This window comes from Pseudorca crassidens, chromosome X (assembly GCF_039906515.1).
Source record: "Pseudorca crassidens isolate mPseCra1 chromosome X, mPseCra1.hap1, whole genome shotgun sequence".
Taxonomy (NCBI): Eukaryota; Metazoa; Chordata; class Mammalia; order Artiodactyla; family Delphinidae; genus Pseudorca; species Pseudorca crassidens.
Genome location: NC_090317.1, coordinates 24,444,349 through 24,588,527, shown reverse-complemented (window position 1 = coordinate 24,588,527; position 144,179 = coordinate 24,444,349). Strand labels below are relative to the sequence as shown.

The following is a 144,179-nucleotide window of genomic DNA, read 5'->3' as shown; positions in this document are numbered from 1 at the left end:
CAAAAAATATGTATTGAAGCACTCCATGTAGAGTAACCATACTAAGCACTGTGGAAAAACTAAGATATATCAGGCAAATCCATGATCTCAAGCTGCTTATAATCTGGCAAAGCAGAAAAGACAATGCATACAAAAAGCAAACTAATAATGCCAGGCAGTTTCAGGAAAGGAAACTACTAGTAAGTGGTTATAGGAGCTCAGAGGATGGAAAGACCATATGTAGGTTTCACTGAGCAGATGGAACATGAGGTGAGTTGGTACTTAACGCTGGCAAAGTGGGAGGTATGGGCTGTCTAGGGGAAGTGACCTGCATGAGCAAATAAGAATATCAAGGAAGATATTTCTTCAGATATGCATATAGCTTTCCAGTTTACGAAACACGTTCACACATATTTTATCACTTAATCCTCATAATATTTTTTTGAAGTCAGCAGAGAAGGAGCTAATGTCCAAACTGTATTTTGAACAAACTCAGGCTCAGATAGTAATTTGCTTAAAGCCACTTGACTGGAGTTGGAAACAAAATCTATGTTTTCTGATTCTTAATCTAGGGCCCTGTCTTCAATAGCAGGAGTCAAAGGGCAGAGCTATTACACACCTGGTGTTTAAGTATAATTATGAGGTGTTTCTCTTGGACATGTTTGGATAACTGTCGCTGATTGTGTTTCCATTACCTGTGTTTATTTGTGTTTTTCTAATCTCCCCATTAGATTACGCACCTCCATAAGGGTTGGGTTATGACCTCTATTTCCTTTGTAATTTCCACAGAACATAGTACAATTGAGAGGTGTTGATGGCCCATCTCTGTTGTAAGGCAATATCATTAGAAAGGAAAAAAAAATAAGTTCTAACAAAATACACTATAAATTAAATTATTTTTAGATTAAGCTACAGAGATGTATACACACAGAAACACATAGCCTACATAATTTCATCAAGAAGAGATGATCGCCTACTGCTAATGACTACTCAGATCCTTCAAGACATCTGTTTATATATTACCCTCATCACAGACTGAAGGTCAGAGAAACTAACATTTCAGTTGAAGGTTTCCATAAGCAAAGGGGAATCTACTGTTCTTTTTTGTGGTGGGGAGTGGAATGTCTTGTTTTTATTGTATTAATCAGATGCTAAAATACTTAGCTACTATGCACAAAATATGTTAAAAGAGCAGGAAGAGAACATCTTGTCTTTATATAAAGCTTTGCTTAAGATACTGCTAAACTAAGTAACCTGGCCCTAATTTTCATATTTGACTTGAAAATAAAGAAAAGAGAGACCTTCAAGATGGCAGAGGAGTAAGACGTGGAGATCACCTTCCTGCCCACAAGTACATCAGAAATACATCTACACATGGAACAACTCATACAGAACACCTACTGAACGCTGGCAGAAGACCTCAGACTTCCCAGAAGGCAAGAAACTCCCCACATACCAGGGTTGGGCAAAAGAAAAAAGAAAAAACAGAGACAAAAGAATAGGGACAGGACCTGCACCTCTGGGAGGGAGCTGTGAAGGAGGAAAGGTTTCCACACACTAGGAAGCCCCTCCACTGGCAGAGACAGGGGGTGGCAGGGGGGAAGCTTTGGAGCCATGGAGGAGAGAGAGTGCAGCAATAGGGGTGCAGAGGGCAAAGCAAAGAGATTCCCGCACAGAGGGTCAGTGCCAACCAGCACTCAAGAGCCTGAGAGGCTTGTCTGCTCACCCGCTGGGGCGAGTGAGGGCTGGGAGCTGAGGCTCCAGCTTCAGAGGTCAGATCCCGGGGAGAGGACTGGGGTGCGCTGCGTGAACACAGCCGGAAGGGGGCTAGTGTGCCACAGCTAGCCAGGAGGGAGTCTCGGAAAAAGTCTGGACCTGCCTAAGAGGCAAGAGATCATTGTTTCGGGATATGCAAGCAGAGAGGATTCAGAGCACCACCTAAACGAGCTCCAGAAATGGGCGCGAGCCATGGCTATCAGCACTGACACCAGAGATGGGCATGAAACGCTAAGGCTGCTGCTGCAGCCACCAAGAAGCCTGTGTGCAAGCACAGGTCACTATCCACACCTCCCCTCCCAAGAACCTGTGCAGCCCGTTATCAAGGGACAACTTCCCCAGGAGATCACAAGGCGTGCCTCAGGCTGTTGCAACGTCATGCCAGCCTATGCCGCCGCAGGCTCGCCCTGCACTCTGTAGCCCTCCCTCCCCCTGGCCTGAGTGAGCCAGAGCCCCCTAAATAGCTGCTGCTTTAGTCCCATCCTGTCTGAGCAAAGAACAGATGGCCTCAGGCAACCTACATGCAGAGGCGGGGACAAATCCAAAGCTGAACCCCAGGGGCTGTGTGAACAAAGAAGAGAAAGGGAAATCTCTCCCAGCAGCCTCAGGAGCAGCGGATTAAATCTCCACCATCAACTTGATGTACCCTGCATCTGTGGAATACCTGAAGAGACAACACATCATCCCAAAATTGAGGAGGTGGACTTTGGGAGCAAGTGTAGACTTGGGGTTTGCTTTCTGCATCTAATTTGTTTCTGGTTTTATGTTTATCTTAGTTTAGTATTTAGAGTTTATTATCATTGGTAGATGTGTTTATTGATTTGTTCGCTCTCTTCATTTTTTTATATATACATATATATATTTTATTCCTTCTTCTGTTTTTGTGAGTGTGTATGTCTATGCTTCTTTGTGTGATTTTGTTTGTATAGCTTTGCTTTTACCATTTTGCTTAGGGTCTGTCTATCCAATTTGTTTTTTCTTTTTGTATAGTTTTTAGCACTTGTTATCATTCGTAGATTTGTTTTTTGGTTTGGTTGCTCTCTTCTTTCTTTTTTTCTTTTCTTTTCTTTTTTTTATTATATTTTACTTTTTTTAATTTTTAAAATTTCTTTATATTAATAACTTTATTTTATTTTGTTTTATTGTATTTTATTTATTTCTTTTTTTTCTCCTTTTTCTTCTGAGCTGTGTGGCTGACAGGGTCTTGGTGCTCTAGCTGGGTGTCAGGCCTGTGCCTCTGAGGTGGGAGAGCTGACCTCAGGACACTGGTCCACCAGAGATCTCCCAACTCCACGTAATATCAAATGGTGAAAGCTCTCCCAGAGATCTCCATTTCAATGCTAAGACCCAGCTCCACTCAACAACCAGCAAGCTACAGTGCTGGACACCCTATGCCAACCAACCAGCAAGACACGAACACAACCCACCCATTAGCAGAGAGGCTGCCTAAAATCATAATAAGGTCACAGACACCCCAAAACACACCACCAGATGCAGTCCAGCCCACTAGAAAAAACAAGATCCAGCCTCATCCACCAAAACCCAGACACCAGTTCCCTCCACGAGGAAACGTACACAACCCCCTGAACCAACCATAGCCACTGGGGGCAGACTCCAAAAACAACAGGAATGACGAACCTGCAGCCTGTGAAATGGAGACCCCAAACACAGTAAGTTAAGTAGAATGAGAAGACAGAAAAACACACAGCAGATGAAGGAGCAAGATAAAATCCCACCAGACCTAACAAATTAAGAGGAAATAGGCAGTCTACCTGAAAAAGAATTCAGAATGCTAGTAAAGATGATCCAAAATCTTGGAAATAGAATGGAGAAAATACAAGAAACGTTTAACAAGGTCCCAAAAGAACTAAAGAGCAAACAAACAATGATGAACAACAAAATAAATGAAATTAAAAATTCTCTATAAGGAATCAATAGCACAATACCTGAGGCAAAAGAATGAATAAGTGAACTGGAAGATGAAATAGTGGAAATAACTACCACAGAGCAGAATAAAGAAAAAAGAATGAAAAGAATTGAGGACAGTCTCAGAGACCTCTGGAACAACATTAAATGCACCAATATTTGAATTATAGGGGTCCCAGAAAGAGAAGAGAAAAAGAAAAGGACTGAGAAAATATTTGAAGAGATTATAGTTGAAAACTTCCCTAATATGGGAAAGGAAATAGTTAATCAAGTCTGGGAAGCACAGAGAATCTCATACAGGATAAATCCAAGGAAAAACACACCAAGACACATATTAATCAAACTACCCAAAATTAAATACAAAGAAAAAATATGAAAAGCAGCAAGGGAAAAGCAACAAATAACATACAAGGGAATCCCCATAAGGTTAACAGCCTATCTTTCAGCAGAAACTCTGCAAGCCAGAAAGGAGTGGCAGGACATATTTAAAGTGATGAAAGGGAAAAACCGAAAACCAAGATTACTCTACCCAGCAAGGATCTCATTCAAATTTGAGAGAGAAATTAAAACCTTTACAGACAAGCAAAAGCTAAGAGAATTCAGCACCACCCAACCATCTTTACAACAAGTGCTAAAGGAACTTCTCTAGGCAGGAAACACAAGAGAAGGAAAAGACCTACAATAATAAACCCAAAACAATTAACAAAATGATAATAGGAACATACATATCGATAACTGCCTTAAATGTAAATGAATTAAATGCTCCAACCAAAAGACACAGACTGGCTGAATGGATACAAAAACCCGGCCCATATATATGCTGTCTACAAGAGACCCACTTCAGACCTAGGGACACATTCAGACTGAAAGTGAGGGGATGGAAAAAGGTATTGCTTACAAAGGGAAGTCAAAAGAAAGCTGGAGTAGCAATTCTCATATCAGACAAAATAGACTTTAAAATAAGAATGTTACAAGAGGCAAGGGAGGACACTACATAATGATCAAGGGATCAATGCAAGAATATATATGCACCCAACATCAGAGCACCTCAATACATAAGGCAACTGCTATCAGCTATAAAAGAGGAAATCGACAGTAATACAGTAATAGTGGGGAACTTTAACCTCACGTGCACCAACGGACAGATCATCCAAAATGAAAATAAATAAGGAAACAGAAGCTTTAAATGATGAGATAGATTTAGTTGATATTTATAGGACATTCCAAACAAAAACAGCAGATTACACTTTCTTCTCAAGTGCACATGGAACATTCTCCAGGATAGATCACATCTTGGGTCACAAATCAAGCCTCGATAAATTTAAGAAAATTGAAATCATATCAAGTATCTTTTCTGACCACAAAGCTATGAGACTAGATATCAATTACAGGAAAAAATCTGTAAAAAGTAAAAACACATGGAGGACAAACAATACAGTAGTAAAAAATCACTAAAGAGATCAAAGAGGAAATAAAAAAATACCTAGAAACAAATGACAATGGGAACATGATGACTCAAAGCCTATGGGATGCAGCAAAAGCAGTTCTAAGCAGGAAGTTTATAGCAAAACAATCCTACCTCAAGAAACAAGAAACATCTCAAATAAACAACCTAAAGCAAATAGAGAAAGAAGAAGAAAAAAAAAACCCAAAGTTAGCAGAAGGAACGAAATCATAAATTTCACACCAGAAATCAATGAAAAAGAAATGAAGGAAACAATAGCAAAGATCAATAAAACTAAAATCTGGTTCTTTGAGAAGATAGCAAAATTGATAAACCTTTAGCCACACTTATCAAGAAAAAAATGGAGAAGACTCCAATCAAAATAACTAGAAATGAAAAAGGAGAAGTAACAACTGATATTGCGGAAATACAAAGGATCATGAGAGATTACTACAAGCAACTACATGCCAATAAAATGGACAATCTGGAAGAAATGGACAAATTCTTAGAAATGCACAACCTTCTGAGACTGAACCAGGAAGAAATAAAACATATGAACAGACCAGTCACAAGCACTGAATTTGAAACTGTGATTAAAATTCTTCCAACAAACAAAAGCCCAGGACCAGATGGCTTCACAGGCGAATTCTATCAAACATTTAGAGAAGAGCTAACACCTATCCTTCTCAAACTCTTCCAAAATGTAGCAGAGGGAGGAACACCCCCAAACTCATTCTACGAGGCCACCATCACCCTGTTACCAAAACCAGACAAAGATGTCACAAGGAAAGAAAACTACAGGCCGATATCACTGATGAACACAGATGCAAAAATCCTCAACAAGATACTAGCAAACAGAATCCAACAACACATTAAAAGGATCACACACCATGATCAAGTGGGGTTTATCCCAGGAATGCAGGGATTCTTCAATATACGCAAATCAATGTGATGCACCATATTAAAAAATTGAAGGAGAAAACCCATATGATCATCTCAATAGATGCAGAAAAAGCTATTGACAAAATCCAACACCCATTTATGATTAAAACCCTCCAGAAAGTAGGCATAGAGGGAACTTACCTCGACATAATAAAGGCCATATATGGCAAACCCACAGCCAACATTGTTCTCAGTGGTGAAACAATGAAACCATTTCTGCTGAGATTGGGAACAAGACAGGGTTATCCAGTCTCACCACTATTATTCAACATAGTTTTGGAAGTTTTAGCCACAGCAAACAGAGAAGAAAAAGAAATAAAAGGAATCCATATCGGAAAAGAAGAAGTAGGGCTGTCACTGTTTGCAGATACATGATACTATACATAGAGAATCCTAAAGATGCTACCAGAAAACTACTAGAGCTAATCAATGCATTTTGTAAAGTAACAGGATACAAAATTAACACACAGAAATCTCTTGCATTCCTATACACTAATGATGAAAAATCTGAAAGGGAAATTAAGGAAACAATCCCACTTACCATTGCAACAAAAAGAATACAATACCTAGGAATAAACCTACCTAAGGAGACAAAAGACCTGTATGCAGAAAACTATAAGACACTGATGAAAGAAATTAAGGATAATACAAACAGATGGAGAGATATACTATGTTTTTGGATTGGAAGAGTCAATATTGTGAAAATGAGTCTACTACCCAAAGCAATTTACAGATTCAATGCAATCCCTATCAAATTACCAATGGCATTTTTTAAAGAACTAGAACAAAAAATCTTAAAATTTGTATGGAGATACAAAAGACCCTGAATAGCCAAAGCAATCTTGAGAAAGAAAAATGGAACTGGAGGAATCAGGCTCCCAGACTTCAGACTATGCTACAAACCTACAGTAATCAAGACAGCATGGTACTGGCACAAAAACGGAAATATAGATCAATGGAACAGGATAGAAAGCCCAGAGATAAACCCACGCACATATGGTCACCTTATCTTTGATAAAGGAGGCCAGACTATACAGTTGAGAAAAGACAGCTTCTTCAATAAGTGGTGCTGGGAAAACTGGACAGCTACATGTAAAAGAATGAAATTAGAACACTCCCTAACACCATACACAAAAATAAACTGAAAATGGATTAAAGACCTAAATGTAAGGCCAGACACTATCAAACTCTTAGAGGAAAACTTAGGCAGAACACTGTATGACATAAATCACAGCAAGATCCTTTTTGACCCACCTCCTAGAGAAATGGAAATAAAAACAAAAACAAATGGGACCTAATGAAACTTAAAAGCTTTTGCACAGCAAAGGAAACCATAAACAAGACGAAAAGACAACCCTCAGAATGGGGGAAAATATTTGCAAATGAGGCAACGGACAATGGATTATTCTCCAAAATATACAAGCAGCTCATGCAGCTCCATATCAAAAATCCAAACAACCCAATCCAAAAATGGGCAGATGACCTAAATAGACATTTCTCCAAAGAAAATATGCAGATTGCCAACAAATGCATGAAAGTGTGCTCAACAACACTAATCATTAGGGAAAGGTGCATCAAAACTACAATGCGCTATCACCTCACACCAGTTAGAACGGGCATCATCAGAAAAGCTACAATGAATCCTGGAGAGGGTGTGGGAAAAAGGGAACCCTCTTGTACTGTTGGTGCGAATGTAAATTGATACAGCCACTATGGAGAGCAGTATGGAGGTTCCATAAAAAACTAAAAATAGAATTACCATATGTCCCAGCAATCCCACTACTGGGCATATACCCTGAGAAAACCATAATTCAAAAAGTGTCATGTACCACAATGTTTATTGCAGCTCTATTTACAGTAGCCAGGACATGGAAGCAACCTGAGTCTCCAACTACAGATGAATGGATAAAGAAGGTGTGGTACATATATACAATGGAATATTACTCAGCCATAAAAAGAAACGGAATTCAGTCTTTTGCAGTGAGGTGCGTGGACCTAGAGTCTGTCATACAGAGTGAAGGAAGTTAGAAAGAGAAAAACGAATACCATATGCTAACACTTATATATGAAATCTAAAAAAAAAAAAAGGTTCTGAAGAACCTAGGGGCAGGACAGGAATAAAGATGCAAATGTAGAGAATGGACTTGAGGACATGGGGAAGGGGAAGGGTAAGCTTTGAGAAAGTGAGAGAGTGGCATGGACGTATATACACCACCTAATGTAAAACAGCTAGCTAGTGGGAAGGAGCTGCATAGCACAGGGAGATTACGTCAGTGCTTTGTGACCACCTAGAGGGGTGGGATATGCAGGGTGGGAGGGAGACGCAATAGAGAGGAGATATGGGGATATATATATATATGTATATCTGATTCACTTTGTTTTAAAGCATAAACTAACACACCATTGTAAAGCAATTATACTCCAATAAAGATGTTAAAAACAAAATTCCATGCAAGAAAACCTTAACCTCAGAGATCATTCGCATCTGACTCCAACATTTTTGTACATTAACCATACATACATTTATGATTCTAAACTTTATGAACTGTGAAGGTTTAGTACATTGCATGTAAAACTCAATTGATTTCTTCTATGTTCACTTATTAGAATTAATAAGTTGTCTTCGGTTCTTTTAGATTTTCTACATGCAAGATCATGTTACCTCTGAATAATGACAGTGTTATTTTTTATTTCCAAACCATTATGCCTTTTATTTCTTGCCCTATTGTGCTGGCTAGTTTTTCTAGTACAATGTTGGATGGAATTGGTCAGAGTAGGCCTCCTTGTCTCACTCCCAGTCTCAGGGAAATCTTGTAATATTTCACCATTGTATATGAAGAGTGCTGTAGATGTTTTTTAGATTCTCTTTACTAGATTAAGGAGAAGTTCTTTTATTATCATGAATGGTTACTAGATTTTTTCTAATGCTATATCTGCATCTGTTGAAGTGCACATATGATTTTTCTCATTTGTTCTCTTAATGCAATGACTTAACATTGATTAATTTTTCAATTGATAAACCAACATTATTTTCTTAAGATAAACCCAGGTTAGTTGTGATGTATTTTCCTTTTTATCTATTATTCAACTTGCTAACACTTTTTAGAAGTTTTGCATCATTGTCCAAGAGATAAATTGGTCTGTAATGTTCTTACCAAATTTATGTTGGCATCACAATGGGTTGGGAAATACCCCATTTTTTTCCTATTCTAAAGAATTGATGTAAGTTTGATTTTATTTCTTCTTTAAACAATTGATAGACTTCACCCAAAAGCCACTTGAACCTAGATCTTTGTGTGAGACTGTTTTCAGCTATATATTCAAGTTCTATAATAGGTCTAGTATTATTCAGATTTTAAAATTTCTTCTTGTGTCAGTTTTAGTAACTTGGTAACTGTGTTGTTCAAGGAAACTGTCCATTTTATATAAATTTAAAAATTCCTTTGCCTAAAGCTGCTTTCCCCTCCATGTGGGCACATGGAGTTCAGGGAATCTAGCCAGTCACAAACCTGCAGCCTGAAGCAGAGCACCCCAGAAACTGTAATCTAAAACAGAGTTGCCTTATATGAGCTTCAGACCAATGAACAAAATGAGTGTTTAGTGTGTTTTTTGGTTGTTTATTATGAAATACATAACCAATACATGAAAAAAAAAAGAAATGAAAGGAAAAAAAGTGTTTCTGTTTTAATCCATGTCTAGGATACTTCTCCTCTTTCTCCCTTTCTTTTTCTTCTGGCAGATTAGAAACATAAATTATCCCTATATCTTAGACATTGTAATTAGGGTTAGGGTCATATTACATAATATTTTAAAATCATGAATGAAGTTAAATTGAAATATTATTTAAAAGTAATATTAAAAATATCAGCCACAACATGGCTAGAGCTATACTATTAGTATTTGACTACACATTTGTCAACTTTGGACTCTAAAACTGTTTTCAAAACTTGCATTAGGAAAAAACAAATGCCTATAGCTATTGTTAAGGAACAAGAAATAACTTCCACATATGGTTTTCTTTCTTTCTTTCTTTTTCTGTTCTTTTTCCTGGGACTTTAAGTGCAGAAAATCAAGGTATTCATGGCACACCATCATCATCAACCTATACAAGGCAACTTTCTTATTTATTTCACCTATTCGTTCATGATCTCCATGCCCATTCCCCCATAGGCTACCTCTGTAATATATTTAATATATTCCCTTCAATGTGTTTTCAATGTTCTAAAATATTAGCACTGTTGTGTGTATATATTTAACATGGTAAATTGTAATGTGTTATAGGGCTCATTTAATTTTTATTTACTTTTAAAATTTTTTATTGAAATATAGTTGATTTACAATGCTGTGTTAGTTTCAGGTGTACAGCAAAATGATTCAGATATATATATATATATATATATATTCTTTTTTTTTTACAAGATATTGAGTATAGTCCCTGTGCTATGTAGCGGGTCCCTGTTGTTTATCTATTTTATATATAGTAGTGTGTATATTTTAATCCCAAACTCCTAATTTATCCCTCCCTCCCTCTCCCCTTTGGTAACCATAAGTTTGCTTTCTATGTTTGTGAGTCTGTTTCTGTTTTGTAAATAATTTTACCTAGTGAAATTTTACCTAGTGAAATGGTTACTATCAATACAATCAAGCTAATTAACATATCATCTCCTCACATCTTTACAATTTTTTTTGTTAGTGATGAGAGCACCTGAAATCTACTTTCTTGATGAATTTCCAGTATTCAGTACAAAGTTATTAACTAGAGTAATCATGTAGTACATTAGCTCTCTAGACTTATTCATCCTACATAACTGCAACTTTGTACCCTTTGACCAACATCTCCCCCCATCCCTGGTAACCATGTCCTACTTTCTACTTCAGTGTATTAGATTTTTTTATGTTGCACATGTAATTGAGATTATGCTTTATTCTTTTCTTTTTGTGTCTGACTTATTTCACTTAGCACTATGTCCTCTAGGAACAGAAACATGAAAAGGTGCTAAATATCACAGGTCAAAATCACAATGAAACATCATTTCACATCCATTAGGATGCCAATTATCAAAAGGACATGAAATGACAAGTGCTGACAAGGATTGAAAAAAAGGGAACCTTTGTGCACTGTTTGTGGTGCAGCCACTATGGAGAACGTTATGGAGGTTCCTCAAAAAATTAAAAATTGAGCTACCATATGATTCAGTAATCACTCTTCTGGGTATATTCCCAAAAGAAATGAAATCACTATCTCAAAGAGGCATCTGCACTTCCATGTTCATTGCAGCATTATTCATAATAGCCAAGATATGGAAACAAACCAAGTCTGTTGACACATGAATAGGTAAAGAAATTGTGATATATAAAATGGAATATTATTCAGCTTTTAAAAAGGAGGAGATTGGGCTTCCCTGGTGGCACAGTGATTGACAGTCCGCCTGCTGATGCAGGGGACAGGGGTTCGTGCCCTGGTACGGGAAGATCCCTCATGCTGCGGAGCAGCTGGGCCCATGAGCCATTGCCACTGAGCCTGTGCATCCGGAGCCTATGCTCTGCAACGGGAGAGGCCACAACAGTGAGAGGCCCGCGTACCGCAAAAAAAAAAAAAAAAGAAAAAGAGGAGATCTTGCCATTTCCAGCTATGTGGATGAACCTTTCTAATTTTGTAAGATACATAGTATTCTCTTTCATTTTTCAACATTTGTATTATTTTGAAATTATTTTCAATATCTTATTACTTCATTATATCATAAATAATTAGAAGTGCATTTAGAATTTTCAAACATACAGCAAAGTTGAATGAATGTTTGAGTGAACACTCACATATTCCCTCACCGAGATTCCACCAATAATATTTTACTATATGTGGTTTATCACTATCTGTGCATCTTTTCAAACTTTACCCACCTATTAGTCCATTTACTTTTGGAATATTTCAAAATAACTTATAAACATTAGTATACCCTAAATATTTCAGAATGTATGTCAGTTAGGGTTCAGTATTTATTAACAGTATTTATTAACAGTGTTTTCTATTTAAAATTTACACAAATGAAATGCACAAATCTTATGTGTATATTTGTGTGGCAAATCCGTACACCTTTATAATGAAAACTCCACTCAAAATATAGAACATTACAACTATTAGAAATTTCCCTCATGCCCCTTCCACATAAATCTCTACTCCCAACCTGCAAGATTACCATTATTCTTACTTTTTTGAAACATGAATTAATTTTGCCCATTTTAGAACTTTATATAAATGGAATTACATAGTATGTAGTTTTTCGTGTAAAGCTTACTTCACTCAGAACTTTGTGTCTTTATTTTTCTTCACCCAGTATAAAGAGACCACCATTTGTTTATCCATTCTCCTGTTGAGCATCTGAGTAGTTTCCAGTTTTTGGCTATTATGAGTAAATTTGTTATGAAAAATCCTTGTACAACTATTTTTGTGGGCATATATTTTCATTACTCTTGAGAAATACCTAGGAATGAAATTAATGGGTCATAGTGTAGATGAATGTGTAGAAGAAACTATCAGACCTATTTCCAAAGTGGCTACACCATTTTATATGCCAGCATTGCTGATGTCTTTCATTTTAATTGTAGCCAGACTTGAGAGTCAGTAGTAGTAACTTTAGTTTGCATCTCTCCGGTAGTAGTAACTTTAGTTTGCATCTCTCTTGCATTTATCTCAGTGATAAATTATGTGATCATTGACCATTCATGTAACTTCTTTAGACAAGTGTATGCATGAATGTTTTGTTCATACTTTTTACTGGATTTTAAAAAATTACTACTGAGTTGTAGGATTTTTGCAATATCTTTATCAGGTTTTGGTATAATTGTATCTAGCCTCCTCCATTTTTTGAGTTTATGTAGGATTGACATTATTTCTTCTTTAAGGTTTTGATAGAATTCAACAGGGGAATCATTTTGACCTGGAGTTTTCTTTGAGGAAAGATTTTTGTTAACAAGTTCAATTTCATTAACAGAAATACGGCTATTAAGATATTTAGTTTAATCTCTGTCAACTTTGATACATTGCATATTGCAAGGAATTTGCCCAGTTTTTTTTTTTTTTTTTTTTTGTGGCTGTGCCACACAGCATGTGGGATCTTAGCCAGGGATTGGACCGGCACACCCTGCAGTAGAAGCATGGAGTCTTAACCACTGGACCGCCAGGGAAGTCCCAGGAATTTGTCCATTTTACCGAAGTTGTCAAATTCATTGACAAAGTTGGTAATGATATTATTTTATTATCCTTTTATTATCTGTAGGATCTTTAGTGATGTTTCCTCTGACATTCCTGACATTGGTAACTTGGATTCTCTCTTTATTCTTGAGCAGTCTAGCAACAGGTTTATCAATTTTCTTGCTATTTTCAAAGAAGTAATTCTTGATTTTGTCATTGTTCTCTATTCTTTTAAATTTCTATTTCCTTAATATCTCCTCCTATTTTTATTACTTCCTTTGTTCTATTTAATTTACTTCGTTCTTTTTCTACCTTCTTATGTTGGAATCTTAGGTGCCTGAGTTTTATAACTTTCTTTTCTTTCTAATGTGTGTATTTTAGCTATGGATTTTCTTCTGAGCACTGCTTTAGCTGCAATCCACGGATTTACTTTAATGGTACACCTAGATTCTTTTCTCTTTATCTTTTGTGTATCTACTGTAAGATTTTGCCTTGTGGTTATTCACGAGGCTTACATAAAACATATAACAGTCTGTTTTAAGCTGCTAACAACTTGACTTCAAACACATACTGAAGCTCTACATTTTTACTCTCCCCCCCATTTTTATGTTTCTAATATCACAATTTACATCTTTTTACCTTGTGTATTCGTTAACAAATTCTTGTAGTTACAGTTATTTTTAATACTTTTGTCTTTTAATCTTCATACTAGATTTATCAGTGATTTAACCACCACCATTATAACACTAGAGTATTCTGAATTTAACTATGTATTTACCTTTACCAGTGAGACCTATACTTTAATATATTTTCCTGTTACTAATTAGTGACTTCATTTCAGCTTGAAGCAGTTCCTTTAATGTTTCTTGTAAGGCTGGTCTAGAGGTGATGAATTTCTAGAGCTTTTGCTTGTTTGGAAAACTCTATCTCTCCATTTAGTTATGAAGGAAAATTTTCCAGGTGGAGTATTCTTTGTTGGCACTTTTTTCTTTCAGCACTCTGAATAGATTGTGCCACTTCCTTCGGGTCTATAAAGTTTCTGCTGAAAAATCTGCTGGTGGTCTTATGGGGATTCTCTTGTACATAACAAGTTGTTTTTTTTCTTGCTGCTTTTAAGATTCTCTCCATCTTTAACTTTTGACAATTTAATTGTAAGGTGTCTCAGAGTGGGCCTATTTAGATTCCTCTTATTTGGAACTCTTTGGGCTTTCTGGTTCTAGATGTCTGGGTTTTTTCCCCCAGGTTAAGAAAGTTTTCAACCATTATTTCTTTCAATAAGCTTTCTGTTTCTTTCTCTCTCTCTTCTCCTTCCAAGACTCCTATAATGCAAATATTGGTCCACTTAATAGTGTTCCATAAGTACCTTAAACTATCTTCAATCTTTTTCATTGTTTTTTTCTTTTTGTTTCTCTTATTGGAAGTATTTCACTCCCCTATCTTCAAATTTGCTGATCCTTTCTTCTGCTTGATCTAGTCTGTTGAACCCCTCTATTGAATTTTTCAGTTCAGTTATTTTATTCTACTCTGGCTAATTCAGTTTGTTGCCTTCTTATATTTTCTGTCTCTTTGTTGAAATTCTCACTTTGTTAATATATTTTTCTCCTGACCTCAGTGACTATCTCCATGACCATTATTGTATTACCAGGCAAATCTATCTCTGTTTCATTAAGGTCTGTTTTTGGAGTTTTATCTTATTCTTTTGTTTGGCGCATATTTTTCTGTTTCTTCATTTTCCTTGATGCTCTGTGTTGGTTTCTGCACATTGGATAAAACAGTCACCTCATGCAATCTTGACAGGCTGGTCTTGTGTAGGAGATCAACCTTCTCATTCAGCATGGCCTGAGCTCTTGTTGTCTCTCAAACCTTTTGATTGTCCAGGCCACCTTCTTTGTTCCTTGTGGCTCTTAGTAGTTGAGGGTCTGCCAAGACCTGTCAGTGTCCCAAAGTGGAGGTAAATGTAGGCTGATTGAAAGCTGGACCCTCAGGCAGCAGCATTTAAAGTGTAGTCTTGTGGATCTCAGGGACACAAGCACTTTTGGCTTTCAGAGTTAGGTGTTTTGTGGGCCCATCCCTCAGGGCGAAGTCTTAAAAGTTGGACCCAACATCTAAACCCTTCACTCCTCAGGGAGAAGCTTGAAGTTGTGAGTCCCCTCCTAGTAGTGTATCTCTGTGTCAAGGATGGGTTCATGGTGAGAGTGAGTCTCAGACTTTCTTACCCATTTCAATGTGAGTTTTTTCTCATTCACTCGATGAGTAGGAGTCACTCAGCTAGTTTCTGGATTTCTTTCAGAGGTAATTGCTCCATGTGTAGCTGTAGATTCAGTGTGTCCATGGGAGAAGGTGTATACACAACCTTATTTTAAACTTTCTCTAAGGTGTACACCAAAGAGTGGATCATATGGTATGCATATTCCTAATTTCTGTGTCTTACTCAATTGTTCTCTAGAATAGCTGTCCCTTTTACACTTCTACCAGCAGTGCATTAGGTATAACAATTCCTCACATCTTTGATAATACTTGGTTATATCCGACTGATGCATTTTTGCTGATTATAAATTGGTTTAATTGCTTTACTTCACATTTCTCTAATCAACAATCAGTGTAAGCATCTTTGTATATACTTGTAACCAATCAGTTTTCTCCTTCCATCAATTATCTGTTCTTTGTTCATTTTGTTATTATATTTTCTCTTTTTCTTGTTGATTTGCAGGAATTCTTTAAATATTCTACACATTAATCCCTTATCCATTTTAGATGTTGGATGCATTTTCTTACTATATGATTATTCATATCCATTTTTTTTTCTTTTTTTTTTTGCGGTACGCAGGCCTCTCTCTCACTGTTGTGGCCTCTCCCATTGCGGAGCACAGGCTCCGGACGTGCAGGCTCAGCGGCCATGGCTCACGGGCCCAGCCACTCCGCGGCATGTGGGATCCTCCCGGACCGGGGCACGAACCCGTGTCCCCTGCATCGGCAGGCGGACTCTCAACCACTGCGCCACCAGGGAAGCCCCATATCCATTTTTGAACAAAAATTCCTATTTCCTATAGATGAATCCATCAACTTTTATACCTTGTGATTTATGCTTTTTTGAGACTTGTTAAACATTCTTTTTCAACTCAAGGTCTTAAAAGTTTTCAGCCACATTTTTTTTTTCTTTTAGCTCTGTAATTTTACCAGTTGTTCCAAAACTTGATAAATAATAAAATAAAATAATTAAGGAGCTAAAAACTACCTGGGCCTCATTCTAGACGTACTTAATCAGCATCTTTGGGGCTGTAGCCCTGGAATTTGCATTTTATGTAAACACCTATCATACAGTCAATTTCCTGATGTGTTTGGGAACCTCTCAATTGCATGGCATGTGAAATTATTTCCAAATTTGGAATTCCTAAAGAGTCTATCAACATTTAGTTTTTAAAATAATAAGTATCCCTAATAGATGATACTTTACTGTTCTTCAGGAATATGGGATTTCTTATTGAACTCCCAAAGATTCAAAAGTTTAGGGAAATAAATATTCTCTTTCCTTCTGAAATTATTTTGATTTAATTTATTAAACAAACATTTATGGAATATCTCCTGGGTGCAAGATATCTAGACTAATATCATTGGGTCCCCCCCCGCCATCTCTGTCTACTAGTGTTTGGATAGGGAAAATATGTTTCCTAGAACTAGTAGCATTGGTCACAAGTTATCACCCCTGTACCCCTTGAAGAGAAAAAAAAAAAACTGCCACAGGAAGCATGTTGCAGCAGAACCATACAAGCTACCTAGCAACCAACCATATTTTGTATACTTGACTATAACTTACTTAGGGGTAAATACCAAAAGAGAAAAATACCTGCTATAGCATATTAATGTGCATAGGCAATCAAAGTAGGCTGAATAATGAAATTAGAGAATTAAATAATTTTCTGTTACTCTGGGACTTTATTTTTTAATGTATACATTTGTCTAATTAAGAGAGATATGCATTGTAGAGCTTCTCCTTAGTCTGTTTGAATTTAGCTTCCCATCAATCATGAACTTAGGGAAGAACAATCACCATTCCTTCATCAAAAGTTTAACATCAGGCTTCCCTGGTGGCGCAGTGGTCGAGAGACCGCCTGCCGATGCAGGGGACATGGGTTCGTGCCCCGGTCCGGGAAGATCCCACATGCCGCGGAGTGACTGGGCCCGTGAGCCGTGGCTGCTGAGCCTGCGCGCCCAGAGCCTGTGCTCCGCAACGGGAGAGGCCACAACAGTGAGAGGCCCGTGTACCACACACACACACACACACACACACAAAAAACAAAAACAAAAAAAAAAAGTTCAACATCTTCTAAAAAGTTTTATAAAGAAAACTAGCATCTGGTTTTATCCGAGGGAAAGCAGGTCAAAATGACTCTGAGAAATTTCTTCAAAGTAAAGGACTGACTTACCTTCTCTCACTTTTTTTTTTTTCCTCTCTGCTCATCATCATTGCTTGTTAGGAATTCCCCAGTGGAGTATATATACAGCTGTTGATTTTTCTGATGTAGATGAAGCAATATCAAACAATCAAGGATTTCTTGTCATGAAATTTCACTTGAACATTTTCTTCCTTCAACTGCTTGTTCTCTTAGCTTATTATAAAATATAAGTGTTTGTTCAATCCTCCTGGTGAACCTATAATGGATGGATAAATGTTCAGATCTTGCCATAATCACTACACTTCATAACACTTCTTCAGCTTTGAACTGAAAAGGTCCCACATTATAAAATTTGTCATTGGAAATCTGCTGTGTTTAGAGAAAGTTTATTGACCTTTGAAGTTTTACTAATAAGAATATGATTTTTCTTTTCTCATTTTCTTCTGTGTGATGTAAAATTCAATTAAAACTACATTAAATATTTAGCAACCTTTAATCAAGTAAGCTTCAGTTTTATAGGTTTACTTTTAGGAGATTAACATTGTTTTTCAGCTCATAATAATTTTTGTCTATATGGTATTATTTGTACATATGTACAATCTGTGTAAAATACATGCACACAGAATTTATGCATAAAAATATTCTATAAGGTTCTAAATACAACCTTTTCCTTAGCTCTAGTAAGGAAAAGGGGTAGTTTGAATCTTTCATTACACTCATGTTTCCCAATGAGTGTCAAACACAAAATATATTTCCCCTGCCTCTCCAACTCAAACCACATCTTAGGTAAATGACTTTTTTTCCCCTTGATTTACTGTAGATGAAATGCAGGTTTTCCTATCCTTAGCAGGAATGAGTACACTTTACCTATAATTGCAATGATGATAAAGGGACAAAAGCTGGATGGAAAAGGGGGCTGTCACTTTACCTATAAGTGTATTTCACAGCTCTGAAGGTCCATATATGCACTGTTCTAATGGCTTCAATATGTCCCTCTCTGGACCTACTCCACTATTTGAAAGTTCCTGATCCTCTAACTAGCCTCAAATTCTTAGTTGTTAAGGTAATATACAATATCTAGAAGTTTGGATATAACTTTGGATTTTCAAAAATTTAGGCTCAGGAATCAGGGAAGAATTCCCACTGAAATTGCCTCTTGGAAGCAGTATAATAGTAGGTAAAGAGCGAAGGCTTTATGAGCCTGATAGACTAGGGTTTGGGGGAACTGAGTCTACCACTTAACAGCTGTGAGCTTAGGCAAACAGTCACTTAACCTTTTGGAGCCTCAGTCTCTTTATGAGTAAAATGATAGTTATATTTGCCTCACAGGTACCATTGTAAGAATAAAATGAAATAATATGTGTATAAAATGTATAGTGTAGGGCTTTCCTGGTGGCGCAGTGGTTGAGAGTCCGCCTGCCGATTCAGGGGACATGGGTTCGTGCCCCAGTCCGGGAAGATCCCACATGCCGCGGAGCGGCTGGGCCCGTGAGCCATGGCCACTGAGCCTGCGCGTCTGGAGCCTGTGCTCCGCAACGGAAGAGGCCACAACAGTGAGAGGCCCGCGAACCGCAAAAAAAAAAAAAAAAAAAAAAAAAAAAAAAGTATAGTGTAGTGTCTTGCATATTGTAAGCATTTGATAGATCATTGTTTTACATGTTGGGTGGGGGTAATAGTAATTTTTCATGACGTATGCACTAGAATTCAGCTCAGCTTAGTCCACCAAACATCAAGTATCTATAGAGCATCAGACCCTGTGCTAAACAACACTCTGGTAATATAAAGATAAATAAGATATGATTTTTGTCTTCAAAGATATCACTGTCTGTAATAATACAGACACATAAATGAGCAATTCTAATACAGAAAGATAAATGCAATGGCAGAGATACACTCATTTTATGGAAGTAGAACAGAAAGGGTAGTTTGAGGGAGGCAAAGGAAGACTTCTGAGTGGAAGGAAAGTATCTGAATTGAATTTTAACTCTCTAACCTCTGGAGTGTGCTGCAGCTAACCAGGAACTGTGGATTAACTGCTTCTGAGTGAATGCAGCCTAGTGGATAAGCACAATGTCTCTGAAGCCAGACTATCTGGATTCAGCTCCATCACTTACTAGCTCTATGACCCAGGGCAAGTTACTGAAGCTACCTATTCCTTACTTCCCAATCAATAAACTGGAGATAACAGTAATACCAAAGTCATAGAGTTTTGAGTATTACAAGTGCTTAGAAAACAGCTTGATAAATAGTAAGCATCATGTAAGTGTTATCTTAGCTGTTCCTATTATAATATCTTTAAACCAGATATAACAAAAAAAACTAATCATTCACATTTACATATATCTGGGCTGACAGAAATAAAGGTGGTTTCAAAATTGCCTACTATATTAGCATGTAATTATACCTAATTTACTAATGATAGGTGATGTCAGCAATCAGGGCAAAGTTGCATATGGTACCTGATGCTAAAGAATAGAAAATATTTTTAAAATGAGAAATAGAAATGTTAAAAAAGTGAGCTAAAAAACTCTGTTCTTGTATATGTAGCCAAACTACTGATTATAACTTCACCTCATTGTAAAAACTAAACTTTACAATCAAAACATATAATTCTAGGTAGACATGTACCTTCTTTTTTTAACATCTTTATTGGAGTATAATTGCTTTACAATGGTGTGTTAGTTTCTGCTATATAACAAAGTGAATCAGCTATACATATACATATGTCCCCATATCTCTTCCCTCTTGCGTCTCCCTCCCTCCCACCCTCCCTATCCCACCCCTCTAGGTGGTCACAAAGCACCGAGCTGATCTCCCTGTGCTATGCGGCTGCTTCCCACTAGCTATCGGTTTTACATTTGGTAGTGTATATATGTCCATGCCAATCTCTCACTTTGTCCCAGCTTACCCTTCCCCCTCCCCGTGTCCTCAAGTCCATTCTCTAGTAGGTCTGCATCTTTATTCCAGTCTTGCCCCTAGTTTCTTCATGACAATTTTTTTTTTTTTAGATTCCATATATATGTGTTACCATACGGTATTTGTTTTTCTCTTTCTGACTTACTTCATTCTGTACGACAGACTCTAGGTCCATCCGCCTCACAACAAATAACTCAGTTTAATTTCTTTTGATGGCTGAGTAATATTCCGTTGTATATATGTGCCAGATCTTCTTTATCCATTCATCTGTTGATGGACATTTAGGTTGCTTCCATGTCGTGGCTATTGTAAATAGAGCTGCAATGAACCTTGTGGTACATGACTCTTTTTGAATTACGGTTTTCTCAGGGTATATGCCAGTAGTGGGATTGCTGGGTTATATGGTAGTTCTATTTTTAGTTTTTTAAGGAACGTCCATACTGTTATCCATAGTGGCTGTATCAATTTGCATTCCCACCAACAGTGCAAGAGGGTTCCCTTTCCAGCATTTATTGTTTGTAGATTTCTTGATGATGGCCATTCTACCGGTGAGAGATCATATCTCATTGTAGTTTTGATTTGCATTTCTCTAATGATTAGTGATGTTGAGCATCCTTTCATGTGTTTGTTGGCAATCTGTATATCTTCTTTGGAGAAATGTCTATTTAAGTCTTCTGCCCATTTTTGCATTGGGTTGTTTGTTTTTTTGATATGGAGCTGCATGAGCTGCTTGTAACTTTTGGAGATTAATCCTTTGTCAGTTGCTTCATTTGCAAATATTTTCTCCCATTCTAGTGTTGTCTTTTCGTCTTGGTTATGGTTTCTTTTGCTGTGCAAAAGCTTTTAAGTTTCATTATGTCCCATTTGTTTATTTTTGTTTTTATTTCCATTTCTCTAGGAGGTGGGTCAAAAAGGATCTTGCTGTGATTTATGTCACAGAGTGTTCTGCCTATGTTTTCCTCTAAGAGTTTGATAGTGTCTGGTCTTACCTTTAAGGTCTTTAATCCATTTGGAGTTTATTTTTGTGTATGGTGTTAGGGAGTGTTCTAGTTTCATTCTTTTACTTGTAGCTGTCCAGTTTTCCCAGCACCACATATTGAAGAGGCTGTCTTTTCTCCACTGTATATTCTTGCCTCCTTTATCAAAGATAAGGGGACCATATGTGTGTGGGTTTATCTCTGGGCTTTCTATCCTGTTCCATTGATCTATATTTCTGTTTTTGTGCCAGTACCATACTGTCTTGATTACTGTAGCTTTGTAGTATAGTCTGAAGTCAGGGAGTCTGATTCCTCCAGCTCCTTTTTTCTTTCTCAAGATTGCTTTGGCTATTCGGGGTCTTCTGTGTTTCCATACAAATTGTGAAATTTTTGGTTCTAGTTCTGTGAAAAATGCCAGTGGTAGTTTGATAGGGATTGCACTGAATCTGTAGATTGCTTTGAGTAGTATAGTCATTTTCACAATGTTCATTGTTCTAATCCAAGGACGTGGTATATCTCTCCATCTATTTGTATCATCTTTAATTTCTTTCATCAGTGTCATAATTTTCTGCATACAGGTCTTTTGTCTCCTTAGGTAGGTTTATTCCTAGATATTTTATTCTTTTTGTTGCCGTGGTAAATGGGAGTGTTTTCTTAATTTCGACATGTACCTTTTTAACTGGTGGTTTTCAAACTGTTCTCAAGTTCTTTGGCAATGCTTTACAGTACTGCAACAAGGAAATATTTTCTGCTATCTACCAAAGATTCAAACTGCCCATTCATTGCTTTTACCCAAATGATATATAAGGGTGCTCTTTTAAAAATCTATTTGGGAATTGATTTATAAATTTAAAAAGTATTTTCATGGCCTGACATTTGATAATCCCTTTTTAAAACATTCAGTTATCACTCTTATCACCCTTAAACCTTGCTGTTGATTGCATCATTGTAATAAATATATCAAGTGACTTTTACTGACAGCAAGATTACATTATTTCTAAACTGTTCTTTATCGAAGAAAAACCATGAGATGGACCTTCTCTCAAGACTTCTATGAAATGAAGTAATTACTACTTTATTGAACATAGACAATCTTCTCAAAGGTTACCCAGTAAAAAGAAATTAACTTTTTATTTGAAGATTCAGACTCTTCAAGCAGTCTGCCGTTTTGGGGGGATAATATACAATGTTTCAAATGTCATGTACTTCTCCATTCAGAGCTCTACATGTTATAATGTATCATGAAATACAGTATGTATAAAGGTGATATGCAGAGTGTTTTAGTTATGTATTGCTGTGTAACACATTACCCCAAAACTAGAGAGTTTAATAAAGCAAATATTTATTGTCATAATACTTTCTGAGGGTCAGGAATTTGGGAGCAGCTTAGCTGGGTTGTTCTAGCTCAGAGTCTTTCATGAGATTATAGCCAGACTGTTGTCTGGGGCTATAGTCATCTCAAGGTCAGAGAATCTACCTCTAAGCTTATAACATGGTTGTTGACAAGCCTCTGTTCTTTGAGAGCTGTTGGCCAAAGACGTTAACTGATCAATGTCTCTAGTCGTGGACCTCCCCATCATGAGGGCTACTCACAATGTAGCAGAGATCCAAAAGACCATGGGAGGAAGGGAGCAAGAGTACCAGACAGTGTGGCCGTGTTGGAAGCTGATTACCACACCATGTCTCAGAAATTACATGACACATGGTTCTCAGAAAACATCTCATATGTCCCCTTGCTCTAAGGTAAATGAGTATTTAAAATTTGCAAAACCTAGGATTGTTTATTCTCTCCTTGAATTCTTCAGGATTGTACTATCAAAATCATCCTTACAAACTCATTCTTGCTTTTTATCTCCCTGATGGTCAATAAAATCTTTTAGCAATTTCAATTTCATCTGCATTAACTGAAAAACACTTTCTATTCTGGAAGAGTATATGTTGACTAAGAAAGTGTGCTCAACTGTAATGTCTATTTCAGTTCACAGTTTGTTTACTATTATGAATTTTTATGCAGTTAGAAAACCAAACAACCGACTGAATGGATCAAAATACAAGTATAATTAAGACTTACTTTGAGAGTGCTTGTGATGCCTTCTATTTCAAGTTTAGTGGAATAGTTGGAGAAAAGTTAATTTTTTACTAAAACTCTACTATCTAGAGACTCAGCTCAGAATTTTGGGTATTGATGCTATCATTCAATATTAGAACACAAAGCATAGTTAGCTAGTTTTAAAAAATTGAACATTGTGTTCATTGTTCTCACTGAGTTTAACTTGAAGATGCTTCGTGGTCTTAGAAAGTTCAGTTCATCAATAGAACTAGAACGGTATAACCTTCAAGTGCCACTGGAGCACTTTTTGATTTAAGGCTTATAATTTACAGGCTTTGGAGAAGAGCATTGTAGCAACCAGCTTGACCTGCTGCTAATAGCGTGTGGGCAATTTATGGCAAAGAAATGAAAATCAATGATAAGTTCAAATCACAACCATTAGCTATTAACATTTTCTGTTGCAGATGAATATCACTGGGCTTAGCATGTTCACTTATTTCCAGTACTCCCTGTCCTCTCGTCATGGGGTCTGTTTTATATTGTTCTATTTTCTTAGTCCACAAGTACAGAATGTTCTGAAGTAGAGATTGTGGCAGATAAACATTATTTAAATTATTCACTCCATAAAACAATCAAATGACAAATATATATTATAACAGACATTTTATGCTGAGGAGTTTACTTAAGTTTTGTTTTAAAGCATTACATTTTACCGTATATTCAGCTACACTACAGGTCAATGTATTGCTTGCGTGCACATAATGGCGTGTGAGAACATATTCCTTTATAACAAAGAGCTATCCCTGACACTGGAAATTATCATGGGATTTACTGTCTGAAATTGACCAGGATTATAAGGAAATTGGGATTATGAGTGAACATCTTTAAAGGAGGGTTAAGTAATTATTTTAAATCTTGTTGAAAAACAGTTTAAGTATTAGTTTAATTCTATATGTTTATAGTCAAACAACCATAGTGGAATTGTTGATTTAGAATCTTGCAAGGGCTCAAAGGTCATTACTGTTTTTAACAACAATGATCACTATACAGGACAGTGGAACTAGATATACAGAAGTGGGAAGAGACTAGATGACTTGTAAATTAACCAGGTTATGTATGTGCAGCTTCTTGAATAGATCTATTGGCAAACACATACACACACACACATAAACACACACACACACACACACACACACACACAAACTTTGCTCTTATTTTTAAAAACTACAAAATAATTAAATGTAAAGTTCAAGTCAGTAGGGCATGCATGTATATATAAGTATAACTCATGCATCTTTCATTGGTTTGGATAAAACTTCCCTTGAATAAAAATAAATCAGGTTCAAATGTTAGCATTTAACTGGGGCTTTCAGGGTATCATCTTCATTCTAGCCAGATAATATGAAGCCTGAGAGACAGTATAGTGCAAGTTCTAACTTCTTGCTTTAGGTATAAAAATTTTTTGATTTGTAGAGAAATACAGGAGGATTTGACAAATTAATGGCCCAATTGAGAACACAGGGCCTAATTTTTAGTAGCAGAACTCCCTTCAGAATAAATCATAATAAATCTTTTTTAATGTAAGTCAAGAAGAGGACATGTAATAACTTAGGTAAATACAAAATAGGATAAGTAGATACATTTGAAAGCATAAGAATGTTATATCAGATATCATGGATATCATGGAAAAATAAGATGCTGTGGAGAACCAGTATAAATCAGGTGATACCTTAAGGAGTTAATAGAAACCCCATAAGAGATGAAATATTCTGACTTTCCTCCGTGTCATGAGGCAAAGTTAGCCAATGATTCATGCACCCATGGAAGAAGACGCAATAGCGTTATCTATTCTACCTTCTCCTTTACAGTTACGAACATTCAAGATATAAGCTTCGCTATGCAGAAAACAACTGAATACCAAATGAACATCTTTTTCATTAATCCCCATCTACTTATGAAAGCTTTCATATACTTAAGTATATTCAGAAATTAAGAATTTCCTTTAAAAAACTATTCCTCCTCCATATCTCAAGGAATCATACCAACATGCCCTCCCTTCCCAAACAGTTGCCTCAGTTAGAAACTTGTGAGTCATCTTGGAGTTAATCTATCTTTCTTACTTCTCACTTTCAGTCAGTCATGAAAACCAGTTCATTGCTTCTCTTAATAATAGTTAGCTATTGACCTACCTCTCTGATTACCCCACTGTTTTTTGTTGTTGTTGCTTGTTTTTTTATGAAGACATATATTCATTACCAATCTTGGCATTATTCAGTGTTCTTTTCTAGGTCTGCTTTTCTGACTGTACACTCCTTCTGACTGCATCCACTCTTATGATTTCAATTAATATTTATATGCTAATGACTCCAAAATCTATGAATCCAGCTCAAATCTGTGTCCTAAATTCAATATACGCATATCCAACTGCCTATTGAATATATCCACGTGGATGTCTTACACAGACATCAAACCCATGTCAAGAACTGAGCTGAACTCCTTGCTTTAAGATTTCTTCTTCTGGTTTTCCTCTTTTCAATAAATGGAAAAACTATCTACTCAGTCACCCAAACCAGAAACTGGGGATCATTCTAAATAAAGTTATCTCAAGCATGTTATAAGAAAGAATAACATGCTACAAGATGGTTATAATATTTTTTCCTGAAAAAAGCTGATTTTAGTGATATTTTTCTTCTCAAATTTTTCTTTTTTTACATCTTTATTGGAGTATAATTGCTTTACAATGGTGTCTTAGTTTCTGCTTTAAAACAAAGTGAATCAGTTATACATATACATATATTCCTATATCTCTTCCCTCTTGCGTCTCTCTCCCTCCCAACCTCCCTATGCCACCCCTCCAGGCGGTCACAAAGCACCGAGCTGATCTCCCTGTGCTATGCGGCTGCTTCCCACTAGCTATCTACCTTACATTTGGTAGTGCATATATGTCCATGCCTCTCTCTTGCTTTCTCACAGCTTACCCTTCCCCCTCCCCATATCCTCAAGTCCATTCTCTAGTACGTCTGTGTCTTTATTCCTGTCTTACCCCTAGGTTCTTCATGACATTTTTTTTTCTTAAATTCCATATATATGTGTTAGCATACGGAATTTGTCTTTCTCTTTCTGACTTCACTTTGTATGACAGACTCTAGGTCCATCCACCTCATTACAAATAGCTCAATTTCGTTTCTTTTTATAGCTGAGTAATATTCCATTGTATATATGTGCCACATCTTCTTTATCCATTCATCTGATGATGGACACTTAGGTTGTTTCCATCTCCAGGCTATTGTAAATAGAGCTGCAATGAACATTTTGGTACATGACTCTTTTTGAATTATGGTTTTCTCAGGGTATATGCCCAGTAGTGGGATTGCTGGGTCATATGGTAGTTCTATTTGTAGTTTTTTAAGGAACCTCCATACTGTTCTCCATAGTGGCTGTACCAATTCACATTCCAACCAGCAGTGCAAGACTGTTCCCTTTTCTCCACACCCTCTCCAGAATTTATTGTTTCTAGATTTTTTGATGATGGCCATTCTGACTGGTTTGAGATGATATCTCATTATAGTTTTGATTTGCATCTCTCTAATGATTAATGATGTTGAGCATTCGTTCATGTGTTTGTTGGCAGTCTGTATATCTTCTTTGGGTGCATAAATATTTACAATTGTTATATCTTCTTCTTGGAATGATCCCTTGATCATTATGTAGTGTCCTTCTTTGTCTCTTCTTTTAATCTTTATTTTAAAGTCTATTTTGACTGCTGTGAGAATTGCTACTCCAGCTTTCTTTTGGTTTCCATTTGCATGGAATATCTTTTTCCATCCCCTTACTTTCAGTCTGTATGTGTCTCTAGGTCTGAAGTGGGTCTCTTGTAGACAGCAAATATATGCATCTGGTTTCTGTATCCATTCGGCCAATCTGTCTTTTGGTGGGAGCATTTAGTCCATGTACATTTAAGGTAATTATCAATATGTATGTTCCTATTCCCGTTTTCTTAATTGTTTTGGGTTCGTTATTGTAGGTCTTTTCCTTCTCTTGTGTTTCTTGCCTAGAGAAGTTCCTTTAGCATTTGTTGTAAGGCTGGTTTGGTGGTGCTGAACTGTCTCAGCTTTTGCTTGTCTGTAAAAGTTTTAATTTCTCCATCAAATCTGAATGAGATCCTTGCTGGGTAGAGTCATCTTGGTTGCAGGTTTTTCTCCTTCATCACTTTAAATATGTCCTGCCAGTCCCTTCTGGCTTGCAGAGTTTCTGCTGAAAGATCAGCTGTTAACCTTATAGGGTTTCCCTTGTGTGTTATTTGTTGTTTTTCCCTTGCTGCTTTTAATATGTTTTCTTTGTGTTTAATTTTTGACAGTTTGATTAATATGTGTCTTGGAACAGTATGGTACTGGCACAAAAACAGAAAGATAGATCAATGGAACAGGATAGAAAGCCCAGAGATAAACCCACGCACATACGGTCACCTTATCCTTGATAAAGGAGGCAGGAATGTACAGTGGAGAAAGGACAGCCTCTTCAATAAGTGGTGCTGGGAAAACTGGACAGGTACATGTAAAAGTATGAGATTAGATCACTCCCTAACACCATACACAAAAATAAGCTCAAAATGGATTAAAGACCTAAATGTAAGGGCAGAAACTATCAAACTCTTAGAGGAAAACATAGGCAGGACACTCTATGACAGAAATCACAGCAAGATCCTTTTTGACCCACCTCCTAGAGAAATGGAAATAAAAACAAAAACAAACAAATGGTACGTAATGAAACTTCAAAGCTTTTTCACAGCAAAGGAAACCATAAACAAGACAAAAAGACAACACTAGAATGGGAGAAAATATTTGCAAATGAAGCAACTGACAAAGGATTAATCTCCAAAATTTATAAGCAGCTCATGCAGCTTAATAACAAAAAAACAAACAACCCAATCAAAAAATGGGCAGAAAACCTAAATAGACATTTCTCCAAAGAAGATATACAGACTGACAACAAACACATGAAAGAATGCTCAACATCACTAATCATTACAGAAATGCAAATCAAAACTACAATGAGATATCATCTCACACCAGTCAGAATGGCCATCACCAAAAAATCTAGAAACAATAAATGCTGGAGAGGGTGTGGAGAAATGGGAACACTCTTGCACTGTTGGTGGGAATGTAAATTGATACAGCCACTATGGAGAACAGTATGGAGGTTCCTTAAAAAACTACAAATAGAACTACCATATGTCCCAGCAATCCCACTACTGGGCATATACCCCGAGAAAACCATAATTCAAAAAGAGTCATGTACCAAAATGTTCATTGCAGTTCTATTTACAATAGCCTGGAGATGGAAACAACCTAAGTGTCCATCATCAGATGAATGGATAAAGAAGATGTGGCACATATATACAATGGAATATCACTCAGCTATAAAAAGAAACGAAATTGAGCTATTTTTAATGAGGTGGATGGACATAGAGTCTCTCATACTGAGTGAAGTAAGTCAGAAAGAGAAAGACAAATTCCGTATGCTAACACATATATATGGAATTTAAGAAAAAGAAAATGTCCTGAAGAACCTAGGGGTAAGACAGGAATAAAGACACAGACGTACTAGAGAATGGACTTGAGGATATGGGGAGGGGGAAGGGTAAGCTGTGAGAAAGCAAGAGAGAGGCATGGACATATATGCACTACCAAATGTAAGGTAGATAGCTAGTGGGAAGCAGCCGCATAGCACAGGGAGATCAGCTCAGTGCTTTGTGATCACCTGGAGGGGTGGGATAGGGAGGGTGGGAGGGAGGGAGACACAAGAGGGAAGATATATGGGAACATATCTATATATATAACTGATTCATTTTGTTTTAAAGCAGAAACTAACACACCATTGTAGAGCAATTATACTCCAATAAAGATGTTAGAAAAAAAATAATGTCTTGGCATATTTCTCCTTGGATTTATCCTGTATGGGACTCTCTGTGCTTCCTGGACTTGATTAACTATTTCCTTTCCCATATTAGGGAAGTTTTCAACTATACTGTCTTGAAATATTTTCTCAGTCCCTTTCTTTTTCTCTTCTTCTTCTGGGACCCCTATAATTCGAATGTTGGTGTGTTTAATGTTGTCCCAGAGGTCTCTGAGACTGTCCTTAGTTCTTTTCATTCTTTTTTCTTTCTTCTGCTCTGCAGTAGTTATTTCCACTATTTTATCTTCCAGGTCACTTATCTGTTCTTCTGCCTCAGTTATTCTGCTGTTGATCCCATCTAGAGTATTTGTAATTTCATTTATTGTGTTGTTTATCGTTGCTTGTTTCATCTTTAGTTCTTCTAGGTCCTTGTTAACTGATTCTTGCATTTTGTCCATTCTGTCTCCAAGATTTCGGATCATCCTTAGTATCATTATTCTGAATTCTTTTTCAGGTAGACTGCCTATTTCCTCTTCATTTGTTAGGTCTGGTGCATTTTTATCTTGCTCCTTTATCTGCTGTGTGTTTTTCTGTCTTCTCATTTTGCTTATCTTACTGTGTTTGGGGTCTCCTTTTTGCAGGCTGCAAGTTCGTAGTTCCTGTTGTTTTCGGTGTCTGTCCCCAGTGGCTAAGGTTGGTTCAGTGGGTTGTGCAGGCTTCCTGGTAGAGGGGACTAGTGCCTGTGTTCTGATGGATGAGGCTGGATCTTGTCATTCTGGTGGGCAGGTCCACATCTGGTGTGTTTTGCAGTGTCTGTGGACTTATTATGATTTTAGGCAGCCTCTCTGCTAATGGGTGGGGTTGTGTTCCTGTCTTGCTAGTTGTTTGGCATAGGGTGTCCAGCACTGTAGCTTGTTGGTCGTTGAGTGAAGCTGGGTGCTGGTGTTGAGATGGAGATCTCTGGGAGATTTTTGCTATTTGATATTATGTGGAGCTGTGAGGTCTCTTGTGGACCAGTGTCCTGAAGTTGGCTCTCCCACCTCAGAGGCACAGCACTGACTCCTAGCTGGAGCACCGAGAGTGTTTCATTCACACGGCTCAGAATAAAAGGGAGAAAAAGTAGAAAGAAAGAAAGGAAGAAAGAGAGAAAGAGAGAAAAAGAGAGAGAGAGAGAGAGAAAGAAAGAAAGAAAGAATGAAAGAAAGAAAGCAGGGAGGGAGGAAGGAAGAAAGGAGGGAAGGAAGGAAAGAAAGAAAGAAGATAAAATAAAATAAAGTAAGATAAAATAAAGTTATTAAAATAAAAAATAATTATTAAGAAAAAAAATTTTTTTAAAGAAAAATAAAACTAAAACCGGACGGATAGAACCCTAGGACAAATGGTGGAAGCAAAGCTATACAGAAAAAATCTCACACAGAAGCATACACATACACACTCACAAAAAGAGGAAAAGGGGACAAAATAATATATCTTGCTCTCAAAGTCCACCTCCTCAATTTGGGATGATTCGTTGTCTGTTCATGTATTCCACAGATGCAGGGTACATCCAGTTGATTGTGGAGCTTTAATCCGCTGCTTCTGAGGCTGCTGGGAGAGATTTCCCTTTCTCTTCTTTGTTCGCACAGCTCCTAGGGGCTCAGCTTTGGATTTGGCCCGCCTCTGCGTGTAGGTCGCCGGAGGGCATCTGTTCTTGGCTCAGACAGGACGGGGTTAAAGGAGCAGCTGCTTAGGGGGTTGTGGCTCACTCAGGCTCGGTGGAGGGAGGGGCACAGAGTGAGGGGCATGGAGTGCGGGGCGAGCCTGCGGCAGCAGAGGCCAGCTTGACGTTGCACCAGCCTGAGGAGCGCTGTGCGTTCTCCCGGGGGAGTTGTCCCTGGATCCCGGGAACATGGCAGTGGTGGGCTGCACAGGCTCCCCGGAGGAGGGGTGGGATAGTGACCTGTGCTCGCACACAGGTTTCTTGGTGGCGGCAGCAGCAGCCTTAGCGTCTCATGCCCGTCTCTGGGGTCCGCGCTTTTAGCCGCGGCTCGAGCCCATCTCTGGAGCTCCTTTAAGCAGCTCTCTTAATCCCCTCTCCTCGCGCACCAGAAAACAAAGAGGGATGAAGAAGTCTCTTGCCTCTTCGGCACGTCCAGACTTTTCCCCGGACTCCCTCCCGGCTAGCTGTGGTGCACTAACCCCCTGCAGGCTGTGTTCACGCCGCCAACCCCAGTCCTCTCCCGGCGCTCCAACCGAAGCCCGAGCCTCAACTCCCACACCCGCCCGGCCCTGGCGGGTGAGCAGACAAGCCTCTCGAGCTGGTGAGTGCTGGTCGGCCCTGATCCTCTGTGCGGGAAACTCCCTGCTTTGCCCTCCGCACCCTGTTGCTGTGCTCTCCTCCGCAGCTCCGAAGCTTCCCCCTCCGCCACCCACAGTCTCCGCCCGCGAAGGGGCTTCCTAGTGTGTGGAAACCTTTCCTCCTTCACAGCTCCTTCCCACTGGTGCAGGTCCCGTCCCTATCGTTTTGTCTCTGTTTATTCTTTTTTCTTTTGCCCTACCCAGGTACGTGGGGGTTTCTTGCCTTTTGGGTGATCTGAGGTCTTCTGCCAGCGTTCAGTAGGTGTTCTGTAGGAGTTGTTCCACGTGTAGATGTATTTCTGGTGTATCTGTGGGGAGGAAGGTGATCTCTGAGTCTTACTCTTCCACTATCTTCCCCTCATCTCTAGTTGTTATGTTATTGAGAATTTCTTGTACATGCTAAGTTCCTTTTGTATTCCTGCTTTCAAGACTCTGTCTTTGCTTGACAGTTGATTATGATGTATCTTGGTATGGATCTCCGAGTTTCTACTACTTAGAATTAATTGAGCTTCTTGAATGTGTAAATTAATGTTTTTCATGAAGTTTAGGAAATTTTCCCCTAGTAATTCATCAAATATACTTTCTGCTCCTTTATCTCTTTCCTATACTTCTGTGACTCCAGTTATGCCTATGTTGGTATTCCTGATGATGTTCCACAGAGCTCTGAGGGTCTGTTTATTTTTCTTAATTCTTTCATCTTTTTTTCCTCAGATTTGATAATCTCAGTTGATTCAAGTTCACTGATTCTTTCTTCTGCCTGATCAAATCTGCACTTGAACACTTCTGGTGAAATTTTCATTTCAGTTATTATAATTCTCAATTTTAGAATTTCTATTTGGTTTTATCTTTTTATTGGCATTTTGTTTTTGATAAGACACTCTCATACTTTCCTTCAGTTCTTTAGATATGACTCTACTTAGTTCTTAAGTATAATTTAAATAGCTGTGAAGTTTACATAGTAAATCCAACATCTTGGATTCTTCAGGAACAGTTTCTATTGAATAATTTCTCCCCTTGTGTAATGATCACAATTTCTTATTTATTTGCATGTCTCATAATTTTTTTTGTTGTACAATAGAACACTGGGCATTTTATATAATGTGGCAACTCTGGAAATCAGATTCTCTGTCCTTCAAGTGTTTGTGGTTACTTCTGCTTGTAATTATTATTGTTTGATTTTGTGTGACCTTTCTGAAATAATTCTGCAAAGTCCATATTCTTTGTTATATATGGCCACCAAATATAATTTTCATTTAGCTTAATGGCCAGCTAATAATTTGACAGACATTTCTTTAGACAGTTGGAACCAATAAGTCTCACAGTCTTTGCTGAGGGACTCTGAATTCATTTTAGAGAATTCCTTCCACAGTCTACCAGTTAATTGACAACTGTAACTTAGCTTCCACTTTAAGGTTGCCCAGAGCCTTTAGGTCATCCAGCAGTAAGAGTTTAAAGCCTTTTCAGGACTTTTTTGAGTGGGTGCATAACCCTAGCTGTTTTCATGGCATGGGCAGACATGTCACTTTCTAGATTCCCAGGAATATGTTGGAACTTTTCAAAGCCCTTATGAACATCTCTTTCCTCATCTTTTCCTTTTAAGATGTTGGATTAGTTCATTGCTTGCCCCAACTGTTAACCACTGCCTCAGGAAATCATGGTGTTAAAACACTTTTCTATAATTGTCTTCAACAAACCCTGGTGGAGAGGCTTTTAGTAATGGTTGATTTTTTTTTTTTTTTTTGCGGTACGCGGGCCCCTCACTGTTGTGGCCTCTCCCGTTGTGGGGCACAGGCTACAGATGTGCAGGCTCAGTGGCCATGGCTTACAGGCCTAGCCGCTCCGCGGCATGTGGGATCTTCCCGGACCGGGGCACGAACCCGTGTCCCCTGCATCAGCAGGCGGACTCTCAACCACTGCACCACCAGGGAAGCCTCCAGTAATGGTTGATTTTAAGTCAGGTCTTGTACTCTGTCACCCCCGCCCCAGGCTCCCTATCAATAGTATTCATGGGTAGTCAATATATTGGCCACATCAGAGTCACTTCCAGCACCAACTAAACTATAAAGTCTCAGTTCTTAACTCTGAGATGCTGAAATAAAATCTTTCACATTGATACCTAGGAATCTGTATGTTTAACAAGATGGTTACTGAGGGGATGGGTGGGGGGAGGGATAGATTGGGAGTTTGACATGTACACACTGTTATATTTAAAATAAAATGCCTTACCATGAGAAAAAAAAGAAAAACAAGATGATCAAGTGATTATGATGTGACTATCACATTTGAGGACAGTGTTCCAGGATATTCCATCCCCCCTGAAGTTCCATCCTATTAAATCTCTAGTAAAATGTCTTTCAGACTAATTTGACAAACTAATTTGGCTCAGAGAAAACCATGGTCATTAAGTGCTTATTTTGTTATCTCTTCCACCTAATTTACAGAAACATTTAATGACTAAACCCAATTGAGATATTTCAGACTATTTCTGTTGCTCTTAAATTGGCTTCATGTAACTTTGTCTTCATCTAGGGAAAAGCGTTTGATTAGTTTACAAAGAGGTGAAAAACAAACTCTAAACAGCAGTTTCTGCTTATAGACTACAGCTCATATATTCTTTTTTGTTTTGTTTTGTTTTGTTTTTGTTTGGTTTTTTTTGCATATATTCTTTTTATCTTCTGAAATCTTCATATGTAGGATCATAGACATATTGAATATTAGAGGGCAATGGACCTTAGAAATCATCTAGATGCATTGTTCTTATTTTGTATCATGCTGAAGCTCAGAGAGGTCAAAGGGTTACTTACAGAATGTTAGTTCTTTTTGTAAATCCTAGTACATTTCCAGATTCGACCCATGTCTAACTAGCATAGCATTCAGCAAATAAAATGACTGATTTTGAACAATAGTCTCTACATGTTATTTAAGCAGTACTCCATAAACAGAAAGCAAATGATCTTTAAGATTATAAAATATATTACTATAACCTTGTACGTATTGAGCTTTTTAAATTACCCACTGTATGTATAACTAGGAATTTAAAGCTATGGGGACATCTAGATCCATTTCACTTCTATATTAACTAATTCAGAGCTATTGAAAGCTTAGTTTCAGGGTTATTTCTACCTGAGACATTTTATTTCAGAGATAAGGAATTTTATATTTCAGTAGAAGCCTATGTGTCTCTCCAGCTTGAGATATTCTATGAAATTGCTAGCTGTACAACTAATGTTCATATCATTTGACTCTTTAATATAATATTAATCTTATATAAGTAGTTTAAGATATTTTGGCAAACAATTCGCAAATATTTCTAAGTAAACTCAGAGTATAGGCTTCTCTAGTCCCTTCTCAAATAGTTCCATTGAAGTACATCTTAATGTAAATGTTGCTAAACCCACGCCGGAATATTCTCTAGTTGAAGTGAGCTCCATGAGGTATTAAAAATAGGCAAAATGGTGAACTCTATTGTTAGAAGGGGAAAAAGTAGGAACTTTTTGTATTTAACTATACTTTGTTGGGGCCCAGGGCAGACTGCCCCAAAATGTGTCTCAATGGTATATAGATTATTTTGAATTAAAGTTACTTAAGAAATGGCCAATGCAAGAAGGATACTCTGACCCTCTTCTCTGCCACCCTGAAAGCAGGAAACAGATCTTCTATGTGAAAGGCTAACTCCCTGCCTCTGGAGGTAGAAGGATGCCCTTATCGCCAAAGATAGGGAATTTAGGGCCTAGACACCTATTTAAACAAATCTTGTTTCTTCTTTAATTTACTACCCCTAGCCTAGATTCTGTTTAGATTCTTCACTAATTGGACACTCAAAACCTAAGTTTCTTTGTCCTGTCAATTCCCCTCAAATTTATTGTTTCTTTGCCTAAAAAGTATAAAAGCTTCCTGTGTCGGCCACTTCTTAGGTCCCATTTCTATGAGACCTCCATATGCAGGAATTAAAATTTGTTTCTTTTTCTCCTGTTAATCTGTCTTGTGTCAATTTTATTATTACTCCAGCCAGGAGAACTCAAGAGGGGTTAATTTCCCCTTCCCTGGTAACATCAAGATTAAATTAAGGATGACTATGGTTGTAATTTCGTATATAATATATTGTAGAAGAGTGGTTTGAATAATTTACTATTTATTTCCCATAATATTCCCCAAAATTATTTAAAGAGACACACAAAAATTACATGTGTTACAGGATAAATCTGAAAAGTTGGGGGACTCATTAGAGCTCATCAAAATTCCAGGAATAGGGCAGTGGGTGAGCTTTCTGGAAGAAGTTCAGACAAGGAAGATTTTCAGAGATTCTTGCTTATGTAAATAGTTGGTGTCCCTCATGGGAAAACTATAGAAGATGGTATTTTGTGATGCTGGATAGTGGGTATAACTTCTGTATGATTGAGTAATAGTTGAATTAGGGCCTTCATAAAATATTTGTAACATCCTAAGATATTGCCATTATGACTCTTCATGGACTCCAATATTCCTGGGACAGCAACTTCTTCCTTAAAGAACCAAAAGATTGGAAAAAGCAGGTCTAATTTCTCTTCTGTCACCCTAAGATATGCCCAAAATTGCATGATTGTGGAAACAGGCCTCTCTTTCTTATAGTTGACCAGATTCTTGATTAACTCAGGTTATCTAGTAACAGTATTCATAAATTAATAGAGCTTTCAGCAGAGATGGAGATTATATTCCCTCCTCCCCCAAATTTCTAAGCCAGTTTTTCCTTTGTGCTCACAAGGAGGATATAGGGTCTAGGGGAGCCTGTACACACTGGTAAAGGTATAATTGTTTCATCTGGCAGCTCTTCCGATAGTCCAGTACCCAAGCTCGATTTACTGATGCCTGTGCTGTACTGCTTGTTAAATATTTTGAATATCACCTTTGCTATGACCCTGATGAGAAGTGAGGTTAACCAAACCGGAAATATATTAGAAGCAGGCCAATGTATTGCTATGTTCCATAAATATCTCTTTGACATTTAACACTATATATTTTCTTTTAAAGGTTAGGCCTGAGCTCACATTTGTTCAAGGAATAAATAAATTGGAGGCCATGCATCTCGTAGTAACACAGTCCTCATATAAAGCCTAGATGGTTTGAGATTTTAAGTATGTAGTACTGTTCCATTGCTATATGTACAGAGAGCAAAGTAATTGTCCTGGAGAAGGTTAACTTATGGGTGTCCATAAACCTTGGTGAAGTTTTCGATAAGTAATCTTTAAAAGGCTAGGCTGTTCATTCTGGGAGCCAGAGAAATAGTTTCTGAGGTAGTTTAGAGGAAAAAGTAGAAAATTCTTTCCTATTGATCATGTGGGCTATACCCACGAATCCGGCTTCTATGTTCCCACTTTCTATTTATTATAAAATCAAATCATAATGGGGATAAATTAATATAGTAAAATGAAAGCAAAATGAGATATTATTAAAATAAAATAAATGAGTTAATCTAAAAAAAGAATAAAATGGGAAATTTAAAATATTTAAGTTAAAAAAGTAGTATATTAAAAAGGAACTTTAAGGCCCAGTGAAGATAAAAGTCAAAACATTTGAAATAATAAAATTTCAGATAAAGGATATAGGTCAGATAACAAGATAAAAATTATAAAAGAAAATAAAGAATTAGAATAAAGTGAACAAATTTAAAACATGTGATTGAAAATCAAGAATAAGAAGACAGGACTAAAAGCTACAAGTAAGAATAATTTTAAAAAACAACTTTAAAACAGTAAATTTAAATACTTTTATTAAATTGGGATTAACATGTACACACTGCTATATTTAAAATAAAATGCCTTTCCATGAAAAAAAATAATAAGGCAATAAGAGCAGAGATTAAATAATAGGATCCCGTTAAACTTTCACCTGTCACTTAACAGCTTACAAGTCCTTATAATGAATGGGCTTTTAAAAATTATTATTATTATTAGCAGGTCAGGAACTCTATAATTGCAAGAGCTGGAAAGTTACAAGGTGTAACAAGCAGTAGGCAGCCAAGCCTCTTTTACCCTCCAGGAAAAACAAAAAACTGAAATAACAAGCCAAGAAATTTTACCAGATATGTATAATTATTTTAAATATGCAGATATTAAGGATGAGATTGCTCTTCATATTTCTTCAATACTAACTGTAAAAGTTTAGGAAAGTTTATTAGATGCTTTTCCTTTGTTGAATGGTACAACTTTGCAGAAACCAAAAAAAATGCGTATCATAAAAATAGTTCTTTTGTTAGCAGTATGACAGATAGTTTGAAGCACCTGATAGCAACTTGGCGTCTAACTGTGTTCTTAATTCTTGCAAATTTAAGATAATTAATACCTTTGAGGTACCATATGTGCCTATTGAAAAGAATGGTTTTTATTTTCACATTAGAAATTCTAGAAAATAATTGTAGCATGCTCAAAAGTTTGGATCTTCTTATCTTCTAACCATCCAAAGAAATATTTTATTAAATCATACTTTATTCTTGCTTTGTGTTTTTTATAGTGCAGATACGGAATTTATTAAGCTCTGGAATGCTCGCTAAAGAATTTTATCATGAACACGTGGCGGATTCTAATGTAGGATGGCTCAATTTAAAGGTAAGGGATAAACTTAACTGGTTAATATATTTGCTGGTATATTTGAGATATATCCCTTATTTGCCTCCCCCCAAAAAATAATCTGTGATTTTGTTTGGTTGTGACTCCATAGTTCACTGTTCTTCCTAGTTACAGGTATTCATTTCAGCACAACTGATGAATATCTTGTATATATAAATGCATATGATCATATACATTCATTTATTAAAAAGTCAATATTTCTAGTATGTTGCTAGGAATGAATACTGAAATGAATAAACTGCTTGTGATCAGTCTATAGGTTTGCAGTATCAGAGAGGAAGCCCAGTCTGTCAGTAGCAAGGGAGTATAAAATAATGTTGCCCACCATCCAGTTCTACAAGGATCAAGTCATTAGCCAATGCAGTTGCTGACTGACAGTATACCCTGAAAGGAATCCAGGACAAAAAACAGGCCCCTTAGATAGAGATATCTCAGGAAAAAATTTTAATGAACCCAGATTCATGCATCTTCCTATGCATACAAAAGCACTAGAATCATTAACTGAGATATCTCATCCTTGTGACTAGCAGTCACCTTTTACCAAGATGTATGCTTAACTGCACGAATTCCCTAGCCAAAAATCATATATTGAATATATATACTGGCTTCTTCCCTACCTCTTTGGAGCAATCGCCTCAGAGCTACTGAGAGGCTGTTTCCTGGGCTATAGTCCTCAGTAAGTTCCCTGAATAAAACTTAAAATCCACAATTCTCCCAGTCCACAGGAGAACAGGCAGTTTAGACTTAAACGAAGAAAAGAGGAAACTATTATACTATTTACCTACAACACTCTCCCAGTTATAGAATTCTTTGTATAATGCTTTTGTTTTGTGGAAGTTATTTGAGAAACAGAGTTGTGTTTTATTTTGGTGATTGGGGTGATTGAGGAAAGAGAGGAGGGCAATTTGAAGACTAATTGCCTTTTGCTGGGATGATTTAAAGTTATGTAATTATCTTGGATGTCTCTGTTTTACCTTTAAGGCAAACTACACAAAATAAAGGTAATGACAATAACTATAATTTATTGAACATATATTATGTGGGCTGCCTTGCTAGGTAGTTTGCATACAATAAATTTACAATGCATTCTCTGCATTTAACAAATGAAGAAACTGAGAGGAAATTGCTTAAGTAACTTTCCCAAGGCACATAGGAGACAGAATTCAGTTTAATTCAGTTTGACCTGAAGCTCCTGCTGTTTCATGCTACATCTCTCAAAATCTCATTTTAAGCAGCTATTAATCCATGCTGCTGAATAATGAAGAAAGTATGTCTTAGCAAACTGGCTTTTTAAAAAAGAAACATTTTTATAAGAATGGTATAGGATAATTAAAAGTAAATCCTACTACTCAGTCAATCTTATTTTTCTTAGCTCAAACAAAATTCTTCAGCAATTTGATTCTAATCACATGCAAAGCCAAGTACAAGTGGAGAGCCGCCCCTTGTCATTTAAACTCCCCAAACGGCCTGAGAAAAATGTCCAGTTTCACCTTCCCCTCACTAGGATGTATTTAGAGCCCTGTCGGAAAACTCATCAGATAGTCTCTGAGTTTATTTTTAACTTGCATTCATTTGAGAACAAGATCAGAAAAGTTGTTATTTTCTGTCTGTCACAGACACAGATTAAGTCTGTTAAGTCTATTAAGTCTCTATTTTCACTTGCCACTTTAAAAATCAGAACTAAAGTGGCTATAGATATGCGCCTCTCAAACAATACAGATGGATTGGGCTGATGATTCCATTTTTGGAAACACGAATAAAATATTACCTATTCATACTCACCCAATCTCCTATTTTTTGTTGCATTTCAATCTTGATCTTTTATTTTAAAGATTATGTTAAAATCTATTTCTTACTCTGTCAGTTTTGCAATGGCCTTTGATAAAAAGCAATGAAATTCAGACCTAAGACATAAGAATTAAGTTCTTTAGTATCATGAAAAGAAAAATTCACCAACAATATGTTATTAAGATCTTACTAACTTTATTCAGTGATTCATGAATCAGGCAGCATCCAGTCCAGAAAATAAAAAGGAGCTCCAAAGAGCTATACAAATCAAAGGTGTTTTATAGACGGAGACACACAGGAATGAGGAAGCTCTACTGGGGAAATCTGATTTGATTGGCTAATACAAGGTTATTTCCCTAATTTGGTGTACAGAGGAACCTTGGAGCCTGGTTGTGTAATTTAAGTTGAGCAGACAAGTTCTGATTGGTCAATTTAAGTTACATTTAGAGTCAGCATGCTCAAGAAAAGGAAGCTAAGTTTTGACTTGTCACTCCGTGGAGCGGGGCAGGGGGTGGCTTAGCATGAGTAACTCCATCTTGGGCCTAGCATAATTATTTAAAACTTAACAGTATAAGAGTAGACTTTGCATGGATAATGACCCTATACAGTGCATTTGCTGTGAAGAGTTTTAGCTCTGTTTATCTGGGCTGTAAGAATTTCTTTCAGACAAAAATTTCTCAGGTCTTATTGAATTTTCCAAATGGGCCAAATTTTAGATATCAGAATAAGTTTGATCACCTTCCTGGTAATTATATTTATTTGAATACAATTTGTAGAACTTAGTTATAAAAAAAAATTCCACCGAATGCACTTTTAATTACTTCATGTAGTAGTTCTTTTCATATAGAGAAAATGTGTTAATTTGTTAATCGTTTATTAAAGGTATATTTATTATGTACCTACTATGTGCATAGTACGCAACTAATCAGATAGGGATCCTGTCCCTCATGGATTTTAGAGTATTGCGGGTAAGATAAGATCGGTTTTTGCCTGTATCAACCTTTATAGCTATAATTAACTTATAGCAACACCAAATGTACATGTCATGTAGTGATTTTTAATTCAACTAAAACATATACTTTAACCACATGGTATAAATTTGGTGGAATGGAAAAAGACACTTAGCACGTGATTGAGCCTAGTTAGCTGCTCAGCACCTCAAATTTGTTCTCAACTTGACATCAGGTGGTCTCCTTTTCACAAAGTACTGTCTTTGGGAATAAAATGTCTCTCTAGAGAAAGCTAGAGTAGTAACTCCAGACTTTCTGTATAGGAGTGGTTTAAGGAGAAGCACCCTGTCTCAAAGGGGAGGTAAGGTGCTTGTTTTGGCAGGGCAAGCACACTGCCTCTATTAGATTGTATATTACAGATTTTTTAAATTGATGTTTTAAAATATGTTTTTCTTTATGCTTAACATAATGGTGAGAAACTATCTATCGCCATTATTGTGGAAATAGAGACAAACCAAATGAGAATAAATAAAATACATTTATTCAGAGCTTCTTCAGCAAGAGAGTCAGTCACCATACCTTAGCTTTGCCAGAGACTCAAAGGCAGATAAGAAGTAGGAAAACTATAGTGAAAAAAAGGAGAATGCTTCATTTATGCTGTGATTGGAGACCGTTGGTATCAGGCAGCTGCATATGTGCTTTCCAGAAGTGGAGCATCCTATGTGATTGGTTTGGGGTACACATTTTGCTCTCTCTGGTTGGTCCTGAATTGAAAGAAGGCAAAATTAGGAAAGCTGGCCATCACTGACCAAGTCATGATCTTTCTGAATTAACTGCTACAGAGGTTGTAGCTCAGAGTTTTATTTTTATATTTGGTCTAGCTGTTGTCTGTCTGTATATTCAATCTCTCATTATCAAATATTAGTATCATTCATTAGTTTAATACTTTTTTGAGTACCTACTATGTGCCAGGCAGTGTTTTAGGTGCCAGTGGCAAACAGTAAATAACACAGGACAGAACAAAAAATCCCTGCCCTGAGAGAGATTACATTCAAGATAGGAAAGAGGTAACATTCAAGATTGATTGCAGTTTTAAATAGAGCAGACAAAGGAGATCATACTGAAAAAGTTGACATTGATAAAAGAAGTTGAGGGAAAAAGCATTGCTGGAGAAAAACATTCCAAGCAGAAGGAACAGTAAGAGATCCAGAGGCTGTGACATGTCTGGTGTATTATATGAATAACATGAAGACCATATGGCTTGAATAGAACAAATAGAGGAGGAGAGTGGAAAGAAATACCATCATAGAGGCAAATGGACCAGATCAAATAGGGCAGAGTAACCATCGTAACAAATTTAGCTTCACCTCAGAGAGAGATGGGAAGCCACTGAAAAGTTTTGAGTAGAAGTATGGTAAGAAATGTGTTTTAACAGGATCCCTCTGGCTGTTGTCTAGAATATAGACTTCAGGGGTACCAACAGTCCTAGCTAAGGAGCTCAATTAGAAGGCTATTGCAATAATTGAGGGTGGCAGTGCCATTCTATGTCTTTGGATTGGAGAATTTAATCCATATACCTTTAAAGTAATTATTGCTTTGTAAGGACTTATTATTTCCATTTTAGCAATCAATTCTTTATTTTTTGGCTTAACCAGTCAAGATTTATTGGCCCTCAGAACCAATACAGTCTCAAGGAATGGTAGTTTCATGGTTGATAGATCCACCTTCTCAGTCATATCTCCAAAGACCCAATTTCTTTTCATCTTTCTGTTCAGCAATCCTCAACCTGGGTTCCATCCTAATACCTACTCTCCTAGTTGTAGCAGGATAAGTGCCTGACAAAGTCAGAGATAATCATCCTTGCTCAAGTCCAGTAGGAGAGAGCAATCAATTCTTAATGTTTTCAAATAATTTTATCACCCAGGTGTGCATCTCTAGGTACTAGAGCCTTGTTTTGCATACTCATGGTAAAGTCATCATGTTACTGTGTCCTTTGACTTTCTTGTAAATTGGCAGCTGGATCTGGAGATTGTATCAGACTTAGACGTTTATCACTTTTGCAAGTGAATAGATAGTGCATGGCAAGAGTATAGGAGGCACAAAATGTCTGGTTGTCTTTCTTTTTGTAATGTTAGCAGTCATTGATACTTAATGCCTATATCTGTTCATTCATTGTGGTTTGAAAAATAAAAATAGTCTAATGTTATTTCTTATTCAACTTTTGGATACTTTTTTAAAGAGATAACTCCTGTCATTTGCTATTTGTTTACCCAGCGGTATGGTACCTAAAGGAAATGCTTGATTCTTTCCCTTTATTTACCAGTTTTTAAGCTAATGAGTTGCTTCCCTATCATCTTCTAAAAGTGACTGATTTTTAAAAAATATATCAGTATAACTCATGGATTTAAACATATTTTATGGGGTTCAACCCTTTGTAAGTATTATTATTACCAAAGTTTGTGTTATCCCCTCTTTGGCCAATGGGAGTCTTTTCAAGTGGGTTCCTATGTCCATCTGACCTACGCATATTTGGTAGCTTCCTTACTGTCATTACAAGAATTTCTAGGCTTATTTTGTATATATATTTTTTAACCTAAACATGGAATCAGCCATTTCTCCAAGAAGCCCTGGTTTTGGGTAGTGGTAAATGATATTTCAAGACTACCATCTGGACAATAGGCTTGCTCGTTGTTACTGAGTTGGGATTGTACCTAGATCTTTTAGTCAACTAACCTAGAAGATTCTTTATTTAAAAGTTATTTTCTGGGCTTCCCTGGTGGCGCAGTGGTTGAGAGTCCGCCTGCCGATGCATGGGACACAGGTTCGTGCCCCGGTCCGGGAAGATCCCACATGCCGTGGAGCGGCTGGGCCCGTGAGCCATGGCCGCTGAGCCTGCACGTCCAGAGCCTGTGCTCCGCAATGGGAGAGGCCACAACAGTGAGAGGCCCGCGTACTGAAAAAAAAAATTATTTTCTTCTAGTTTTATTGAGATATAATTGACATACAGCACTGTATAAGTTTAGGGTGTACAGTATAATGATGTGACTTACATAATGAAATGATGACCACAGTAAGTTTAGTGAACATCTGTTATCTCATGTAGATACAATATTAAAGAAATTTTTAAAAATTTCCTTGTGATGAGAACTCTTAGGATTTACTCTCTTAACCACTTGCATATATAACACACAGCAGTGTTTGTTATATTTATCATGTTGTATGTTACATCCCTAGTACTTATTTATCTTATTACTGGAAGTCTGTACCTTTTGACTACCTTCATCAAATTCCCCCTCTCCCCAAGCCCCACCTCTGGTAACCACAAATCTGATCCCTTTTTCTATGAGTTGTTTCTTTTGTTTTTGGAGTATACTTGACTTACAGCACTGTATTATTTCCTGGTACACAACATAGTGATTTGATATTTCTGTGCTTTTCAAAATGCTCACCACGGTTCAGTCTAGTTAGCATCTGTCACCATACAAAAATATTGCATAATCATTGACTATATTCCCCACATGGTACATTTCATACCTGTGACTCATTTATTTTGTAACTGAAAATTCGTGCCTCTTAATCTCCCTCACCTATTCCTCTCCTTTCCCCTCACCCCCTTTCTGTCTGGCAACCACCTGTTTGTTCTCTGTATCTATGACTCTGTTTCTGTTTACTTATGTCTGTTCATTTGTTTTTTAGATTCCACGTATAAGTGCATACAGAATTTGTCTTTCTGTGTATGACTTATTTCACTTATCATAATACGCTCTAGGTCCATCTCAGTCGTTGCAAATGGCAAGATTACATTCCTTTTTATGGTTGAGTAATATCCCATTACATATATATACCACATCTTCTTTATCCACTCGTATATTGATGGACACTTGGGTTGCTTCCATAGCTTGGCTGTTGTAAATGATGCTACTATGAACATTAGGGTGCATATATCTTTTCAGATTAGTGTTTTCATTTTCTTTGGATATATATCCAGGAGTGGAATTGGTAGATCGTGTGGTAGTTCTATTTTTAAGTTTTTGAAGACTCTCCATACTGTTTTCCATAGTGGTGGCACCAATTTACATTCCCACCAACAGTGCACAAGGGTTACATTTTCTTCGCATCCTCACCAACACTTGTTACTTGATGTCTTTTTCATAATAGCCATTCTGACAAGTGTGAGGTGATATCTTATTGGGGTTTTAATTTGCATTTCCCTGATGATTAGTGATGTTGAGCATCTTTTCACATGTATGTTGGCCATCTGTATATCTTCTTTGGAAAAATGTCTATTCAGGTCCTCTGCCCTTATTTTAATTGAGTTGTTGTATTTTTGATGTTGAGCTGTATGAGTTCTTTATGTATTTTGAATGTAAACCCGTAGGTGAATATATCGTAGGCAAGTATCTTCTCCCATTCAGTAGGTGGCCTTTTCATTTTGTTGAAGTTTCCTTCCTTGTGCAAAATCATTTTAGTTTGATGTAATCCCATTTGTTTATTTTTTATCTTGTTTCCCTTGCCTGAGGAGACATATCCAAAAAAATATTGCTAAGACCTATGACAAAGAGGATACTGTCTGTTTTTTTCTAGAAATTTTATGGTTTCAGGTCTTACAGTTAAGTTTTTAATCCACTTTGAATTAATTATTGTATATAGTGTGAGAAAGGAGTCCCGTTTGATTCTTTTGCATGTAGCTGTCCAGTTCTCCCAACACCATTTATTGAAGAGGCTGTCTTTTCCCCATTGTATATTCTTGCCTCCTTTGTTGTAGATTAATTGCGCATATAAGCGTGGGCTCATTTCTGGACTCTCTATCCTGTTTCATTGACCTACATGTCTGTTTTTGTACCCATACCATACAGTTTTGATGACTGTAGCTTTCTAGTATAGTTTGAAGTCAGGGAGCATGATACCTTCAGTTTTGTACTTCTTTCTTGATATTGTTTTGGCTATGTGTGGTCTTCTGTGTTTCCATAAAAACTTTAGAATTATTTATTTTGCTTCTATGAAAAATGTCATTGGTATTTTGATAGGGATTGTATTGAATCTATAGATTGCCTTAGGTTATAGGTCATTTTAACAATATTAATTCTTCCAATCCATGAACATGGTATATCTATCCATTTGTTTGTGTCATCTTCAATTTCTTTTATCAGTGTCTTGTAGTTTCTGAGTATAGCTCTTTTGCCTACTTGGTTAGATTTATTCCCAGGTATTTTATTCTTTTTGATGTGATTGCAGATGGGATTGTTTTCTTTATTTCTCTTTCTAATAGTGTGTTCTTTGTGTAGAGAAACACCATAGTTTTTTTTTTAACATTTTTATTGGTGTATAATTGCTTTACAATTGTTAAATTGTGTTAGGCTCTGCTTCATAACAAAGTGAATCAGCCACACACATACATACATCCCTATATCTCCTCCCTTCTGCGTCTGCCTCCCACTCTCCCCATCCCACCCCTCCGGGCAGTCACAAAGCACTGAGCTGATCTCCCTGCGCCACGTGGCTGCTTCCCACCAGTCATCTACCCTACACCCGGTAGTATATATAAGTCCATGCCACCCCCTCACTTCGTCCCAGACCATCCCCCTCCCCATGTCCTCAAGTCCATTCTCTACCTCTGCGTCTTGATTTCTGTCCTGCCCCTATGTTCTTCATAACCTCTTTTTTTTTTTTTTTTTTAGATTCCATATATATGTGTTAGCATACAGCATTTGTTTTTCTCTTTCTGACTTCACTCTGTATGACAGACCCTAGGTCCATCCACCTCACTACAAATAGCTCAGTTTCATTTCTTTTTATGGCTGAGTAATATTCCATTGTGTATATGTGCCAGATCTTCTTTATCCATTCATCTGTCGATGGACACTTAGGTTGCTTCCATGTCCTGGCTATTGTAAATAGAGCTGCAATGAACACTGTGGTACATGACTCTTTTTGAATTATGGTTTTCTCAGGGTATATGCCCAGTAGTGGGATTGCTGGGTCGTAACACCATAGATTTCTGTATATTAATTTTGTATCCTGCAACTTTACTGAATTAATAGATGATTTCCAGTAGTTTTTTGGTGGTGTCTTTAGGATTTTCTGTGTATAATATCTGCTACTAGTGACAGTTTTACTTCTTCCTTTCCAGTTTGGATTCCTTTCATTTCTTTTTCTTGTCTGATTACTGTGGCTAGGACTTCTGGTACTATGTTGAATAAAAGTGGTGAGAGTGGGCATCCTTATCTTGTTCCTGATCTTAGAGAAAATGCTTTTAGCTTTTCACTGTTAAGTATGATGTTGGCTGTGAGCTTGTCATATATGGCCTTTATTATTTTAAGGTATGTTCCCTCTATATGCACTTTGTTGAGAGTTTGTATCATAAATGGGTGTTGAATTTTGTCAAAATCTTTTTCTGCATCTATTGAGATGATCTTGTGATTTTTATTCTTCAATTTGTTAATGTGGTGTATGATGTTGATTGATTTGGGGATATTGAAACATCCTTGCATCCCTGGGATAAATTCCACTTGTTCATGCTGTATGATCCTTTTAATATCTTGTTAAGTTTGCTAATATTTTTTTGAGGATTTTTGCATCTATATTCTTCAGTGATATTGGCCTATAATTTTCTTTATTTGTCATCTTTGTCTGGTTTTGGTGTTAGTATGATGCTGGACTTATAGAATGAGTTCAGAAGTGTTCCTTCCTCTGCAATTTTTTGGGATAGTTTGAGGAGGATAGGTATTAACTCTTCTTTAAATGTTTAGTAGAATTTACCTGGGAAGTCATCCAGTTCTGGACTTTTGTTTGTTCGTAGCTTTTTGGTTACTGATTCAAGTTCATTACTGTTAATTAGTCTGTTCATATTTTCTATTTCTTCCTGATTCAGTCTTGGGAGGTTGTACATTTCTAGGAATTTGTCCATTTCTTCTAGGTTGTCCACTTAATTGGTGCATAATTGTTCATAGTATTCTCTTATGATTCTTTGTATTTCTGTGGTGTTGGTTGTAACTTCTATTTCAGTTTGTTTATTTGGGCCCTCAATCTTTTTTCCTTGATGAGTCTGGCTAAAGGTTTATCAATTTTGTTTATCTTTTCAAAGAACCAGTCTTAGTTTCATTGATCTTTTCTATTTTTTTTTTAGTCTCTATATCTGTGCCCCCTCACTGGTGGGCAGAGCCAGGTACTGGGGTCTCTTTCTGTGGTGCCCATGGGTCCTGAATCTAGTGTCAGCCTGCTGGTGGGCAGCCTCAGGATGTCTCAGGCCTGATGCCACCCCTGGTTGGTAAAGCCAGGTTCCAGGGGTAGTACCAATTCACTGGTAGATGGAGCTGTGTCCCGAGGTCTCTGACTGTAGTGCCCTGGGGATCTGGGGTTGGTGTCAGCCCAAAGATGGGTGGGGCTGGGGGACAAGGGGTCCTGGTGCTGGTGCTCACCCCCTTGCAGGTGAGGCTGGGTTCTAGGGCTAGTGCTGGCCTGTTGGTGAGTAGGGCTAGGTCCTGGGCCCTCTGCTGTACTAGGCCAGGCCCTGGGGTAACTGGGGGCTCAGGTGGTCCTTCAGCAGCCGGTCTGCTGGTGGGTGTGGCTGTGTCCTCACCCAGCTAGCTGCTTGGCCTGGGACATCACAGGACTGGTGCTGACCATCTGAAGGGCAGGGCTGGGTCTGGCACTAATAAGCTAGAGGGAGGATTCTAAAATGGTACTTGCCAGCCCCAGCGTCCTCCTGGTAGGATGAGTTCCCCAAAAGGCTGCTGCCATCATCTGTGTCCCCAGGGTGAGTCCCAAATGCCTCCTGCCTCTCTGGGTGGCTTGCCAAGATCAGCCAGTGGGTCTGACCCAGGCTTCTTTCAAATTACTGCTTCTGCCCTCAACCCCGGAGCATATGAGAATTTGTATGTCCCCTTTAAGAGTGGAGTCTCTATTTCCTACAGCCCTCTGTCTGTCCTGAAAGTAAGCCCCACTGGCCTTCAAAGCCAAACATTCTGGGGGCTCGTCTACTTGGTGCAGGATGCCTAGGCTGGGGAGCCCGATGTGGGGCTTGGACCCCTTGCTTCTTGGGGGGAACCTCTGCAACTGTAATCATCCTGCAGTTTGTCAGCCACCCACCCAGGAGAATGGGTCTTGATTATACTGCATCTCTGCCCCACCAACCATCTCACTGTGGTTCCTTCTTTATGTCTTTAGTTGTAGAAGAGCTTTTGTGCTAGTCTTTAGGTAATTCTCATTGATAGTTACTCTGTAATTAATTATAATTTTGGTGTGCCCATGGGAGGAGGTGAGTTCAGGGTTTTCCTACTCTCCCATCTTGGCCACTTTCAAGATTCTTAGCATGTATACATCTGTATCCGTGAATGTGATAGGAGAATCAATATGGATTCTTAAGGAGAATGTATATTAATATATATATATAATGTGTGTATATATATATATATATATATCCTATTTACATTCAAGTTTACAGAGTTTTAATTAACTTCCTTTCTGTAAAATTTATATCTCCTTTCTTCTACACTGAAAATTCTGCTCCTTAAGGACATAGCATGGGGATGACCAAATTAGAATATGGTATAACTACTCACTTTTAAAATCTCTAATTCCATACATATTAATCTCAGAATAACAATACTATTATTACCTCCAATATGATTACTGAAATGTTAAGTTTTTTTTTTTTTTTTTTTTTTTTTTTTTTTTTTGCGGTACGCGAGCCTCTCACTGCTGTGGCCTCTCCCGTTGCGGAGCACAGGCTCCGGACGCGCAGGCTCAGCGGCCGTGGCTCACGGGCCCAGCCGCTCCGCGGCATGTGGGATCTTCCCGGATCGGGGCACGAACCCGTGTCCCCTGCATTGGCAGGCGGACTCTCAACCACTGCGCCACCAGGGAAGCCCTAAAATATTTTTACATGTACTCTATTTTTCATCTATTTTTAAAACGGTTGTATTGTATCTTTATTGTCAAAACATACAGCCATCACATAATATCCTCTCTCCCTCTTACTACCTCATTTACCCTTAATTCTGCAGGTAACTAAATATTTAATGCTTACAAGCTATTCTTATATTAAGGTCTCTCTGGTCATTTTGTGTGTGAAGCTTGTTCGCTATTAGATTCCTCAGGAAGGATTCATGGGCACAATACTAGCTGAATTCTTGTATCTTGCTAAAACCTTATGCACTTTAAAGCTGAAAGTTAGTTTTGCTGAATATAAAAACCATTTGCACACATTTCTTTCCTTGAGTATTTTAAAATGTTACTAGTTTCATCTGGCATAAATCATTGCTGTCAAAAAAGTCTGATGGTAATTTAATTTTCCTTCCTTTATAAGTGCTTTTCTTTCTAGTTGCAAAAAGGATATTATTTTCTTTAAAATCCTATAATTTTAATAAAATATATCATGGTGTTTGTAGTTCTGTGTCAGTATTCTCATGTACATAGTATGCTCTTTCATTTTGCAGTTTCAAATCTTTTTTAAATTTTTTGAGGGACATTTGATCGAATTAGGTTGTTTTAGTTTTGGTTCTGTTTCCTTACTTTGCTTTTCTTTATCAAGGATAATATCAGTATGTCCTTTCTCTCTATTTTTATTATTTTTTACTTTCTTTCAAACCTTTATTTTAAAAATTTACTTTTTTTCTTTTATTTTTCTTAAGAAATTAACTGTTTTATTTATTCACTCTTGTGCAACTTGTGAATATAGTTTCATTTCAGAAATGATTTTGATAATTTTCTCTTGCTTACTTTTATTTGTAGTTAGTGTTCTTGGTTTTTTTTTTTTTAAAACAGGCAGGATTTAGGAAAGTTCTTATAAATTTAACAGGTTTCCTTCTCCTGTTGTTTTTTTTATAGCGTTCCAAAACATTACTGTTTGCTGTCTGAGATTTCCTAGCTCTATTTTCTTCCCCCACCTTGAATAGCTTCTCTTTCTCTATTGTTCCTATCTTGCTCAATTTTTATTCTACTCCCAAAAGTTTCTCCTCACCATAGGGTCTGTTCTAGACGTGAGCTAGAGTGTTCTAGAGTGGGGCATATGTGAATGTTCATAGGAGTTAGACTAATATAGCTGCTTCAATTCTTCTTACTATGGGCTTCTTACATTCATCTGCTATTGGAGAGGGAAAAAACCCCTTCCATTTTCAGCTGCTGTTATCATATTGGCCCACTGTACTTTCTAGTGAATATCTCTTAACTATTTCTCAGCTATTTCAGATTCTCCATTCTCAAGTTCATTGGATACCACCCTTATTGCTTTCTTGATACCATACAGATATGGTATCAGCTAATTTTTATCACCTGCTTATACTCTGTTGTAAGTGTGGTTCATAGGTATTTAGTTCTGTTATCTAGTTCTCTTTTTGTAGAGTGTATGGAGAGACTGAAATATGTTGTTGCTATTGCTCCTTCTTCTTAGCATCTGATAAATAAATTTTAATTCCAGTTTTATTTTTATTAAAGGAAGGGCTTTACAAATGCTTGGCAGTGGAACTTCTTTTCAAATTAAATGTTACAATGATCCACAAAATAAATATATATATATATATATATATATATAGTTAAGAACATAAATATAAAGAAAATGTGAAGACATATACATATATTAGCATATAATTATTATAACATTAATTATAAATACATTTGGTGAGAACAATTAGGCTGTTTTCATGCCTCAGCATCTAATTTACCTCTGTCTCTGTTTTGGTTAAAAACAGAAAATTCTGATTTACTCATCTAAGAAGATGAAATGATAACAGCTTTTTTTTAAAAAACAACTTGCCTTGCAGTCTTAAGCATCAATTTCAACTGATTTGATTTCTTGTCATAAGTATTTAAATTGGACAAGAAAGCAATAACGTTTTCAATAAGTACTAAAACCAATACGATGTCATAGTTTTTTCCTTTTTTTTTTTTTGTTTTTTTTTTGTTTTTTTCCTTTTTGACTACAGAAATTACTAATGAATAAAATGTGCTGAGCAGATGTTTCTATGCCTTGCTGGGCATTTAACTGAGTGTGGTTTGGATACACTATAGTCAGATTGGCCTATACAATTTACTTTCATAATCATGGATTGGGTATTTTTTAAAGACCAGTTTAGCCCTGTAAACTTAATCAATGGCACACCTAAAAGAGTCTCAAGTATGTTCTAGAAATGTCAGGAGCTGTTTTATTCCCAGGTCTACAGAAAAATGTGGTAATTTGATAGCATGAGTTAATGGGATAGGGGTCTCAGCAAGAAGTTAAAATGTGCTGTGTTACATATTAGAGTGTGCATTTTCTATTAAGTGGTAAATTCATTAAGACAAATAAAGACAAATAAAATTTAGGTCAAATATTTCTGGAACTTCTAGGCACTGTCCATCACAATTTGAAACCTAGATAGAATTAGATAGAATATGTACTCGTGAAAATTTTATGTTTTGTCTCTGAATTGGAATATATAAGCCAATCAATGATTTTAGCTTAAATATTAACTTTCCCCTGAGTATTATCAATATAGTAACAGGAAATGGGGTTTAAATTCAATTGTTATTTTGAAGGTCCTCAACCTCCTAGGTCTACTTTCGTAACCTGGGGAGAAAGTGATTCTCTTTGTTAGGATACTATTTATCTATAATAGAAAATAAAACTGAGAGGATCTGTCAACCAAAGCTTGCAACTTGTTAATTAATTTTGTTTCTTTCTTTATCCTATATCGGAATGATTTTATCTGTCTATGAAGATGTCCTTTAAATTACTTTTGAGGCATTACTTTGTTAAGTACACAGTTTAGGTAATCAGTGATGAACCGTAGTCTTCTATGGTTATTTTTTTCCTTTTTCTTCTTTTGCTAAATTATTTTGTTTGTTGTGTTTGTGTGTGTGTGTGTGTGTGTGTGTGTGTAGGAGTACAACTAGCCAGTCTGGCTTTTTTATTGATGTATTAATAGAATGTGCATTAAATGACCGTCCTCAAGTTAAATGTTTTGCTCACTGTCCATACCCTTCATTTATATAAAAGTAAAGACAGAACAATAGTTAAATAAGTCATTTTATCAACATTAATATTTCACTTTCAATCAATACAGTAAAGTATGGTTTTCAAAGTACCTTTGAAATGAATCTCAACAATGCCTATTGAAAAACTATTATTAAAAGGAGAGAGGCACTAATTATCTAAATAATGCTAAAAAGAAGCTGAATGGGGACAGTAGCAGAAGAAAATAATTAACCTGAAACTAAAATGAAAGATTTCAAATCCATTCAGATTTGTCAGTGTTTCATAGGCTTTGAAACTTTGGTTAGTCATATCCTGTTGCAGTAGATTGACTCATCCTTGTGGATAATGATTAAAGGGGAATATAAAGTAGCAGTGGTGTTAACACAATAGTGTGATATTTGTTGTTATTGAAATGGGTGGGTTTTGCACTCTATGCCCCCTAGAAGATGATTCTTTCATCTTTGAACACTATGACCACAGGTCTGGAAATTGCTGCCAGTTAGGAGTTTGAATAGAAACTAATTTCTCAGAGATTTGAAATTTAGTCTTACCAATTAGACTTTTTCTCTGAGACCTATAACTATGCTTAATAAGACGTGAGATGTCAGAAAAAGACAAATTTTATATGATCTCACTTGTATGTAGAATCTTTAAAAAACCAAACTTGTAAAAACAGAGATTAGAATGGTAGTTACCAGGGTCTGGGGTTGGGGGGATGAGAAGGATGTTTAAGGGTACAAAACTGCAACTATTAGATAAATAAGTTCTGGAGATCTAATACACAGCACAGTGATTATAGGCAACAATGCATATTGTATTATAAATATCAAACTTGCTAAGAGACTAGATCTTAATTATTCCCACCACAAAAAAGAAATGATAATTATGTAACATAATAGAGGTGTTAGCCAACACTACAATGGCAATCATACTGCAGTATATAAATGTATCAAATCAACATGTTGTACACTTTAGGCTTACACAATGTTATATGTCAAATATATTTAAATTTAAAGAGTGGATAGGCACAGATACATAACAAATTTCAAAGAAAGAGAGTGCCTATGCACAGACATGGTCCTTCTGAAAATAAAACTATTATCAATTAGATATTCTGAGGAAATTATCCAATTTTGAAAATGTTTCTCCACAGTCACACATATGCATTAAACATCAGTCCTAACATTCTTTCTTTTATATTAATTGAGTTGCTGCCTTCTCTTTACACAGTCAAGAACTTCGTTAGCTCAACCTGGCCTTCTCCAATCAGATTTTACAATATCACTTGGCTTCCTTCTATACATAGAAAACATCTTCAGTGGCATGGCCTATATATAGAAAGAAGCCAAGTGACATTGTATATATGAATGAAGCCAAGGTAAACACATATATTATCTTCCACTGTCAGAACAGAAAACAACACAAAAAACCAGTTTTCCTGTGACTACTACCTACTGTAGAAAGTTCCAATTCTCCTCCCATCAGCAATTGTGTTACAACTTATTTAATAGTTGACAGTATTTTAGTGGTTGATTTTAATGAAGCCTAATCTTTTTCTAAGTCCCACATTAAGAGGCAATATAGTTTAGTAGTTTTAGAACATGGGGTCTAAAGTCTTGCCTTGATTTATAGCCTGACTCGGACACTTACAGACTATGTGATCCTAGGAAAGTTGAATAACTTTTCTATGTCTCACATTCCTTGTCTGTGATATGAGAATGATTATAAAACTATTGTGATAATTAGAAGAGCTAACATATGTGCAGTGCTTGACATACTAAACACTACATGTAAGTACTAAATCTTAGTATTGTTTCACACATAGTTTCAATAGAACACTTCTTATAATAATTGTTTGTTTGTTTCATTTTAAAAGAGTAAGTTAGACCTATGTGTCAAAGGTATTTTCGACATAGATATTGAAAGTCTTTAGAGTTCTTGGGTGGAGCCCCTTTCTTGCATTCAGCTACGTGAAGAATGATCTCTGTTGAGGTCTTGGCTTAATCATCTTCAGAGTCATGACCTTATGACCTGAGGAGGTAGAACCTAGGTTTCACACTTCCCAATACAGGACTCCTTCTTACATGCTACAAGGAAAGTGGGTGTAACCTGAGTTGCCATTAAACTCTCATCTGAGAAACAATCCTGCAGATTCAAGGTACAGCTAGAGTAATAAAAATGGCAGATTTGTCATTTTATTTGCATAATCATTCGAGATGATCATTCAAGCATAAAAGTAAGTTTTCTGCTTCTACAACAGTTTTGGTTTCTGTTTTCATCATAAAACTAGTAATGGCAAAGGGCTGAACCAAGTTTTTTAGGTGGGAGGTGAGAAAGATAAAGTTTGGTTCTTTTCACTACCTAGAAGTTCTGGAACATTCTCTATTCTACTTTATTGTCAACTAATTGACAAATATTTTAAACATTATATCTAAACTGAAGTGGTAAGCTCTACTGAAATAGACAGCTTCCTCTTTAATATCATTTCTCCTCTAATTCCCTAGTACTTTCTAAAACCATTCATTATTTTCTTTCATAATCAGACCTGTAATACTGCTTCAGTGACATTAAAAAAAAAAAGAATATGTAACTAAGACCATGCCATAAAGCTTCTTTTAAAAAAAGGTCCAACATTGCAAAGGATAGCCTTTACTCTTCTGAAAAGCAGTACATAGAGGAACTTTCTGAAATATCCATCCTTTGAGATAAATCTAACCAGATACTCTAATGGACTCTATTAAATTTAGAGGTCTGTTTTCAACAAAGGACTTCTCCTCGATGGCCATCCTTTTGGTTTGACTCTGTGTTACTCAGGGCAGATCCTAGACAACACGATACAGTAGGTGATTGTTTATCTTTATTCTTTTACTTTCCTTTCTGAGCCCTACTGACTTTTTTTTTTTTTTAACTACTTCACCAGAGTGTCATGATCCTGACATGGGAAAAAAAAAGGTGAAATATACCTCAGTCAATTAAGCTTTATTATATTATATGTGCTCTCTCCTCAGAGCACATGCTATATGTATATGTGGCCTATGTCGATAGCAATACTTAACTGAATATCCAAGATTTTCAAGTGATAGGGTTTAGGGTCTTATGATGTAAGTGCAACTAAATATGCCATTATTTTTAGGTTTGTAGATTAAGAAGATTCCATAGACATAATGAATCAGGATTTCAGCCACATTTTGAAGAAAAATTCACATACTATCCTGGTATAATATCCTGGCCATCATATTGTTTTGCAAATAATAGTTGTTTATTACATAGAAATTGAATGGAATTACAATGCAGAGAAATGTGGAGTTAAAGAGATGTGAGTTCGGAGACTTCATAATATACATGAAGAGTATTGGTTCATAGATGGGATCTGTATCTGGAGGGTTTGTCCCTAGTGGAGAATTATAGCGCTTGGATATTGAACTTAATCATTTCCATTTTTATCAAAAGACTTAATTAAGACAAAGAACATAGATAAGCTTATCAAATTTGTGGATGACATAGCTTGACAGAATACTAATAAAGAACCAAGATTTAATAGAAAAAAATCTGACAGGCTGAAATGAGAAATCAAAACTACAGTGATGAATTCTACTATATAGTAAAAATTTACTGCAAAGTATAGGAGAAGGATAAAACTCCTTAAGAGCTGTTTATGTAAAACAGATGCTTCTGTTGACGAAGAGTGAATGTGAGAGATGTGTTGTTGCTATGAAAATTGTGAACTAGTCTGCATTCACCTAGGTGTAAGGTCCACAATAAAGGAGTTTATTTTCTTCCACTGGTCAGGCCACATTGTGAATGTTGGGTTCACTTGTTGGAGAAATGCCTTTTAAGAGTGACATGGTCTTTTGACAGGACAGGGAATGAGGAAGTAAAAGGTCTGTAAACTATATGGGAGGGGTGGTAGAGGAAACCTGGGAATTTTTGCACAGAGAAAGGAGATGTAAGGGAAGCATCATAACTAAGTCCACATATGTGAAGAGCTCTCAGGCCTTTAAATATAGATGTGTTTCATTCATGTTTTCATTCTTTCATTCAACAAATATGTGACTGCTCTATATATCCCAGATCCTGTTGTAAGCTCTGTAGATACAGAAGTGAACAAGTCAATGTTCCTGTCTCATGGAACTTACTTTCTAATTTCCTTCATACTGTATGCTTGTGCCATTCTATGCATAATATTTAGGCAATTCCATCCACCCTCATGGCTTTGTTTGGTCAACTTCCTATCAGTAATTATATTAATACCTGTACAACTCCACCTTTAGGCAGAGCTCTCCCCTAAAGCCAAGCTCAGACTTAGTCATTTAAGAATCATTTATCACACCATTGTAAAGCAATTATTCTCTAATAAAGATGTTTAAAAAATAAAAATAAAAAAGTTAAAAAACAAAACAAAAAGAATCATTTATCTTCATCAGGCACTGTTTTATGCTCTGGGGATATAGCAGAAAAGAATACAGATGCATTACCTTTGTTCTCATGGATTCTACCATTTCCTGGAAGAGATGAATGCTAAATATTGATACAGATAAATATAAATGAAGAATTAGGAGTTCTAGGAGTGAAAATTACAGAATGCTATGATAGCAAATAAATGAGCACTTAACCCCTTTGAGCAATAATATTTGAGGTAAGACCTAAAAGATAAAGAAGAATTAACCAAACCAAGAAATTAAGAATTAATGTTCAGGGGACTTCCCTGGTGGTCCAGTGGTAAGACTCTGCACTCCCACTGCAGGGGGTATGGGTTCAACCCCTGGTCAGGGAACTAAGATCCCACAGGCCGCGTGGCATGGCCAAAAAATAATAATAATAATAATTTTCAGGGTGAGGAAACAGCCTATGTGAAAGCACTGAGATGTTATCTTTTTACAGGCTCTCTCCTTACAAAGGGCTCACAATCAAATTACACATGTCTAAAAGTGAATTCGTTGTCTCCCCAAACTGCACCTTCTCCTTATAATCATCCTAATTCTCCCTTTTTCTCACTTCCTACGTACAGTCAATCCATCCCTTCTGTTCTTCCTTCTATATATCTCAACTCTGACCCCTCTTCACCATCTCCAGTGCAGCAATCTCGGTTTCACACTCTTAGCATCTTTCAACAGTGTTCTTGAAACACTCTCATAACTGATTTTCCTACCAAAGGTTTTTACTCACCTTACCTTTCCCCTCACAGTTGACAGAATAAAAATGTTCAAAAATATTAAATTCTTCCCTAGCTCTATGTCACCTATAGGATAAAATAGAAACCCCTGTAGAGAGTACGTAAGGTCCTCCTTGATCTGCCCCTGCCTATTTCTCCAGCTTCATTTCTTATCACTCTTCCTTTTATACCCTTAGATACAGTCAAGTGAAAATACTTGTAGCTTCCTATTGTAACATATTTCATTTTCTTTAAGCCTTCTAGAATTCCATTGTTTTCTCCTCTGTATTTTTCTATTGCCTCGAATAATACTGGGTCCTCAGTAAGTGCTGGAAGGAAAGGATATAGGAACAGCAAAAGAATAGAAGGAAGGAAGGAAGGGAGGGAGGGAAGGAGGGAGGAAGGAAGGAAAGAAGAAAAGAAGGAAAGAAGGAAGAAAAAAAGAAAGGAAATAAATTCAAGATTGTTTAGAAAGAATATCAAATGATAGATTCATTATAAGCTATTAATGGAAAAATAATGATATTTAGGATAACACGTGTTGGTGTTCTTATCTGGCTGTATAGGAAAAGCATGCCTCTTTGGAACTGTAGAGATTTATTACAGAGATTCTCGGTTTGATTCAGTGCGTCATTCTTTATATTCTACTGATTCTTTGGATTTGCATAGTGTTTTCTTGAGAGGAAGGCAAACAACAATAATAATTTTATTTCATGTCTCCTTATAACTACACTCTAAATTTTTTGAAACCTTGACAACTTTGTATTGTCAAGGTTTCAAAAATAGAGAAACTGAGAAACAGAAAGTACATGATTTTTCCCAGGTTCACATAGTTATATGGCATCAGTGTTAGCCCAAAAAGCCAGATCTATTTATTAAAGTCTTGCAATTTTTCAGCAAATCAGTGGGCCAACATGGTTCCCTTCTCTTAAACATCATTTGCAATTTTTTTTTTTGCAGTTATTGAGGAAGTTTTTTCTATTACAATGAATATTTTCACCTGCTTTCAAGAAGAATCGAGCAATCCCATGGAGGGCTAAAGTCTGGAAATTCAATGCTAAGGAAATTACATATTCTCTTAGTGACAGATATTTCATCTATAGGAAGGGTGAGTTACTGGGGAAGAGAAAGATGAAGAAATCTTTTCCTTTTAGTAAGCATTTCTATGATCTCTTAGTATACAACTTAGCAAATAACTATTTTATGAAGCTACAATTATCCTTTACACTGAATGACCATTTGAGGCTGTATATTATAGCTGTAGATAGTTGGGCTTGCTTTCAATTCAGGGAGTTCAATAAAGGAGGCAATCCATGTTTCTTTACCAGTTAACAGGAGAAGATTTATTTTTCAAAATAAATGAAGACCTAGCATGCATATTTTACAGAGCATAAAAGGGTGTTTTTTCTTTCTGTGGAAGTTCTTTCCTAATCAGCAAGGTCCAGGTACATTTTTTACACCTTTTGAAAGAGGAAATAACCCACAGAAACATTATTTCTGCAAGAACATTCCAATCCATTCACATGGAATTTTCTGTATTTTCTGTTCACAATGATTCTGGAATAATGGGAAGCTGCTTATCAGGCATTTTTTTTCTCCTTCATGCTATACCATTGATTCCAAATGCTAATGTCTTAGCTCCAGCCAAGATTCAAAATTGGCAAGGGTGGTTTCATTTTTCTCTATGGCCATGGGAATATCATTGCCAGGACTTTTGTAATTCTCCATAAAATTCCAAATGGAGCCATGGGAAGTGCTCACAGGTGATTAAAGTGAAAGCCTGCTGCTATTTCTTAGGAGGCATCTGCCCTACTTTCTAGGAAAATGTAAAATTAACTTTTAATCAATTGGTTTGCAGAAGAGCTTTGGTGTACTTAGTGCCTCAATAAAAATTAGATTTAAATTGTCCTGAAGATAATCCCTACTGAAAACAATGAGAAAAACAACAAAACAACACAAAACCAAACAACAACAAAATAGTAGAAATCCTGTTATCAGGCTCCAGAGCTGTTTTTTTAAAATATTTGTCACTTATATTGCATCTATCAGGCCAATTCTTCCCTAGGTGCCTTACAATATAAAAATGCAATTTAAAACCTACAGCTAAAGTAAAAAGTCCTCAGAATGTGATTATGTCACCCCTTTCAGAATTCTCAGACTTTCCCCTAACTCTCCAGCCAGAGAAAAACAGTGGAAAACATTTTCCTGCTCAAAACACAGACATATTTTGCAACAAGCTTTGAATATTAGAATTTATGGCAGTAAAGGAGTCATTTAAAATTGCCAGTTTCTCTCCAACATAGGGAGTAAGACTTTGAATCTAGTAAAGCCAAATAAATATTTAGCCATCTCATTCTTTGAATTATGAGAGGAAAAATTGTTGTGCTTTTATGTATAGTTGATCATTTTTTGTGAACAAGTAATAATTAATTGAATTCTGACTCTGTGTTAGCCCTCAGGGCACACAGATGAATAAGATGCCTGCCTTAAAGGTATATAAGGCAAGCAAATGCAATTTACAAAAGAGTGTAAATGCTGTGAATAGAGAGTAGCACAGGACACCAAGAAAGCACTAAGGAGGTTTTCTAACTCCTATTTGGGAGGAGTCATATTTTTTAAAATTTAGATAGATTTCAAGTTGAGACCTTGGCTCAAAATAGTTGGTATTATGCCAGTATCATCCTTAGACTTAGGCAAAAGGAGCCCCCTGCCCTGGATTCAGGACCCTGCCCTGGCGCTACTCTTTCCATGGGGTGGGTGGTCTGCAGAACCAACTGTGTATTCACTTGGAATATGTGCCGTCTCTTTCTAGACTGTTCAGGTTACTCAAGACTCTAGAATTCCTTGCTCCAATGGTACTCAATCCACTTTCATAATCTAACCAGGACTCTTTCCTCGGGTCTTTCTGAGTCCCAAGCAGTGGCTACAAGGCCACTGTTTGTGGGAGGTATAGGTGAAGCTTTGTTTTGCAGGCTGGAGTGTCCTCACTCATACACACATGTGAAAATAAATGAAGTTAACTCAAGTGAGAACGGAGGCTATTTATTCAGCACCTGCTGTATAGCAAGGGCATCACCTACCTTCACTAATGTTTGGCAGTAACTCAAAGACAGGCAAAGAAGTGGCAGTGCTTTATCTCTGAAAAAAAAGAAGATTTCAGGTGTGCTCTGATGGGAGCTTATTGGTATGAGAAAGTGTTAGATGTGTTAATTAGAAGCAGGGCATCCAATGTGATTGGCTTGGGGAGCATATTTGGCTTTCTCTAACTGGTCCTGAATAGGAAGTGGAGACAAAACTTAGGGAAGCTGGCAGTTATTAATCAAGTACTGACCATTCTGGGCTGACTGCTGCAGAGGCTGTGGATTAGTGTTCTACTGCCATGTACGGTCTGGCCATTGTCTGTTTGTATATTTAGACTCTCACGTGTGAGGACCCTCAAGTGCTGGATATAGCTGGTGGTGGGAAGATGAACATGAAAATTTTTCACCCACACTGGCACATTCTTACATGGAACTCCAAGGAGTCCAAAAATTCTCTTTGAGCCTGTTCTTCCAGATCTTTATGCAGGTGTATTTGTCAACATAGGGGAGTACAACATATTTTATTTAATATTTGATATTTTAGTATCTTGATTTATATATTTTAAATATCTAGGTATATGTTATATGTACTTCCACCTTTACTTTTACCCTGGGCCTCACAAACATTAGGGGCAGGACCGGCAAACAAACTGACTCTGTTCCATTGGCTACCTCCATAGGTTTCCTACTTACATGAATCCTAGCACTTACTACAGTCTACAGAAGATAATGTGAAAGGTAGTGCAGAAGGTGCTGTTTAAAGATACTCTTGAGGTGTAGCATTCAGCAATGAATAATAGGGCATAGTTGCCTGTAGCTTGGAAACCACAGCTATAAACCACCCATGCAGATTTGACCAAGCTTGATAACATTATTATTCAATACATTGTTCCACCAGCCTGGATACATTCATTTTATTAATTTGGTTTTTATTAGGTAGTATAAGATAAATCATATCCCTTTCTTTTCTGAAAAATACCTGCTCAGTTTCCTATGCCCATGTAGGGGAGCAAAATTTGCCACCCCAAAATGTCTCTTTGGCATGTGGATTATTTTGAGCTGAAAACAATCAAGGCCCAAAATACTCAGGAAGAACCTTTGACCTTCCCCCTAACTGCCTCAAAGAACGTAGATAGAGGACCTGTTCCAGAAAGGGAGCTATCACCGTAGGTAACTATACTATGAACTAGGTATGGTAGACAAGGAGGAGCCTAGCAAAGTCTGTTAAAATCCCCCTATGTTCTATTGTCTCTGCATGGCCCAGCAAACGTTTGTTAGTCTTGTGACATGACATCAAAGAAAATTTTGTAGAAAAAGATTATACTAATTCTCTATGACCATTAATAGATCAGTCTCAAGATTATAGGAATGCTAAAATCCCCTCTTCTTGACATAATATGAATCTATCATCTGTAGGTATAGTAAAAGCTCAATGAAAATATTGTAGACTGTTTAAAATGTTTAATACCTAAAAAAAGTAGTTTCATGGTCTTTAATTTCTTTCTCTACCCTTCATATTCCTTCAAAGTTAACCCTTGAAGACACAGTTCTGGTCACACCCCTCTCCTGAACATGCTCAGTGTTTCCCAACTCTGTCTTTTTTAAAGATATGCCATTTGCTTGGGAAACCACTCCCTGAAATCCCTGCCTATACTTCAAGGCTCAGCACAAATGTCAACTCCTTTCTAAAGCTCTCTCAGATTTGCCAAACCAGAATTAATCAAATCCACTTCCCTGGAGTCAGTGTGCTAACATATTCACTGCCTAAAATATGATTAGGCACTCAATAAAAGATTGCTATACCAACAACCCAAATCACTTCCTCTGTAGTTGCAAGCTTTTATGGTCAGTCCAGGGACATTGCAAAATATTGCAGACAGAGGTCTTGTTACTTCTAAAAAGCTTTTGTTTACTTTTGTGGAAGTTTTGTGCCCATAATCAACACAACCCATGATTTGTGAGCTATGCAGGTTTGTTACTTATTTGCATGTTATTGTCCCCTTTGGAAGAGAAAGCCTCCTAAGTAGGAATTACTGCTTTGACTCTCAACCACACATGTGCTGTTGTTCACTTGTGTGACCATCTTGTCATATTAATGTCAGTTCTCTTTTCTGACCTTGATGATCAATCATTGTTCCCAAGCACAGCTAGCTAATTTGTGGTTGGTAACCACTGCTTTGAACAAATTGGGAGGCTTGAACTGATTGCTTTGTTATTAATTTATCTAGTGTGCAGCATAAAGGTATACAAATTTAGAATTAGAATCTTAGTGAAAAACTTACGTCCTATAATAACTTAAACCCATGTCTTCTAAAACCCAAGTGTCTGAGGAAGTAATAAAGGGCTGAGTTGCATGCTCTGAGATTTGGTGACTATGCCATGTTCCCTCTTACCATGGCTTTCAAATATATGAGACTGTCTTCTCTGTTGTTTTACACATCACAGCATGGTCATGAAGATGATACTATCATAATAAACTGATGTACCTCAAACCTCTTGGTGTGATCATTATTCAAATATACCAACTCAACCACTGACATTAGTAATTTTTATCTATTCAGAAAGAACAGTAAAGTGTGGCTTCTGCTTCACAAGTGGAATGGATTTTGGAATATCTATTAAGCATCACACAGAAAAGTATGTGCCCTGGCAACATTGCTCAATCCACGAATCAGTTTGAGTAATCAAGTTATACAGTAGTCCTATTCTCAGCTTCCGCAAGACATCAGTCTTATCAAATGCATGAACAAGTTGCCTGAGATATTGCAATGTTACCTTCCTTTGAATTTTCATCTCCCTCTAATCCCAAAGCATTTCACTTCTCAACAGACCGACTGAAAAATTCTGTGTGTGTGTGTGTGTGTGCGCGCATTTATATGTGTTTCAGATCTTCCGTAATTCTGGAGAAGCTTACAGAAATGGCCACATTGGGTAGCTGTGATAATATGTAGTTGTTCAGCTTTTAATTATGTCTCTGTACCTCTTCATTGGTGACAAGAAAATATTTCTATGTAAAATATTCTCTTTAACTTGAATAAGTACAAATGATGAGGATATTAGACTGCCTGGCTTTTCAGGGGTAGATAGTCATCAGCATTGTAATTTCTACAGTTTGTTTAAAAATACAGAATCTTGGGGCTTCCCTGGTGGTGCAGTGGTTGAGAGTCCGCCTGCCGATGCGGGGGACGCGTGTTCGTGCCCCAGTCCGGGAGGATCCCGCATGCTGCGGAGCGGCTGGGCCCGTGAGCCATGGCCGCTGGGCCTGCGCGTCCGGAGCCTGTGCTCCGCAACGGGAGAGACCACAGCAGTGAGAGGCCCACGTACCGCAAAAAAAAAGTTTCATTTTGGTCTTTTTAAAATCTTACATTTCTTTATTCCTCATGTTTACATTTTCTTCTACATTCTTGGATATATGAAGCATATTTGCAATGGCTTTTTGTCTGCTACATTTATCATTTCTCTCATTTCTGGCACTGTTTTTATTGATTGTTCTTTGGATTATACTTTTTCTTTTCTTGAATGCCTGGCATTTTTTGAATTGGATACCAAATGTGATTTTTACATTGTTGGTTATGGATTTTGTTAAATTCCTCTATAGAGCATAGGGTTTTATTCTGGCAGGCAGTTATATTTGTCAGGAAGTTTTATATTTTCAAGGCTTATTTGTATACTATTTTAGGGAGTACCCAGGGTTACGTTTAATATAGAGCTAATTTATCCCCACTCTAAGGCAATAACTTTCTGAGAACTCTACCTGATGCGCTGTGTATGAGGCCTCACTACTCTGGCTTGTGGGAACACAAACTACTTCCAGCCTTTGTATGAGCTTCAGAAAATGTGCAGCCTACACTTCACTGATTGTTTCTTCATCCTTATGGAGATCCAACACGTACAAGCCTAGACCAGTATTCAGCCAAAGATTTGAGGGAACCCCTCTGTATATCTTGAGAACTCTCTTTTTCTCTCTGTGGAACTCCCTTTTCTAAAATGTGCTTCAGAAATTCTGTCTTGCAATCCTCCATGTTTTGATCTCAGTCTTTTCAACTCAGCAAGACTTCAGGGCCCTGTTTTGGTTTCAGCTCCCTGCACTTTAACTTGGAAATTGCCTCCAGGAAGTTACTCAGGGAAATTATAGTGCTGTACTCCTTTGTTTCCCTTCTTCTAGAGGTCACTGTTTGTGCTCCCTGTGGTCAAATGTCAAAAACAGATTTTTCATGTACTTTACCTAAGTCCCACATTGTTTACAGTTGGAAGACAATTCCTGTAAAGGTCCTTCATATGTGGAATTAAATATCTCCATCTTTTTACTTTTAACCTGTTTCATCTTTATATTAAAATATTTCTTTTTTAAACAGCATATAGTTATTTTTAAAATTCAGGTAGTTGGTGTTTAGCTCATTTATATTCAGTGCAATTATTATTATAATTATATTTACATCTGCCATCTTGCTATTCCTTTGTACATTTCCCATCTACTCTTAGTCCCTTTGTTTCAATTTGCCTACTTTTTAAAAAATTACTCAATTACTTTAATTTATTCCATTTTACCTTCTCTATTAGATTTTTTAGCTATATAACTTTTTAAAATAGTTTTAGTGGTTAATCTAGAGATGACAATATGCATGCTTAACTTATTATAGCCTACCTTAAATGATTACCTCTTAATGAACAATGCAAGAAACTTAAAACAGTTTGGCTCCATTCAATACTCATTGTGCTATTGTTATATAGTTTTCTTCTATGTATGTTATAAACCCCGCAAGACATTGTTGATTTTGTCACTTTCAATGGTCTATGGAATTTATATACTATATATTTGTTCTTTTTTGGTACTTTGTGTTCTTTTCTGTAGTTCACTGATTCCATCTGGGATTATTTTCCTTCAAACAGAGAGCTCATTCATTTCCAAAGTAAATATTTCTATATGTGAGATTAAATATATCTTATTATTTGTTTTTTCATTTATCCTATTTTTCTGCTATTTTTCTATTATTTTTCCTTTAATGGAATTATCATTATTTTTATTCTGTTATTTCTCTTCCTTTAGCTGGTACCTTTTTTGCTACTAAAACTTTCAAGGCTCCTATATGGGTTGATGATGCCCAGTATTTGTTTTGTTTTGTGCAAACAAAAGAAGAAAGAAAGAGGAATAAATGAGAATGATCATAAATACAAAACCTATATGAAGGTATATGTAGAAAAGGTCCAAAATAATTTAAATTGGTATTGTGTTTCCACTTCTATCTCACATTTTTTAGGGTAACATTAAGGAATATACGATGCAATTCATTAAATTGTAGCAAAACAAACACAGTTCTCTTATTTAGCTCCAATTACCCTATCTTTGACAGTGCAGTTACTAGCTTTGTTGAGGGAATTATTTTTATTGATATTGTTGGGTGGTACACAGAAAGCTACATATTTAAAGTGGTGGACAATTTTTAATTAAAAAGTGCAAATAAAGAATCAAATATTTCATTTTGCTCTGGCATCATAAGATTCATTAGCTTTTTAATTTTAAAAATGTAGTTGATTGACAATTATTTAGCTTGAGTAACTCAAAATACTCTGCAAATGTCCTCTTCCATGAATGTTAATTTAACATTTGAAAGTATATTTGAGGATGTTCACATAATTCTTTGATTTGTAATAGTGAGACAAATGTTGAGAGGAAGACACTAGGGAGCAGAAAGTTTAAGTTCACTTTCTTGATATCTGATGATTGTTACAGGGTTTATCCAAGAGTTGCTCTATTCCATTTCTAATATAGCTAATATATCATGCAACAGTCAAAATAATCATACTGATATTTTTACATGAGAAAACATTTACCAGGAAGATTGACATTTACAAAAGAATCTTAAAGATTATTGTGCCTAAGGGCATGTTCAACTTGATACGGCACTTTCAGTGACAAAACTCAAAATTATCATCACTGTACATTTTCCTTAGAAAATTTTGTGTCATAATAATGTTGATTACCTCAAATTATTAACATATAGTATCCTGCATTTTAAACCCCTTACACATTTTTTGTATTCATCTATTGTTTAATCTTTTTTTCCCTTTGAAGTAATTATTGGTTTGGCCAAAAAGTTCGTTCGGGTTTTCTATAGGCTGGCATGGAAAACCCGAACGAACTTTTTGGCCAAACCAAGATCTTATTTCGCTCAAGTTCTTGGTGTAGAACCACCAAATTCCTTATATTCTAGCTAAACATTACTAATGCTCACCATTATTTCCACTTCTCTGAGCTTACCTAGTCATATAGAAGATTATATTTCCCAGCCTCGAAAATTGGATGGGGCCACATGACTAATGCTGGTTAATTGACTGTGACTGGTGGTGATATGTATCACTTCAGGGCTGACACACTTAAGAGCCAGTGTGTCATGCTCTCTTCACCTGCCAAAATGGACCCTGAAGCATCATGTTGAAACGGTTGTGCCATAAAATAGAAAGAAGCAACCTGAAATACTTAGCCACCACAGGAAGAATATTGCCCTGAAAAGTCATGGGGACCTGCAGCAGAATTTGCATGAGTAAGAAATAAACTAGTTTAGTGTTAAAGAACTGAGATTTTGGTATTGCTGTTACAACATAACCTAGTATATCCTGACTGCTACACATCTTAAAGAACTAAGGTGTAGACATGAGCTGGGGTGGGATTGGGGAGAGCTTTTTGAAATGTGACTCTGCTTCACTCATTATATCTAATATCTTGTCAAATCATACCAATTTTGTTTTTATAATGTGATTTTCCTTTTCCATTTCTACATCTACTTCCAAACCCTCTAAATTTTACCTCACATTAGGTATAAAAGTATACATGTATTTCTTTGACCAGCCCAGGGTGACACATATTGTTGTAGGGACAACAAAGCTCTCAAGCCCATATTGTTTCATGCTTTTAATTATTATTTTATTTTCTATAGAGGTAAAAATATAAAAAATAAATATATATGATATGCAGTCATGCGTACTACAAGATCTTCACTCTTTAGGAATTATAAGCTAGTGAAACTCACATGTATTCTGGGAAATCAAGACAGTAGTAACCACTTGGTTTCTTATCTTGACCCGTTAATATGGTCATCTGAATTCTACTTCTGTAAAGAACAACTGTTAAATGAGTAAAATGTCACTATTCTCATTTAAAGGTAAAAATAGAAAACATGGAAGAAAATCAAGTTTACGTGGTTTACAAAGAGTATTTAGTATGTATTTAGAAGTGTTGTATGCTTTCAGTTCCTCATGCTTGTCTCTTTGTCATTCAGCCAACTGATGTTCTCATTTCATAAGTACCAGGATGGAGAAAAAACAGAGATGCTGGTTATTGAAAAGAAATTATCATGTTGCAAGTCTGTACTATTATATGGAAGGAAGAGCCTGACAATGCGATAGATTAAATGGAGGGGATACATTTTTCTCAATACCTCATATCTTCCTTAATGTCATCACAGATCTGTTTGCATAAACGTATCCATTTTACTTTTTTACGGAAAGTCTCTTTGCTTTCTAGTTCTTTTAATTATACTAATAATGATTTTATGTGCATTTTTAATTAAACACTATCACACATCTTATTTCTTGAGTAGACATCCCAGGCAAGGAATGAGTATACAGAATAAAAGTTAATTGAATCTCACACCTCTATGTAAATAATCTTACATTTGAGATTTAAAAAAACCTCACTACCATTTCCAAAAGTATTTATTAGACACATGAAGCAATCTAGTGTCTCTGACCTCTAAAAACTTGTAATTTAAAACAGGCAAAATGGCCACAGACATCCATTTGAGACCTTATATAAAACTGTTAAGACACTAAACAGGTATGTGATTCTGTCTCTTCATTCCCAAACAGCTATGATGGCTACACTTGTATGATATTTATCATATTGATCTTTATTTTCTAGTTATTTGTGTGCTTTATATTATATCTTACTAATCTTTGTGCTCCTGAGAGGTTGTATCTAATATACCTAGGACTACAATAAATAGCAAATAGTAATTCAATAAACATTAAATATTAGTTAGGTATGAGAAGAATATTTTATCTCTCTGTGTAAAATGTAAACCAGAATGTTAGAATGGCTAGGATTTTTTATTCATTCAAATTTGACATAGTCATAATTATTGACCCCAAGTATATATTATTTGCAAACAGCCATTTTAATGTATATTCATATTTTAAAATGATTTATTGGCTAGTTCTATAATTTTTAATTAAATGAGAGTTTGTAAATTCAATCAACCAAGATTTTTCAGGATTTCAAAACAGCTCCATACACTCAAACCACTGATCCCACTATGCCTACCAGACCAGAGAAATCTGAACCTTTTTATATTGCTTGTGAAGTTCTGTGTACATCGATTTTCCTTCCTTGGGAGAAAAGCTCTACAAGTTTCATAAAATTCTCAAAGGGATCTGTGAGTCCCCAAATATGCTAAAGCTAGAAACATGATAGTCAGCCTTGACCTCTTCCTTACCTTTACCTCTCACATTCCCATTTACCGTCATCAATTTATACTTCTAAATATCGGTTAAAATTGTCTCCTCTCTGACCTTACTGCCTTAGTTCAGACCGTCATCTTATCTCTTAGCTGGTTTCTCCACCTCCAGTCTTATACCCCTCCAAGGGAAGAAGCACTCGAAAGTTGGCAAGATTAAAGAGAATAGATGAGAGAAAAGGTTTAATTTGTTAAATTATTATCAGGAACAACAGACAAATGAAACCTGATAGGAGTAGCTAGTTGCATAGTTTCCAAAATACGTAAATATCCACCCCCTTCTCACACCTTGCCCACGATAGAAATAGTTACTGTTCTTATTGCTACTGTACTATGGGCATATCATAATTATAACAATTTCTAAACTGCATGAAAATTCTTTCTTATTCATCTATTTCTTCCACTAGATTGTGGTCTCTCCCAGAATATCGATCATTTTATTCACTTGTCTTATTACTTCCTCCCCCCCTCTTCTTACTAGCATATAAGCACTATGAAGAATTCAACAGATGGGAATAAGAGGGAGGATAGACTTGAAGGTTGGACATTATCACGGCCTTTTGAATTTCTATTGTGTGGATATTGTTAAAAGTGAGACACGTAACAAATTTTAGTTATATTTAGAATGCACCCAGTCTAACCTGGATCCCCATTCCTAGGTGATATCAGGAGAAGATACAGAGTGATTTCCTGGAATAGCTAAAGATTGCTTAAAGTGTTAATACTGTATTAGCTAGTTCTGTAGAGACATTAGCAGAAAGAGGCTAATGATTAGTGAACTTTCTCAAAAAACATTGCTCTTGATTCACTGATAATTATAAACACCATTGTAACCTAGAGATTTCTCTAATGAGAAATTAAATTCCCTAAGGAGAGTTAAAAACTCCTGTTACTGATGAGGAAAATTTTAGGTGAGAAGAGGGTATCATTCAAACTAGTGTTTTCTAGTAAATTCAATCCAAGGGATAATGAATTTAAATTACTTTAGGTAATTTTTAGGCATTTTTTTCCAATTTTATCTTGTAATTATATTAAAAAATTTTGGCTAGAACATAAGCTCTACTACATATCATTTGTAGCTTCTTATCTTAGTATAATATCAAATTCCAATAAATATGCATTAACTGACATCAGATTTGTTTTTTATACATTTTTACTCAGGTATAGCATACATTTATTAGGTAAAGTATACTAATTTTAATAGGAAAGCTTTGTTATTTTTTTCATATGTATGCACCATGAAACCACCACCCAAATCAAGTTATAGAACATCCCCAGCACTCCAAGAAGTTTCCTCAGGGCCCTTCAGATTCAGTACCCTACTGGATGTATACAATATTCTGACTTTTATCACATTGATAATTATCACATTGATAATAAGCTTAATTTAGCCATTTTTAAAGTATCCTTTAATAGGGATTATATTTATTATGTGAGTTCATTCAGTAAACCTCCAACTTTGTTCTTGTTTTGTCTAGGCCTTTTGCTTTTCCATATATACTTGATAACTAATTTGTCAATTTCCACCAAAAAAATCTCCTTGTATTTTTTTTTGGTAGTTTATGTGTTTTAATGAACAGGTCTCATCAGTTAACACACATATATAACAGAACACAAGTCATGTATGTACACTTTGATGCGTTATTATAAAATGAACACATTTGTATAACCAGATAAAAGGAAGAGAATATCACTGGACACCCTCTTTGTATTTTAATTCAGATTGTGTTATATAAAGAGATCAGTTTGGGAAGAGGTGAAATCTTAAAGTACAGAGTTTACTGTACATGAAAAAGGTTAGCTTTTCTATTTTTCTGGTTTGCTTTAATTTTATCTCATCAATAAATTGTTGATATCAGTATGGAGATTTTGCTCATTTCTAATTAGATTTATTTCTGGGATTTGATTTTTTTAAATGCTACTATAAATAGTGGGTTTTTTTCAAATTTTATTTTTCCATTTTTGGCTTCAGGTATATAGAAATACAATTAATACCATGTATTGACTGTTTACCAGCAACTTTACTAGATCCATTTCTTAATTCTCATTATTTGTATACATATGAAATCATAATATCTATGAATAAAGACAGCTTTATTCCATTCCTTTTAATCTTCACTCCCTTTATTTCTTTCCCTGGCCTTCCTTACTGCCGTGGCTATGAACTTCAGTACAATGTTGCATAGAAGTGACGTTGATGGAAAACATTTTTTTAAATCTTTTTAAGCTGCTTTTCATCCCTTTCAAAATTCCTTCCAACTTAGATCATTTTTCTTCAGCCTGCACACCTGCCTTTAGTTTATCATGTAATGCAGTTTTTCTGATTCTAGTATTTCAGCTTCTGTTTGTCTTTATTTTGCTCTTAGTTTTGAAGTAAATTTTATATGGATAAAGAATTCTAGGTTGGAATTTTAAGAAATCTTTTAGCAACTTAGATATACAATCCCATTATCTTCTGACTCTACAGTTTCTTTTAAAAAAGTCAGTCAACAGTCCTATTATTGCTTCTTTGAAGGTAATTAATTGTTCTTATTTATGCCTTCTTTTAACATTAGCTCTTTGTGGTTTCCAGCCCTTTAAAATTGGTGTCATTTTCTGTGAATTCATCTTTCTTTGGGTCTATGGAGTTTCTGGAATTTGTGTGTTGATATCTTTAATTAGTTTGTCAAATTTTCAACCATTGTGTCTCTCCATATTGCTCTGGCCCATGCTCTCTCTCCTCCCATTTTGTCACTCTAATTACATGCACTTTACACCATTAATGGTGTCCCACCTATTTCTTATGCTCTGTTCTGTCTACTTGTTTTTCTGTATATACTTTAGTTGGGATACATTCTATTCACCTTTCTTTCGGATAACGAATTATGTTTTCATCTACGTCCAGTCTGCTGTTAAACCCATCTGAGTTTTTAATTACCAATATTACTTTGTTAACTTCTAAAATGTCCATTTGACTTTTTTTAGATCCCAGTATCTAATGATAATGTTCATATTTTCATCCATTTTGTTAATCTTTCCTTTATTATCTTTGACATATAATTACTTTAGTCCTTGTCTGTTAATTTCAATATCTGAATCAACTGTAGTATTTAAAAATTTTATTTTCCACTCTTTATCCTGAGTATTTGCCACATTTCCTACACTCAAACTTCTCATAATTTTTCATTATATGCTTGTAAATGTGTATAAAAGAACTGTAGAGACTGGAGGTCTCCCAGAGGGTTCACCCTTTCATTTGTTAAGCAAAAAAGCTGAGATGCAGATCACGTCAATGAAATCAAGGACTGATCTGGGTAAAGACTGGATTGCAGCTTTAATTAGACTCAATCCACCTCAGGTTTCAATAATCTCAATGGTGATATCCAATGTATGATGTATCTTTGCAAGGTTCTACTTCCAAAGGGACTCTATCTTCCAAGCACTTCAAGACTGTTTGAGATACCCTCTGCTTTTTCAGTGACACCCCGCACCTAACCTCCTGTGCTGCTGTAACACTCAAAAATGACCCAGTGGTTAAATATTAAGTATTTTAAAATTGAATATTTTAAGGTTTTGTCCTTCTCTTGATTTTACATTGTCATGCTAGCTCTTACAGCTACCCAAAGTTCTTCTGGGTTTTGTTCCTCCCAGGAAGACAGTTGTGCCTAGGATAAATCATATTATAAGCCTCAAACTTAGCTCACCCAGGAAACAGTCTATGGTATTTGAACTGAGACCTGCCCCTTTCCTCCCCCTCCTCAGTATTTTGAGATGAAAACTTCACTCCAGATTAGTGCAGCCAAGAACACAGGGCTCCCTCTACCCTTCATTCCCAGAGGGCTACCTTCCCAGGAAGGGTAGGGAGTCAGCATTTCTCACCTGACCCCAGATACCTGTGGCTCAGGCTAAGTATTGGTGAGTGTGGTTGAGAGATAGGAGCTCCCTTCTTTAACTCAGCCCCTATTTATACATTGGAAGCTCTTCAACAACACCACTGGAAATACTAGGAATACAAGATCATCCCTGACTCAGCTCCTGCTACTGCCACTCTCCAACTAGTGCTCTTAATTTGGGGGTGTCACTCAGAGAGGAGAGCACCATTGTCCCCAAACTCATCTCCAGAGCCAATTAAGAGATTTTGTCTGGGGAAGCAGATGGCCATAAGGACAGAGAGCTTCAGTCTTCTCCCAAAGGAAATGACTTCATTTGCAACAGAATGTGGAGAAGCTTGAAGGACATTCTCAAAAACAGTATTGGTTTTAGTGAAAGCTAATTGGAAGGATGTTGGTAGATGCATTGGAAATATAGGCTAAACTATAGGCCAACTAGATTGCAGGAGAAAACCTAGGAGACAGCTGGCAAGAGCCATCCAGGGGTCAGAACATATCTCAGACACTGACTTCAGGAATTGTCACTTCAAAAGAGATTGAATTTGAATTGATGGGTCTGCTCAGCAATTTATGCCCCGGGGTATTGTTGAAAACAATAGTGAAATCAGCCAGCCTTAATAGCTGGGTATGGTCACAGAATGGGACAATCAAAGAGAGCCCAAGGAAATCCACTGTTATTCAGCTTGACTGCACACACCCAGGGCTGAGGAACAAAAGGCCTCACATTGAAGGGAAATTGATTTCACAAGAATAGTCTATCCAAGTCAAAAAAACAATTAAGCAAACCAAAAACAATTTTTTTGAAAAAAGACCCATAGTGGGGGATGGGGGTGGGGGGGCAGGGCGTGGAATCAGTATACAGAATTACTACAGCGTATTACCTTGTATGTCCATGCTTAAAAATTATGAGACATGAAAGGAAATAAGAATGTGTGATCCATATATAGGGAGAAGAAAGCAAGTGACAAAAACTGTCTATGTGAGGAATGTGATGTCAGATTTAACAAATACTTTAAAGTACCACTGTAAGTATGCCCAAAGAACTAAAGAAAATTTCTTTAAAAAATAAAGTTATGAAGTCAGAGTCTCATCTAATTTAAGATATCAATAATAAAGTAGAAATTATTTTTAAAAAAGAACCAAAAGAAATTTCTACATTTGAAAATCACAGTAACTAAAAGGAAAAATACATTAGACAGGCTCATCTACAATTGGAATTGGCAGAAGAATTGGAGAACTTGAAGACAGATCAGTAGGTATTATGCAATCCAAAGAACAGAGAGAAAATTAAAGAAAAATTGACACCAGAAAGTATTTGTTTGATACAAGAGAAAGCAATAAAAGAGGAATAGATAAACAAAAAATAAAAGATAATGCATATAGAAAAATGCATTAAAATGAAAGATATAAATCAAACTGTATCATTAATAATATTAATATGAAGAGTTTAAACAATTCAATAAAAGACAGAGGTAGTAAGAGTGGATACCAAAACAAGAACTGACTGTATGTTGTGTACAGGACAAAATAATTCACAAAATGGGAGAAAATATTTGTAATTCATATGTCTCTGATAAGGGCCAAGTATCTTGAATACAAAAAGAACACTTTTAACTCCATAACAAAAGATAAACAGCCAAAACAATTGAAAATATGTATTCAAACAAATGCTTAGATATGAATATGCTTTGCGGCACTATTCACAATAACCAAAGGTAAAAAACAACCCAAATGTCCATCAATGGATGAATGTATAAACAGAAGTGATATATTTATGCAATGGTATATTATTCAATAATAAAAAGGAATGAAATACTGATACATGTTACAATATGCATAAACTTTGTAAAAATTGACAAATGATTGTAAATTCATATGGAACTGCAAGGCATCAAAATAGGTAAACAGGGCTTCCCTGGTGGCGCAGTGGTTGAGAGTCCGCCTGCTGATGCAGGGGACACGGGTTCGTGCCCCGGTCCCAGAAGATCCCACATGCCGCAGAGCGGCTGGGCCTGTGAGCCATGGCCACTGAGCCTGCGCGTCCGGAGCCTATGCTCCACAACGGGAGAGGCCACAGCAGTGAGAGGCCTGCATACTGCAAAAAAAAAAAAAAAAAAAAAAGGTAAACAATCCTGAAAAAGAGAAAAGTTGGAAGACACACTTCCCGATTATAACACATACTACAAAGAAACAGTAATCGAGACAATGTGGTGCTGGTATAAACATAGACATATAGATTAATGGAAAAGAATTGACAGTCCAGTATTAAAATCATGTGTCTGTGTCAACTTTCTTTTTTTTTTTTTTTTTTTTGCGGTACACGGGCCTCTCACTGTTGTGGCCTCTCCAGTTGTGGAGCACAGGCTCCAGACGCGCAGGCTCAGCGGCCATGGCCCATGGGCCCAGCCGCTCCGTGACATGTGGGACCCTCCCGGACCGGGACACGAACCCATGTCCCCTGCATCGGCAGGCGGACTCTCAACCACTGCACCACCAGGGAAGCCCTCTTTTTTTTTTAAACATCTTTATTGGAGTATAATTGCTTTACAACGGTGTGTTACCAACTGTCTTTCAACAATGGTGCCAAGACCATTCAGTGAAGAAAGGGTATAATTTTCAACAAATGGTACTTTGACAAGCGAATGGCCATATCGTAAACATTGAATTTGGACCATGACATCACACCACTTACAAAATTTAACTAAAAGTGGACAGAGACCTAAATATTGTGGACAAAGAGGGTCACCTGCTATTTCAGTAAACAAAGGATATTGTGGCTATCAAGCCACCAGCCACTGCAGCTCCCCCTGATGATGCACCCTGAGGGGAATTCAGGATGTAGAAAAAAAGGTTGCCTACCACCAAGCTGTCAGCCTCCGCAGCCACCAGTGGTGTACCCTGAGGGGATTCAGAATGGAAAAAAACAACAACAAAAAAAACCCAGGGTACTGGCTCTAGATAGTTAAGGTGTAATATCAAAGGAATAATTTCAGTAAGCCCAGACTCTTGCATCTTCCTATACATAGAAAAGCACTAAATTCATTAACTTGAGATGTCTGGTTTTCTTTAATTAACATTAGTCTTTTGGTGTTCTGGCCCCCTGGGTTTTTCTTCTTTTCTTTTCTTTTCTTTTTTTTTTTTTTTTTAACAAATCTCCTATATTTCTTGGCTCCTCCATTACCTCTTCAGAACAGTCCCTCAGAACTATCTGATAGTCTGTAACCCAGGCTTAAGTCCCGAGTAAGTCCACCAAATAAAATATGATTATCAACTTTTAGGTTGTGCCTTTTTTTTCAGTCAACAATATGAAACCTAAAACTACAAAATTCTTAGAAGAAAACATACAATAAGTCTTCAAGATCTCAGGTTTGGCAATGGATTCTTAAATATGACACCAAGTGCATGAATAGCAAAGGAAAAATAATAGATGTATTAGGGTTCTCCAGAGAAACAGAAACAATAGGATATAAAAGGAGATTTATTATGAGGAATTGGCTCACACAATTATGGAGTTTGAGAAATCCCATGATCTGTCACCTGCAAGCTGAAGACCCAGGAAAGCCAGTGGTTTAATTCAGTCCTAGTCCAAAAGCCTAAGAACCAGGGAGCTAATGATGTAGATCCCAGAGGGCAGGAGAGGATGAGGTGAGATGTCCCAGCCTGTGATAGTTAATTTTATGTGTCAACTTACCTGGACTAAGGGACTCCCAGAAAGCTGATAAAACTTTATTTCTGAGTGTGTCCATGAGGATGTTTCTGGAAGAGATTGTCGTTTGAATCAGTAGTCTGAATAAAGAAGATTGCCCTCAGCAATGAGTGTGGGCATCATCCAATCTGTGATGATCTGAATAGAATAGAAAAGTGGAGGAAGGCAAATTTGCTGTCTTTGTTTGAATATATATATATATATTTTTTTCGGAAGACAGTATATATGTATAATCAAAGGATAGATAGATGATCGATTGATCGATCGATCGATAGATAGATAGATATAGATCCCCCTCAGTGCCCCTGGGGGATTGGTTCCAAGACCCGCCATGGATATAAAAATCTGCAGGGACCCTAAGGGTCCCATAGTCGGCCCTCTGTATCCACAGTTTCACATCCACAGATTCAGTCAACCACAGATTGGGTAGTACTGTATTTACTATTGAAAAAAATCCATGTATAAGTGGATCTGTGCAATTGAAAGCCGTGTTGTTCAAGGATCAACTATATATATTATATATCCTCTTGGTTCTGTCCCTCTAGAGAACACTGACAAACAGATTTTGGTACAAAAACTGGTTCTGGAACAGAATTTTAAGGATGAGTTTCTCTGATTTGGTTTCTGGAATTGGGTCTCTAATCTGATTAGACTGAAAAACACTAATGAGTCTATTTCCGGTAGAAAAGAGAACACTGATAGTCCATGGAGTGCACTGTTTATAGAATTCACAATCTATCTTCATTGGATACTCCTAATCAACCAAAGAAGCAAAGAGCTAAGTGACTCTATGTATGATACTTTTGAACATTTTTGGGAAAACAAGGAATATAATGACATTGGTTGGTTGCTCCTAATGTCTCTGGACAAAGTGGTGAAGGAAAAGAATGAGCTCAGGGATTCTAATTCTCAGCTCAAATACTGCATAAATGATCTAAGAGCATCTATGTGTGCCCTGAAGAAGACCCTTATCTCCTGTAGCTTGCTGGGCTGAAATTGCTGAAGATGAAATGCAGAAACTCATCCTGTGATTGAATTAAATGCAAGTTGAACTCAGTCCTGCAAAGTGTCTACTGTTAAAGGGAAAACATTGATTGGCAAAGAATGAGATCCTATTAGTTGAGATGGGGAAGTGTGGGAAGAGCCTGATGGAGCTGGAGACATTGAGCCCCTAAATTCTGATGAGTCTTCTTTGCCAGTGGAAGTATCCTCCCTACCTGAAATGGCAGTGGCATCTCCAGCCCCAGTGATAGTCGCCTCCCCACAGTGGTATGGCCTTTCTACTTCCCTCTGAGAGGGTTAAGCCTGCATTGCCTGAGGAAATGTTAATGGCCTCCTCTAAGGCTGTTGCCATGCAAGACAATACTGGTTCTTCTCAGGATCTACCCCCACCATCCCTCTTTGCTTCTGAACTTATAATTAGACTCAAGTCCCAGAAGGTCCCTAATGGTTAAGAACATAGCGTGATCCATGAGGAGGTGTGATACCTTCCAAAAGAAATACTTGAATTTTCTAATCTATACAGAAAGAAATCCAGGAACATGTGTGGGAAGGGATACCCTACACTAAGGGTGTAGGATAGTGTTGGAAGGAACATAAAGTTAGATCAGGCTGAATTTACTGATATGGGATCACTAAGCAGAGATTTTTGCATTTAATGTTGCAGCTGTAGGAGTTAGAAAGAGCTCTGTATGTTTGGTTGGTTGGCTGAATCATGGATCAAAAGATGGCCTATGAGTGAATTGGAAATGCCTGACCTGCTTCGGTTTAATGTAGAGGAAGAGATTCAGAGATTTAGAGTCTTAATACATCTTTGTTGGTTGATATGTAGTCAGCTTGGTGCTAACAGTTGATGACTAAAGCTAACCACAGAGAATAATTCATATTCAAATTCTCCCCTCCTCCTGAAATAAATTATATATGGCATGAGGTAAAATATAAGTGATTGTATAAATGGGCAATTTATTTCACCTTATTGCATCATAACAACTTCTTTCAACTCCTTGTAACTGTTTATATACAGGTATGATTTTTCAAATGCTTTCCTTTTGGGCATGGACTATACTGTGACTTTATTTGTAATCATAGTGCATAGAAAAGTATTTTTCATATGGTAGATGCTTAATAAATATTTGTTTAGTAAATAACTGAATACTGTAACTTCAGAAATGGTACGCACATTTCAAGTTTAACTGAAGTTTTTGTACAAATATTTTGTGTAAATATTTATCTTTAAGCAAAGTGAATTAATAAAAAATCCAGCTTTTCCGAATCTCTGGGGAGATGTTGAAAATGTTTTCTATTTTTTCAATGTGTAAATTAAGTTTTCTTTAGATTGAAGTTTTTGTTTTGTTTTGTTTTGTTTTTGCGGTACGCGGGCCTCTCACTGTTGTGGCCTCTCCCGTTGCGGAGCACAGGCTCTGGACGTGCAGGCTCAGCAGCCATGGCTCACGGGCCCAGCCGTTCCGCAGCATGTGGGATCTTCCCGGACCGGGGCACGAACCCGTGTCCCCTGCATCAGCAGGCGGACTCTCAACCACTGCGCCACCAGGGAAGCCCTATTGAAGTTTTTTGACCAAGGCTAAATATTACTTCATAACAGAAAGCAAAGAATGACTAAGCACCTTAATAATTCAACCACATATTCAAGGCTTCTTAACATTTACAGTTATAGATCTCTTGAATAAAGCACCCAACTTCTTCTACATATTATATATGCTCAATAGGGCAACATAATTGGAACTCGTGTATACTTATTTGAAGAACCCTAAGCCTGAAAGGAATTAGATTGTGGCAGTAGAGGTTGTTTACTGTAAACCAATGGCTTAATCCCTTGTCCTTAAATGAGTATCCTAAAGGTTTTTGGTTTGGGGTTTTTTTTTTTGCATATGAAGAGGTAACAATTCCATAAATTTGCAGCGGTGCATCAATCTTTCTGCCATACTTTCTTGTTGTCAATGTTTAATGTGTGATCCACCCAAACATCAATCCTCTACTGCACTTCCATGCCTAATGTGCACATACATCTCTGCCCAAGCTCTCCACTCTTCTACTTTCAAAAACATTTTACTGCACTCTCTGGAAATGGCCCTTCATAATCATCAAATTCTTCTGTATTCTTAACAGAATTTGGAATGTTTTCTTCAACTAGGCCCTATGTCTCAAAAAACTCCTTTCTCTTTCTTGACATCATGTCTGTCCATTTTTATTTATTTATTTTTCTTTTTCTCCCATAGATCTGACTGTTCCTTCTCAGTCTCCTTTCTAGGCTCCATAATCTTTTTCTGATCATTTGATATCAGAGAATTCCAAACTTCTCATCTGAGTTTGATTCATTTGTCCATCTATCTATCCATCCATCCATATAAATAATTTGATATATTTTTCCAGATTTAGATCCCTGATATGAGCTTAAGATTCATATATCCAATCATCTGACAGATATATCCAATTGACTAGCTCAGTGGAAGCTCAAACTCAACATGTCCAAGGTAAAACTCATTATTTTCCTCAATAAATGTGTTCTTTCAGTGTTCCATCCAGTTTCACAGACCAGAAAACTAGGAATCATCCTTAATACCTCCCATTCACTCATATCCCATACTTAATCCATCATCAAATTCAACAGATTTTACCCATCCACTCTTCTCCATGCCCTCCATTCTGGTCCAATATACCATCTTCTCTAGCCTACAATACTGTAATAGTTAAATAAATGATCTATTTTCTTTCCATTCTGCTCCCTCCCACCCCCCACCCCCAAACAGTTCTCTGCACTGCAGCCAGACTGATATTTCAAAACACACATCTAATCATATAGTCCTTGGACAGGCACTATAGAAAGCCTTGGACAGATTTTACTAACCAAAAGCCATTCTTTCTTCCTTCCTAGATGGACCCCAACATTGTCCACCCTTCTCTAAGAGATCATTTCCTTCAGGGAAGGTTTGGCCCCTTTCCAGATAGAGTGGGAATCTTGATTACTCTAACTCAGTTATCGTGGTTTTATTTCCGTGGTCAAGTAACTGTTTTAGGAATGGGAATGTGATGCATTTCTGTGCAATGAGATATGAGAGAACGCATGCTGAGCATCTTCTGAGAAGGTTTTACTCTTACAAAAGATTCTGAGACAAGAATGTTCACTGTTCTTCCTCTAAATACTGACATCAGCAAATGCTGCCTAGAACTATATCAGTAATTTATGACCATTGGAATATTTAGTCTAGGAAGACAAGCCAACAAACATTGGAGGGGTGAAAAACAAAAGGAATCTTTCTTCTTGATTAGTTTGTTAAGTCAGTGAATTAACTAACTCTGAAATCCCTCTGTCTCTGGACTTCTTATGAATAAATATCTTTACAGCTTAGTGTATGTCTGGTTGGATTTCCTGCTAGCTATAGCTGAAAGCATCCTAACTGGTATACAGATATTTGCTTAAAAACTATCAGTGGCTTCTAAATTACTCTGAGGACAAAATCAAAATCCTTAATGTGGCCTATAATGGCCTGCATAGTCCAGCTACTTCTTTATTCCACAGATTCATCTAAGGTAACTCTGTTTCACTATGGTTTCTTGTCTTCTTCGAATTTGTCACATTTTCTGTGTTTTCCTGCCATACGGCCTGTATTAGTTTGCTTGGGCTGTCATAACAAAATACCACAGACTGGGTAGCTTAAAAAACAGGAATTTATTTCTCTTAATTCTGGATACTGGAGGTCCAAGATCAAGGTGTCAGCAATTTTAGTTTCCCCTGAGAACCTTCTCCTTGGCTTGTGGATGCTTTCTCACTGTGTCCTCACATCGTCTTTCCTTTGTGCGCACATGCCCCTGGTGTCTCTCATGTTTCCTAATCTCCTCTTCTTATAAGAACACCAGGGCTTCCCTGATGGCGCAGTGGTTGAGAATCTGCCTGCTAATGCAGGGGACACGGGTTCGAGCCCTGGTCTGGGAGGATCCCACATGCCACGGAGCAACTAGGCCCATGAGCCACAACTACTGAGCCTGCGCGTCTGGAGCCTGTGCTCTGCAGCAAGAGAGGCCGCGATAGTGAGAGGCCCGCGCACCGCGATGAAGAGTGGCCCCCACTTGCCACAACTAGAGAAAGCCCTCGCACAGAAACGAAGACCCAACACAGCAAAAATAAATAAATTAATTAATAAACTCCTACCCCCAACATCTTCTTTAAAAAAAAAAAGAACACCAGTTGGACTGGATTAGGGCACACCCTGGCGGGAGAGCTCATTTTAATATAATCACCTCTATCTTCAAATACATTTAATTTAATCACCTCTATCTTCAAATACACTCACATTCTGAAGTATTTAGTTTAGGACTTCTATATATGGATCTGAGGGAAATATTTCCGTTCATAACAAGGCCATCGTAATTGTTAATTCCTGTGTCTGGAATACTTTTTCTATCTCCACACTCCCCACCTCCTCACATCTCCCCACACTCAAATTTTCTAGTTTTCTAGTTGAGTCCCACTCATGCTTTATATGCTAGATTAAATAATTTTCTATGAGAATCTTTTCCTAACACCAGATTTCCAAGTCCAGTTTATATTTATAGATTCATTCGTATAATGATTTGTTATTATATGTACATGCTACTTCATAATCAGTAACATGAAAGCAAGGGCCATGTTCATTTTGGCTCATCAAAGTGTTTGCAGTCCTTAACATAATAAATGGAATACAGTACATGCGCAATAAATAATTTTGAATGAATGTATGCTGAATGAATACTATATTACATAATCAGAAAATATAAATATTATTTTCCAGTGTTAGTTTCTTATTCATATCTGTATCCTCATTATCCAGTACAATGAGTAGAACATAATATGTGTTGAATTCATGTTTTCTCTGAAGGAATGAATGAATGAGTGAATGGCTGTCTGTCTTGTGCTTTAGGTAAATATAATGCAGCTTGATGACATGATAGAAACAGTATAAAAAAATTGGAATTCAAATGTAGTCTCCGGATTTATTTAGGCCTTCTTCTCACTTGTTTTCTACAGTACTTACTGCTCTTATGCACAGCATTGGATTCAACTTTTCTATCTCCACACCATTTCAACTTCATATCATGACTCGTGTTCCCTACCTAGATCCTGAATTTGATATGTCTATTTGGTACTGACCACACATTGATATTCAGTAGTCCTCAAAGACACACTTCTTATTTTCCTATGTCTGATTTCATGTCCCACAGCTAAGATGTAAGATGGTTTCACACCCATCATATATAACCTTCTATAACCTCAGAGGCTCATAAAGGCCACATTTTTCCTCAGATTTGATCATTTCTCACGTAGAAAGAAGATTGAACAAAATGAAGGTACTTCATTACCCAAAACATATAAAAAGTAAGCATAACATTTATTTATTTACATGAATAAAAGAGCTGTCTTAGCTTTTCAGAAAAAAAGAATTTGTGTGTGTGTGTGTGTGTTTGTGTGTATGTGTGTGTGTAAAGAGAGAGAGAGGGAGAGTGCTCTATCTCCAGTAAATATCTTTAATAATGAAATTCTTCTGATGTGTTTGAAATATAAAAGAGTACAATTACATATGCTACCTCAAATTAAACCAAAAGTTTTAACATCCTCTCTTATGAACAATTATATAGATAAATGGGAGGAAATAATGAAAAAATGGCTCTACAAATTAATAATGAATAATTGACAGAAATGACTGAATGAACACATTTTAAGAGTTCTGCTATACATATATCAAAAAGATAAAGACAAACAATGGGCATATTTAATTCAGCAAATGTCAGCCTGAAATTATATCTGTGTTATTCAGAGAAAAGTTTAAATCATATAAATAAACCCCTCAAAGTGAATCAGTGAAAAATAGATATAAAGGAAGAGATCATCATTTCATCTAAAAGTCTAAAGGAGTGATTAGTGCAGATTTCTGCATTGTTTCCTGGCATAAGGTCAGTGCTTTCAATCATGTCTCTTTCTGATTTGTTATACAATACAAATGTCCTTCAAGTGAGAGGGAATATATATTTTTAGACCAGAGACTCACATGATTATCATTCCCATGTTAAGTTCCTAATGATGCTGGTACAATCTAACCCAAAGATTTATGACATAGGAATGTGGAACTTTAGGTCATAGCTTAAGTTGGGTTTTTTCATATATGTGGTCTAGTTTATGTATTTACATTTGAGTTTGTCTGTCTAGCATGTCCCTCAGTTCATTTGTTTCCTAGTCATAAAAATATAATTCCGAATACACACATTCAAGTTTAACTAGGAAAGATTCAACATAGGATGAAGGGAGTAAATAAATAACACTGTATTCATTATCTGTTGCTGCAATACCCCAAATTCAGTGGCTTAAAACAGCATTTATTATCTCTCAGTTTTTTGTGGCTCAGGCATAGCTTAGCTGGTTCTTGCAGCTCAGGGCTGCTCACAAAGCTTTAATCAGGGCATCTGCTGTGGCTGCAGTCATGGCTATCGGCAGGCCTCAGGTCCTTGCACTCTGTTGACCAGAGATATCAGTTCCTGGCCAGTTTTTATATGGCTACACACCACATGGCAGCTTGCTTCTGAGAGAGACCAACAGAAGGGCGGGGGTGGGGGGGGAGTCTGAAGCTATATTCCTTTCCTAACCAAATCTCAGAAGTGACATCTCACTGCTTCTGCCATATTATTTTTATTACAAGCTATTCAATAAGTCCAGCCAACATTCAAGGGAAGGAAATTGCACAAGTGTGTACATTTCTGGGTATAAGGAGCACTGGGACCCACCTTAGAGATCATCTACCACAGATACCACAGAAAAGCAGAACAGGAGAAGACTGGGGTAAAAGGTTGAATTATAGAACTAGCTATATCACTTTAGATAAAGCATCTTTTTGGTTTCAAAATATAAAATATGGTCATAAAAACCTCTACACAATTATTTGACTTCTGACCAGTATTCAGAAAATTATATCAACAGTGACTGGATAGCTATTCTTCTTTGTCAAGGGTCAGGAAACTATGGCCTTCAGCCCTGTTTTTGGAAATAAAATTTTATTGGAACAGCATCATGCCTACGTACATATTGCCTATGGCTGGTTTTGGAATGCAACAACAGAGATGAGCAGTTGCTACTATGACCTATGACTTGCAAAGACTGAAATATTTACTATCTGGTCCTTTAAGAAAATGTTGCCGGACCATGTCAATGATAATAATTATAGGTCTCTACAAAAAGCCAAGATTTTGTGGAGGGATTTTTTCCTTATAGTACAGGCTCAGTTCTCACTATTTCACATCTAGTAAGCAACTATCTAGATAAGTCAATCTCAATTAGATATTACCCAATGCAGGAAGCTTTTCCTAACCACTAAGCATGAGTTAGATGGCTTTCTCTGTGCTGCTGTGGTACTATGTGCATATATCTGAATATTGCATACTATATTGTATCTTTTATTATTGAGATAAAATTCACCATTTTCACCAATTTAAAGTGTACAGTTCAGTGATTTTAAGTACACTCACAATGTTATACAACCATCACCAGTACCTAATTGTAGAACTTTTTCATAACCACAAAAAGAAATCCAGTAGCCATTAAGTAGTCATTCCCCATTCTCCTCTCCTCTCAACCTCTGGCAATCTCCTTTCTATCTTTATGGATTTGCCTCTTCTGGACATTTCATATAAACGTAATCATACAATATATGGTGGGGAATGCTTTCACTTCTGAACCAGACAGTTTAAAGCTCTGCCCTTGATGGGACTTCCCTGGCAGTCCAGTGGTTAAGACACCTCACTTCCATTTCAGCTCAGGTTCAAGCCCTGGTCAGGGAACTAGCATGCCGCATGCCATGTGGCACGGCCAAAAAAAAAAAAAAAACTCTGCCTTTGAAATATATACAATCACTACATTCATTGTACATCTTAAATTTACAAAATTTTATATGTCAATTATACTTTAATAAAACTGAAAAAACCCCTCTGCCTTAGCCTTCACTTCCTGCTTGTACTGACCCTAAAGATCATCCAGAGGTGAGAGCTTAGGCCTTTCTTAGGTTTACTCTGAGCATGTGCCCAGCCCTGTTCATGAGTGTTACCTTCTAGATTTTCATCTCATTCTCCATTCTCTTTTCCCAAGATTTTGGTTTCTCCATTGTTTGCCCCAACTATTATACTTTACCACTGTTGTCTGTGGCTCAGGCATTTGCCTTGAAATACTTTTGACAAATGCCCCTTGGAAAACTACCTCCATCCTGGGAGAGTTCTTAGTTAGTAAAATAAAGGCAAGGTTTTAAATTTAGCCCTTCAGAGAGCTACAGACAGATCAAAACATGAAGCTATAAATTTTTGAGAATAAAGTCCATTTTGTGCTGTGTGATACTAGGAATCTATACTGGTAATGCGGGCTGTTGCCTTCAAAGCTGCCAGGGAGTAGGGGACGCAGTCAGGATAAATAGAAACGTCGTAAAATCTCTCTTATTAATATTCAGGTGTTTTTTGTTTGTTTGTTTTACTCAACTAAAGCATTCACCTGATTGCTGTAAATTAGTTTCTGGAGTTTTCATAAAGTTGTTTCTCAGATTTTTGCCAGTTTATTCACTATGTTTGTGGAGAGGTGGACTTTTGAGTTCCCTATGACATCACTTTTGCTGACTGAATATATTTAATCTTAATTATTTGTTTCAATCTCTTTCTTGGGCTTCAGTGCCATGAGTCCCTAGAGAACAGAATCTATATCTTGGTCATTTCTGTCTCTCCAGATACTAACAGAGCTTCAGATACATAGAAAGCACTATTAAGTATCTGAATGAATAAATTAATATTTGAGTTGAAAATATATCCTAGTTTATAGACAACTGCATAAATCTTCCAACTCTGGCAAAACCATTGAGGAAATGGGGGCAGGTATCACTGCTAATGCTTTTGTATGTGTGGATATCAAGGACAGAAATATGGACTCTTTCTGTGCAGCTATTTTGCATCAATGAATTAGGCTACTTATTCTTTTTTTTTTTTCATATCTTTATTGGAGTATAATTGCTTTACGTTGTGTTAGTTTCTGCTGTACAACAAAGTGAATCAGCTATATGTATACATATATCCCCATATCCCCTCCCTCTTGAGCTTCCCTCCAACCCTCCCTATCCCACCCCTCTAGGTGGTCACAAAGCACCGAGTTGATCTCCCTGTGCTATGTGGCTGCTTCCCACTAGCCATCCATTTTACATTTGTAGCGTATATATGTCCATGCCACTCTCTCACTTCATCCAGCTTACCCTTCCCCCTCCCTGTGTCCTCAAGTCCATTTTCTACATCTGTGTCTTTATTCCTGCCCTGCCCCTAGGTTCTTCAGAGCCATTTTTTTTTTTTTTTAGACTCCATATATATGTGTTAGCATACGGTATTTGTTTTTCTCTTTCTGACTTACTTCACTCTGTATGAAGGACTCTAGGTCCATCCACCTCACCACAAATAACTCAGTTTCGTTTCTTTTTACGGCCGAGTAATATTCCATTGTATATATGTGTCCATCTGTTGATGGACACTTAGGTTGCTTCCATGTCCTGGCTATTGTAAATAGAGCTGCAGTGAACATTGTGGTACATGACTCTTTGAATTATGGTTTTCTCAGGGTGTATTAGGCTACTTATTCTGATCAGATTGCTAAACTGGTGGATTAGAGGAAGGTTGCAGACATAGCATGTTAGTATTTAGTTATACAATAGAGTCTCATAATTTGTGCCTTGTATTAAATGTAGAAATATTAACTGAAAGTAAGTACACTTAGGTAGACTTATAACTGTTGAATATCTTACAATGTATGTGTCCTTATTAAATATCAATATTAAAACTAGGGCGAGGTCACTAGTGGTGTACCACAGGTCACTATCTTCTGCATTAAAGCAAAACGTAAGGAAATCCATAAACTAGCTATTACTAGATGCTCATCAATGCTATTTTCACTTCCTGAAAAAAAATAGGAAGACTATATTTTTTTCAGTCTCCCTTGCAGCTGGTTTCAGTATGTCCAAATGTGTTTTGGCCAATGAAATGTGAACATGTATGATATATATGCTGGGCCTACCTCCTCACCATCATCATTCATGCTCTCTCTCTTCCCCTTTGGCACTTTCTAAGAAGGAAGTAAATGGGATTCATGCCTCAGATTGGAGTTGAATTGAATTATCTGTGGGGGACCTTCTTATATCTGATAGTCGATGATTTTAGGGAATGTAACCGGTAGTGTGGAGGAGCTAAGTAGTTGAGTAAGAGAGCTGACAATATTAGTCAGATTAAGGTATGAGAAACGCCCTAAAAATTTCACTGCCTTGGGCTTCCCTGGTGGCGCAGTGGTTGAGAGTCCACCTGCCGATGCAGAGGACACGGGTTCGTGCCCCAGTCCGGGAAGATCCCACATGCCGCAGAGCGGCTGGGCCCGTGAGCCATGGCCACTGAGCCTGTGCATCCGGAGCCTGTGCTCCGCAACGGGAGAGGCCACAACAGTGAGAGCCCCGTGTACCGCAAAAAAAAAAAAAAAAAAAAAAAAAAAAAAAATTCACTGCCTTACAAAAGCAAATATTCATTTCTCACTCACCTTACATATCCTTTATAGGTAAGTTTTGGCTCTGCTCTAGGACCTTGTCATTCAAAGTCCCAGGTTGAAAGAACAGCCCTCATCTGAGGCATGTATGTCTTGCTGCAGAGCAAAAAGAGCATTGGTAGAACCACCCAATGTCTCTTGTCACTTCTACTTGGATGGGCCATATATCCCTTCCACTCACATTCTGTTAGCCTAAGCAAGTCACATGAATAAGCCTGACAGCAGTATAGTAGAAATGATAATCTTCCCACCAGGACAGGCCCCAGGGGGAAGGTGGTAGACCTGAATAGAGAGGCAGGGAATAATTTGAACAAATAATACAGTCTACCACAGTAACATACGATTATTCCACCCAGGACAGATTATTTTATATGTATAGTAGGCCCATGTGGTATGCTTTTATAGAGTCAGCCCTCTTTCTATTTAAATATCTCCTCTCAGTGTATCAGTGATTCCACCCTCAAGTGAATTAATTTGAATTCCTCTGCAACAGCAATGGCACAGAAGAAATGGCAATTTTGATTGAGGAAAGCTCTCGGTTTCCATTTTCAATCCCAGATCCATAGAGTGAGAATACTTTAAGAACACTTTAAGGCAAATTCCTATCCCTGAGCCATCACAAAAGGAGAACCTCGTTTCAGATAATTAGATTTTTGATTTGCCAAACAGCTTTGTTACTGCTTAACAACTTCAAGTCCCTTTTTTTCTGGCTTAAACTAAGCTTCATACTACAGTTTTTGTTCTGTTCAATCTTGGTCTTTGTCCTATGGCTGGCTGGCTCTTTATCCAGTTCTGGCTCCTTTAACATTTTATTTTCTTTCTGTCATGTCACTAATACTCTTTACTTAAATATATTCCTAGTGTAGCTTTATTGCTTATATAGCCTGGCCTGGCTTTTGCTTTTGTCTTCAGTTCCCCAGTTCCTACTTCATTCTGACTGAATAACTCACTCACCTGGTGACCCAACAGAACCCCCCTTATTTCTCAGCTACTAGTTTAGACACTAGGTGGTGCTATGCCTTTGTCGCTGGTCTAGGTTTAATTTCCTGGAATTATATCCCTGATTCTGGCAAATGGGATGATTCTGGAGAGTATAGACGGTCAGGAGAAGGGGAAAGTCTTGGAAACCAGGGAGTAGCTGAAAATAGTTTGAATATACAGGTGAAAGTGGGCCCTGTAATAGAAGTAGGGGCCTGGAAGAGATTAAGGGTGACGGAACTCACTGTAAATGTTGAAGTGTCATCCTTAGAGAGAATAAATGAAAACTCTGAAAGAAGGACTGAGAAAGGAATGGGTGCTCTTATAAGCAAGTATAAGATGTACGGTATAACAACTGAAGGACTCCATCATGATAGCCTCACTTTTCTCTTTGGAGAAGCCTGAGACTGAGGGATAGGTGAATGATAAATGATTTAGCTAAATGAATATTATTTGGAATAGCAACTTTAGGAATTGCTTAAGGTGCTGTCTTAAGCCAGACATATATTAGGAATATAGAGCATTAACCAGTGATTAAGTGATATTTTAGGATGAAGAAATAAATCACAGAAAGCAGAAAGTCTCCACCATCAATGTATACAATATTTTTTGTACGATGAAACCTAAATTAAGGCAGTGGGTTTATTTTGTGTATTTAAAGTTTACCTAATGTTAATCCTATAATATTCCCTGATTTGTCTATTTATTTTTAAACCCTGGCTGTGCAAGGAAATGGAAATCTGAGAACAATTTCCATGGCATTTTTAACATCCTGAAGCAAAAGGCAACCATTTAAATGAATGGAAGGGGTACAACTTCACAGCTGGAAACTGGATTTGACAGTGTGTACCAGTGATAGACTATTTCCTGTGGAGGATATCACAAAGTAATACAGTAACAGTCGAAACAACACTCTTTCTAACACATTGTACTGGCTTCATTTATCTGTTCAATGAATAGGAAATCTACTTAAGCCACAGTGCCAAGAAATGCTATTTCTTTCACCTCAAGTGCATTTTTTCCATTGCCTTCGTGATAATGGAGAAAAAAGTGTTATAAACAAAAAGAATGTCTTTTATTCCACAGAATGCTTAATTGATGCAGTGAAGCTACTAGCTGAGGTTTCTGTTTGGTTTTTAAGAAATGCAATAATTTAAAATTCATGTCAACAATGAGGCATTTAGAAAACAGATTTATAATCTCGATGATTAAATCTATACACTAGATAGTTTTATATGAAATATGAAAATGTAGGGAAATATGGAAAATATTTGGTGTAGTAAAATCATTATAAGTAAGGTACTTTCATGTGATGACAAACATTATAATGAATTTTTTCTGTTCCTCCCAGATTTAGGATGTTAGTAGAACCTTTTGTGTGAAGTGCAAAGTTTTATTTCATTTTCAAATTTCTATTGTCCTTTGCAAAGCCATTGGTACAGTATTCTCTAAAGCTGTTTGATGTCAAAAGTAAGAAAAATAATAAGCTAGAATGATCTAAAAACTGGGAATATAATAATACAAAGAAGTGCTAATCTGGATACTTGGTTGGAGAGAGAGTGATAAGGGGATAAGCATTGTTACAGTTTTAATGTCACCATAATGTCTCATCATCACACCACATAGCATGGTTATCCATGTTTTGTCAGATACATTACACGATCCAACCATTTGTATGCATCAAGATTATATAGGACATTAAGTAAAAGCAGAAGTGGATGATAGCATTTTCATAGTGAATTCAGCATTATATATACTCTTTTCAAAATCAAGGACAACTCATAATCTAAGAGATAAACCAAACATTTTAAAAGAAGGAAGGTCATGGATGCAACTAGAAGCTATCGATTTTCACTGGAACTGATAAAATTTTTATTCACTTGGTGCTTTTACAAACTACTAGGCAATATGCATAAATATAGTAGAAAAACATGCTAGTTCTATAAAATAAAAAATAACTATCCCCATGTCCAGAAAAGAGAAATAATTTACTTGTAGTAAAGTGTGGTCATGGGGCTAGATCTACACTGAAAATTTCTCCCTGACATATTTGTCTTTGATTGATGGTTGTGGAATGCCAACCTATTTAAACACATATGTACCTACACACTCAATCAAAATTCTGGACATGAATTGATTATTCTTTGACTTTGCTACTGTGCTCAGAAAATAAGGTAGTTATCAGAACACTTGGTCACAACTCCCGGATTACTGATATTAGCATTTTGTAAGTCTAGGCAAAAATATATTGTATAGTTAAGATATTTACAAAATAGAAAGAGAATTATCTGTCGCCTATAAAAGTCACAACTAGGGAAAAAACAGATGATACATATATGAAAGGTAGTTAGTAAGAAAGCCTTTAGTAAATTATAAGAACAATAGCAATTTTATAGGTGGATTCCTTTCAAGTACAGATGTGCTCTGGAAAAGTGCTTAAAAACACTTTTTAAAAATCTCGCAGGATTCCTATTGGAAATTAAGAGGTAAAGAGGGATTGGACAGATTATTATCTAAGGAAACTGTGTGGTAAGGTATTTTGAAAGTGAGTTAACCCATTGGAATGTGAAATATTACCCTTTTTAAATGAAGCTTTAGATTTTTTTTTTCACCAACTAGTATTAATGTTTGGGACTGTCATAATGTTAAGATTTGAAAAGGGCTTTGTTCAAAAGGGAAAAAAATTAACAAGTCTTTGATGGTAAATATCCACAGTTCTCTATGCAGATTAGATTATTAGCAATAACATGCCACTCATGTTTTTGCCTCACAAACTTTGCACTCACTCTTCCCACTGCTAGAAATAGTCTTCCCTCAAGTATCTATATGAAGCTCCCTCTAATTTTATTAATGTCTCTGCTCAAATGTCCCGTTATCAGAGAAAACTTCTCAGACAGCATATATGTGTGTGTGTGTGTGTGTGTGTGTGTGTGTGTATATATATATATATATACACATATATATATCATGCATATACATAAATATATACTATCCTCATCTCTCTACCTGTATTTATAGATGTCTTCGACTCTAATTCAGCACCAAAGAATTTATTCTAGCCTTTCATCTTGCTTATTGGATCTTTCTCAGACTCTCATTATCTACAATATATTTGTACATCCATAGTGTAGTTATAAGAAGTTTCATAATCATATGCTGATACCCCTGTGGGGTGAGGGGGACAGAGGACAACTAAAGTACATTATGTTTACAATTCCTTTTGTCTTTAGCTTTTTCATTATTCAATCAAAACTGAAGAGTCCATCTCTCCTGCAACTTCCCTTGTGCAACCCTTTGTAATTAACTGCTCTTCCAACCCTAGACCATGGTTTCCACTGATTTGTGCTCCATCAGTATAGGTTTACCTTTAAAAGAATGACATACAAATAGAATCATATAATATGTAACTTTCTGACTGACTTCTTTCACTAAGCGAAATACATATGAGAGTTACTGATGTTGCTGTATCAAGAGTTCATTCCTGTTTATTGCTGAGTCGAATTCCATTTTCTGGATGCCTGACAATATGCACATCTATTCAGAGTTTGAAGGACATTTGAGATGTTACAAGTTTTTGGCAAATATGAGTAAAACGGCTATATGCAATTACATAAAACCTTCGTGTGAACATAAATTTTCATTTCTCCTGTGTAATTGCTGAGGAGTGGGATGCTTGGGTCATATGGCAAATATATGATTGCATTTATTAGAAACTGCCAAACTAGGATTGGAACCAAGATGGCTGAGTAGAAGGACGTGCTCTCACTCCCTCTTGCGAGAGCACCAGGATCGCAACTAGCTGCTGGTCAGTCATCAACAGGAGGACACTGGAACTCACCAAAAAAAGATACCCCACGTCCAAGGACAAAGGAGAAGCCACAGTGAGACAGTAGGAGGGGCGCAACCACAGTAAAATCAAGTCCCATAACTGCTGGGTGGGTGACTCACAGACTGGAGAACACTTATACCAGAGAAGTTCACCCACTGGAGTGAAGGTTCTGAGCTCCACATCAGGTTTCCCAAACTCGGGGTCCGGCAACAAGAGGAGGAATTCCTACAGAATCAGACTTTGAAGGCTACTGGGATTTGATTGCAGGTCTTCGACAGAACTGGGGGAAACAGAGACTCCACACTTGGAGGGCACACACAAAGTGGTGTGCACATCGGGACCCAGGGGAAGGAGCAGTGACCCCAGGGGAAACTGAACCAGACCTACCTGCTAGTGTTGGAGGGTCTCCTGAGGAGGTGGGGGCTGGCTGTGGCTCACCGTGGGGACAAGGACACTGGCAGCAGAAGTTCTGGGAAGTACTCCTTGGTGTGAGCCCTCCCAGAGTCAGCCATTAGCCCCACCAGAGAGCCCAGGTAGGCTCCAGTGTTGGGTTGCCTCAGGCCAAACAACCAACAGGGAGGGAACCCAGCTCCACCTATCAGCAGTCAAGTAGATTAAAGTTTTACTGAGCTCCGCCCACCAGAGCAACAGTCAGCTCTACGCACCACCAGTCGCTCCCATCAGGAAACTTGCATAAGCCTCTTGGATAGCCTCATCCACCAGAGGGCAGACAGCAGAAGCAAGAAGAACTACAATCCTGCGGCCTGTGGAACAAAAACCACATTCACAGAAAGATAGACAAGATGAAAAGGTAGAGGGCTATGTACCAGGTGAAGGAACAAGATAAAACCCCAGAAAAACAACTAAATGAAGTAGAGATAGGCAACCTTCCAGAAAAAGAATTCAGAATAATGATAGTGAAGATGATCCAGGACCTCGGGGAAAAGAATACAGGCAAAGATTGAGAAAATGCAAGAAAAATAACAAAGACCTAGAAGAATTAAAGAACAAACAAACAGAGATGAACAATACAATAATTGAAATGAAAACTACACTACAAGGAATCAATAGCAGAAAAACTGAGGCGGAAGAACGGATAAGTGACCTGGAAGACAGAATGGTGGAATTCACTGCTGCGAACAGAATAAAGAAAAAAGAATGAAAAGAAATGAAGAGAGCCTAAGAGACCTCTGGGACAACATTAAACACAACAACATTCGCATTATAGGGGTCCCAGAAGGAGAAGAGAGAGAGAAAGGACCCAAGAAAATATTTGAAGAGATTATAGTCGAAAACTTAGCTAACATGGGAAAGGAAATAGCCACCCAAGTCCAGGAAGTGCAGAGTCCCATACAGGATAAACCCAAGGAGAAACACGCTGAGACACATAGTAATCAAATTGGGAAAAATTAAAGACAAAGAAAAATTATTAAAAGCAGCAAGGGAAAAACAACATACAAGGGAACTCCCATAAGGTTAACAGCTGATTTCTCAGCAGTAACTCTACAAGCCAGAAGGGAGTGGCATGATATATTTAAAGTGATGAAAGGGAAGAACCTACAACCAAGATTACTCTACCCAGCAAGGATCTCATTCAGATTCAGTGGAGAAATCAAAAGCTTTACAGACAAGCAAAAGCTAAGAGAATTCAGCACCACCAAACCAGCTCTACAACAAATGCTAAAGGAACTTCTCTAAGTGGGAAACACAAGAGAAGAAAAAGACCTACAAAATCAAACCCAAAACAATTAAGAAAATGGTAATAGGAACATACATATTGATAATTACCCTAAACATGAATGGATTAAATGCTCCAACCAAAAGACACAGGCTTGCTGAACAGATACAAAAACAAGACCCATATATATGCTGTCTACAAGACCTAAGGACACATTCAGACTGAAAGTGAGGGGATGGAAAAAGATACTCCATGCAAATGGAAATCAAAAGAAAGCTGGAGTAGCTATACTCATATCAGATAAAATAGACTTTAAAATAAAGAATGTTACAAGAGACAAGGAAGGACACTACATAATGATCAGGGGATCAATCCAAGAAGAAGATATCACAATTATAAATATATATGCACCCAACATAGGAGCACCTCAGTACATAAGGCAACTGCTAACAGCTCTAAAAGAGGAAATCAACAGTAACACAGTAATAGTGGGGGACCTTAACACCTCACTTACACCAATGGACAGATCATCCAAAATGAAAATAAATAAGGAAACAGAAGCTTTTAATGACACAATAGACCAGATAGATTTAATTGATATTTATAGGACATTCCATCCAAAAACAGCAGATTACACTTTTTTCTCAAGTGCGCACAGAACATTCTCCAGGATAGATCACATCTTGGGTCACAAATCAAGCCTCAGTAAATTTAACAAAATTGAAATCATATCAAGCATCTTTTCTGACCACAACGCTAGGAGACTAGAAATGAATTACAGGGAAAAAAATGTAAAAAACACAAACACATGGAGGCTAAACAATACGTTACCAAATAACCAAGAGATCACTGAAAAAATCAAAGAGGAAATCAAAAAATACCTAGAAACAAATGACAATGAAAACACGATGATCCAAAACCTGTGGGATACAGCAAAAGCAGTTCTAAGAGGGAAGTTTATAGGTATACAAGCCTACCTCAAGAAACAAGAAAAATCTCAAATAAACAATGTAACCTTACACCTAAAGGAACTAGAGAAAGAAGAACAAACAAAACCCAAAGTTAGCAGAAGGAAAGAAATCATAAAGATCAGAGCAGAAATAAATGAAATAGAAACTAAGAAAACAATAGCAAAGATCAATAGAACTAAAAGCTGGTTCTTTGAGAAGATGAACAAAATTAATAAACCATTAGCCAGACTCATCAAGAAAAAGAGGGAGAGCACTCAAATCAATAAAGTTAGAAATGAAAAAGGAGAAGTTACAACAGACACCGCGGAAATACAAAGCATACTAAGAGACTACTACAAGCAACTGTATGCCAATAAAATGGACAACCTGGAAGGAATGGACAAATTCTTAGAAAGGTATAACCTTCCAAGACTGAACTGGGAAGAAATAGAAAATATGAACAGACCAAACAAAAGCAATGTAATTGGAACTGTGATTAAAAATCTTCCCACAAACGAAAGTCCAGGACCAGATGGCTTCACAGGTGAATTCTATCAAACATTTAGAGAAGGGCTAACACCAATCCTTCTCAAACTCTTGCAAAAAATTGCAGAGGAAGGAACACTCCCAAACTCATTCTATGAGGCCACCATCACCCTGATACCAAAACCAGACAAAGATACTACAAAAGAAGAAAATCACAGACCAATATTACTGATGAATACAGATGCAAAAATCCTCAACAAAACACTAGCAAACAGAATCCAACAACACATTAAAAGGATCATACGCCATGATCAAGTGGGATTTATCCCAGGGATGCAAGGATTCTTCAATATACGCAAATCAATCAATGTGATATACCATATTAACAAATTGAAGAATAAAAACCATATGATCATCTTAATAGATGCAGAAAAAGCTTTTGACAAAGTTCAACACCCATTTATGATAAAAACTCTCGAGAAAGTGGGCATAGATGGAACCTACCTCAGCATAATAAAGGCAATCAACGACAAACCCACAGCGAACATCATTCTTAAAGGTGAAAAACTGAAACCATTTCCTCTAAGATCAGGAACAAGTCAAGGATGTCCACTCCCTCCACTATTATTCAACACAGTTTTGGAAGTCCTCACCACGGCAATCAGAGAAGAAAAATAAAAGGAATACAAACTGGAAAAGAAGAAGTAAAACTGTCACTGTTTGCAGATGACATGATACTATACATAGAGAATCCAAAAAATACCACCAGAAAAGTACTAGAGCTAATCAATGAAATTGATAAAGTAGCAGGATACAAAATTAATGCACAGAAATCTCTTGCGTTCCTATACACTAATGATGAAAAATCTGAACGAGAAATTAAGGAAACACTCCCATTTACCATTGCAACAAAAAGAATAAAATACCTAGGAATAAACCTACCTAAGGAGACAAAAGACCTGTATGCAGAAAACTATAAGACACTGATGAAAGAAATTAAAGATGATACCAACAGATGGAGAGATATACCATGTTCTTGGATTGGAAGAATCAACATTGTGAAAATGACTATACTACCCAATGCAATCTACAGATTCAATGTAATCCCTATCAAGTTACCAATGGCCTTTTTTACAGAACTAGACCAAAAATCTTAAAATTTGTATGGAGAAACAAAAGAACCCGAATAGTCAAAGCAATCTTGAGGGAAAAAAACGGAGCTGGAGGAATCAGACTCCCTGACTTCAGACTATACTATAAAGCTACAGCAATCAAGACAATATGGTACTGGCACAAAAACAGAAACATAGATCAATGGAACAGGATAGAAAGCCCAGAAATAAACCCACGCACCTATGGTCAACTAATCTATGACAAAGGAGGCAAGGATATACAATGGAGAAAAGGCAATCTCTTCAATAAGTGGTGCTGGGAAAACTGGACAGCTACATGTAAAAGAATGAAATTAGAACACTCCCTAATGCCGTACACAAAAATAAACTCAAAATGGATTAGAGACCTAAATGTAAGACCGGACACTATAAAACTCTTAGAGGAAAGCATAGGAAGAACTCTGACATAAGTCACAGAAAGATCTTTTTTGATCCACCTCCTAGAGTAATGGAAATAAAAAGAAAAGTAAACAAATGGGACCTAATGAAACTTCAAAGCTTTTGCACAGCAAAGGAAACCATAAACAAGACCAAAATACAACCCTCAGAATGGTCGAAAATATTTGCAAATGAATCAACAAAGGATTAATTTCCAAAGTATAGAAACAGCTCATGCAGCTGAATATTACAAAAAGAAACAACCCAATCCAAAAATGGGCAGAAGACCTAAATAGACATTTCTCCAAAGAAGACATACAGATGGCCAAGAAGCACATGAAAAGCTGCTCAACATCACTAATTATTAGAGAAATGCCAATCAAAACTACAATGAGGGGCTTCCCTGGTGGCGCAGTGGTTGAGAGTCCACCTGCCGATGCAGGGGACACGGGTTCGTGCCCCGGTCCGGGAAGATCCCACATGCCACGGAGCGGCTGGGCCCGTGAGCCATGGCCGCTGAGCCTGCGCGTCCGGAGCCTGTGCTCTGCAACGGGAGAGGCCACAACAGTGAGAGGCCCGCGTACCACAAAAAAAAAAAAAACTACAATGAGGTATCACCTCACACCAGTTAGAATGGCATCATCAGAAAATCTACAAACAACAAATGCTGGAGAGGGTGTGGAGAAAAGGGAACCCTCTTGCACTGTTGGTGGGAATGTAAATTGATACAGCCACTATGGAGAACAGTATGGAGGTTCCGTAAAAAATAAAAATAGAATTACCATATGACCCAGCAATCCCACTACTGGGCATATACCCAGAGAAAACCATAATTCAAAAAGACACATGCACCCCATTGTTCGTTGCAGCACTGTTTACAATAGCCAGGTCATGGAAGCAATCTAAATGCCCATCAACAGACGAATGGTTAAAGAAGATGTGGTACATATATACAATGGAATATTACTCAGCCATAAAAAGGAAAGAAATTGGGTCATTTATAGAGCCGTGGGTGTATCTAGAGTCTGTCATACAGAGTGAAGTAAGTCAGAAAGAGAAGAAGAAATATCGTATATTAACACACATCTGTGGGACCTAGAAAAATGGTACAGATGAACTGGTTTGCAGAGCAGAAATTGAGACAGATGTAGAGAACAAACGTATGGATACCAAGCGAGAAAGCGGCGGGGATGGGGCTGGTGGTCTGATGAATTGGGCGATTGGGATTGACATGTATACACTGATGTGTATAAAATTGAGGACTAATAAGAACCTGCTGTGTAAAAAATATATATATTTATTATTCAAGTCATCCAATGAAAAATTAATTAATTAATTAATTAAAAAGAAAGAAAGTGCCAAACTACCTTCCAAAGTAGCTGTACAATTTTGCATTCCCACCATCGGATAAGAGAATTCCAGTTGCTAATAAGTCTTGTAGTTTTCAGCACACAGATAATGCATGCATCTTGTGAGATTCATACAGAAGCATTTCATCTTTGGTATTATTGTTAATTATGATGTTTTATTAATTTTGAATTCTAAGTTTATTACTAATGTATAGAAATACATTTTATGCATATTGACCTTGTTCCTATGTCCTTGTTAAACTCACTGTTTGCTTTAGTATCTTTAGGGTAGACTTTTTGAGGATTTTCTATGTAAACATTTGTACCATCTGCAAACAGACACAATTATTTTCCTTTTCAATCTGTGTGACTTCATTTCCTTTTCTTATTGCATTGCAAGCACTTAGTACATAATGTTGAATAGCAGTGGTGATAGTGAACATCGTCGTCTTATTCCCAATATCATGGGGAAAGAATTCATACTTTCAGCATTTAATATGATGTTAACTGTCAGTATTTTGTTGATGCCTTTGGGTTAATCAAGCTACCTTCTATTCTTAGTTTGCAGGATTTGTTTGTTTCTTTTTAATCAGGGCAGGTTATTGGATTTGTCCTTTTTTTTTTCTCTGCCTCTACTGAGGTGGTCTTATGGTTTTCCTTCTTCAGTCTGTTAACATTGTGATTTATATTGATTGATTTTAAGTACTGAACCAGCTTCACATTTGTCAAGATTTATTATCCTTTTTGTATGTTACTAGATTTACTTTTCTAATATTAAGTTGAGGATTTTTCCATCTATGTTCATTAGGGATATTAGTTGGTGATTTTTTTTTCTTGTAATATCCTTGGCTAGTTTGCTACCAAGGTAATACTGGTCTCATAAAATGAGTTGGGAAATAGTCTCTCCTCTTCTATTTTCTGGAAGAATCATTTACAGTTGGCATTATTTCTTAATTACTTGGTAGAGTTCAACTGGGTCTCTAGTTTTCTTTGTGGGAAGGTTTTAGACTAAAAATTCAATTTATTTAATAAATACAAGTCTAAAAAGAGTATGTGTCCACTTCCATGAACTTGGTATTATGACTTTGAATGGATCCTTCCTTTCCATCTATCTTGTCAAATTTATGGGTATAGAACTGTTCTTAGTATATCCTTATTATTCTTTAAATGTTTGTATGTTTTGTAGTAAAGCTCTTCCCTAATTAATTCCTGATATTGGTAATTTGTGTCCTGTCTTACACGTGCTCTCTCTCTCTCTTTCTTGGTAAGGCAATTAAAACAAAAGGTTTTTTTTCAAGGATCTAGCTTTAGGCTTCATTGCTTTTGTCTGTTTTTGTTTCCAGCTTCACTGATTTCAGTTCTCATCTTGATTATTTCCTTTCTTTTGCTTGCTTTGGGTTTAAAATTATCTTATTTTGGTTTCTAGTCTCTAAGTTGGGAGGTTAGATTACTGATGTAAGGACTTTTACTCCTTTTAGTATAACCATTTAATGATATAAATTTCCTTCTTAGTACTGCTTCAGTTGCATCCCACAAGTTGGGATGTGTTATGCTTTTGTTTTTATTTAGTTCAAAATAATTTTTTAATGTTCCTTGAGGCTTCCTTTTTGACACATGGGTTATTTAGAACTGTTGTTTATTTTCAGTATATTTGTGGATTTTCAGATATCTTCCTTTTATTGAGTTCTATTTTATTAATTTGTCAGAGAGCATGCATTCTATGATTCCTGTTCTTTTAAAATTTATGCTCTATTTTGTTCAATGTTACATGTGCATTTGAAAGAAATATATTCTGCTCTTGCTGGAATGAGTGTTCTACAAATGTCCATTAGGTCATGTTGGTCAACAGTGTTTTTCAGATCTTCTCTATCCTGACTGATTTTCTACTTGTTCTATCATTTACTGAGAGAAGAGTGTTGATGGCTCCAACTACAACTGTAGATTTTTCTTTTTCTCCTTCCAGTTCTTTCAGGTTTTGCTTCATGTATTTTGAAACTTGTTGTTAGGTGCACACACATTTACTTAGCTTAATCTGAGCTTCTTTACTCTGTCGTTTGTTGTGTGGCATTAATTTTGACAGATTGGTAAAGGCTGACTATGGCTGGAAAGATAATATAGAATCCCTGGGGGCACAGGTGTAAGGGTGTAATGAGTACATATTCATTACAGGCTCTTCTCTATGGGTGTCACTGGACACTCAAAACAAAGATTGGTGAGATCCTGACAATGCATCCCTTGTAGTACAAAAGTCTGAGTGAGAGGAATAGCAGCAGCAAATCCAATATTTCTCCAAATATCTTTTTTAACTCCCTGTTCCCTCTTTTCCTTTTCAGATTTTGGTTACACATATGATAGATCATTTGATATTGTCCTTCAAATTTTGACTGTTCTGTATTTTTATTTTCACCCTTTTTCTCTTTGTGTTTCTGTTTAGATAATTTCTGTGGGCATATGTTCAAGGTCACTGGTTCTTTCTTCAGCTATGTCCAATCTACTGATGAGCCCATCAAAGGTATTGTATATCACATTTACTGTGATTTTCATTTTTAACATTTTACTTGATTCTTTCATATAGTTTGCATTTTTTTCTCCTGAAATTTGCCATCTGATTGTGAATGTTGTCAGTATTATCTAGAAGAACCCCTAACATATTAATCATAGTTATTTTAAATTTTCTTTCAAATGGTTCCAACATTTCTTTCTTATCTAATTCTGGTTTTGTTGACTGCTTTGTCTCTTGACAGTATGTTGTTTTTTAATTGCTTTTTAAAATATGCCTGCTATTTTTGTTGTTGTTGTTGAAAGCTGGACATCTTATGTAAGACAATAGAGACTAAGGTGAATAGTTCTTATGTTGAGAAATTGGCATGCCTTTGTATTTACTAGGCTTTTAGCGTTTGTGTGTATGTGAGTGTATGTGTGTCATTCTAGTCAAGAGTAGATTGTGGAGTTTCTTGCTGCTGTTTTTAGTCTTGTTAAGAGGTGTGCCAGGCTTTAAATTCCTCAAGTGATACATTAGTTCAGGGTGGGTTCTGGTTGCCCAGTGGTTTTTATCAATGTCTGCTCCACAGCTTTGGGTCTTCCTTTGGGCTGTGCCTCAGGGAGAGTGTTCTTTCAGGCTCTTATAACACTTTCCTCATTATTTCACTGTCACTTATCACTTGATTCTGATTAGCCTGATGATGGAGAGTGTTTTCTGTTGTTCTAATTAATCCTCTATCCTGGGCAAGAACTGTGTCCCTAGGTCTTGGAGGTGTGGCTTTCTCACTACTCTTGCCCCTCCCAGATATAGTTCTTGGCCCATCCTCTTGCTCTCCCCAAGGGTACAGTTTTGTTTTGTTTTTTTCTTGTTCTGTTCTACCAGCTGCAGTACATTTTCACCAGTGCCCTAAGGGTGACAATTTGTGTTGCCCTTTCCTCTCTCACAGTTTACAGTTTTTGTTCCATAGATGAAATAAGAGAAACAGATCTGGGTAGGATTTGCTGCTGCTGTTCCTCTCACCCAGACTTGTACTATGAGGGATGCTTTTTTTTTCTTTCATAGACTGAGGGATGCTTTCTCAGCATCTCACCAATATGTTTTCAGTGTCCAGTGACACCCATGGAGAAGAGATTGCAGTGAGTATGTACTCCCCTTATACCTGTGCCCTCAAGGTTCTATATTCTCTTTCTAGCCATAGTCAGCTTTTACCAATCAGTCAATAATTTATAACAGTTAAAAAAAAAACTTTTAGTAACTTTTAACTTATAGAAAAATTGCAAAATAGTAGAGAGTTCCTGTATATGTGCCATTCATCCAGCTTCCCTTTATGTTAACATCTTGCATAACCGTAGAACATTTATCAAAACTAAAAAATTATTCTATATAAAAAATTGTACTATACTATTCACTTAAAAATTGCTTAATTCTTCTTAATAGTGTCTGGCTACATCCATCTTCACATAAGTGCTTATATCTTATCTCTTATTGCCTGTCTTTCCTTAGATTTAAAGTTATTTGGTTGCCTTGTGACCTCAGCTTTCTGATAGGTTCAAGAAAATTATGAATTTGCAGGATATATGGCTTTGTTGTAAAGGTAGAAGTGATGCTCTTTCCAGTTTTGTATATTCCAAGTAGAAATTGGGAGTTAACAAATATGTTTTAAATGAATGAATAACTGAATGAATGATCTGTTGTTCACAGGTAAATTTGATATACAATGGAAAACAAAACAATTATTTAAGTATTAAGGTACATCAAGCAGACTGAGTATTTTCTAACTTAGTGTGTTTATGTACTAACGTAGTAATCCATTTGGGAATCCTTCATAGGCTAAATCTAAATGTAGTATTTGCAAACACTTTACAAAAATGTTTCTTCTTTTTTAAGTAGCCACCCTTCTTAGAGGATAGTTTTTTGTTTTATTTTTTTTCAAATTTGAGATCGTCTTTTTTTTTCAGTGGATACATCCTCAGAGTGAAAATATAGAAAGCAATAGCTCTAGGTCCTTGAGCTCTGATTTGGAAATCTTTTGATAAAAGCTCAGATATGCTTCAGATTAGTCACAATATTTAAATGAAAAACTTCTCTCCTTACACAGAAAATAAATTACATAGATATGAACTGTGGTAATATATTGGTAAATCTGACCTTGTTACATGTCAATATGCTGCAACCACAATGTGCATTTTTGAGTCTTTCTGTTTTGGCAAATAGACATTGGGTGTTTTAAGATATTGAAACACTTAATGTTGTCATTGTTATCACTTAAAACATTTTGGGGCACAACTATGGAACAGACGGATTATTTTTTTGAAGGCTCAAGAAATTGTACCCAAATTAAACATCTTTCATAATGTGAGCTATAATTCTAAAAAAATAGTTTCATGGTTTTTACAAATGAAAGGGATTTTAGAGATTACTTAATTCAATGTTGAGGGAAAGGAGATCCACAAAAGCAAAATATCATAAAAGATCATATGTCCAATTAGGAAGGAATCTGCTCAACTTTGAATATTGTCACAGCATGCCCAGGGTACTTTTTATCACATGCATTGCTCTTTTGTTTGAGTGCTTGCTTTAAGAAAGCCTACCAGAACTTTTATATAAAACATCTTTTAACATCTTTTGAAACTGTCTGTAGATTAATTTAGTAGTCACACAAGAATATCACTTTCATTACTTTCAAGTCATGCCTCATACACTTAAATTGTTGGTAGAAAATATATATAAGGAGAGATTTATATTAGCCAAATGCTCGCTTCTCTTTCTCTCTCTCTCTCTTTCATTTTCTTCCTCTCTCTCTCATCTGTTTCTCTCTCTCTGCACTGTTGGCACAAATGACAAGCATCTACTGTGCATAGTTATTATACATTCCCTCAGATTCCTTGCTTATTAAACTTAAAGGGTATGTAGGATGGTAATTGCCACTTAATCTGCACTCTGTTTTGGAGGAAAGAAATTAACATATATTTATTTTGCAAATACAGCAGTGGCTAAAATCGAACTGATTTCACAAGACACTTTTCCTTATTTTAATGCAAACAACTCTGACAAATTTTAATATATCTCAAAAAACTCTAAAAGAGAAAATATATCGTACAGTGATATTTTCCATTTTCTATCTTTTGTTTAAAGGAAACTAGTCCTATTTCTTATGACATGTTAGGCCTCAGATAATAGTATATAACTTTAAAATATCGAGTTTTTTTTAATGAAGACATACTATCTTTTGTTTACAAATAAAATATAAAAACCCAGTTGCTTCTAATGGTATAATTCTGTACAGTTTTATTCAACTCATTTATTTTGCAAATAAAATCTACAAATCTACACATCTAGTTAGGAGGTTCTAATAGTGAAAAAAAAAAGGCAAAAATCCCTTCCATGCATTAATATTTCACTGGGCATTTGGTTGGATGTGGCTGAGTCATTCAGTTAGGACAGAGTTTGAAAGGAGGAGCTTGGTGAAGCTGCTGTGTAAAGCAGGCAGTGATCTTGTTGATGTAAACACTATACAGAGCATCTTCAGGAGGAGTGAGAACAGGTGTGGCTCTCCTACTACACAGTGATCAGGTGTAATAGCTGCCATGAGGGTGATATCAGGCATCTAATTAACATCCCTACAACTATCTCATCACCCATGGTTAATGGGCAATGTTTCCCTTGGATGGATATCCTATAGAGGTACACTCGCAATTGTGGTAGACTGCCAGAAGCATCTGCTTATTTGGAGAGATTTTAATGGGTGTGATTCCCACACTTACCTGCCCATTGGCATTGACCACCATGCCCTCCACTGGTGCCGACATACTGGCTAATCCTGTCCAGTCGAACCAGGTGTCAAATCCATAAGACATTAGTAAGGTTTCTTCTACCAGTAAGCCATAGACCATTGGTCAGACTGCTGCAAAAGAAGAAAAACAATGATAAATAACTCTTCTTCTGTTGCTTGGCAATATGATATCTTTATTTGAAAATTCTCAGTGGAATATGGCAGAAATAATATCCTCACAAAAAGAAAAGCCCGTGGCACATTGTAATGCTTTTTGTTATCATTTCCATTCCCTTAATAGATAGGAGTAAAAGGTACTGGTTTTGTGAAGAGAGGAGAACCTGCATGCCCAATGTACAAGCTAGTCAGGATTTGGATAACAGTGCAATTATTCAAGATGGAAAAGGAAAACAGCAGCAAAACACTGATGTTGAAGGGGAAGTAAGGAAAACCCTGAATAGATTAAAAGGACACACAGAAGAAGAACCAAATGCAACACCATTGTAGGTACTTCAAAGAACTCTCCATCATGATGAAGAAGTCCTATTAATGCCACCAGAAAGAAACTCATTGAAGAAGTCATTGCATGGAAATGAAATTCCAGAGTAGTATAAAGTGACCAGACATGGAGAATGATTTCTTATGCACGATTCTGGTGCTCAAGATGAGGAAAGAATTCTTATTTACACAACTTTGACAATATTCAATATTTAAGTGACAGTACATTATTCAGTGATAGCACCTTCAAGACGTCACTAATACAGTTCATTCAGTTATCTACTGTGCATGGTGTAGTATTAGGTTATACTATGTCATTGATTTATGCACTAAAAATGAAAAAGCAAGAGGACGCTTACATACATATATACATACATATATATATATGAAAGTACTTACATTTGCATGGAAAAGAAATCTCAACATTAATCTTTCATTGTGTATGATGGATTTCAAGGTTGCAAATATGAATGCGATTCAACTGTTCCTACCAAACGCCCAAGTAAAAGGATACTTATTTCACTTTTCATAGTCATTGTGGTGAAAAACATCTTCTTTGAGTCTAACACGAGAGTACACAACAATGAAGACTAACACCAGTACATGAGCATCCATGATGTTTGGACTTCCATTTATGCCTTTGGAAGATGTAAATGAAACTTTTGAGTACATTGTGGAGAATGCAGAAGAATATTTAGATGACCTAATGAATTATATCCTTGGAAGTCATGGCAGAAGCAGAGGAAAAGCAGAAGTTCCAAGATTTCTGCCAAAAACTTGGAATGTTTATATATCAGTACTGAATAGCAATCACAGGACAAATGATGCTGTGGAAGACTGGCATAGCAAATTTCAAAGCTAATGGTAGTGCATCATCCTTAAATTTGGAGATTTATTGGAGTGTTAAAAGATGAACATCAAACGAACAAGTTATCACCCAGGTTCTTGGTGGTCACACTCAAATACAACCACCAACTTCATGACGATACCAACAAATTCAAATTCTTATAACTGAAATTGTTAACAGATATAACAAATATAAAGCTGATAATCAAGTTGATATATACTTGAGATCAGTTGCTCATTGACTTAAGACTAACCCTGCTAAACTTCATGATGAAGAAGAACAAAAATAAATGTGAAGTCCAAAATTTATCAGGAATTAACAATAAAAATAATGTAAATAAAACTCTAATGAAGTTAAATGTTTGCATTATTTAATGAATCATGGACCAAATATCTCACGGACGTTTTGGACAGGACCAAATTTTAAAGACCTTTTCGTGTGGACCAGATGTCTCAATGGGCATTTTGGACAGGGCCAAATGTCCTACAAGCTTTCAAATAAGTTATCTAAACCTATACATGGCTGTAGTTTAAGTACTATTATTATCATTACCAATGAGTAAAGTAAGGTTCATAAAATTTCAGTAGCTTGATAATAAGCTGCTAAGCATAGGTAATAAGTTGAGTAAGCAAAATTAGAAACTAGTATTTGGTGTTTGACTTTCCAGCATGGGTATTTTGACACTGGGATCCCAGAGTTTCAGAGCCACATGGTTATGTGACTGGATAACAAGTTTTGAGATTTCAAGTCTCTTTTTGTCTTACTTATACCAGATGCTAGCCAGACTCTATGTTTGAAACTTTCTCAATAACTCTTGGTTCTCAATTACTCAATCATACTTCTTGCCTTTCTTTCATTTAACTCGGAACCCAAGTTACCTAGGATAGGGAGGAACCTGAAACAGCAACTCCCAATGGCCAATAACAAAAGATGGTTTAAAGTATATATGGGACTCCAGGCAGGGACACCTCGTTGATTAATTTTGAAGATTACCTGTGGAAACACTTATGTTAAGGGCAAATGGAAACTTGTCTTCTCATTCCAAAGTAGCTTCTGATGTTTAGTACTATATAGAAATTTTTAGTACAGATATTTCAGAGACATTTTAGAGTTTCAGTTTGTATTTCATTTGTTTTATCTCAGAACTACATGAAATTCAGGAGATAAATTTATACCTATATTGTTTCAGTCTATAGTCCTAACACCATTTTAATTGAAATATCAGTATTACAATAGCCCTATTATCCTATTTATTAACTATTCTCTAGAAGTTTATATTTTTTCACATATCCAATATATCATACTGAAAATAGTTAATTATATTCTCATTCTGTTATCTTTGCAGCCTCCTGACATAAAAACCTGCTATGATTTGCATGAATTTTGTTCCCTCTGGACTTTACTGTCAAGTACTCTTGACAATTTCTATTTCTTATCTCATATAACCATACTATTTGGTCACTTTAGCATCTTCATTACTAAAACCTTTATCCTGTTTCTTTTCACCAGCCACTCGCATTGCATCCCCAAAGCCAATTCTCACTCCTTTGGTGTTACCTATGAGCCTGTGGCAGAGACTGGCTAACTACTGACCAAAATGATTGCTTTCCATTTTGACTGGATTTCTGCTAGATTGAATTTCTCAGCCTCTTGTGCAGTTAGGTCTAGCCAATGGAATGTGAGCAGAAGTAGTGTATGCCACCCCTAGGTTTGATCTATAGAATCCTCCATACAATCTTTCATTCTTTCCCTTTCTTTCCATCCAGAGACCCTGAGAACTTAGACAAACACATGAAGGAATGAACTTACACCCATGAATGACTATGAAAGCATAATTCTCATTCCCTCATAGTGCATATTGTCACAGTGGCTAGTACTTATTAAGCATTCTACAAATATCTATTTTGATCATTAAACCAGGCCATATCTTTAAAGCATTTCCTTTTCTCTTCTACCTCTTAGGGCTACTGAAAGAGATAACTCATAGATTGGTAATGTTTAATTATTTCAGTTTTCATTAATTTTCTTTTTTGGTTCTCTACCACCATTACATTATATTATATTATATTGTCTTGGGGAAGATAGTTTTGTGTTGATATCTTGGGCTTACCTATAATCTTCATGAATGTGGATGTCCAAATCTCTCCCCAGATTTGTGAAGTTTTCAGCCATTATTTCTTTAAATAAGCTTCCTTCCCCTTTCTTCTTCTCCTCTCCTTCTGGGACTCCAATAATGCATAGATTATTTCTCTTAATGATATCTCATAGTTTATGTAGGCTTTCTTCACTCTCTTCCTTCTATCCTTCCTTCCTTCCTTCCTTCCTATCTTCCTTCTTTCCTTCCTCCCTCCCTCCCTCCCTCCCTCCCTCCCTTCCTTCCTTCCTTCCTTCTCTGACTGGATAATTGCAAAGAACCTGTCTTCTACTTAATAGATCCTTTCTTCTGCTTGATCCAGTCTGCTGTTGATGTTCTCTATTGCTTTTTTGTTTTTTCATTTTATTCATTGTATTCTTCAGCTCCAGAATTTCTGTTTCTTTTTTTTAAGATTTCTGTGTCTTTATTGAACTTCTCAGTTTATTCATGTATTGTTTTCCTGATTTCACTGAACTGTCTTTGTATTTTCTTGTAGTTCACTGAGTTTCCTTAAGACAACCATTTTGAATTCTTTATCAGGAAAATTAAAGATCTCCATTTCTTTGTTTTGGTTACTGAGAAATCATGTCCCTTTGGTGGTGTCATGTTTCCTTGATTTTTCATGTTTCTTGAATTCTTGCATTGCTGTGTTCGCATTTGAAGAAAGCACTCACCTCCTCCATTCTTTACAGACTAGCTTTGGGAGTAAAATTCCTTCCATCAGCCCTGTTGGAATTCTGAGGGTCTTCTCAGACCTTTTCTGTGGGTGCTCTTGCTCCAGAGTTCTCATTCCCTCTTGTGGCTGAATTATTAAGCTTGTATGCTTTCGCTCAATCCTGCAAACCCAGGCCAGGTACTGAGAGCATCCCTCTTTCTTTCCCTAGAGTGTTACTGAATGCTCAAGTTTGTGTAATTTCTCCCAGTCCAACGTACTTTGACCAGCTTTCTGTGTACGCTCACTACCCATTTGCAAAACCTTGCTCTTGCTGCCATTGGGCACGTGCACAGAGATCCAGCCATGGAGTGGGAGATGTGTGCAGGTGAGCCGTATAGAGCTTTGAGTGTGTCCATGGCCAGTGGAAGAATCTACAGACATTGCATACCCAGTAGCTTGTAGTCAGACTTCCTGATGGAGTCTGCAAACTGGTCAGCAAGATCTGTGTTACTTTAATGACCCCTGAGAGCCCTATCTGCTGTTCTCCCACCTGCTTTCTGCTTTCCAGTCACACAGCACATGTCAGTATTCTGAATGGGGTGAGAAACAAATGAGTCTCTCTGGTAGCATCCCACATAGCTGGGGAATCTGGGTGGTCATTCACATGCTTTCATTTCCCCCCACAGGGAAATTGTGGGCTAAGTAGGTCTCTCTGGTCCTAAGCTGTACCACCTTGGAGGAGGGTGATGTGAGTAAAGTGAAACTTCCTCTTTTTCTCTTCAGTGGTCTAATCTTGCTTTTTTTTCTTTTGGCTCCAGTGGTATTCTTATACTTCTCTGCTGGACTCCTGGACTTTCAAAAAGACTCTCTTATCCATGGGTGATTGTTTAAATCAGTGTTCCTTGGGGAGAAGATTGTAGAAAACTCTTATTCTGCCATGATGATGACATAACTCTTAACTTTTTTCCTGGTATTCCTTATACAGAAGTTTCTATCTGCAAGGTGAACTCTGTCCACATTTCTGTCTCCATCTTACTTTGTAAATATGAAAATAACATGTGCATGGATTATTTTCTTTTTCACTATTATTTATTTTTATAAACCTGACTTATTGATATATTTTATTTAATCACAAGTATTGGCAGACATTAACAGGGCTGATGATTCCAGTTAACACTTATCTCTCACTTCTTTGACTCTAATGCATCTATTGTTTCTGTTACTCAAATAGTACCTTATTAAGCAGCATTATTAATAACTGATATATTCGAAATAATTGGTGTACATGAAATCAGATTATAAACACATTAGGTGGAGGTGCCTAATTTTTTGTTACTTTAGTTTAAGTTAGGATAGCACTATTATATTTCCAAAACACTTAGTATACTGCTGAACACATAGTAACAACTCAATTAATCATTGTTGATTGATTACAAAACAGATATTTAAGATCACCACAATGATGTGGGAAACAAGAGAGTTAATTGTGTGCGTCTCCTTGAGAAAAACTTTTATATTTTCTAAGACAGCAAATATGTGTTGCTAAGATATCATGGAGTCTTCAAACATGGAAGAGTAAATAGGAAAAGAAAATGGTAAAAGTTGCTAGTAAATCTTCCTGACCCAAGGCTTTAGTTAGTTATATGTAGTAGTTTTTCTTGCCAATATTGAAGAATGTTAGAGACTCTAAGTTAGAAACTACACATAGAAAAGTAAAAAAAAAAATTGTGTTCAAATCAAGCTCTGCCACCTATTGTGAATGTGGGCGTTCTCTTAAGTTTCCTGAGCCTCAATTTTCTCATTTATAAAATATGAAATGCCACCTACACCTACAATTAAATGAGATGAGGAATGTCCCATTCAGGGTTAATATAGAAATATTTTCAAGTGGTTTTATGGTGCAAGTGTTGCTTACTTTCTACCAAAGATATAGGAAATTATTATTTATTTCATAAAATAATCATTAATTTTAAATATGGATTTCTAATAATATTTCTTTAAGTGCTTTTAAAAATCAGTGTGCTTCACTTTTTTGGTTTATGTAACCATTTGAGGAACATGGTTATATATATTTTGAATGTGTGGAATTTTAAATACAAATTTACACATTTTATGAAATAAAGTAATAGCTGGTTCAGAGTAACATTTCTCTTTCAGTTATTTAGACATAATCTTAATAAAGTGTACTTATAAAAAGAAATGTCTTTGAACTACAAAATAAATAGACTTCTACGTACATCTATGGAAAACATTTTATAAATTAAATGTTATGATCTAACTAGGAGATAATCCAGGGAAGGTAAATCTAACCAACACATGAACCTTTTTGGGGGCAGAAAAGCCATCTCAGGTTCAATTCAATCAGAGAGCATAGGTAATTTCCCTAAGATTCCATCCAGAAATCATCTTGCCTCTAGTTCTACAAATTACTAATTTCAGAGACATTATGTGGAAAGCTTCACAGACTCCAAATTTGGGTAGTAAGGTAAGTAATTACCAAAATATTAATGTGCCACAGAGAAACGATTTAGGTTATTGATGTGGTCTGGCTATACACGTTTGAATTTCTCCTTTCCACAAGAAAAGGAAATCACTGTGTAGCACTGATTCAAAATATACTTGAATGTATTATGTATAGTAAATCCAATTCAATTCAATTTAATGAAGATATACTATGCCAAAGTTGCGTGTATTTAAAAAAATGTAAAATGAATCCCTGTCCTCAAGAAGCCTATAATTATACTAATAATTATAATACAAAGGAAATACTTTAGGTATAACAGGAGAAATAGAAATGCTGCAGTATCACTCTGGGAATTTAAAGGAGAAGAGTGAGACTGAGAGAGAGAGAAAATTACTAATAAGATTAAAAAGGGCTTCATGAAAAAGGTGACAGAGAAAAGACTGTAAACCTAGTAAACTTTTCCATCTTAGATATCTTAGATGTTTTCAAGTATAGGATAGACCAGTGTTATTCAAACCATTATATAGAACCCTTGATTAAATTTCAATTTGAATTTTATCATTTAAAATATATTTTTACTATTTAAAAATAAGATACAAACTCAAATGTATTATAGGTCTACATTTAGAATTCTGGAGACAACCAAAGTATTAATATGTGTTTTCAGATGAGGAATTTTTTTTCATACATGAGAATAAAATCTATTGTAGCATCTTTGTGAATACATCTGAACTTCTTATGAATAGCATCAATTTAAACTTTTCTAATTCTTGTATCAATTTAGGAATTCTCTTTTTCATCTAAACTTTCAAATATGTTGGCATCAAGTTGTTTATAATATTCTTTTATGGTTTTTAAAAATATCTGTAAGTCCTATGTGAAGTTTCTTTTCTTTATTTGCTCTCTCTTTCTTTGTCTCCCTCTGTGTGTGTGTGTGTCTCTCTCTCACATCATAATGGGTTTAAACTAGAAATAAAAAACAACAAGATAGCTGGAAATTCCCAAAATAATTGGAGATTAAACAACATAACACACTGCTAAATTGCTAAATAACACATGGATCAAAGAAGAAATATCAAGAGAAGTTTAAAAAACATTTTGAATTAAATGAAAATGGGAAAACAACTTACTGAAATTTGTGAGCTGCAGTGAAAGCAGTGCTTAGAGGGAAATTTTTAGCATCGAATGTACCTATTGGAAAAGAAGAAAGATCTAAAATGAATAATTTACCCTTCCACCTTAGGAAACTAGAAAAAGAAGATAAAATTAAATCCAAAGTAAGAAAAAAAATAATAAATATTAGAGCAGAAATCAATGAAATTTAAAACAGGAAATCAACAGAGAAGATCACAAAACCTAAAGCTGGTTCTTTGAAAACATCAATAAAATTGATAAGTCTCTAGCCAGATTAACCAATAAAAAGAGAATATAGAAATTGTTAATATCAGAAATTAAAAAGGGACATCATTTCAGATTCATTGCAAAGTAAAAGGATAATAAAGGAATATTATGAATAACTCAATTCCCACAAATTTGAAAATGTAGATGAAATACCAGTTCCTTGAAAGAGACAATCTGCCAAAACTCACACAGGAAGATATAGACAATGTGAAAAGGTCTATATCTATTGAAGAAATTGAATCAATAATTAATAACCTTCCAAAAACAGAAAGCAGTAGGCCCAGAAGTGTTATTTAAGTGTTTGGTAGCTGAAATCTACCAAACACTTAAAGAAAAAATTATACTAATTCTCTACAAGCTCTTTCAGAAGATAGAAGCAGAGGGAATACTTCCTAATTCATTCCATGAGGCCAGCATTATCCTAATAGCAAAACCAGAAAAAGATGTTACAAAACATCTTTTATAACTACAAAAGGAAAACTACAGACCACTCTCTCTCCTGAACACAGATGCAAAAATCCTCAACAAAATATCAGCAAATAAAATTCAATAATGAATAAAAATATTTATATACCACAAACAAGGTATCCAAGTATGCAAGATTGGTTAAAAACTTAAAAATCAACCAATGAAATCCATTGCATCAACAGACTAAAGAAGAAAAATAACATGTTTATATCAATACATGCAGAAAAAGCATTTGGCAAAATCCAACACGCATTCATGATAAAAAACATCTCAGCAAAGTTGGAATAGAGGAGAACTTCTTTAACTTGATGTTAAAAATCTACAAAAAACCCCAACAGCTAACATACTTAATAATGAGAAATTTGAAGCTTCCTACTAGGATCAAGAACAAGACAAGGATATCCACTCTCACCAATGCTTTTCACACCATACTGGAAGACATAGAAAATGCAATAAGAAAAGGAAATAAAAGGTACACAGATTGGGAAGGGAGAAATAAAACTGTCTTTTCTTGCAAATCACATGATTGTCTATGTAGAAAAGTATTCTACATACAAAATTCAACAGCTTTCTTATATACCAGGAATGAAAAAATGGAATTTGAAATTAAAAACTCAGTACCATTTATATTGGCACCCCCAAAGATGAAATGCTTAGGTATAAATATTTAGGTATAGATAAAATATGTGCAAGATATATGTGATGAAAACTACAAAACTGTGATGAAAGATATCAAAGAACTAAATATATGGAGCGATATTTCATGTTCATGGATAGGAAGACTCAATATTGTCAAAATGTCCATTCTTCCCAACTTGATCTATAGATTCAATGCAATACCAATCAAAACCCCAGGAAGTTATTTTGTGGATATTGAATTATTGATTCTAAAGTTAACATGGAGAGGAAAAAGACCCAGAATAACCAACTCAATATTGAATGAGAAGAACAAAATCAGAAGGACACTACCAGACATTAAGACTTAGTATATGAGTCACTTTGCTGTACAGAAGAGATTGACACAACATTGTAAATCAACTATACTTCAATAAAAAAGGAAAATTAAAAAAGACTTAATATAAAGCTACAGTAATCAAGACAGTATAGTATTGGAAAAAGAAAAGACATATGGATCAAAGGAATAGAATAGAGAGCATATAAGTAGGCCCACATAAATAGTTATGTCATCTTAGATAAAGGAGAAAAGTCTTTTCATCAAATGGTGCTGGAAAAACTGGACATATGCATGCGCACACACACACACACACACACACACGAAAGAAACTAGACACAGACATTACACCTTTAATAAAAATTAACTCAAAATGGATCACAGACCTAAACGTAAAATGCAAAATTATAAAATTACTAGAAGATAACATAGGAGAAAACCTAGATGACCTTGGGTATGATGATGCCTATTTAGACACAACATCAAAGTCATGACCCATGAAAGATATAATTGATAAGCTGGACTTCATTAAAAATTTTTAAAAAATCTGGTCTGTGATAGACAATGTCAAAGAAATTAGAAGACAAGCAACAGACTGGGAGAAAATATTTGCAAAAGACACATCTGATAAAGGACTGTTTTTGAAAATATACAAAGAACTCTTAAAACTCAATGGTAAGAAAATGAACAGCCAGATGTTTTTTTAAATGGGCAAATGAACTAAACAGATACATTACCAAAGAAGATATACAGATAACAAGTAAACATATGAAAAAATGCTCAATATTATATGACATTAGTGAATTCCAAATTGAAACAACAATGAAATAGAATTACACATCTTTTAGAATGGCCTAATTCAAAACACTGACAACCCCAAATGCTGGCAAGGATTTGGAGAAACAAGAACTCTCATTAATTGATTCTGGGAATGCAGAATGTTGCAGCCACTTTACAAGACATTTTGATATTCTTTCAAAACTAAACATATTCTTACCACATGATCCAGCAATTGCACTCCTTGGTATTTACTCAAGTGAATTGAAAACTTGTATCCATACAAAGCATGTACATGGATATTTATAGCAGCTTTACTTGCCAAAACTTGGAAGCAACCAAGATTTCCCTTAATAGGTGAATGGAAAATTAACTGTGGTACATCCAGACAGTATAATATTACTCAGTGCTAAAAATAAAACAGCTATCAAGCCATGAAAAGACATGGAGGAAACTTAAATGCATATTACTAAGTGAAAGAAGCCAATCTAAAAAGGCTACCTACTGTATGATTCCAACTATATGACATTCTGAAAAAGAAAACTCTGGAGACAGTAAAAAGATTAGTAGATGCCAGGTCTTAGTTGGCAGGGGAGGTTGAAGAGACAGAGGATTGTTAGGGCAGTGAAATGATTCTGTATGATACTACATTGGGAGGGTGCATGTAGTTAGTTATACATTTATTCAAACCCATAGAATGTACAGCAAGAGTGAACCTGAATGTAAATTATGGACTTTGAGGGATAATGATGTATCAATGTAGGTTCATTGGTTCTAACAAATGTACCACTGTGGGGTGGGATGACCATATTGGGAGAGTTTGTGCATGTGTGGAGACAGGGAGTATATGGGAATTCTTTGTACTTTCTGCTCAATTTTGCTGTGAACCTAAAACTGTTCTAAAAAATAATGTTTATTAATTTTAAAAAAGAAACATGGAAATCCTGGAACTGAGAAATAAAATATTTCAAAATAAGAACTCAATAGATGGGTTTAACAGCAGATTAGACACAATTAAAGAAATGATTTGTGGGTACAGATTAAATCATTGACAGAAACAAAAAAGAATGAAAACCCAGGAGAAAAAATAAAATGCATATAGGACAAGACAAAATGTTCTAAATACTTGTAATTAGTGTCCCAGTGGTGAGGAAAGACTGGGGAAGAAGCAATATTGGAAAACAAAATAGCTGATGGATTTCTAGAACTGATGAAAGTTATCAAGCCACAGATTCAAGAAGTAACACAAACCCAAATAGGATCACATAAAGAAAACTTTAACTAGCTGAATCATTTTAAAACTCCTAAGTATCAAAGATAAAGAGAAAATGTTAAAAGCAGCTGGAGAAAAAAAGACAGTAATCCCAAAGGAGGGAAAATAACTCTGATAGTTGACTCAACAACATAAATTTTGATAACCAGTAGACAGTGGTCTGATCTCGTCACAATCCTGAAAGAAAGTAAGTGCCAATCTATAATCCCATATCCAGAAAAATATAGTCTTCAAAAAGGAGAGCAATTTAAAGATATTTTCACACCTGCACCAAATGAAATACTGAAGTCTTTTTTGAAGGAAAGTGATCCCAGATGGAAGCACGTTAAGATGTATTTTATGATCCAGAATGTGTTCTATCTTGAAAACTGCTCCACATGAGCTTGAGAAGAATGTGTAATCTGCTATTGCTGGGTGAAATAATCTATAAATGTCAATTGTATCCAGCTATATAATGTTGCTGTTAAGTTCCATTCTGTCCTTACTGATTTGATTTTCTGCCTGCTGGATCTGTCCATTTCGGATAGAGAGATGTTAAAATGTCTCCAGCTACAATAATGAATTCATCTATTTCTCCTTGAAGCTCTCTAAGTTTTTGCCTCGCATATTTTGATACACTGTTGTTACCACATATACATTAAAGATTGTTTGTCTTCCTGGAATATTGACCCCTTTATCATTATATAATGCCCCTCATTTTCTCTGATAATTTTCCTTGTTCTGAAGTCTGTTCTGTCTGAAATTAATATAGCTATTCCTGCTGTCTTTTGATTAGTGTTAGCATGGTATATATTTCTCTAGCCTTTTACTTTTAATCTATATGTGTCCTTATACAGGCATACCTTATTTTATTGTGCTTTGCTTTATTCCACTTTGAAGATGCTCTGTTTTTTACAAATTGAAGTTTTGTGTCAACCCTTTGTCAAGCAAATCTATTGTCACCATTTTTCCAACAGCATTTCCTCACTCCATGTCTCTGTCACATTTTAGTAATTTTTGCAATATTTCAAACCTTTTTGTTTCCCTAAAGTTTGAAATATACTTTTACAACTAATCCACATACGTTTCCAAATAACACTATAACTCTTCCAAATAACGCTGTAACTCTTCACCAATAAGATTCCTAATATCTTCCTCCCATCCTTTGTATCTTTGGTATCATTCATTTCACTTATAGATAAGCATCCTTCTATATATATATATATATATATATATATATATATATATATATATGTACACAAATTATGTATATATACACACAATTATATATAAAGTTGTTATTCTTCACTTTTGAACGATAATTTTGCAAGTTACATCATTCTAGGTTGGTGGGGCTTTTTTCCCCTTCAATACTTAATTTTACTCTACTCTTTTCTCGCATGCATGGTTTCTGAGAAGTTGGATATAATTCTTATCTTTGTTCCTTTGTCTTCTCTCAAGATTTTTCTTTATCTTTGATTTTTTTAAATTTAAATATGATATGCCTAGTTGTAGGGGTTTGCTTTTATTTATTTATTTGTTTATTTATTTAGTATTTATCCTGTTTTGTGTTCTCTGAGCTTCCTAGATCTGTGATTTGGTGTCTTAACATTAATTTGGGTAAATTTTCAATCATTATTGCTTCAAATATTTCTTCTGTTCCTTCCTTAATTTCTTCTTCTAGTATTCCCATTACACATATGTTATACCTTGTGTAGTTATCCCACAGTTCTTTATTTTGTTCTTTTTTCCCTTTGCTTCTAAGTTTTGGAAATTTCTATTGTCATTTCCTTAATTCAAAGATTCTTTCCTCAGCTGTGTTCAGTCTACTAGTGAGCCTATCAAAGGAATTCTTTACCTCTGTTAGTGTTTTTGAACTCTAGTATTTCTTTTTGATTCTTAGACTTTCTCTCTGCTTATATTATCCATCCGTTTTTGCATGTTTTCTACTTTTTCCATGAAAGCCTTTAGAATATTATTCATAGTTTAAAAAAAATTCCTGGTCTGATAATTCAACATTCCTGCCACATCTGACTCTGGTTCTGATTCTTGGTTAATCTCTTCAGACTGTGTATTTGCCTTTTAGTGTGCCTTTTAATTTTTGTTGAAAGGGGACATTATGTAGTGGGTAAAAGGAATTGCAGTAAATCAGTCTTTAGTAATGCAGTGATAAGGTGTTGGGGGAGGGGAAGAATTTTATAGTCTCATGATTCTGTCTTAGTTTTTTGGTGAGCTATGCTCCTGGACTATGAACTTGACCAGTGCTTCTCAGTCTCCTCCCTTAGATGGGGCAGGATGGCTAAAGGGAGCTGAAGTTGGGCAAGTCAGGTTGGTTAGGCTCTAAAAAAACCTCAGTAAATTAGGCTCTGGCTAAATAGTTTTTCCCGAGGGCAGACTTTATTAAGAACAGAATGATCTGGCATACTTCAAAATGGTTCCTTTTTCCCCTCCCCTGCCAGAAGCATGAGGAAAATTTTCTCCAGTATTCACTGTGAGGGGGTCCCTCTATGACTAGGTCCCCCTGGAGTTTTTATCTCTCAGACTTGTACATACTGAGCCTCCAGCACTTCATTCATTACAGTTCAGGTTTTCCTATCCTGGCACTGGTTCCTGTGGAGGTTTCTGCTCCTTGGTTTCTGTTCTGGTATGTAGTGATTCTCTGTATCCGCCTGTGTTTCCTTCCAGTTTGGGGGGCAGCGATTTGCTTGTGACCTCACTTTTCTGATCAACCTAAGAAGAGCTGTTGATGTTTCAGTTTGTTAAGCTTTTTACTTATTGGAATGGAGTGGTGACTTCTAAGTTCCTTATATACTGAACTGGAAAACCAGAAGTGCCCATATGTTTGTTATTTACAGCTTCCTATTCTGTACTGAAATTCTCATTTTAAAAATATTAATTACAGTTATTTAAAATTTTGTGTCTGGTAACCTTAACATTTAAATATCCTATACATCTATCGATAATTCTATTATCTAGTTTTCTGTTGATATTGGTCACCTGGTCTTATCTGCTAGTATGTTTTGTTTTATTACATGACAGAAATGGCATATGAAGTGTTTTAAAGATACTTTGAGGTTCAGAATTACAGATCTTCCTCGACTTATGATGGGGTTATGTCCTGATAAATCCATCATAATTTGAAAATATCCTGTCAAAAATGCATTTAATAACCTACCAAACACCGTAGCTAGCCTGCTCAGAATACTTATATTAGTCTACAATTTGGCAAAATCATCTAACACAAAGCCTATTTTATAATAGTGTTGAATATGTCATGTAATTTGTTTAATACTGAACAAAAAGTGAAAAACAGACTGGTTGTATGGGTACAGAATGGTTGTAAGTGTATTGATTGTTGACCCAGCATCACAAGACAGTATTCTACCACATATCACTAGCCCAGGAAAAGACCAAAATTCAAAGTATGGTTTCTACTGAATGCGTATCACTTTCGAATGACAATAAGTCAAAAAATCATAAGTGAAACCATCATTAAGTTTAGGAGTCTGTATAGTCTTTCCTAAGAGAGAATTTGCTTTTGCTTCTTACTTTCATTAGAATATGGACATAATACCTCCATAAATTCAGTGATTGGTTACATTAGAAGCTGAATTTAATCCTTTATGTGGTCTTGTCTATGTCCAGTTCCCTGTTTTCCTGAAAGATGAGCCTTCAAAAGTCTAAAATGAAAGCCAGGTGTGTTGAGAGATACTCCTCCTTATTGAGCTCTGAATTCTGGTTCTCCCTTTGACTCATGAGACTGCTCAAAGCACTGATGGTTTCTCAGCCTCTCAGAAGCCGTATAATAATTGGTTAATGCATGGAAGGGAAAATTGAATTGAAATGCCTTCCTTAAATTTTTTTTCCCCTTTGTTTCTGGATTTTGGCCCTGCAGATTCTGGCTGCCTTGGCAGCTCACTCATGCCTTCAGAAATACTTTAAACGATATTTTCCACAGCTTTTCTAGTTGATTTTTGCAGAATGGCTTGTTTGAGTCAAGCTGATCTGTCACTTCTGGAAATGAAATTCTCCTGTGTGTATATATATATATATATATATATATATATATATTTTTTTTTTTTTTTTTTTTTGCGGTACGCGGGCCTCTCACTGTTGTGGCCTCTCCCGTTGCGGAGCACAGGCTCCGGACTCGCAGCCTCAGTGGCCATGGCTCACGGACCCAGCCGCTCCGCGGCATGTGGGACCTTCCCGCACCGGGGCACGAACCCGTGTCCCCTGCATCGGCAGGTGGACTCTCAACCACTGTGCCACCAGGGAAGCCCCTCCTGTATATATTTTGATATGCTATTTGCTACATAAAGTTTCATGACTGAATCATTTAACCATATTTGCAGTCTTCCTTGGTTGCAGGAGTTATTTATTTGTCTTGGGATTCAGGTTGAGAAGGAATATATTGTTGGTGTACTTTGTTGAGTATTTTACTCCCATGTCTTCTAATTTCCTCTTGCTCCTGTTAGCAATATCAAAGGGCCGATCAGTTCAAACGGTTACTTTTTTTTTCTACCTTCTAAAGATATAACACCAATACATAAAAAGCTTAAATTCGTATAATATTTTGAAATGGTAATAGATTTTTATTGATTTAAATTAGGCTTCATGGCTACAGGTTGTTTTTTTTTTAATGTATCACCTTGACTAGGCTACATTCCATGTTTATTCAAACATTAATCTGGGTGATGCTATGAAGTTATGTTGCTAATGTAAATTCCCTAATCAGTTGACTTTAAGTAAAGGAGCTTGCTCTGGATAATCTGGGTGGGTCTGATTTAATCAGCTGGAAGACCTTAAAAACAGTGCTGAAATTTTAGAGAGATTGAGAGAGACGGAGAAAGAGGGAGATGAGTTCAGCCTGTGGACAACAGTATAGGCCCATGCCTGTGGGATCCATCCTGCCCTTACTTACAACCTGCCTATGGATTTTAGGTTTCCTTAGCCAGCCCCACAATTATGTGAGCCAAGTTATTTTAATAAGCCTGAAGATTTATTAGGAAAGAATCTGAAGCTTTCATATCTATATCTATACATCTTTTATTGATTCAGGTTCTCTCGTTGAGTCCCAACTGATAATATGTCAATGAACATATTCTTCAGGAAAAAAATCAGGTCATATAGTGTAAATGAACACAAGAGTATGTCATAGCCATGAAATGGAATCTGTGGTATTATATTTAAATGGGTTTCTTTGTCCTGTATCTGACAGAAATGACTATAAGATACATAATTAAGTCAGACTTCTTTAATTAACTTTGGGAGTAGAAATGGAAATAGAAACACAATTAATGAATATGCTAATTTCACCCCATGAAATGTCAGGGGATAGGTGATCTTTATCAATGGCTTAAAAATGCATACTAGATTAAAGTGATGATTCCCATAAATATTTTTTTTTCTAAAGAACAAAACATAAAAATGCTTTTTCAAGGTTAAACTTAAAACAATGGGAGACAGACATCAATTTATTATCATTGAGATTAATTAAATATGAGATATGAGAATATATTGACTAAATACCAGAAGGCTGTATTGATGCTATAAAAGGGTAGGCAGCTAATAATGATTCTTAATAATGTCCAGTGAGAATAGAATCCCACCACTCTCTATTAGTGAACACTGTTTGTTCTTTTTTGCAAAAAAGCTAGCATTACCATAATAAGCATGTAAAACATCATAAATAATTATGTATGCAGGAATAAATTACTTCTGCTCTAAGAAACTATAACCGGAGGGAAAAAATATTCTTCTGGATTTGGGCAAGCAAAGCTCTGTAGCAAAATGAAACATTAATTCCTTGGAAAGAATTTGAAGTTTTAAATTTGGAGTGATTCCCTTCAGAAGATTTTATAAATCTATTCTTTTTTTTTTTTTTTTTTTTTTTGCGGTACGCGGGCCTCTCACTGTTGTGGCCTCTCCCGTTGCGGAGCACAGGCTCCAGACGCGCAGGCTCAGCGGCCATGGCTCACGGGCCTAGCCGCTCCGCGGCATGTGGGATCTTCCCACACCAGGGCACGAACCCGTGTCCCCTGCATCGGCAGGTGGACTCCCAACCACTGCGCCACCAGGGAAGCCCTATGAATCTATTTTTAAGTGAATTATTTAAAAATAAATCGATCAGTAGTTATCTAAAACCTTCTTTTGAACTCAGTTAAAATGAAATCCAGTGTTCTTTAGTGGCTCAAATTGGCAGTTTTTGAAAAAGTGGGTTACTACTAAAGCTTTGGTTCACATAAAATTACTCTTTAAGCATATGCAAAAGACATCATTATTCATCTACCAAAATATATAAATAACATAATAAAATCATGTTTAAATAGTAATTTTAGCACATATGTCTCGGTTAGGCTTAGGTCCCATATTTTGTTAAGGGTTATAGTTCTAACTAAAATTTTCTTTTGACCTTCAAGTGTTTTATACTAACCTCTACCTTCTGTAACGTCATCATTCATAGCTGTTAAGCAGTTTCATAATATTTAAGTGTATGGAGACTGATTTGACATCCTAACAATTTTACAAAAACAGAAAAGTAAAAGAGCCAAGTGAAAGTTGAAAAAAAATGTAACAATATGACAACCAACAGTCCACAGCATTTTCTTTCTGGAGTTAACTGTAACAGGACTTGAAGTACTATAACTTGGATGATTGCTATGATCATCATTTGCTCATTCAATAGGAGGCCATGTATGGTACAATAGGAATTATCAAGAAAATACACTTCAAGTATGCTACACAAACTTGTTTAAAACAACATGGAATAAATGCCAGCTTGTATTTTACTATGATGGGGTTTTTATTAACAAGCACTGGTGAGACAGAGCCTTCTTTGAAAATAGAGATGCTACTGTACCTAGTTCAATTATTTAGGTCCAGATTTTAATAATTTTTAATGTGTCTTAAAAGGAGAATTTCATGACAAAAGAGAATTTCAAATATCCTTTTTCTTTCTAAACTTCCCTTTGAAATAAAAGTAGTTATTTGACGTTTGAGAAATATTTCCTATCTTAGATAATAAGTTGGATTCTCTCCTACAAACATTTACCCTTGACTCACTGTTCATTTATTGATTTTAAAAGAAGACCCATTCCTGATTTATTTTGTATATTTGATTTCATTCTGGATTATATTTGATAATTAATGCAGCTCCCCAAATCAACATACAATGTGCTGCCCCATCATGCTCCTAATTGAGGGGGGCCAACTCTGTAGATTCTTAATAACACTCAGGGTATTGTAAGTATCTGAAGCATGTTGATTAATTTATCAAAAAAAAGTAGCACTGTCTAAATGAATATTAGTACTTTGAAAATTTAGGAAACTAGGAGAACCAAGGCTCTTATTTTCTATGTGTACAGTATGCTTTATTTCTCTCTAGAAAGTATGAAAGTCATCAACCTCAAAAAAGGTTGCCTATTTCCAGTATATACTATCTCCTCTCCAATACATACATATGTTCACAAGTCCTCACTTCTTTTGTTAAGTTTTCTAATTAAATAACTTTGAGTTAACAACACCTTTCTAACATTATTTTCTAAATATCATAGATATACCACACAAAGATAACCCAATGCACCCAAAGTTTATGTGTTTTTAATGCTCTATTATGTACTATTTTAGTATAGCGTAGGCATGTTTCTGCATGAACTATAAACCTGAGAACCATATCTTACCAATGTGTAAGCTGTTCTCTGGTAACAGAATGCTTCACTATCACTTCTCTGGCACAATACTGGCAACTTAGGGATGCCAGACGTCAAAAGCCAGTTAACATGAAGTATTTCCCCTTTTATTAGGCATGATGAAAAAAAGAGAAATTCTATGTCAGTTTTGTCTTCGCTTATAGAAATAATAGAAAGGCCCAAGGTTGAGAGAGTGACTTTTTTTGGAAGAACGTCAAGGAGGACTGTGGCTAGAGCAAATATAATAAGGGAAAAATGGTAGGAAATGAAGTGAGAGAAAAGTAAGGGGGATGCAGAATATTGTTTAGTGTTTAGATCATTGTAAGGATATTTGTTTACACTCTTATTTGATACTGACAGCCTTAGTAATGACAAGATCTGACTTAGATAAATGAATCTCTTTGTTGCTGTGTGAATACTAGACAGTGTGTATGGACAGAAGTGGGGAGTGGGAAGGGTGGAAGCAGATACAGCAGTTAGTAGGCTCTAAGTTGATCAAGAATGATGGTTTCTTGGATCATGGAGCTAGTAGTGGAAGTTGTGAGAACCTGTTATTCTCTAGATTTATATAGAAGTTGGAACCAAAAGAATTTGTTGATGGACAGGATATGGGGAGTGAGAAAGAGTTGCCACTGACTGAAATGGGAAAAGACTGTGGGTGGAATCTTTTTGGTAGGGAGAGGATAAGAAATTAGATTTTGGATATATTAAATTTGAGTTGCCTATTAATAACATAGCTACTATGGAGAAACAATTTGAGGAGACCTATAGCATCTACAATCTTCATGTTTTCTGATACTTTATTATTAATATATCAGTCAAGATCTCACTGACAGTATTATAAATATTGGCCATCTTGATATTCATTATGTATTATATAAGCTGTCTTATTGAGAAGTAAAATCTTGGGTTTAAAAAGAAGTCTCTCCTTGCTATCATGGAATTGATCAGAAGTGACAAATGTTTTCTCCAACTAGAAACTAGTTTAACATTCAGAAAGGAATGGGTGGAAACATTTCTATCACAGGCATGCACCTCATCTTTCAAGTGGAAACTTCGAAACTCAAATAAAAAATTTTTAAATGGGAAAAACTTACGTGTCCATTTGTATTAAAGTACTGAAGGATGCAAAATCTTTGTGATACCCTGTCATTTAGCCTTATCCCTAACTCCCCAAACTTGCAAAAAGAATGTTACTAGCTGCTAGTGAGTGACACTAAATCTCCTATACCATGACAGGCATAATCCTTTGATAAAATAGGCTTCTTTATCTGTAATGTTATCAACTGTCAACCAAAGTGATGTGATGTCCCATCAAGGGCAGAATATAATATGATTTGGGTATGGGTACGCTAAGTTTTCTTTTGCATGAAATAATCGGATTTAGAGATATCTGACAAGTACTGTAATTATTTAACGTACTTGTGACAAAGTAGCATAATTTGTCAATATTGCAAACATATTTGCAATGTGAGTATTCAAAATAATTGTGATTAAACTACTCTTTAGACACTGTTTAGAAGAAGGTAAAACTAGAATGACAAGCAGCTATAGTTACTGTCATTTAGAACTCAGGGAGAATTTTCAACCTATCTATAGGGATTGCTTTCATGAAAAATGTTTTTCAGTTCTGATTCTGATGTTACAAAGGTATATGATAGCAGCTGTGCATTTATATGGGACTGTCAAATAAATTCTGCTTTTCACATGATGTGGCATACAGCTTCTAATTACCATTCCATCACAATACATCACTCTAGAAGAACTTCATCAATTGTCCTCTCAGAACTTCCTTTTGTTTTTCTTTAAAGAAACCTAGATTATAGGGCAAGTACATTTTCAAATATTTATGTTAATCTTCATTTGAGTCTACTTATGGATGTTTATTCTTAATCATTTTACTTAAACAATTGAACACTTTGATTTCAAATGAATATCATATTCTCATTTCTTATTTGCCTTACGCACTTTATCTGCAACATTCTATCAACTATGTCTCTATATTTACTTTGATTGTTTTGGCTGTTGTAAAGAAAAAGTTTTGTTTAGCCGCATGGCTTGGATTGTTCCTCTTCTTGCCTTTAATTTTTAAGTTGTATCATACTAGCATAGGCTTGAAATTCATAAATACTGATTTATGAGTCCATGACCAAACACGTAAGGTCACTGAGTCTCCAAAAACTATATATAAATACGTATTTTTGTCATCTCAATGAACTATTGGCCTAGCAGACTGAACAATATGTAACATTAAAAATCAGTTAAATGCCTACTAGAAGAATTGTCTCCTTCTAATACTACAAGAAAGTTGAGCATAAGCATTATTGTAGAAATATGAATATGAGCTTTAATAAAAGATCAGATCTCAAGTTGTACAGCATCATTGACATAATCTTCCTTTGAGTAAAATGTATATATTTATTTATTACATTTTTTTTTTATTGAATGTGTACTTTATGGGTACTCTAAAGATGGGACATACTCCACTGTGCTTCAAAGGGCAAATCATTCATGCCCAGGCCATCACATTCAGAAAATCATATTCACTGTTTCCTTCTTTTTAGAATACTTGAATCTCTAAAGTCTGATATTCGTTCACCTGAAGTTGTTTTTTAGATTATTGGTCTGACTACTTTGTACTTTATAATCCTTGGTGCCTTCAATTAAGATTATGAATCACATTTAACTTACATTTCCATATTTTTACTTTCCTCTATAATATTATCATAAAACTTAGGTCATTGAATTCAGTGTTTCAAATTACATGTAACAATTGCATGACACCCTATGGGATATTTCAAAATAAACTAAACAGTTCATAATAATTTGTGTAAATCCAATCCTGATTAGACACAAGCCCAAAGTCTACGGGAGTTCAGTTTATGCCTAAAATTAAATATTGATATGGATAAGAACAAAATTTTTCAATCGAAGTCTTCATCTATACTAAAATTCACACATAATGGCAGCTTTAAAACTGGCTGAATACATTATTTACATGTGGTATATTCCTTTTTTCATATTACTAATAACACTAATAGGTAAAATGGTATTCTTCTGGCCCCTTAGTAGACATCCTTGTAAAATATAATAGACTGCTACTATTTGGAACACTTGTTCCACTTAAGCCAATTAGATCTAATTTAATAAATAAAATTGGATTTAAAATAAGTTTCACCATATTTCTTCTATCTGACTCTACTACTCTTCATAGCAAATCAAGAAATTAGACTTGGAAAATAAGAGGATGGAATTCTCATATACCTTTTTTGGAACTTTATCCCAGTACTGTGCTAATTAAAACAAATATCTTGGAAAAGAGTCTTTAATTTAAAGCTATGCTTGATGTCATTCAATGGATTTGGCATCTTGTTTTTCTGTTCTCATTTCCATAAAATGATAGGGAATAGAATTTGGGAAGCTAAATAGCTTCACAAGGCTGAGCTGATGGTCCAGACTTCAAAGACTGTGCTATGGTATTGCTGAATTACAGACTGCCCTTAAAAAATCCCCAACATTACGACCAGGATTCACTTGCAGTCTACTTGTTCATTCTATCGTGGGTATATATGAGGTTGTCAATACGTCCTGGATATTGACACTTTACTTTTTTAACCAGAGAGTGGAAAGAACTTGCTGGATATGGTGCTAAAATATAGCTGTGTCCATTTTTCAGAGAAAAAAGCTTGCAGAATACCACCTTACTTACCAGCTTCTCAAGATAGAAGTGATGATGAAATAGGAGATTATGCTTGACAGAGATGTTATTTAAACATGTCAAACATCTAACATCTAAATAAACATAGATGCGGCATTCTCAGACTACCCGAGTTGAGCTGATCAGATTAAATCTGATTTGCAAAATGGCTTTGGTAGAAATGTAGTCCCATCATATAGCAATTTTAGGTCATTACATTCAGTTCTCTGGAGAGAGCCATGATATTTTCATCTGAATTTGCTGACATGTTTGGACAGCCCTTTATAACTGTCATATGTTAATTAAATTGGTAATACTCATCATCATATAAGCTTCCAAGTTGACTACATCACATGGTACCTCAGATCGCTGGCTGCATAATTTCTAGTATGTTTGCTAAAAATGCCTCATTACTCCAGTTATACCTCAAGCTTGGGCACTTAAGCTTAAAGGATTGTTCCTAAGGAAGAATTGAGAAATCTCCATTCCTGATTTCTAGAAATAGTGTCATCATTTCTATTCAATTAATTAGTATATATTTCTATAATGCTAGTCCTTGTTTGATATACAAACCAAGCTTAAAGTATTTTCAAGGTAAGGGAAGCTAGTTAAAAATGATTTAGTTACTTCTCCTAAATCATTGTAATACAGTTAAATAATAAGCCCAATATATCATTTTAGATGATATTAACGTGAACCTTTGGAAACTACACATCCCCTCCAAACATGTTGAAACTTTATAGGAGCTATCCATCTGTCAAAAGTGAATAATTTTGCTTGTAATCTTTTAAAATATCTCATACTCTACAGTTTTAGATAACTGTAATTTTCAACACACAAATCCGCCCCCACTTGAAGAAAATCCTAACAGAACCTTAATAATTACAACAGTTGTAATCTGTTTGGCATGAACCAGCCTAATAATACTCACGTTCGTTTCCTCTTACATCCCCCAATATATTTTAATTTCATTTTCCACTAGTGCTGCATTGTGTTTCGTTCAACAGGCGAGACTATAAAAATAGCGTTCAGCAGTACTCTCTGGCAGGAAGTCAGAGGTTTTAGAGACATTGGACAAAGGATACATACCGTGTGCTATGTAGTTTAAAGATATGTATATTTAGAATGTTCAAACGGTGTTAGTAATGTAGTTCATATAAGAGAACAGGGTGCGTGTTTTAGGAGTTGAATATAGAGCCTGTGACTTTTGCATTAGAAAGTTAGCCTTACTCTTGCTGAAAAGTAAGTCTTGGTCTTAATATATCACTAAATTAAAAGAACAACTATGTTCTACAAATTAGAAAGCATCAAGTAATAAATGTTAGGTTAAAATTGAATTTTTTTTAGGTTTTTAAATTCAAAAAAGGAAAATTTCACTTTTGTGCAAAGAAATGTGAAGAATAAGTTATTTTAATAAACCATAATCACTATAAGAGAAAAAGCATGTACATTGGACTCAGACAAATCTGGTTTGAATTTGAGCTTTACAGTTTACTACCTGTGCGAGCTGGGGCAAGTTACTCAATTTCTCTAAGCTTTGGGTTTCTAATCTGTAAATAGGTATGAGAAAATTTACCTCCCAGTTTGTATTGAAGATTAAGTGGGAAACTGAATATAGAATGATGTAACTCTGCATGTTTATTGTAATATGTGGTAGCTTATTAATATATGTTCTGTTAACTGATTTCATTCACTTATTGTAATGAGATTAGATCTGATAAAGCCCTATCCAGTTCAAGTTTCTTGTCCTTGCCCTGTTGCCTGCCTTTGCCAGATTTCACCCTTGACTACCTAAGTTTACATTTTTTTACACTGCAGTTTTTCAGCTTATGAAAATTTATTTTAGAATTGAGTTTGCCTTCCATCATGTCCAGAAGTCACAGTGATTTAAGCTATTTATAATTTAGGGCATTCAAAATAAATATTTACCAACCTATGGTATGTTAAACTATGGACCCTCAAGCACTAGGTACTGAACAACAAAAACAACAAATCAGAAAGAACCTCTTTACCTTTTAATAAAGAGCCTGGAATCTTAGAGAACTAGACATAAGGTATGACATCAGGACCAGCTGGCCTACCATGCCTCTTGAAAATTAAAGAACAGAGTTAAATATGCAGGGATGAGGCAGCAGTGTGATGGAATGGGTTGAGTGGGGGTGAAACAGTAAAATAAATGCCTTGTAAATCAGAAAGTAGAAAATAAGGGATAGTAATGGGAAAATCTATAAAGCAGTGTCATGGGTGAGAATAGAAGGGCTGACCCAGCAGCAATCTCTTCAGCATCTGTAAGATGTCCACAGCATTTTTTGATCCATCAAAAATATGAAGCTCCTAATATTTTTTCTAACTATAGTATGCTCAGATTGTTATTTTTAACCCTGGTACAACCCAGTTACATGATATTTATATAAAGGATTATTTGCTAGTTTTAAGCAGGTTCCCTCATAGTTTTTTCTTAGTTATAGTACTTTCAAATTAAAGGTATGCATTTTGTAGAATATTGTCAGAAATCCCTAAAACTTCCCCAATACTGTGTGTATGCATATTCAATTTCATTTAAATGTTGCTCCTTCTCATCCATTTTCTGCTCCGCACGGAATCTTTGAAATTTAGAACTTGCTAGGAAGACTTCATTTGGAATTGTGTGTGGAAATCATTAATACTTTCACCAAATATTCCCATTCTCCTCTCCTTAGTGGCACAAGGCAGGATTGCATTTTCTGTACCACTTCCTTGTGGTTGGATGGAGCTATAACTAGTTCTGGCTAGGGTTGTGAGCCATTTACTTGCCAATGCAGAGCATTTAATTTGATATGAAAAACCTTCCAGAGCTTCCTTTTTTCTTTGTCACAGTGACTGAAACTGTTCAAGCTGGTGATGGTTCTATCTGCCTGGGTTTCAGAGTAAGGTGATTCGGAGCAAAGCCCCCAGACAACCGTTAATAGACCGGTATTATGTGTGAGAAATACATCTCTGGTGTTCTAAGCTACTGACATTTTGAAGTTGTTTGTTACTGCAGTATAACTTAATTTATCGAGATGAAATTATTTTGAGCATCACATGTAAACATCAGAGGTGTGCAGTCATGGTTATTCTAGAAAGAAATAATCAATACTATAGCCTCAATGATAAAATGCTTTTCATTTTTTCTCTAAATGGTATTCTTTCAGACAGGAGAGGGCTCCATGCATGAAGCTGTTTTAGTTAAGCCCAGATTTTTAGTGCTTAACATTTTATCAGATAAATACAAGAATTCATCAAGAGAATATAGATGTACAGTTAGGAAACAGACTTAAGTTCCTATATTGCCTGACACTGTATTTCTTTGCCTGAACAAAAATTATAATAGCTTCCAAACGACTTGCCTTCATTTTCTTTTAAATCACCCAAGAACCCCAAAAGTCTACAAAAATAGAATCTCCTGACATAAAAGGTAGCTAATGACACTTAAAAGTATGTTTTCTCTCCCTCAGTGGGCAGGAGGGAACTCCTGAGTGCCTATCAAACAGCTCCAGTATGAGACATCGAATTGTTACACAGAATCAAAAATCCCTTAGAGAGCCAAGAGTCACAATTAAGAGACATTAATTGCTACCACTTTTTCTTTTCTGCCTCTCTATTTTCTTTCCTCTCTCTGCCTTTACACATCTCCTTCACATGTGCTTATTCCCTACCATGGCTTTCTTTGTTTCCCCACATTTTTATTATATGTTGTAAATATAAAGTGTTTTAAGCATTTCTGGAAATAGAAAGTAGCAGAAAGGTAACACTAATTTATTTGGGCTTATATGGGTTTTAAATTCCTGGTTTAAGGGATGTATGGAAATAATTAACCTAGACTTTTTTTTACCTTCATCTGTATGGCTAGTTGGAGTTGACATGCTCTTTACCCAAGATTATTTGAAATACTCACCAGTGGCTTTCCTCAATGCCTGTTTGATATTTTGTTAAATGCAAGTTAACACACAAATTGGTAATACTGTTTAGAATAAGTGTCATTTTTTAAAGTCTATAAAAGCCTGAGTAGGTACGTCTTAAATTGCCTAAAATTCCCATTGCATTCACAAACAAGGAGACAATCAGAGAAAAGTCCTATTGAGAAGGCAGACCTTCTGAAAAGGGATCTGGCTTAGTGAGTTAAAAAGAACCAGGAGAATATGTGGATATAGTTCAGAATTTTTTTAGTAGTTGATTTTATTTCCAATACAACCATCATGTAATTTCTGAAAAACCATAGAACAATCCTGATGTTTCACTTTTTTTAACCAAGCAAATCTTTTCAAGTTACATTATTAAAAATTTTAGATTACTCTAGAACATAAATAGCATTGAAAACTACCTTACTCCACTGTTCTTTTCCCTGACACCTCACCAATAAACTTTGAAAGCAGATTTTCATTTAGGGGGAAGAATTGTAAATGCTATAAAATCACAGATGACGAAAGGCTTCACTGTATTTAGGGAGGGCTTCAAAGAGGAGGCGGCATTTGAATGTTAAAATGTAGTAGCTTCTCCTACGGTATGAAGTTTTACAGGCAAAAGGAATAGTACAAGCTGAGACACAGGCATTCAGATGGACAGTGTGTTTAAGAACATGTGCTAGGGTAGAGCATATCACATTAGGGAGAAGTCATAGAAGATGAGGCTTGGAAGGAAAGCCTGAGCCAAGCTGGAAAATACCTTGATATCAATATTAGTCAGGGTATAGTGCAGGAAATACACTGCTTTAAGTATATTTTAAATTCCTTTCTCAAGAGCACACAGCTAAGAGTTAACCAGAATTGAGATTTGAATGTAGGCAGGCTTGTCTCCAGAGTTTGTGCTCTTAACCACTGTGCTATAGATAAATGTACAGGTAACAGCTTTTATGAATAAAGTACAAGTTAAGGATCAGGAAGCAAGCGATAATTGTGTAGGGCGGCGTTCATTACAGTTGTCCTGGGGGAAGTAAACTTTAGATTAATACTTGAAGTATGTTGTTTTCATGGTAAGCGGAGAGGAAACACAGGTAACAAAGAAGAGCAAATAGTCTCATACCTCATTTCTCTCTTCTCTCTCTTTTCTTCCCTCCCCTAGCTTTCCTTCTCCTCTCTCTCTCTCTCTCTCTCTCTCTGTCTCTGTCTTTCTCATCAGGGGGCTGGGAGAGAGAGATTGGAATTCAAGTCACCAGGCCATTCTAACTTTGTTTAGAGTTTAAAAGAATAAATAGTTGTTTCTGAGGTATATTTTGCAGTTAATAGACAAATAGAAACATACAATGTATTTCTCGATCGTATTTACAAGCAACAAGTGTGTGTGTCTTTATTTCTCTTTAGATCCCTCACTGTGTTGTTTTTATAACACATTGCGAACTGCATTACAATTACATTAACGAAGAACTCCATTGCCATATCTACTTATTACACCCAATTATAAAACCTGAGCTGCTTGGCAAAGGTTTTCATTAACCTTTTCAGAGCTTATAATAGGAAATCTAACCACATAGAGGTGGTAGACTGCATTCTGAGAATGAGTCTAGTTGTCACGTACAGTAAATTTTAATACCCAAATTCTCTGTGAATTGGGCAGTTTCATGAAATTGAATGAGGAGGATCTATTTAATCAGCTTAAAAGTATGAAATTTGAATTCATTTGCACTGTAAAAACAATCACTGTATCTGAGATAAATGCTAAAAGAACATTTTTACTTTTATTCTAATTAAAGTTCCCGTATTTATTAATTTTACTTCCATTTAGATGTTTCAAGGCTTTTAAATTCTGATTGAAATTGTATATTCAGCAATAAACGTTAATTTGTGTCTCCTATTCCAACATTCTCTTAAAATGCAAAAGGAAAACTAAATATCTTGTTTTTAATAAACACCTTTACCTTAAGTCTCATATTGCTTCTGTAGTGTACAACATGGACCAGCTTTGGCGATTTACCATGTGTGGAGTAACTTTAATTCAAATTATTTGTTCTAAATTTTTAGCATTGCTCGAATTGACACTACCACACTATACATAAAATTTCATATCTAAGAATGATTTAACAATCATAGTTAATTTCAGTGTTCAAACTGCTTAGTTTTTCCACAACATTTGCCATTGTCAGTAAGTCTCAACTCCTAGAATGTTTCTTTTCCCTTGTTTTATAACTACTCTCTCTTTTTTCTCCTGCCTCTTTGAACATCCTTTATTTGTTCCGATCACTTACCCTTTCATTTAATTCTGGGCTTCCTTGGGCTCTATGCATGTCCATTTTTATATTCTCACTTTGACAGTCATTTCTGGAAAACATAATTTCTTCCCTTGTCCTCAGTTTTTATCTGTATGCTAATCAAATTTTTAATTTTTCATTTAACGGCTCTTTATTTAAGGAATATTTTGAGCACCTACTACGTGTTAACTATTTTGATGTGCATCGGGTTAAGCATAGTCCCTATCTTCTAAGAATTTACAGATTAATGAAGGATTCAGGCAAATATATGTGGGGTCTTTTAGTCCAAGGCAAGGCTTTGGTAAGTACTTTTGTGGTTGGATCAAAGTATATAGGGGTGGGTGTTGTGAAATGTGAGGTATAAAGTTCTTTTTAAACATTTGAAGAAATATTTTGCAATCAGGGGTTATTTTATTAAAACAATACTTAATCTGGATGTACATATACATATAAATATTTTGTGATAGTGACAGAAATATCTTAACATTAGTAATATCCATTATTCGCTTTAACAGCTTCTGAAAACCAAGTTCAGTAGCGCCTTATTAATTTATTCTCAGGATATTCAATATAGATATACGATTTCATATGACAATGTTATTAAAAATCATGGACATTAACATAGAGATGTAGTCATTGATTATCAGAGTGAGAGTTGTCTTACTGTTAAGCATTTTAAAAATATGAGTTGGTGATAGATATAACATGTACTTATTCACTTGGCTCTTCACCTAGATTCTTATTTTACCTATTACAGCTCATTTCATCATTAAATATTCTGAGAGTTAGTTCCAATGTAAAGATGCAGTTTGGGTTTAAGAATTCTTTGGGAAAAATGTTGGCATAGGAAAGACCCCACTAATATTATCTTGCTATAAAATACATTATTAAATGCCTGAAGCTATTGGTAATAAGTTCTAAAGGCCAATATGTGAAGGGCAGAGACAACCACCTGCACATTTAAATATTCCTATTTCTTAATGGCAGTGCAAGAGAAGTTAAAAATCAGTCATCAAATGTTGCTCTGAATCGTATCAGCAATTTCTCATGTAAGTGACATGGAAATTGGAGTATGGAGATGTGGATAATTTATGAATTTTAGTGCCACCTGTAAATGCAGTCATGATTTTTGCTATTATATTCTATTTCACCTTTAGTTGACTAATGAAAGGATACAGATAACTAACGGATTTCTTGTTAAAAGCAGAAGAGCAAGCCTATCTTTAAAACATCAAGAAAACTAAGTGCTGAAGTACTAGCAATTGAGTTTTTAGCCCTGGATATTAATAAATGCTCCTGGAGTAAATTTCGCTCATTATAGGGTTGAAAGAGATAATGTGGTCAGGAGGACAGACTCAGAAGCTAGACTGTATTAAATCAAAACTCAGCTCTCCCACTCATTGGCTGTGTTATCTTGAGCAACTTATTTAACCTTTCAATGGCTCAATTTAGTCATCGACAAAATAAGGACAATAATTAGAATACCTACCTCATAAAGTTGTTGTGAGGATTAAAGAAGATTAACGTAGGTAAAAGCAGGTATCTGTCATCTGTCTATCTATCTATCTATCTATCTATCTATCTATCTATCTATCTATCTATCTATCTATGGCATTCAGACTCTGCCTATATACAGATAAATATAATTGAATTCTGAAAACCACACTGAGTCAGGTACTAATATTATTCCATATGCCTCCTAGGAATTTTTTATGGGTATAACGTTTTCCTTTATTTTACAGATGAGGAAACTGAAAAACTGAAGTACCAGGTCACATACCTAGGGAATGGCTTAGTCAGGATTCAAACCCAAGTAACTTGGTTTCAGACTCTTGCTCTGTTATGCATTATGGCATACAACTTCCCACAGAAACTTTTTAAAGAAAAACACCCTAATACAAATATATTGGAAATTTATTTATGATAAAATAATGAGAAATGGGACGGTAAGAAGAAGATGGACATAGAGTAATATGGCCTGAACTTTCAGTAAACTATTTAAATCAATTCTTTCTGTACCTCCCAACTTTCTGCAGGGTGTCCGTGAGAACCCATTAAAAAAATATAACCTATATATAGCTTTCATAGCTTTCCTTCATCCTCACTTGACCCTCCATTCATAGTATGTGATGCTGAGTGGGAGACTTATTTTCTTGAAGTAAAGTGAGATCTAAATTGATCGTCCTCAAAGTTATACTTATGGGAGGGTTATGTACAACTTGCCTTCACATATAATTGGTAACCGTGAGTAAACTCATATATAAAAATTACTGCATAGCGTTTGCAAGAATGATGTAGACAAGGCACATCTCCTTTCAAGATAATCTTTAGATTTTCACCCCGAAAGCTACACACATATTTACAAAGATTGAATTCAACCTTATCTACCAAAGACCTGAATTCCAAAGTCCCAGTGGGAAATGTCAGTTGGGAGAATGGTAGAACATTTTCTTATGTCCCAATTTTAGGTTCTTACTTTATTTTCACATAATATTGGTAAAATTAGTTCCAACTCCTGAAGTACATGTAGCACTGGGTAATAGGTTTTATGTTTGTATTATTTTGTTTTACTAAGATAAATATTTGCCTTGTCAGTATTTTCTGATCAAAAACCTTCCCATCATATATCATAAAGTCTGTTATACAGTCAGAGATTATCAGCAAAAATAAAAATGATCAGGGAATTGAGGACAAGGGTAAGAGTGGAGTTGGAATGATTGGCTTTGTGCTGTGGCACAGGTATGGAGTGATTTAAATCCAGGAGATCATTAAAGTAGTATGATGGTGGTCTGAATATTTCAATGGTTTTGAAGAAAAGGTTTACTAAGTGTGAGAAAGTGGAAAAGAGGTGATCACCAGGCAAGGTTATCACAGATGTGTATCTAGGTTCCAGTAAAATCCTTTGTACACAGGAGTACTTCAATAAATATTTGTTGACTGAATAAATGAATAGTGCTCTGTATCTGGGTCATCAATATATTTTTTTAAATAAGACTTTTTTTTTTAGATGTTGGTAGGAGTTTATTAATTAATTAATTAATTTTTGCTGTGTTGGGTCTTCATTTCTGTGCAAGGGCTTTCTCTAGTTGTGGCGAGTGGGGGCCACTCTTCATTGCGGTGCGCAGGCCTCTTACTATCGCGGCCTCTCGTTGTGTAGCACAGGCTCCAGACACACAGGCTCAGTAGTTGTGGCTCACGGGCCTAGTTGCTCAGCAGCATGTGGGATCCTCCCAGACCAGGGCTCAAACCCGTGTCCCCTGCATTAGCAGGCAGATTCTCAACCACTGTGCCACCAGGGAAGCCCTGGGTCATCAATATTGATCTTAGTGTAATTAAGGGTGTTGGTCGAAGTTAAGGTGGAAGATTCTGCATTTACTGTTTTTCTTTTCTTTTCTCTTTTTTTACACAAGATTCCACATTCTAGTGCAAATGAGATATTTTGGTGAATAAGATGCATCTCAAAATTCTCAAACCACCCCCATAACCTTAGTAATTACTCAATGCACTATCGTGATCACACCTGAGTTTACATGTGGTAAATCACAAAGCATCAGTCTATAGTAGCAATTAGTCAAGACAGTCAATGCACTTTAAAGATGCAGTAAATTATTACTCAAGTTTCTTTATAATGAATAAGTCTGTTATATTCCTTTAAGTAGGTATGATTTTGTAGGGAGTAAAAATTATTCAGTAATTCTCTTGGCACAGTGTTCTGGTACAGTGATTATGTAAATTGTTTACCTATTGCTAACAAGTGCTGGAATGGTACACCACCAATAATTGTTGTAAGTTGTCATTAAACATGACAAGATTCCATCTGAACTGTGAGATAAAAGACACGGCTTGGAAAACACATTTCTTGGTACTAAAAAGGAGTGGAAATGAAAGAAGAATAGCATCTGAAGACAGGTTACAGAATCCACCTGAAAACATACAGTCTCACCATGATTCTTCAACATGATGTTCAGAGTAAAAAATATATATATATCATAATTGGCTGTAATAAAGCCTAAAGTAAATTCTTTGAAAAATCTAAGTGGGTGGTATAGTATCTGAATCCTTTTGCATCTGAAGATTTACTTCTATTGCCTTCACACATGGAAGTCATCATGGCTGAATCTAAAAGACATGTCAAATCCTTTTGTCACCTCTAGATTTTGCCTCTTTAGATGTTGTTACATTGCCTTCAGGACTAAGATGTCACAGATAAATCCAGAGCCAGCTTTCTTTTTTCTAGATTATCTTTATTATATTTTCTCTTCTCAGATGCCTGCAGGACTTTAAAATGTATCCTTATAATGTAAGAAATTAACCAGAATACATTTAGATATGAGTTTCCTTTCATTATTTTTTCTGGAAATTTTGTAAGCCATTTCAAGGTACATACATGGGTATTTTTTGAATTCATAAAAGTTGTCTTCCACTATATTTTTAACAACTTCTGTAACATTTGTTCCTCAGATACATCAATTATTCATAGGCTAGATCTCCATTTTCTTTCCTCCATAGCTCTCATTTTCCCTCTCATTTTCATCCCTTTTTCCTTTTCTCAGGACTCCAGTAAAGCTTCCTAAGTTTTTATTCTGCATTACTAATTTGATATTCTGCAGTATATTTCTTCTTTTTAGTAACTCCAATATGCATTTAATTTCCTAATCTTCTATTGCATTTTTAGTCACATTGAAACCCTTACTTATCTTGCCCATATCCCTTTTCACCTATTTTTGTTGCCTGCACATCTCAGAATGTTGTCCCTATGACTTTGTGCTTTTGTATCTCCAAGACATGTTTTTTCTCCCAATGTGTTTAGGATGGCAAAGAGTTTTAAGATATTTTCTACTGGATCTTGTAGGGACTCATTTTCTCTTCTTTTGAAATTTATGTTCCATTTCCCCAGTCCTGTGTGATTTTTTTCATAACCAGTGTGGTAAGTTTTTTCTCTTTACTCATTTTCAAATGAGGCAAGTTCTCTTCAGACAAAATATTTGGCAACAGAACCAGCGAGTTGTTTGCCTTTGGTCCCAGTCTTTCTCAATTCAGAGAATGGTTGAATAGCTTTTTTTGGTCCATAGTTAGAGGATAGGTTAATGCCCACATATTTAAGTCCTATTTCCAGTTTTCAGCTACTACGTGCTTAACATAGCTTTGCTTTACTTCAGTAACTTTTTTCCTACCCTTAACCTTGTTCCAGAATGTACAATAAACATTTATAATTTTTAGTCTCCAGTTATCACAGTTTATTTGTGAGTCTTACATGTTCCCAGGATAAAATATACTACTATCAGTTCTGGGAGCTGCTGTCTTTCAATGAACATAGTAAAATGGATGAGGGTAAGCCTACTCTTTTTGCCTCATAAAGTAGCAACTTCACAGTAGAGATATGGCTGTCCAGAGTTTTGGTTAGTATAGATCTTGGGACTCTGGGCCATCGGCCATAGTGTAAAATTGCAAAACCTCACGCATCTTACCCCTACCCATCTTAGTTTCATGAGGCAAACTTTTGCTCATAACTTAGTCTGGTCTCATTAACCCAGATACTGGCTTTTTTGTTTTGTTTTGTTTGTTTTAATCTTTCGATCTATGTGTTCTCATCATTTTCTATGGATTCATAATATTTCCATAGGAAGTTGGGAGAGACTTCCGCAGGGGCTAAAGTTCAGATACATTTTAACCAGAAATTGCCAATCAATTATTCAACATAGTATGTGTTACAGATGGATAAAAGAATTTGGTGGAATTGGTGGAAATTAATCATCACTACTGGAGGAAACATCTCAAAGCTCTGTTATGGGTTGTTTAATAGTTTCATCTTTTTAGATGGATAGGACATTACACTCACAAAAAGCTACCTTGATCAATAAATGAAAAAATAGTGGCTCCTTTCAAGTAGTTTCAGATCAAAAATATAGCTTAGAAAATCTACTTACTACAGTTGTTTCAAGTGGTATGAGTATCTCATTTTTCTAACAAAATATAAAATATATAATTGGAGTTAATTTGCTTAACTCATGAAGGCTGTGGTAAGATTTAAAGTTTAACCTTATAGTATTAATGAACAATTTATAAATTCATACTTTACCTTGACAATATGAAAGCATTGCTGAGTATATTAAAAATATGTCCCTACACACGAGTTTAGTTAACCAAAAACCTCAACACTTTGCTTACATTAGCTGCCTTTTCCTTACCATACCTAGAAAAAAATACCACTTTATCGTCCATATGCCTCATTCTCACCATATCATCTGCTAAATCCAAGTTGGCATCATCATCAGATCAGAGTAGACTCCTTCAATGCTTTCCTAGTACTTTGTGTTAGTAGCCAAACGCTCTTTTGCTTTTCCCAAATCGTCAAGTCTATCTGCCATTAGCCTCTCCAGCTCATTATGCCATCTGCCAGGCAATGACCTATCACTCCCCTTGGTCTGGATGCCACATTGTATGTGTCTAGCATCTCCAAATAATCCCTACTGTCTCACATTCTTTCAGAATATAGAGAAATGACTCAACCTGACATTTCAAATCTAGCTAGAGCTGGAGCAAAAAGAACTGGTATTTTACCCTGTGAAGCATTCCAACTATTCAATGCCATAAGTATTTTCTCGAAATAGCAGTGGAGTGTTTCACTGTAGAATAAGATGGTCGGGATTTTTTCTAGGGAATACCAACTGAATGGGAGGCAAATATTCATTTACATTCAGTGACTTTTCTGAGTAAACATGAGAGCAGTTTTGAAAGGGGTATACGTTTAGAAGCTTTAAGTTAAAATTTAGCCTTCTAAATACAGTGTTAACATTACTGGGAGACAGAACAGAGTAGAAAAGGAAACACAGGCTTTGAGGTAGGAGAGCAATGATGGGATCTCAGCTGTCTCTTACTAGCTCTAGGACCTTGGGCAATGTTTTTAGTCTTTCTGAGTTTTAGATTATTCATCTGTAAAATGGGGATAAAAACATATCTCACACGATTGCTGTAGGAATTAACTAAAGCTGTGTACCCCGATGCATTATGTTAATTTTAATACACTTAAAGTCACTCAGTTACCACTTGGTTGGTTTTTAGGGAGGCTCAACACTAAAAAACTTACTGACCTTACCTAAGTGACTGACTCCTAGAGAGTAACTTGCACACTGAGGAGAGAGCCCCCTACAGTGCAAATGAGCTTCCTTTTATTTTTCATATTGAGTTCTGGTGTTTAAATGGCGGTTAGGCAACAAAATATAATGATACCCCATCAAAACCATAAAACTCTTTATATATTGAAATGGCTGTTTCTTGGGCATTGGTATCTCTAGCTCAATTTAAAATTTGCATTCCTTCATTTTCTGATGGGTGGGGTATAAAAGAACCATTGAATTGAATGAGAGATCATTAACAGCTGTATCAAAGATAGCAGCAGAAAATCTTCAAATCAAAACACACACGCACACACAGACACATACACACACACATTTTAAAATGAGAAAATATACCAGAACGTTATTTTGAAACACACATTTATTTAAAAATAGCATTCATTATTTAAATATCATGAAAATCAATTCAATGAAGCTATGATGAACAAACTGTCATCCTGTTATACTAGCATTCACTGAATAAAAAGATAAAAGAAACATAAATCACCTACTACCACAAAACTCATTAAGATGAAAGTGATGTACAAACCTTTGCTTTTATATTGTAGCAGAGGACAATTTTCCTGATGTGTAAAATGGCAGTTTGGGTATTTTTATAAAATCATTGGGAAAATGATGACATATTTTAATGAACTGCATGCTAAACAGTCTCCAGTACAAGTAACATGAATACACATGTCTAAGACCTACACAAAGACATATGCATCTGTATATAGATATGCATAGACAGAACACTCCACTATTTTGTTTAAGATTTTAAATATTTTCCCTTTTATTTGAGCAAAGAAAATATTCAGTGTAATGTACATAGATCATATTCTATATATTCAACCTAAAATGACCAACACCAACAAATATCTCTCACTACCTTAGGTCCCATCTATCACAGCCAGAACTCTCAAAGACACTACATTGAAGATGATTCCTAAAAACAGAAAACATTAGCTTATGAGTACCAAAGATGAACAAGAAAAAAACAGTAAAAATTTAAAGGCAGCGTTTTGGACAGGCCTAGCCTGCCTGCCATAATATCTGCATATAGTTAACCCGTGTCCTGTACCTCCTTACATAATGCCTGAAAGTTTTGCTACATCTCTTGGCAATATTAAACACTATTATTAACTAGTTAAATCATATTGTTTTCTTAAAATTTCTTAACTCAGATCTTCGCACTAAGGGGATGAAAATATTTTTTAAATGATACGTTTTTCTGAGGGAAAAGAAAGTATTGATTAAAACTTTATTGAGACTTTTATGTTTTTAAATTACTTTATAATGTAAATATCCATATACCTGCATATGAATATTATCATATATGTAGCTGCAACCTTTAATCTCCCCAGGATGTCCTATTTCTAATTTCCAAGTACTTTATAACCAATCTATATTTTTTTATTCAATGAAAGTATTTATTGAGCACCTACTGAATGTGGGGCACTATACTTGGTGCTAGGAATACAAGAGAGAACAAAATGCTCACGGGTCCTGTCCTCATGGAGCTTGTAGAATTACTGTACCCACGTTAAAATTCAAAGAAGAGACAAAATTGTGGTTTAGTGTGATTTTAAGGAAAATTTATATTAGAGTTTTCTGAATAATTGGCCCTAATACAGGGCCAATTGGTTTATAGTTGACTATGTGTTTTACAACATTCTCTGAGCACTTCATTGGGTTATCATACCTGACTATTTTTTTCCAGTCTGTCTCTTCTCATAAACAGAGCCAATGTGAATGTACAGATGTGACTTTATAAATAAAGCCCTAAGGGTTTATATTTGTCATCTGTCATTCTCAATGTCGAGAAGGAACCATATAAAGTATATTTGTGTAGGTAGCTATCTTTGTACCTATCACTCAATATAAACGCAGATGTCACCCCCATTTTAATGTTGTGTTTCCTAGGATC

At 36.1% G+C, this 144,179-nt stretch overlaps 1 long non-coding RNA gene across 1 annotated transcript; it reads right to left on the bottom strand.

Annotated features, from left to right (window-relative positions):
• Positions 1-41,773: 41,773 nt before the first annotated feature.
• Positions 41,774-116,545, bottom strand: LOC137216757 (uncharacterized). The gene is made up of 4 exons (XR_010939843.1): positions 116,516-116,545; positions 113,828-113,888; positions 106,092-106,231; positions 41,774-41,929 (listed from the first exon to the last, which is right to left on the bottom strand). It is a non-coding gene; the product is annotated as an uncharacterized lncRNA (long non-coding RNA).
• Between the last annotated feature and the right edge of the window lie 27,634 nt (positions 116,546-144,179).